The sequence below is a fragment of the Lissotriton helveticus genome, chromosome 7 (genome assembly GCF_964261635.1).
Source record: "Lissotriton helveticus chromosome 7, aLisHel1.1, whole genome shotgun sequence".
Taxonomy (NCBI): Eukaryota; Metazoa; Chordata; class Amphibia; order Caudata; family Salamandridae; genus Lissotriton; species Lissotriton helveticus.
The window spans coordinates 1,761,230,697-1,761,374,875 of record NC_136068.1 but is presented as its reverse complement, the minus strand read 5'-3'; the positions used below and the strand labels follow the sequence as shown (position 1 = coordinate 1,761,374,875).

General features: G+C 45.8%; 1 protein-coding gene across 1 annotated transcript; it reads left to right on the top strand.

Moving 5' to 3' along the window:
* The first annotated feature begins 92,694 nt into the window (after positions 1-92,694).
* On the top strand, positions 92,695-128,991 carry LOC144767676 (putative G-protein coupled receptor 33). Its single transcript, XM_078651070.1, has 2 exons — positions 92,695-92,805; positions 125,514-128,991. The coding sequence occupies exon 2, from the start codon at positions 125,567-125,569 to the stop codon at positions 126,644-126,646; it is 1,080 nt and encodes a 359-aa protein (XP_078507196.1). The 5' UTR covers positions 92,695-92,805; positions 125,514-125,566; the 3' UTR covers positions 126,647-128,991.
* The last annotated feature ends 15,188 nt before the right edge of the window (positions 128,992-144,179 follow it).

Below are 144,179 nucleotides of genomic sequence, written 5' to 3'. Positions count from 1 at the left end.
AAGTTTACAATGTCTCTCTTTTCGAGATTACGTCAGCTAAAAACTAGAAAGGGTTTGTTAGAAGAAGCAGTTCCTGTCCCGCCGAGGGACAGTCCAGGTCACTTTATGTATCAGAAGCATGGCATAAGCGCCATATTGTATCTAGACTTATGGGTAGAGTATACCAAACAGTTAGAAGAAAAGTATAGATGGCCCGTATCGGGTACATGGGATGCCGAGTGCATCATGCGAGTAGAAGAAGCATTATGGAAAAAGAAAGCCAGACGGTCACAGAAAGATGCCATCGAGTTATGGCGTAAAGAATCTCATAAAAGAACCGAAAAGGAAATCAGAAAGTCAGAATTAAGTAGAGAATCCTTAGAACGAGCACAAGAAAAAGAACTAATCGAGATTGGTGAACAAGTCAAAGCCGAACAGTCAGACAGACAGAGGCATGCCCTTAATAGGGGTATGTATCCTCTCCTTGCCGAGGGCTTGCCAAAAGCGACCCCAGAGGCATCCAGTAATTTCCCGCCACCATTAGTTCCGACCAAGCTACGTCACAAACAGACCGCAGCTGATATTTTTATTTCGTCCTATTTGGACGACACAGTCCCAGAATATGCAAATCCTGTTCGCGCTCCGCCAGTCCCTGTAAATCAGGCACTTCCCGCTCCTCCAGACACCGGAGTACCCGTTACGGCACCCCCGGTCCAGCCCGCCATACAAGTCCAGCCTACATTTCCATTTCCCACTCTGCCAGGACGAAGAGCCTCAGTAGACCTAGACTCTAGTTTAGGGGCCGCAGGGGGAGGTACTCCTCAAACCCCGCCGCCACACAAGCGTTTAACGTTAGCCGAATTACATGCACAAGCGTCACAGCGTACGCCCAGACATCAGACTGTAGCAGAAATAAGAAAATCCCTTGCCGAATGCGGCTATGATCCAGTCCCAGGCGAGGATAATATGGTTTTATATTCATTCTGCGTAAAAAAGGTGGCCGAGTATCTAGTCACCTTACCGAATATGAAAGAAGATCTAGACAGAATATATCGTTTCATCCGTACAGGAGATGATCCAGAAAGTATTAGCGAGGCCATGTCTCAAAGGAAAGCCGAGATCCAGCTCATGATATTAAAGTTTCTGATCAATTGTCTAATAAGAGAACAAGATTATCCGTCTAAAGATCAAGCCGAAATGAGAACCCTGACAAGGTGGAGTGATAATATAGCCGAGGGTAAGCACAAGACCGTCGGTGCTATGGAGAGTATGTACAAGAAAATCCGTAGAGAAATAATAAAGATACACGAACAACGTAAAGCAGCACAAGTAAGCGAGAAAGAAAGTAACTCTGATACTGAAGAGGTAGAGGACGAGAATCCCGCCAGAGTAGCGTATGTAGGAAAATCTAGATTTCCAGATCGCCATTTACGCCTAGAACACAAGTCTATTTTTCATTCTCCAGCACCAGAACAAGGTTCTCTAGAACAAGTATTCCAAGCTACCGATCACATTCTGAAATCATGAATCGGTTACAGTGAGTTAAGTACCATGCATAAACAAGAACTAGCCCGATCAGCAGTCCGATGGATTACTGATTCTACCACTTTTCCAGACGAAATAGTGGCACAAACGTTTCTGAAAATGCCCCCAGCCGAACAACGACTGGCGGGTATGTATATGATTCAGTACCTCATTACATTGTATGAGGGTCAACACTCTGATCCAGGTCCGTTACATGATATCCTGAACGAGTTACTCCAGTATAGATGGAAAGGTCTAGGTACCGACTTAATTAGTGTCATTCTAGAACAGCGCCACAAATATAGAATGTTTTTGAACCCGCATTTTGTTCATGTCTCACCCCCAGAAAGTAAACCCTTTTACATGGAGAGACAGAATCCGTTACGGGAAGTCCCCCCAGTTAAAGGAACGGGTGGCGAAATGCAGCGAGTGTTTGTTTACACTCCAATTACAAAGATGGAACTCCTCGAGATGAAGAAATTAATTCCCTGTCATGACAAAGATCCAGCAGGGTTCCATAGAGAATTAAAAGACATGCTCCGTATGGGAGAATACACGTACCCAGATATAATTAAAATGTTAAAGGTTCTGCTGCCCGCAGGGGTGTATGAAAAGCTCAAGGAAAAAGAATGGGAGGTGGGAGAGAAAAAGATCGATTGGGCAGTTCTAGAAGCTGAAGACAAGGCACGAGTACCAGGTACCGGTCTTGGAGATAAATGTAAAGAATTACCAGAATTATTAATACAAGTTTTACCTAGATTATTGACAACTAGAAAAGAAGACTGGGATGCAATCTCAGCCTGTAAACAGAAGCAAGATGAGGATATTAGTGATTTTTATTCTAGATTTGAAAAGTGTTTTAGTATCAACAGTGGCCTCAAGACAAGTAGTGAGTCATACCCTCACCTTTTTGTTACTAAATTAGTCGAGAATTCAAGTCCACAAATTAAAAATCGAGTTCTGAAAGTCGAAAGTACCTGGCAAGCTAATACCCCGTCCCAGATGTTGCAAATGCTTCAATACCACCAGAATAGAATCAGAGAAGAGCAAGAACACGAAAGAAAACGTATGAAAGACACGAAGATGAAAGTACTAGTTGCACAATCTGTTCCTCAAGACAGTCAGAAGAGGGGTCCAAATCAAGCCAGTCATCCTGCAGCTCCCGTTAAAGGGAACTGCAATTATTGTAAACAGCCAGGTCATTTTATAAATGAGTGTGCAGTTCTGAAACACAACATAGCAACTGGTAAGACTAAAGAAAGACCACGTCCGCCTAGACAAGAACAAGTTTCACAGATTCCTCAGCCACAGAATGCACCACAGACAGTTACAGCACCGCAGCCTATCGCTGCAACACAGCATGTTACATCGCAGATGTACCAGTATGCACAGTCTGAGTATCCAGAGTACCAGCAGTATTCATGAAACAGCCTAGAGAGGGAGGTAGGCTTGCCTCTCATCGAGATACCTGTAGATCAAGAAGGTCCCTATGTTCACAGTCAAGTATTAGGGAAAGACAGAAAGTTTTTGATTGATACAGGGGCAAGTAGGACCACAATTAGTCACGCCGAAGTTCCAGGGGCTCCGCTCTCAGGCTCAAGAAATGTTTCCCTTGGATTTTCAGGAAAACCTATCGTAAATGAGATTTCAAAGCCAGTTACTCTAGAAGTAGGTCCATTGTCCCGCACTACTGATCTGTTACTTACTAAGTCATGTCCAGAAAACCTATTAGGCATTAAGACACTGAAAGAGTTAGGTGCAGTTATATGCTGTTCCCCAGAGGGAATACGATTGTTCCTACGAGACTTCAAGGGTCACTATGTATTACGAGATTTTGATTCAAGACTGTCTAATGTTCCGCAGCACTTATGGGCGCAAGGTCCAACTGATGTAGGTTATATGCAAATCACACCCTTTCGTGTGACTCTCAAGCCAGGTGTAGTGTTACCACGAATCAGACAGTACAGATTGCCACCTGAGGCTGTAGCAGCCTTATCCAAAATTATTGACGAGCTCATGGCTCAAGGAGTGGTTGTAGAAACTGACTCCAATGTATGTAATTCTCCGATCATTCCAGTCATGAAACGTACTGATCCAAATGCACCCCCAGTATATCGATTAGTGATTGACCTACGAGAGCTTAATAAATGTATTATTCCGCAGTACCCAGTTGTCCCAGACATCTCTTCCCTATTAACAGCCATTGATTCCGAAGCCACGTTCTTCACTGTCATAGACCTCAAGAACGCATTTTTCAGTGTTCCTATTCATCCAGACAGCCAGTTCCTTTTCGGATTTTGTTTAAATGGAAGGAGCTATATGTTTACACGAGCTCCTCAAGGTTTCACAGAAAGTCCTAGTATTTACAGTCAAGCACTCAAGAGACAACTAGACAACATTCACATGCCAACTGACACTGCCCTGCTCCAGTATGTCGATGATCTACTGATCACAGCCCGTTCTGAACGTGCCTGCGAGCGAGCATCCCTTACAGTCTTGTATTTCCTAGCCGAGATGGGGCACAAGGTGTCCCCTTCTAAGCTTCAATTCTGTGTCCAGCAAGTGGTCTACTTAGGTCACTTACTGTCCAAGAGGGGTAGGCAGTTGACACCAGAACGTATCCAGTTAATAGCGAGTCTTCCTCAGCCCAAGACCCAGAAGGAGGTACGTGCTTTTATCGGCCTTACTTCTTACTGCAGACAATGGATTCCTCAGTATGCATTTCTAGCCAAGCCACTGATACAGTTAACGACACAGGAGGCAGCCGCATCGACTGTCCTCCCTTGGACATCTGAGTATACACTTAGTTTCAATGAGTTAAAGAAAGCCCTATGCCAAGCTCCAGTTCTAGCAACACCGAACTACAGTAAGCCTTTTACACTTTTCGTTACTGAACGTGAAGGTACAGCATTATCTGTTCTCACACAAGATCAAGCAGGACAATACAAGCCCTGTGCTTATTTTTCGAGCACATTAGATCCTGTAGCCCAGGCTCTGCCTGCGTGCCTCAAGTCAGTTGCAGCCACAGCACTAGCTATCAGACAAAGTGATTCCATAGTCTTAGGACATACCTTGACAGTACAAGTTCCACATTCTGTGGAAGTTCTTTTAAACCGAACACAAACTCAGCACTTGACAATTGCACGTTTAACAGGTTATGAATTGACATTGTTCCAGCCACACATAGAAATCAGACGCTGCAACATTTTAAATCCTGCTACACTGTTACCATCAGTTAATTCAAATCCTGACCCACATGACTGTGTGGAAGTAGTTAACATTACGACAAAGCCAAGACAAGATCTGACAGATACTCCGTTACCAGACCCCGACCTGACACTTTATGTGGATGGTTCATGTATGAGAACTAGTACAGGAGAACTAGTCGCCGCGTATGCAGTGACTACTGACACTGAAGTTATTGAAACACACTGTATTGACACTCTGTCCGCTCAAGCAGCAGAGCTAGTTGCTCTGACACAAGCCTGTATACACGCCAAGAACTTGAAAGTTAATGTTTACACAGATTCACGTTACGCATTTGGAGTTGTACACGACTTCGGAGTGCTCTGGCAGGAGAGAGGTTTCATGACTTCTCATGGAACCAAGATTCAGCATGGTCTCCTTATTCAAGCTCTGTTAGATGCCATACATTTGCCGACATCTATTGCTATCATGAAGTGCAAAGCACATACGAAAGTTACTGACATTATTTCCCAAGGTAATGATCTAGCAGATCGCACAGCCAAGCTTACAGCACAGACTCCAGACATTCAAGTTAATCCGACACAGACACATACTCCAGATCCGACTACATGTATGACAGTTAAGGACCCTACACAAGATGTCATAGATATACAGTTACATGCTACTCCTGAAGAAATCAAGAAATGGTCCGAACAAGGAGGGGTCCAGACAGATCAAGGATGGTTAACAAAGGGTAGAGCCACATGGTTTCTCCCCGACTCTATGGTTCAAGTCATTATTAATACCGCACATAGTCCAGCACATTTAGGAGAAAAAGCTATGTTAGACAGTATCCAGAACATTTGGTTCAACAAGCACTTACGAGCTGCAGCCAAGCAGAAAGTCCGTACCTGTATGATATGTTACCAGTTTAATCCAGGTAAAAGTGTCCCGGTGGAACAAGGTGGATTCCAGCCTCCTGACCACCCTTTTGAAGTCCTCCAGATGGATTATATTCAGATGGAGCGATGTCGAGGTTTCAAGTATGTCCTTGTAGTTGTATGCGCTTTGTCCAGGTGGACGGAGGCATATCCAGTCCCAGATTACACAGCCGCGACCACTGCCAAGCAGTTGGTTCGTGAGTTTTTCCCTCGTTATGGACTCCCTAGAGTCGTATATTCTGACAACGGCCAGCCATTCTCATCTGAACTCATGAAGCATGTTTCCCTTTTGCTAGGGTACCAGTGGAAGTTCCATTGTGTACGCCATCCTGAAGCAGCCGGTCTCGTAGAGAGACATAATCAGACTCTAAAAATCCGTATTGCAAAAGTGTGTAAAGAAAAAGGTGTGGACTGGCTAGTAGCTCTGCCAGTCGCTTTATTTTATATGCGCATGGTCGCACATTCCAGATCAGGTCTGTCCCCGTACGAGGTCGTATTCGGCCGCCCCCCTAACATGTGGGGTACTCCTAGACCCCGAAGTATTATCGATGTTTCAAGTAATATGCTGACAGATTACCTAGCTTCCTTGATGTCTGCCCTCAACTCATGTCGTTCACAGGTTGCTGCCGCATTTCCAGACAATACCGAGGTGGCACCGCACGAAATCGTTCCAGGATCCATGGTGATGGTCCGCAACTTTGACAGATCAAGTCCGCTGGAGCCTCGTTGGAAAGAGCCCCAACAGGTCCTCCTCACCACCCGTACAGCCGTGAAGTTGGAAGGACGCAAAGGCTGGGTGCACCTTTCTCATATTAAACTTTTTAATGGACTGAAACCCGTCTTAAAGAACATTTCCCAGGATTTGAAGGATTGCCAAAATATTGTTCTCAAGGACTGTCCCGCAAATGACATTGCTACAACCCCTCCCCTGTTAGAGAAAACTCCGCAACAGGAGTACAAGCTAAAACTTCGGTCTAGTAAAATAAGTCAGTCAGTTTGATTGTCTAAGTCCTCCCCTAGGTGAAACGGTTAGACTGTTTCTGACATGTATAAAATAGACCCCCATAGAGAGAGAGTTAGTCAAAACTCAATCCGATGTATCATTTTTCTATGTTTCATATTGTTTCTCAGCCTTATGATTTCCTGCACCAGTTATGCATTTTACCTGTATTTCCCAGTCCTTCATGTAAATAAGTCTGCTAATGCTACAATAGAGCACACGTTTAGTGATCTGCCTCCTCATGAACTCTCTTACCGCCTCGCTATGCGAAATAACTCATTTATCCGCATGTTACATTACTCACACCAGACCAGCAATGCCACTAATTGTTGGGTGTGTGGTCGACTCCCCCCTTTCCAGACACCGAAGGGAGTTCTGCCACTTTTTCCTTATCCATTTTCACATAATGGTTCGTGTGGAGCATGGTCCACGTTAACGTCATCCTCAACAGATATGTCTTTTCTTAACAGTACATGTTTCCCAGACAAGCAAGGTCTCCCCCACAGAATCGGGTTAGATCTAGAAAATGAAGTGTATAATTTAGGTAATTATTCTTCGAATTTTATGGTCCTGAATGTTCAGTCTGATACTACTCCAGACTTACCTGCTATTTCAGTACTACCAGTCAAAGGCGAATTATGTGTCCGAAATAATGGTTCCGTACATGTAGGACACAGTGAATGTACTACTATTGTCAAGTATAGTGACAGTGGGAAATCTATCTTTAAAGCTTCACGTCACTCTTATTTTATTTGTGGTCAAACTGCATATGTTCGTCTGCCCCTCGATTGGGAGGGAACCTGTTACATTGCCTTCCTACTGCCACCAGTTTTTCTAGCCCCACCTGATTATCATAGAAATACACATCTAGTACACATTAGACACAGAAGGGAGTCCCCAATTGTCGATTATACTGAAACTGCTCTAGAACAGTATACAGATTTCAACAGAGGTTTCTTTTTCTTTATAGGACCTATCCAGAATAGTAAGCTAATCCGTAGGTTAACCAGAACCCTCGAAGCTGTAGTAAATGAGACTGCCTCTGCTCTAGGTAACTTAACCGAAGAGCAATCTGCTATGAGATTTGTCGTTTTACAGAATCGTCTCGTCCTTGACGTCATACTGGCCGATAGGGGCGGGGCCTGTAGAGTCATCGGATCTAGTTGCTGCATTTTCATTCCAAATAACGCGCCGTCTGTTTATTCAGCTATAACCAGACTCCATAAAATTGCCCATCTGATACACCAAGATCCAGGCACCTGGACATGGTCCGGTTGGTTCTGGAATATAATTTCCGCATGGGGATGGAAAATATTGTCCTTCCTAGGTATTGCAGTAGCGATCATATTCAGCTGCTGCCTCTGTATACAATGTGGCCCTGCGATTTGCGGCATTTGTGCTACCTCTTGTATTCCTAGTCCCAAGCCCCGTTCTAAATCCCGTTCCAGGATAATTCGAGACGAGCAAATGATGCTGTATGAAATGATAGATGGTATCATGAAAATTGATGTTTCCTGATGGAAACGTAGTGACAAGGAGGGAATGTGGAAAAGTGAATTTTGCCATGTTCTGTGTCCCTACGTGTCATCCATCATATGTTATGTGTGCATGATTAAATATGCATATGTATTCCCCATGTCCGATTAATGACGCAATTACAGTTGTGTCCACCTCTAGTATGCCAGTTTCCAGTTCTCGTGAATACTACGAATATCAGGCCTATGTAAAGCTACGTTGCCACGTTTCTCAGTGTGCACGTTATTCTATTATAAAGTCCCCGTTTCTAGGCCTCAAAAGGGCCTGGACACCAGATTCAGCTCCTGTCTCCTAAAGCCTCGCTGAGGAGCGATACAGCCCCCACCTGTATCCTCGACCCTTCACTTACTTCCTGCCTCGCAGTGCCCGGTCCAGCCTGGCTCTGCCTCTGAGTCTGCCAAAAGTATGTTATGATTCCAGTTATCAGTTCAGCCCTCCATCTCTGCATTCCTAAGCTACTGAATCGCATCAATAGTTTCCGTCATTGTCTAGCCTTCAGGGCTCCATGTTAGAGAAATACTGCATTTAATGGTCATTTAATATTCTTCATCACGCACTACATGTAGAATAATGCATGGTCCAGTCTTAGAATCAAGTTAGCCTTTCCCCTCCTAACTTCTAGTTTATATCAACATGTTCTCTAAACATCAGATACTAGATACTGTTTAGGTACATGTCGCCCTGACTCTCCAGACTTCAGTCTCTGCTCCTAGCACAGAGTTCATAGCCCCCAGCTTCTCCTAGTGATACGTCATTGCTAGTTTGCGCGCACCATCAGGTTAGAGGTCCCGGCTCCTTAGGTAGCCCCCTCCATGGTTTCCGCCCCATTCATGACATATTCTGTTACGTTTGCATCACATGTCTATGTATACGCCCTGTTACACCTCTTTTTACCCTTATCTTTCGCGACTGCTACGTGTCACGCCTTCTGCTCCACCCACTGCTACGCCTACTGCAATGTAATGCTATGTGTTTGCGTTATGTATATATGCTCATGTATTGTTATTAAAAGTCAGCGCGCTCATCCTAGATCCAGCCCCAGCAGCTGCTGGGCCCTGCCATCCTATTCCTATGCAGGTTGTCCTGTTCCTGTCCTTATGCTGTATTAAACCTGCAAAACTCCTACTACCTCGAATCTTGACTCTTATTTATTGAGCTATCTGTTATGATATATGTCTAGTCAAAAAGAGAGGTATTATTTATTTATTTACCACAGAACCACAGACCCTCCTTTTGCCATTACGTAGGCAATAACCTAAACTCATGTCAATCTGAATCTAGGTCTATATCTATTCTCATCAGGTCATCAAGGTGTTGCTGTAACATCTTCTTATTAACCTTCACTTCTCTTGGGACTGGTCTTCTCACACAGATCGTAGCACAAAGACTACAAATGGCGGGACCACACTGGATGCATAAACAACACGAGAAAATGATAGCTAACGCCATACCAAGAAACGTCGGAATCTTCCATCCCCATTTGGACAACGACTCCCATAACCATCTCATCAACGACCAGTCTCCTTCGTCCACATGAATAGACTCAGAGATCTTATGTAGTCTAGAGATGGCTTGGTACACTGTCGGGGCATTATCTGGTATGAAAACGCAGCAACTAGATCTAATCAATTTGCATACCCCACCTCTATATGCAAGTATAATATCTAAAACAAAACGGTTCTGTAATGTCATAAGGCGATCCGCTGGAAGCTCAGCTGTAATATTGCTAAGGGCACCTGCAGTCTCAATTATAGTGGCCTCAACCACTCTCGTAAGCTGACGAATATTCCTACTATTAGCCATAGGACCCCAAAAGGGTAGGAAACCCTTAAAGAAGTCTCCAGCTTCTTGTGCGACAGTATCTTTCGCATCGATTACACCTCTACCATATCTTGTCTTATGGTAATCGAAAACAGCAGTGTATGTAGGGGGAAGCAAAAATGCCACATTACATGTGCCAGAAAAATCAGATGGCAACTATGTGTATGCTCTATCGTGACAAACAAAATACGTGCCTTTAGCTGGCACGAACGGAGGAGATTTCTGGGACGTATAAACGTATGTGTGAACACACACACTCTTACCAAGCTGAGCTCTCGGATTCTGACCATTACCTTGCAAACAAAGATGACCTCGGTGGGGTACAATCCAAATAGGAGGAGATCTTCGCTGCCTTTCTTTCTCCGTCAAGCTAGCACTATATGTCGTCTTATTCCAACCGACATATGCTCGTACCTCATCTCTAGGGAAAGCGTTATACGCATCTATATCTCTAATCATATCAACTATTCCCCGTATCAAGGCATTATTACTGGCATTGTCTTTGATGGAACGTACAGGAGAGGCTTCATTCGCATAGATAAACATTGATTGGAGTGCCCAAACTGACCCATTAGGCGAAAAAGGCAAAACCAAATATGGCATTCCCTTATCTGTAGTATGTGGCATAAGACCACACACCCAACAATTCGTGGTATTTATGACTAGCTGATGCTGATGCAACATCTGTATAAACAAATTGTTCACAAATTCTGATCTTCGTGTCTGTTCTTGTTCAGGTAACGTATGAAACTCATGTGGAGAAACAGTAGAAAAAGAAAGAGTAGGTTGAGAAGTTGGTGCTGACGTCAATTGTGTAGAAGAAACAAACCAGAATATAATAGCTAATAGAATACATAAAAGTATTAAAATAGATAAATCTATACCACACTTAGAGAACAACATTCTATAGTATCGGTTTTTCATCTCTTGCTTTTTATCGTCATTCCTCAATACAATCTCCATTTTCTAATGTCGCTCACGCAATCTTGACAGAGTACTTCAGCTGTGATTATTAGCAGGTCATAGGGACACTGCAAGTCCTGCAGACCTACTGCCACTACTCAGGTCACAAACGGAACCGTTGGTACTCCTACGTGACCCTGCAACTGGCAAATGGTAACCAATCAAAAATTTAACAGAAAACCATAATACAATTTCAGAAAAAGCAAGAGAAAAAGAAAAACAAAAGTCAAATGCAAAATACTTGAAGAAATTGTCTCTTTTTGGTCTCAGTGTGGGAAAAAAAAAATAATGTTCAAAGTCCCTTTATTTATTCCGAGATCGGAGGTTGTAACGTGATTTAGTCGGCACAGTTTGGTCCGTAAACAAAAGTTCAGGTTTGGTAGTGTCCAATCTCAAACGTGGAGGAACAGCTTCTTGCAGCACATTGTCATCCTCGCGTTCTGACCGTGTCCATGTCAAATGAGCATCACTAAAAAGCACGAATGTGGGGACTCGCTCGCAATCTGTATCAGCTATACCATCCCTCACCCACTGATCATACGGTAAAGGCAAAGGGACTTTTTTCGTATGGGTGGCATGCACCCAGTTTTTCTTGCCAGCTACTCTAACAGCAGTTCTAGTGACCAGAAGAACTACGTAGGGACCAGTCCATCTCGGTTCCCAATTCTTGGTATGCTGGAAGTTCTTGATGAGGACGTATTGACCAGGTTGAATCGTATGCCCTGGATCTGTAGTAGCTGTCGGCAAACTGTCATAGACCTGTTGGTGGAGAACACGTAATTTAGCAGTCAAGTCATGTAAGTAATCCACCAACATAGGGTACTCAATACTGCTGTATTCTTTAGGACGAGGCACACCCCAAACATTCGCAGGACGACCAAACACGATTTCATACGGACTAAGTCCCACTCGAGAATGCACAGTCATCCTTGTTGACAAAAGAGCCGGCGGCAAGGCATCCGGCCATGTAAGACCAGTGCTCGCTTGTACCTTAGCTAATTTCAGCTTCAAGGTACCATTGTAACATTCAACAAGTCCAGCAGACTGGGGGTGATTCGCTGCATGGAACTTCTGATTTATTCCCAATCCAGCACACACTTTCTTCATGATTTGACCCACAAATTCACTCCCATTGTCCGAACATACAATTCTCGGCAAACCATACCTAGGGAAGTACTCTCTCAGCAAAACCTTGCTGTAGACAAGGCAGTATTATCCTTTAGGGGGTAGGCCTCTATCCACCTGGAAAAGGCACAAACAACCACAAGGACATACTTCAAATTGTTGCATCTCTCCATATGTATATAATCTAGCTGTATCACCTCAAACGGATACGTCGGAGGAGCAAAATGACCAGCTGGAGTTGGAGTTCCCTTACCAGGATTATACTTCAGACAAATCATACAATGTTTCACCACATTCTCTGCACATTTCGGAATTCCAGCATTCTGCCAAACTGGAGCCAACAACTTGCATATTCCCTTCGAACTAATGTGAGCCATTCCATGAGCCATTGTAACCACTGGGAGCACATACGCATCTGGCAACAGCCATCGCTGGTGTTCTGACAACTCAACCCAACAACCTGTCGAATCCAACATACCCGTAGTTTCTCTCCAAACACTCACTTCTTTCTCAGTCGCTTCAGCCTGAATCATTTTCACACTTTCTATTGTGTCTTCACACATTCCACCAGCCATAACCCAATTAGCTGGGCCTGCAACATACATACGGCTCATCATGTCTTTCGCCGTTTCCTTCGCAACTTCATCCGCATTCCCTCGACCAACATCGTCCACAACTTTCTTATGCGCACTACACTTCACAATTGCAATCTGCTTCGGGAGAGTGAGAGATTCCAAAAGTTCATTCACCAACTGCCCATGCTGTATTTTGGTTCCGTACGAAGTAAGGAACCCACGCTCTTTCCACAAACGCCCAAAACTATGGGCAACTCCAAACGCGTACTGGCTGTCTGTGTAAACATTCACTCGCTTTCCTTCTGACAAAACGCACGCTCTAGTCAATGCAATCAATTCTGCTGCTTGCGCAGAATTCTGTGGTATGCGTGCTGTCTCAACAACTGTATGTAAAGTTGTAATGGCATACGCTGCAGTCGTTTCACCATTCGGAAGCTTAAAACACGAACCATCTACCCATAGGGTACCATCAACATTCGTAAGGGGAGTATCCCTTAGGTCAACTCTAGCTTTCGTTTCTTCCTCTGTACGAAGAAAACAATCATGCTGTTCTTGAGGATCCGTCTCTGTAGAGATCGGTAACAACGTAGCTGGATTCAGCACATTACATCTTTTAATGTGCACATGACTAGCCAACAATGTCAACTCGTAACCTAACAGACGTGCACTAGTAAGGTGCTGTGTCTTAGTCCTGTTTAATAAGGTATCCACTGCATGTGGGACCATTACAATCAACGTATTGTCCAATACCAAACCAGCAGACTGTCGGATAGAAACAGCCGCTGCAGCTGTAGCTCTCAGACAACTCGACAACACCTTAGCAACTGGGTCTAACGTAGAGGAGAAATACGCGCATGGACGTTGCTTGTCCCCAAACGTCTGTGTCAACACTGACAACGCACAACCTTCTCTCTCGTGCAAGTACAACGTGAAAGGCTTACTATAGTCTGGAGTACCCAACACAGGAGCCGAACACAATGCATCACGTAGTTCAGAAAAACTTTCCTGACATTCGTCAGACCAAGGAAGAGGATGCGGAGTATCTTTCAGAGTCAATGCTAACAGAGGGTTCGCCAACAGTGAAAAATTGGGGATCCACTGTCTACAATACGATGTAATACCTAAAAAGGCACGCACTTCTCTCTGTGTGGATGGTACATTCATTTGCACAATTGCTTGAATTCGTTCTGGGGTCAATCTCCTTCCCTCCTTCGACAAGAGATGACCTAAGTAGGTCACTTCTTGGCGACAATATTGCAACTTGGAAGGTGACACTTTATGATGAAGGTCAGACAAATACCGCAACAAAGAAAGAGTAGCCTCTTTACAAATCTTTTCATCATCAGCAGTAATCAACAAATCATCGGCGTACTGAATAAGAGCAGCACCAACAGGTAACACAAAACCGTCAAACTGAGTTTTCAACGCCTGACTATAGATGGAGGGACTTTCACAATAACCTTGGGGAGCTCTCTTAAACCGGAAGCTTCGGCCTCCTAATGAGAAGCCAAAAATATCCCTACTCTTCTCAGCAATAGGAATACTGAAGAAAGCATTCTTCAAATCGATGACGGAAAACCAAGCTGCCGAAGCAGGAATCAAAGTCAACAAAGCAGTGATATCAGGTACCACAGGAAACTGTGGCACGACTATCTTGTTTACCTCTCGAAGGTCAATCACAAACCGGTACACAGGTGGCTGAGAAGCATCAGTACGTTTAAGGATAGGCAAAACAGGACTGTTACAAACATTACCTCTCGTTTCCTCAACTACACCCTTCTCAACCAGATCATAAACAATCGCTAAAAGAGCTCTCTCACCATCACTCGAGATCTTGTATTGGGGAATACGAGGTAGCCTAGGATTCGATTTAAGTGTGACAACATAAGGTGGAATCTGCAAAAGACCAACATCATTTGGACCTGTAGCCCAAAGTGTATCAGGAAGCGAACGTAATTCCAGTGGCAAACAATCCTTAGACAAATACATTGGAGAAATCACTTTCTTACCAAGGGTAAGTTGTACTCCTGAAGGATAACAATGTAATGTTGCATACAATCTTTTCAGCAAGTCCAAACCCAACAGATTCTCACCACAACCAGTCGTTAAAATAAGTGGAGCTTCCAATTCACAAGGGCCAATCGAAAGGGACAAAGGACTAGAAACCGGATTACGAACTGGGGCGCCTGAAAATCCTACTCTCACCTTCGACATAGTAATCCTCAACATAATACTGGGCAGACTGACCACTCTGAACATTCTGTCTGTCAAAATAATTCGCAGAATACTGTAGGGAAGAGGAACGCTCATTCTGGGGAAACACACCACGTCCCCTACCCCTAGGAGCTTGCTGAAAACTACCACGACCTCTCTGACCTGATACACAATTTGCACGCTGTAACAAAGCCGGGCAACTATTCTTGTAATGACCTTCCTCTCTGCAATAAGCACACTGATTAGGGCCAGGAAAGAATCGCTGAACATAAGGCTCGGGCTTCTGTAACAATCTCTGAAATTGTGGAGGTTGCTGAAACTGAGGCTGATTCTGACGAGGCGGATAAGCTTGCGGCAAAAGAACTTTCGTCTTTAACTTTTTAGTTTTCTTCTCCACTTTATCCTTCTCATCTTTATCCCTATTCTCGTAATATTGTGCAGTAGCCAATATCTGGGCCGATGAAGAGACAGCTAATGGTAGCTCTATTCCAGCAGGGAACGGCGTCCTCATAAAGCACTATGAGGACGCCGTTCCCTGCTGGAATAGCGCTACCATTAGTTGTTCTCTTGACTCCCATGACCCAGAAGGGAGATCTCATTCAGCACCAACATACATTTAATACAAGATTTGAACTTCCACTATACAAATACGAGTGCGAGGATTCTGTCACCACAGTGTCCGATGAAGAGACAGCCCATGAACTCTCAGAGTCTTTTAACTTATTAGAAAGTTCAGGAAGCAAATTAAAGACAAATGTATCCACAAACAACCTTTGACCACCCTCCGTACTCATATCCTGACCACTATGATCAATAAACGTCTCTTCAAACCTAGTGAAGAAATCAGATACACTCTCGTCTTTCTTCTGCTTACATGCTGCTAACTTATCCCAATTCACTCGTAAAGCGGGCATCATCGTTTTCATCAGATTAATAATTCTACCTGGTAATTCTGAAACTAGAGGTTCAGGTTTAGCACCTCCCTCCTGTCTATCATCTGCAGCAACAATATTCGCCCAGGTATCACCTAATTCAGCAGCATGATTCTCATGACGAATCTTCACCCACAAGGGTTGAGGAACTACATTACCCATCAACATATCGATGTCAGCTAAATTCATAATACACGCTTCAACTGTCTGGGACAACTCCTTGTAATAACCAGCAGGATTCTTACGAGGGTCAGGTAAGGTCTGCTTAAGAGCCAAGACCTCTGCTCTCTTCCAAGGGACATGTACCCATACTCGCTGAAAATGAGCCGGAGCGGCCTGAATACCCAAATTTACATTAGCCTGAACTGCTTCTTTCCATACCGGAGGAACTTCTCTCATAGGGTACTGTTTCACTTTTCTCCTAACAGAGGAATCAGGTTCATACAATGTCTGAGGTGAAAGCCTAGATCTGAAAGCAAGTATTGTCTCTACGGCATCTGTAACATCCGATTCCACTATCATCCCTTCGGCAAAATCTGACTGAACATCGAGCACATCCTGCGGAATCGGACCCAACTCATTATCTTCCATTCCTGACGCAAAAAAGTACACATTACATCAAAAACATACCTTTGCTTAGGCGGCTCCCACTGAAAGAAAACATCCATAACTGCTGGCAAATTATACCTCGGAGCATTTAAAATCCACCTACGAGCCAACAAATCCAACACTGTCCGTTCTTCAGAACTAGGAAGCTGACTATGACTCTGCTTACGTCCGAAACAGGGGTCATATTAAGTGACCCAAACAATGGTGACAATAAATTAGAAACAGTTTCTGTCATTCGTTTTCGAACAGAAGGAGAAGAAGCAGACATAAGAACAGGAGAATAAGTATTCTGAGGCAAGGAAGGTGTAGGAACAAGAACAGTAGAAATCGAAGATGCAGAAGGCAAAGGAGCTTGTGGCAAATCTGATAGCAAGGCTGGCGACCCTAGAATGGGTTGCGCAGGAGGAGGCAAAACCATCTGTGGAGCACCGGGTGGCTGAACAACAGCAGGAGGTTGAACAACAAAGGGTGGAACAACCGGGGGTAATAGAGGCGCAGTAGCACCCTGCACATAAGGAGGAGGCAATCTCAGTAAATGAGAAATCAAAGGATCTTTTTCAGAGTCTTCCATCACTTTCGGAGGAGAAGACGGCAAGGCCGGATAACATTTATCTATGGCCATGCAATGCTGTCTATCTAAGACTTCACTCGCACGCTCTTCTCCATCTTCCTTAAACTGTCTAGCAGCTTGTAGTACTGACATATTTTTATCTTTCCTATCGCTCTTTGCTTGCTTAATTTCTCTCTGTTTGGCTTCCTTACGCCAAAGGCGGAAAGAGTCAAACATTGCCGTCCGGGCTTTCTTCTTAAATAGCTTAATTTCTAGATTGTCTAAAATCTCTGTTTCAAAACTACCATGTGGGGGCCATTGCAAAACACCATCTTTTTTAGTGTAACGGACCCATACTTCATTATAAGTAATAGGGCCCACTCCGTGTTTTGAGTACAGTTCATAAGTCGGAGTTCCAACCGGAGGTATCGGACATGAATCCTCCAATCGGGAATCCCTGTTACTACCACAAACAAACCAATTACCAAATTTACCAAGACCAGGCATCTTGCTCACTAGTCTGGTTTCAAACTTCAAAGGGAATCAAAAAATGATACACTCGTAAATATACAAGCCCTTCGGCTTTGGGTACTGCAGCAACCAAATCAAAACCAAGGAACCAAACAAAGTCGTGGGAGCGACCCACCTATACTTAACTAAATATCTGTCACGCCACCAGAAGACCGTCTATCGTCTCGCTTTACAAACATCAATCGGAGGGTCCAAGACAAGGCGACAGTCAGGGCAGCAGTCCTTCGCAGCCGTTGGAAAGCGGGAAGCCTCGCAGAAAAGTCCTTTGGTCCACGTCGACATGCAGGGGTCGATGAAGTGGGGGCCCTCCTCCAGAATTTCCTCACGTGGCTCCTCGCAATCTTTGGGCTTGGACCGGTACCACTGAAGTCGGCCCGCGTTGGCTGCGCCAACTGAAGAACCGGGTTTTCAAATACCCAGCGGCATCAGGGACACGCCCAAAGTCCTCTAGGTGCCCTTGCCTTGGTATACAGAGACACAGAATACTTCTAGGTGGCGTCAGAGATCAAATGTATTAGCTGCAGCTAGTAGGAGAAATCCCAGCAATACAACACGGTGTACAACTCAAGAAACTGCTCAATTTTACTAAGGCGAGACATCCCTATTTATACACAAAAAAGTACATTTAAAATGCACGCCCCTGCACCAAAATTCAACCAATAGAAAATACATGACATCACACAGCATCATACAGTAAAGCTCATTTTACAGTGTCCCAACCCACAAGTTAATATTTAGGCATATCTAAATAATAATCTGGAAGGCCCGCACAAACCCTTAATTGAAAGGGTAACCCATGAAATGAAGAAATAGTCAAGAAAAGTAGTTTCAGATAATGTGCCAGATTAACAGAGACGTAAAGAAACTTAAAAGTTAACAAATGTCTTGAATAGTGATTGGAAAAGCAAATAACGATCTTGCAGGGAAATTGGCTTGGCAGGGTCAATTCCTAGGTGAAAGGCCAGCTTCTGAAATTAACTCCAGTGCACGAAGAAATCCTTGGTTAATGTATATATATATGATTCACAATAGGTCAGACTGCTTTGCTCACAGGCTAACTTCTGAGGCCTACATAAAAAGTAACACCAGAGGGCAGTCACGACACATGGCAAAAACCCATGTTTCAGGAAAGAAAGTCTTAAGGGAAGAAACCATTTAGATATTTGTTTAAGATAAGATATGCGCAAGGAAAACTAAAGGTTAACAAGGTCCTGAACAGTGATTGAAAAACTCAGACAACGATCAGCTAGTGAAACAGGTTTTGCAAAAGGTCAGTTTCAGGTGAAAAGGGTTACTCTCTCTGCAGTTCATTCAGAGTCAGAGAAACCCAAATTAATATATGCACGAACTCAGAAGGCAAGGTCACTTGTTTTGGGCCTACTTCACTGGCCTACGTGAGGGCAAAAACTAAAATGTAGTCAGGTTTGAGAATTACAGAACCACAGTGGGAACCTCCTAGGATCAATGCTGTCTCCTCCCAGCGTAAGGCGCACCTCATCTGTACCGGCAGGCTTCACACAGCGCCCCAGCCATGCACCCCAGAGTTAGCGCTGCTCCCATGGTGAGAGAAGGTGTAGATTCCTCAACTACTCCGCTCTCCTGAAACAGACGAGCCCGGCGGTGCCCACTCCGTCGCAAGCACTGATATCTATGAAAAGCTTGATCGGACACGGATCAAATCTTATTCCAGGAATCAGCCCATCATCCGGTGGCGGGATCGCTGCCCTAGGAAGAGAAAGACTGCCTCGGAGCACTGTTCAGGAGGTCGGGAAGAAGGCTTACCACGGAGCAACAGCTCAGAGCAGCCATGATGGGGCTGAGTAGAACGATACACGTTATGTGTTATGTAATGCTGTGTTTTACCTTCCGCAGTGCGGGATTAGCTTAGTTTTACATGTCCAGGAAAGACAGGTTAAACATATGAGGTCGAGTATATGGATAAGTTAAATGTAAAGGGCCCAAGCCTGTGTATGACAAGCGTAGGGCAGACCTTTTAAAAACAGGGTGGAGCATCACAAGTTTGTCACAGGGTCTGTACAGTGCACAAGGGTAGGTGGCTCAGACATCCTCTTTAGCAAATGTCTGATTTGATGAATTTCCTGCACTTGTCTGCTTTGAATGTTGCTTTACTCACTCACTAAATCAGCATTGGCATAGCCAATAGGTGTCACCATTGGGACCTAATTAGTGTTTAGCCATGCAGCATATTATACTCTGTGCTGTGCTGCTAGGGATTGAATAGCTATACTATACCCAAACACTAGGTCATGCAGTCTGATTCTGAAATACATGCTTGCCTGTGCTGCATGCTTCTACTTCCTTGGTGGCATTTGGGAATTTAAAGCAACAAAGGGGGGGGGGGCGGGGAATTGAAATCAAGTAAGGGAGGTTGGGAGAGAACTGAAAGCAACATTGGGGGGATGCAGGAAATTGAAAGTAGCAATGGGCAGATGGGAAGGGGATTATATATCAATGATGGGAGGATGGGAAGGGTTGGAAACATGGTTCCCAACACAAATGTTTCCCGCCTAAAGATGAACACACATGCATCAGGGCAATCTTGTGATTCACAGATAGTGCGTTAACAATTAGTGTGGGGTATATATTATTAACAAAGACAGATGCAATGCGAAATATGCACTTTTAACATTTTGCAGACTACTTATTGAAATCCTCAAACGACCTACCAAGTGTTGATATTTATCTACAGGTCATGGAATCATATTTAGTGGCGCTCTCAAATACATTAACACCACACCCATAAGTGGTTAACTAAAAGCACACACAAATGCAGTTAACTGTACAGCACATATGCAATGTTAGATATTATCAAACAGCCAAATTATGACATTTATCTGTAGAGCATAAAAACTCTGACTTTGAGTGTACGTGTGCATTACAATAAAGCTATGTGCTTAATATGAAAGGATCATTACAAAATTAATATAAAACAAGCAAATGTGTCACAAACCATAAAGTCAATGGTAAGCAATGGGCAGAAGGCATTCCTAGGGTAGCTTTCTGAATTTCCCTAAGATATTTTTGCAAATGAGACAGCGGCGCTGCTTGGTAGGCTTCGACCTAAAAAGAGTGTGGAAGACAGAAGTAGAAAATAAGGCTAGGAGGCTGAATGAAATAGCAATGCAGATGAGAGATAAGTAAATCAGAGGAACTGAAGAGAATGATATACTGAGAAGCAAAAAACCTAAAAACAGAAAACTAAAAGCTTAAAGCCACAGCGTAACAAAGGCTCTAAAATATAAAAGGACTTGTGTTAGACCTGGCATCCTTGGCGTGGTTTCCCCTGTCTTTTTTTCCCTCTGCCTCCTGTATTTTTGCTGTGTGATATATTTTGTTGTTGCTGGTCTAGGTGCTTTAGTAGAAGTAAAGTTAGAATTTTGATCTAAGTTAGACGTTTGGTCTAAACTTAGACAAGAAGTCTAACTTTTGTAGTAGTAAAGTTAGACTTTTGGTCTAAGTTAGACTTTTGGTCTAAACTTAGACCAAAAGAGTCTAACTTTACTACTCATAAATGCCCTTTGTGAATACCAAATGTCGTAAAGTTAGACTCAGATTATTTCTGCTAATTGGGTCCTAATTTTTTACCAAATATCTGCATACCTGCATAACTGAGACAGCTTTCATACATTCATGTTCAAATTAGAGCCTATTAGATGGTTATTTCAGTTCCATTACCATTTATTTGACATCCCTTACACTAAGCAAGACAAAGCATGCCTGCCTTTATGATTCCTTTCAGAAGATTTAATATATTACATACAGGTAACACAGTGTGTTTTCAACTACAGTGAACTCATCCCCTACCGGTCGCCCATGTGCAACGTATTCTCTACCTCTCAGGAGTGCACGCCAGTGGCCAAGCCTAAGAAAGTAAACAAAAAACTAAAAGAATCCTGTACTGAGGAATACCCAAGCCTGCTTTCCTCCCCTGTCCGTAAACCCTCCCTCACCATCCCAGTCCTTATTTAATGAGCATTGCCACTGAAATTATGTGACTGGGAAGGGCCAAATTATGCGGCTGGGTTGAATAAATTATACGGCAAGACATGCAAATTATGCGGTGTATGCAGACCATTTTGTGAGAGTATCTCTTCAATATTTTTTCATTTTTACACCTGCTAATGCTGTGCTTGCACAATTTCATAATTTCAGTGGCCCTAAGTTTGAGGAGGTGTGCCTCTTCCTATCAAGTGTTTTTTCTATACCCATGCATAGCACCTCCCTCTCATTCGTTAAAGACCCCTCATGCCAACAAAATAAAATGTTGTGTGTCTCTCACGTTACTATGCTAAAGGAAGGACATTCCTGAAAAGCATAGCTGCCAAGGTTTCAGAAAGCTTATTTGTGGACCTGGGCTAGGTTCGAAAAGTCACACAATGCAGAATTCTGCAAAGTGGAAAAAGACTGCTATGCACTGTTCTGCAAGAGGGCGGAGCTGTCTCGCTGTGCCACTTCACATGATGTTTTTGTCATTAGTTACATAACGTGTGTTCTCACACCAGAAATCTCCCATGAATGGCACCGCGTGGTTTGTATGGGCACGGCCATCTTGTTTTTGCACTGTTTATGGTGCTGGGCCTACTTTTCAATCCTTCCTTAATCTCTTTAATCCTCCCCTATCTAACGTATCTACTCCTCATTTTACTTTCTCATGTTATTTCCTTCCTTTTCCTCTTTTTTATTCTCATCTTCTCTTCCTCCCACCCAGCGCCATGGCAGATAAGGGGAGCAGCAGTGCCAGGCACCCCAGAGCAATCCATAGTACCAGTCGCATACCTTGCATTTAGTGGCACAGAGAAGGGGGCTACGCTAGTTATTTATTTGCAGTGCCGCCTCCCCTTCACCCTGGCAGAATGCGGTAGGCCTGGCAGTGGGTGTTGCCTCCAGGAGCATAGGCAGTGCTGGGAGAGGGGACCAAGGTTGTGCACCACAGCTCTGGGTCCCAGCCCACCCAACAACAGCTTATGCACCAGTGGGCTGACATCCTGGATAGGAAGCAAGAACTGCTGGACCTGGAGTTTGCGGGGTTCGTGCTTAATTATTATTTATTTGCTATGTTATATGCTAATATTTTTTCTCCAAATAGGCAGCTTTCTGCTCACACTCAGGTAAGTTAATTTTGTGCTACAAATATTATGTGATCATTATCTAGATAGGTGTTCCATGCTTCCTATTCCTACTTGTTGGCGCTTGCTTGGGATGATTATTTTAGAAGTCAAGAAGAGACACCTCTGTCCTGTCACCAAGATAGTGATAGTTATCAGTATTCTCTGTATATCAGTATTAGTTCTCTCACTGCTCTGTTGCTCGTACCGTCCCAAGAAATTTTCCAGTGAAGTGTAGTATGCATGCATCTATGCACTGAAAAACATGCAGACTGCGTTGGCCCGTCAAAGGGGGTTAGTAGATTGAGAATGAGATGAGAAACAAAGATCACTCATTGCAATTTATTAGTAGTTCCAAAATGTAGCTTAGGAAATTTGGAATAGAGTTAGGTCTAGTAAATTAGGAATAGGTCCACAATATTAGCACAATATGCAATCTGATTTTGAAAAGTTCAATGGTACTGCGTTTGCCTTTCCCTATCAAAATATTTTTTGGGAAAATATTTACTGTACCACTAATCTTTATTTCTTTTCTGGTCTTTATTTCTTACATCAGAATCCAGTGACAAGAAGAGGGCAAGGCCTGGAACCACTGAGGTGGGTGGGAGAGACAGAGGAGCCTCCATACGTACAGCAGCAGATGGCTCTACTGGACCCAGTAAGTCCTCCTGTTGTTAATATTATTATTATTTCCCTAACTGTTACCGCTCCAAACTTACAATGATTCTTTTCCTTTTTCTGTGCCCGTTTCCTAATTTTTTGCAACTCTTCTTTGATCAGTTTCTAAAAATTCTTCTTACCCCTGCATTATCCTGTTTACTTTTTTTCTATATTTTAAGTTTCTGTACTAAATTTCAAACTGTCTGTCTTGGTCTGGTCTATCTGCAGCTTCCTTTCTTCTGCTTTGTCACTAAGCTTTCCCTCTCCCCTTATATATGCTGTGGAATGGCGGTACTGAAAAAAACTCAGAGAACCCGTTTTAGCTCAGGTACCGTGAAGAGTGCATGCCCAAGTAAGGTATTCTAAGCATGCTTGCTGAGAAGGGTTTCTTTTTCTTGCTCTTGGGCAATATCTCAGATTCATCATAGCTCTGCCCCTCCATTACAAGATGTTTTTGGTTGGCTTGACTACCTGGCTTTTCAAACATTGCCAACCAACAAAAAAAAACAAAGTGATATTTTGATAGAAGGGCCTCCTTTAAAGACCGCCTAGACAACAACGCGCACAACAGCAAAGAGCTCTTCAACATCGTGAAGGCACTCTTCAACCCCAGCTCCAACACCAATGACGTCCCACCTTCGCAAGACCTGTGCGACTCACTGGCCACCTTCTTCCACCGCAAGATCGCAGACATCCACGACTGCTTCAACACTATGACCGCCCCGACAACCACTGAGACTTCGGCCCCCCACGACCACCATCCACACCAACCGCCTGCTCTCCAGGACCAACATCAATGACACCATCAAGATCATTAACACCATCCACTCCGGATCTCCGTCAGACCCATGCCCATACCCCATCTTCAACAAAGCCAGCACAGCCTTCGTACCCCATCTCCGGAAAGTCATCAACGCCTCCTTCTAGACAGCAACCTTCCCAGAGAGCTGGAAGCACGTTGAGATCAACGCCTTACTCAAGAAACCCAAGGCGGACCCCAAGGACCTCAAGAACCTCCGGCCCATCTCCCTGCTCCCGTTCCCGGCAAAGGTAATTGAGAAGCCCGTAAACGAACAACTGACCTGCTACCTCGAGGAGAGCAACATCCTGGACTCTTCCCAGTCCCGGTTCCGCAGCAACCACAGCACCGAGAGTGCCCTCATTGCCGCCACCGATGACATCAAGTCCCTGCTGGACAACAGAGAAATGGCGGCCCTCATCCTCCTGGACATGTCAGCCACCTTCAACAAAGTCTGCCACCACACACTACAAACACGCCTCCACAACGCTGGGATCCAAGAAAAAGGCCTTGGACCACCTCCTTCCTCTCGGGCAGAACACAGAGCGTCCGCCTTACCCCCCTTATTTATTTATTTATTTATGTTTATAGAGCGCACAGCTACCCGGAGGTTTCCCGGCGCTAAGAACAGGATGAGGGCAGAGCACCGGCAAGATTTTGACTATGAATGGGGAGGCCTATTGGTTAAACAACCAAGTTTTCACATCCCTGCGAAACTTGAGGTAGCTGGGTTCAGTACGAAGGGGGGGGGGGGAAGAGAGTTCCTCAGCGATGGAGCCAGATAAGCAAATAAGCGACCGCCCATTCTGGCTTTTTTAATCCTGGGGATCTGAAACTTGTGCTAGTTGGATGAGCGAAGGGTGCGGGAAGGGCAATATTGGTGGACTAATGTTCTGAGGTAAGGGGGGCTCTGCCTGCGTTGATTTTGTGCATAAAGCAGAGGGCCTTGAATTTTGTGCAATTTTCAATGCGGAGCCAATGAAGGCTTCGTAGAGAGGTGGATGTAGAGGACTTGTTGGGAAGTCCGCAAAGGAGCCGGACAGCCATGTTCTGTACCGTCTGCAGTTTACGCGTCACTTCCTTGCAGGCCCCCAGAAAGAGAACATTACCATAGTCCAGTCTGGATGTAATTAAGTCCTGGATTACAGTTTTTTTTGTGTCCTGAGGAACCATCCAGATGTTCTTTCTGAGCCACTTGAGAATGGTTGTACAAGTGGAAGAGACTCTGACCACATGTTGCTTCATAGACAACTGGTCATCAAAAATGATGCCAAGGTTGCGAGCAGTTTTGGAGGGGACAGGGAGAGTCCCATTTGTGGTGGCCAGTGGTGGGGGCCCCATAAGGTGGTATTGTGACCAAACAGGAGAATTTCAGTTTTCCCCCCGTTTAGTTTTAATTTATTTTCGTACATCCAGGTGGCAATGTTGTTAAGTCCTGAGCAAAGGGAAGAAGTAGTAGAATGATGGCCCGTGGAGAGAGAGTAGATGATCTGGGTGTCATCCGCGTAGGAATAGATGGTGATCCCAGCTTGCTCCGCAATGGTGGCCAAAGGTCTAACATATAAGTCTGGTATGTGTGGACTCGTGTGATTGAATGCTGAAAAATGGTGTATGCGGCATGTATGTGTCTAGTGGGGAAGTGCCACTTCTAGACATGGCTGTGTGTGTGCAGTGAGGGTGCTGGAGCGTGATTGGCTGGAGCTGGCTGGCATGCCAGGCTGCAGGAAGGCTGGATGGGTCTGCCCGGTGGTGAGTGGGAGATTAGCATGCTGATGGCTGGGGAGGAGTGTACCTGTGTCCTGAATGAGGCTGGGTTTTCCCCAGACAATGCTGGCTCCGCCCCCCTGTGGTGCGTCTAACGACCCTAGCCCTGCCAGTGAATAGAGTGTGCTGATGAGCACATCAAGGGTGCTCCAAAACCAGCTGCGACTGGTTTCCCCCCACCCTGTACCTACAGACAAAGGGATTTACAGTATAAAAATGGGGCTGTGTCCCCACACAAACTGTTCTCTTCCAGGATCCTGCCTGAGGGGGCTGCTGCTGTTGCTGGGCCAGAGGACCACCACTTGGATTGTCTCCCTGCCTGGAGACCCAGTGAGCTGGCTCTGGGCCCAGCCTTGCCCCCCTACCTTGCTGAAGGACTCTGCCAGGACTTTGGGGGCCTGAACCTTCCCCTAGCGCTTGGGAGCGCTTGATTTCGGCCCCCAGTGCTTAATAGCGCTTTATTTGCTACTTTTGCGCAGGAGGCGCTTCAAAAATTCATCTAGCGATTGGGAGCGCTTTTTGGTCCTCAGCCGGTGCCCACCCGGCATTTGCGCCGTTCATTGCCGATATTTTGAAGCCCCTTGGCAGGTGCCCACCCTGCCAGGGACATTGCCTCCACAGCGAGTGCCACCTCGCTTTATAGGTAATTAACACGGGAGCTTACCCCGTGTTGAAATCACCGCCGCCGGCCCGTGGATCTACTGTGAGGCGCTGTCCAGCCTCCATCCCCCCAGGGCCGCGCTGCCATTGGCGGCCCCGGAGAAGGGATTGCAGCTTGGTGATTGGTCCCCGGCCGCAGGGACTCCCTTCACGTCATCTTGGGGCCGCGCAGGGATTGGCCCGACCTCGAGGGCTTCCCCACGCGCACCCGGAAGTACAGGGAGCTCGACAGGGAGCGGACGGGAGGCTACCCCGCGCTCCTGCCCGGCCAAGGAAGCTGCGTCTGTCCACGAGGCTCCCCCAGCGACAGGAGATCCCCGACGCGGTAGGAGAACGTCTGGGAGTGCAGGCGGGGCTCCGGTATTGAAGAGGAGCCCCGCGCTGCCCGACGGAAGGAATCAGCAGTGTTGCCCGCACCCGCAGCACCAGTGAGGTCCCGGTGAGTGCGGGGGCAGTTGTGCCTTTCTCCCCGGTTGCTACGGGGCCACCCCAAGGAGTGGGGCAATGCGTGTTTTGGAGCCCGAGGCTCCTGGGGGGCATATTTGTTGAGCCCTGCGAGGCTCCCCGCCCAAAGTTGTTGATGAGCCCAGAGAGGCTCCAGAGCGCCCCCATTGTTTTCTGAGCCCACGAGAGGCTCGAGGCGCCCTATTTGTGGTGCTAGGCCCACGGGGACCCCGGGGGTACCTTTGTTGTTGAGCCCGGAGAGGCTTCAGAGACGGCCGCATTTTGTGTTTGAGCCTGAAAAGCTCAAGGGGGCATTTTGATTACTGAGAACCCATGAGGGGCTCAGGCGCCACCAGTATCTGTGAGAGCCCAGAGAGGCTCAGGGGACATTTGTTTATTCAGAGCCCAGCGAGGCTCCAAAAAGGGGACAATCATTTCTGCAGAGCCTGTGAGGCTCCCCCATCGTGTTGGCCCCATCATTGTTCTTTCAGCTGCCCAGCACTTCGTGGGCAGCTGCCACGTTTAGGCCCCCTGCCATTGGACACAGGGACAGTCACGGGTGGTAACTAATGTGAGTTTGGCGCAATTGTTCATTTTCTGCACCCCTGAATGTGTTTTTATGCGTCATGTGCCTTGTTCTTACACCTCTGAATGTATTGTTGATGCATCATGTGTTTCCTTCCTTACACCGCTGAATGTATTGTTATGCATCATGTGTTATGTGCTTACACCCCTACAGGTATTGTGATACTTAGGTGGCTGTGTTTCTCCTAGTACAGGTGGTGCTAGTGAGGTCCTGATTACAAGTGATTACTGGTTGTGTACTTTATGTTCTAATTTGTGCTACAGTGATTTATATTCCATGTTCTAAGTGCTATTTCTAAAAGTGTTACTTCTAAAAGTGCTGATTCCTGACAGTGGTCCAGGTGGCCCTGTCTTGTACATATCCCCTGTAAATTCTGCCCGTGCCTCTGGCACATTGTAAAGTGTGTGTTTTTCATCTAATGTGTTTTGGTGTAATACAAAGGCTATTTTTATATAACCTTGTGTGGAGTTTCCTTTGTGGTGGGCCTTTGGGTGTTGTTGCTGGGGTCCGTGCGCAAATACTTAACTCACATCGACTCCAAGTTTAGCCTTGCTGCTCGCGCCACGTTACCTAGAGGGTGAGCAGGGGTTATCTTGGCGTGTAACTCCCTTGCCGTGACTTAGGAGTGGTGGTCTCTGACTGACTTTGGCGAAAGCCCTGGCCAGCCAGGGATCCCATTTCTAACAAATGGGTTTAGTCTCGTACCCTCAAACCGGTAGGTCTGCTACCTGGGCTCCTTCCTGTGTTATGAAGGGAGGCGGCGGTGTTGCGACTAGACCGCTCTCCCCTTCCGCCGGAAGTGTGCAAAGTGATTGGAAAGGAACTCCCTCCACAACCACGAGCTTGGCTCGGGGTGGAACGGGGAATGGGAGGCAGATACAGTGAGCACAGGTAAGTGAAGTTTAAAAATAAAGTGAGGATTAAAACAAAAAGCGCAGTGCAAGCACCTGAAGTCTCACCCCCTTCTGCTCCAAAGCCACTTAGATCATCTGCGGCGTACCCCAGGGCTCATCCCTCAGCCCAATTCTGTTTAACATCTACGTGGCACCGCTCGCCCATGTCGCCCGTCGGCACGACCTTAAAATCATCTCCTACGCCGATGACACCCAGCTGATCCTCTCCCTCACCAACACCAAAACCAACCTTCACGAAGGAATGAAGGCCATTGCTGAATGGATGAGGAACAGCCGACTGAAGCTGAACTTGAACAAGACGGAGGTCCTCATCCTTGGATCCACCCCTTCGGCCTGGGATGACTACTGGTGGCCGACCGCACTGGGAACCGCCCCAACACCCACCGACCACGCACGCAACCTAGGGGTCATCCTCTACTCTACCCTCTCCATGACTAAACAGGTCAACGCCGTCTCCTCCTTCTGCTTCAACACCCTCCGCATGCCTTGCAGGATCTATAAGTGGATCCCCACTGAAACGAGAAGAACAGTCACCCAGGCCCTCGTCAGCAGCAGGTTGGACTACAGAAATGCCCTCTACAGAGGAGCCTCAGCCAAACTCCTAAGACGGTTCCAACGCATCCTGAACAACTCTGCACGCCTGATCCTCGACACCCCTTGCCACAGCCACATCACACCCACCTAAGAGACCAGCACTGGCTCCCAGTCAACAAGAGGATAACCTTCACGCTCCTCACCCACGCACGCAAGGCACTCCACAACACCGGACCAACAAACCTCAACAGACAACTCAGCTTCTACACCCCCACCACCAGCTCTGCTCCACTGACCTAACCCTCGCCACAGTCCCCCGCTTCCGAAGAGATCGTTCTCCCACCTCGCCGCCAAGACCTGGAACACCCTCCCCATCCACCTAAGGCAGACCCAAGAACTGCTGACCTTCAATACACTCCTCAAGACCTGGCTTTTCGAGCAGTAGCAGCATTCCCCACCCCAGCGTCTTGAGACCTTCACGGGTGAGTACTGCGCTTCTCAAATGATATGATTGATTAACTGAACTGTAGTGATGTATTGTGATTGTATTTTGCTAAATTCAATAATAGGGCGAGTCGCCTCTCATATCTAAACTGTGTAATATTATTTCTAGCCCCACAGACCTCCACTGCCTGGGCCAGGCAGCGAGATCACCAGCAGAGCAGATGCAGTGGTTGAAGGGCGTTCGGGGTCCCAGCAGCGACAGGTATGGGCGGTGGCAATTCACGTTGCTTGCTTTTTGACAGTTAGTGATATACTCACTGCAAGAATGTTGACTTCTGAATACCCCACTTTAGCAGATACCGTGGAAGTTAAGTAGTTAATGGTCTCTTCTATCTGCAACACAGCAAAAAAAGGTTCATAATGAACTTTAACAATGATGGGCTGATGGATAAGGGTAAAAAGGATGGGTGAAATGTAATATAAGTGAAAGGATGCATATAGGTGGGTGATAGGATACACGAGTCAGTGAGGATAGATGAAAGGGTATACAGGTGAAAGGATGCCTGCCTGGGTGAGTGGAAGGGTATGGGTGAAAGGATGCCTGCCTGGATGTGTGAAATTAATGCTCAAGTGGGTCAAAGCAGGATGGGTGAACGGGTGAAAGGATGCATGGGTGGTAAATGGATGTTGGTGAAAAGTTCATTGAGAGCCATGTTTGGATGGATGGATATAAATGGATGGAGGATTTTCATGGTGAAAGACTGGATAAGAGAATGTAAAGCTTAACTTGTGTTTATCATAGCCAAGGGTGAAGATTAAGAATACTAGAAGAACAATGCAAGGATGAATGGATAATGGATGAAGAAACAATTGTGCTTTTCTGAATAGGGGTGTGCTCACTGCTCATCTACTTCACTTGCATGCAATGGTTTTTATCAAAGCTTTAATTCAAAGGGTTGGAGTGGTATTTCTGTCTACTCTCTTGACTTATCTCACCCATCATCTATTATCACCTCTCTCCCCAGTACCTACCCATGGGAGGCTGACTCAGTATATGATGGACACTTATGTAAGTGGCCACTTTGCACTGATCTGGGCAACCCTTATAGTGATTTTAGTGTTCTTAGACAACCTTGGAAAGTTCTCTAAGTGGTAGCTGTGGAAAGCAGCTTTCAGGCTTAGTCCAGAAGGAGTGTAAATCAGCTTGTTTCACTAGAATATAATCTCTTAAGTATAGATCAAATGAAAAAGAACCACATAGTGTATTTATAAAAATATGTATTTATTATAAGACACTCACTAACACATGTAGATATCTCCGTGCCAGAGATATACACAATACCCACAATACTTTGCAATAGAAACAGGTAAGTTGCACAGAATACACAATGGTCACCGGGGGGGGGACAAATCATAAACTAAAATAGTGGTATGCGTACCACGCCTCGAGTCAAGACAATACTCAGAGGACGTAAAAGTGCCGGGGACCCAGGGAGCCACCCAAGATGAGTATCTAAGACTCCCATTGAGGTTGTGTGCAGTATAGGAACACAACCACATTCTCCGTACAGATCAACATGGAGGTCGAGGTTGCAATTTTAAAGAAGAAGGACCCTTCCAAGTGAACCCTGAAGATACCCTGTGGAAGACAGAAGGTTGTAGAGCCACCCTACCTTTGGATAACTTAGGAACCAGGATACCTGACCCATGGGAGCCTGGTGCAATGGTGTGAAATGGCATCGGAAACCACAGTTGAACCCAATGGAGGAGGTCGTGAAGTACCTGAAAGCAGAGGGAACAGAGTCTACGCCACATGAAAGTGACCAGGAGGCACGGAAGACAACTGGCCACCGATGTTGGGTGCTGTTGAAGAGTTGACATTGACCTTGGAACTACAGCTGTGTATACCAGGCGATGTTGTCAAAGACCAGGAGCCGTACACAAGCTGTCCCACATTGGATGTCAAGTGTTGAGGGGTCGGTGTCTGTCAGGTGCACCAACAAGCGTCGGCAACTGCAAACAATGTGGAAGTAGAAACAGGTGCAATGTCAGGACCAGCAAGGTCTAGGAGACTCACCACAAGCAGGGGAGTTAGGGCAGACCCTGAGTAATCATTGGAGCCAAAAATAATTCAAAAGTGACCCACAAGAGGACCCACAGGCTGGAGGCACTGGAGTCACAGAGGACCTCAAGCAGCTCACCAAACATGCAGGCTGGTGTGCAAGTGTTGTGGTGAGGACAAAGATCTTGGTCACTGGAGATGCTTGAGGTTGGGGCTACTAGGAGCCAGAAGATCTTGGGGGAACAAAACTAATAAGCCTTTGCAACAGCAAGTCGACATAGTGCACATGGGTTCAGTTCCTGCAGCTCCAACAAGGGATATTGGCCTCAAACTTGGTGAGAGAACAGGGCAGGCCTTGAGGGATGTGGAGAACTACCGCCTGGGTTGCTGAGCCTTTCATAATCCATAGGATCCCTAGATAAGCAGACTGGTCAGCTTAGTTGTGGTGCTTGCAGATGAAAGGAAGTGACTCCTTCACTTCAAGGGAGATTCCTTCAGGTGCCTTGGATGTCCACAGGCCCTGGATGGGTTCTTGTATAAAGCACAGGCACGGACGTGGCAGCAGACAAGCAGGGCAAAGAGATCAGGAGCAGCAGGAGCCTCCAGGTTAAAGCACTGATGACAAAAGGGAAGTCCAGAGTGCCCAGACAGTCGAAGTTGAAGTGGTGTCTGAATTATATCATGTCCCATGATGAATCTAGGGACCCACCCACAGATAAGCCCATAAGTACCCTTAGGAATGGGATGGGACGATACAGGGGCCCCGCTAAGAATGAGCTAGACCAGGGGGAAGATACTCTCATGTCGTTGGTCCAGTTTTGTGCTGGATTTGGGAGGCAATGGCTCCCTGAACTGGTTTGAACCGGACTATGCATGGAGGGCACCAAATGTGCCCTGCACCCAGACTATGTGACTAACCCTTGGTAGATTTTGTGTAGCTGGGCTATGGAGTTGCTGGTTCTGCCCATTGCGATGCATTTTTGAAGTTCGGGAATGTGTATTGCTTCTTGCGTGCTCGGGGAGAAATATCACACAAACTTACCCATGCGGTCACCAATGGGCGTGGCCATATTGTTTTTCACTTTTTGCTATGATTCTGGGCCAGTTTTTCTATCTTCCCTATATCCTTTCAATCCTTTGTTTCTAGAAACTTTTTTCTGATCTTTTTTATGTAATATCTATCCTTCTCTATTCTGATTGTATATTTTGCATTTTTTTCTACTTTGTGCGTTTTTTTGTGCGTTTTTCACTCTTTTTCTATTACTTGCTTTTTTCATTTTTTTTACTTACTTTCTCACTTCCTACATTTTCTTTTTCGTCCCCGTCTACCCAGAATCATGGCAAAGAGTCTTAAAAAGACTAATGGCCAGGGGAAGAGGAGCGAGAGCCGCGCCTAGAAGGGTGCAAGCCCGGGCCTTATTCTCCATGGTGGAGGTGTCCGCACTGTTTTTTTTTGTGCAGCATCACCTCCCCTTAACCCTGGCGGCAGGCCTGGGTCTGGGTATGGGCCCCAGGAGCATCACCGGCAGTGGGAAAGGGTGCACCAGGCAGTGCTTTGCTGCTCTGGGGTCCAGTGCACCCATAACCAATTGACGCACCTGTGGTCCGACATTCTGCACCGGGCACAGGACCTGCTGGACCTGCTAGATGTTGAGGTCCCAGGGCTTGGTGAGTAGCTAATTATATTATATTGTGTTCTTCTGTACTGTTTTATTGCAAATATTTATTTTTTGCAGATAGCTAACATGCTGCTGCTGCATGCAGGTAACTAATGTTTAAAAATCTTATATTATGTGATTGTTGCTTCCAGACAGGTGTTCAGCCCTACTAACTAGCCATACTTGTTTGCAACTTTGCGTTCTCTTGGGGTGATTATGTAAGAGAGGTTAGAGAATTTACGTTAGGTAATGTAGATAGGAAAGACTCCAGTCCTTTCGTTTGTCCTGTCGGCTGTCCTGTCCTGTCTCTAAGATAGTGTAGTAGTTAGTTAGTTAGTGTTATGTAATTTAGCGGCCTGCGTGAGGTGTCCTGTCATATGACTTCAGTCCTATTAGAAACTTTTGTAGTTCGTATAGTGAGTGAATAGCAACCAACTAATTTTGTGTATGCAAAAATGCAATATGCATGCGTCCATCTATGCATTAGGAAGAATAAATGCAGACTTAGTAATTGGCCCATCATAGGGGGTTGGAGTTGAGACTAAGAGATGATTAGGAAGGAGATTGGAACTTAAGCAAATATAATTTCTTTACAATTCATTCCACAGTCTGGAATAGGCGGGCTAGGTATTTTTTAGGATTCAGGAATCAGAATTGAACTGTGGAATAATAAAGATAGGATGGTGCACGACTGCGATACTAGTCTACTGCTAGTCGATCAGATTTAAGATAGGTCAATGGTATTGCAATTGCTGTTTCCTGTCTAAAAATATTTTTAGAGCAAATATATTTATTTATTTAACACAAATCATTTTTTGTTATGTTATGTTATGTTATGTTAATGAATATTTGTAAAAGCGCACTGTCACCATGAGTTTCCTGGCGCTGGTAGGAACACTGAAACTGAACAGAGGGAATTTAATGGGGGTGTGAAAACAACAGAGTTTTTAGGGGCTTCCTAAATGATATAAGAGAATGTGAGGATTTGAGTGAGAACGGGAGGGAATTCCATAATTTGGGGGCCAGATGGGAAAAACTGCGGCCACCCAATTTAGTGAGTTTGAACCGGGGAGTGACTAAGAGCTGGAGATGAGTAGACCTCAGAGTTCGGGAAGGGCAGTAGGGAGTAACCAGGGACTTCAAGAAAGGGGGAGAGGGACCAGTCAGAGCTTTGAAAACCAGACAGCCTACCTTAAAGGCAATTCGTTCATTGACTGGAAGCCAGTGTAATTGTCAAAGTCAAAGTCAAAAAGCTTTATTTCGATAAAATTTCGTTATCATAAAAGCAAGTTAATAAAATTGGTAACACATATCCAGTTAATAGCAAAAAGTAAAACATCACTAGAATGAATATTCTTTAAAAAAGGGATTAAACAGAATATTTAAGCTTTCTGGCTCGAATAGCCCAAGCCCAGAATAAAAATTTAGCTAGGGCACAAACATAGGGTACATAACTGTCCGAAACAAGTATCCTAATTGCCACATCATGGCTCCTGGTTCCCAACTGATGGCATAAATTCTTCAGCCACACCCTTCTTGGGTTAGCATATTCCTTACAAACAAATAAGAAATGGGCTAATGTCTCTGGGTGGGCAGAACATGATGGACACAAGTCAGTTTTGCCTGTACAGGATTTCCATGTTTTAGTAAAAGTATTCAGTGGCAAAGTACCCGTTCTAAATCTAAAATACAAAGACCGGGCAAATGGTTTCCCGATTATGTCTAAGTAGGGTTCTCGCCTGGGACAGTCTTTGAACATCAAGAAATCCTCTGTAAGCCTGCCAATGGATGTGCTGGAATGTCTTTGGGAGCAAATCCAATCCCGATAAAGCTTTTTGAGTATTTGTTTTGGAGGTGAAGTTCTGCTTGACCAGGAATCAAATAGGCCCAAGTTCGACAATGAGGTTTTCATGTCTTTTAGCCATTTGATTCTGGCCCAATCTGGTGATGCCATTATTTCTTCCAGACCTCTGGCGTAGCCACTAAGTTCCTCTACCCGCCAAATACGGGCCCATAATAAGAGAGGACGAAATTTCGCGATTTCGCCGATCTGGGTACAGCCAAGGTCCATAAATAAGGGTAAAAGTGGGGTGCTTTGAGGGAGGGACATTATTTGTCTACAGAAATTGTTCTCAGATTTTTGTAGAGCTTCGGTAGATGCAGAGCCCCAAAGTTCAGCTCCATAAAGGGCAGAGCTGACACCTTTTGCAGCATAGATCTCAAGGACTGTTCCTATTGGTTTGAACGAACTGGAACGTTGCTCCCTCAATAGGGCACCTGTGATCCTTTTATGGTTCAACAGCATCTTGTCTAGATGGGGGGTCCAGTCCATTTTGTCTGAGAGGCGTATCCCTAAGTAATCAAATACTTTTACCCTTTCCAGGGGCTCGGTGTTTAAAATAGGGGGACGCACTTGCTGTTTAGGGGGATTAAGGACGAGGTATTTTGTTTTATTGGTGTTTATTACCAGGCCCCGATCAGTACAAAATGATTGGAAATTGTCCAGGAGTTTCTGTAGTCCCATTGGGGTTTTAGAAATTAGGAGCGTGTCGTCCGCGAAGAGGAGGGTCGGTATGCGTACCCCAGCCAGGGATGGTTCGTCAGATGGAAATTTAAGTAAGTACTCAACAACCCCATTGATGTACAGAGAGAAAAGGGTTGGAGCCAGAACACATCCCTGGCGGACCCCTCTCTCGACCGGAATACAGTCCGTTTTCTCCCCTCCAGAACCCCACCTAATTTGGGCAAAGCTGTCCTGATGGAGCCTAACTAATAAGGATAATAGATACTGTGGCAGCCCCATGTTGGCCAGAACCTTCCATAACAAGTCCCTAGGGACAAGGTCAAAGGCAGTCTTTAAATCGATAAATGCGAGATAAAGACTGCCCTTGCCTATCACTACCACCTTCCAATAAATCATCATAAGCCTGAAGGCCTGCTCTATCGTTCCAGTACCTACTCTAAAACCAGCCTGAAAATCGGTAAGTATTTTGTTTTTATCTACCCAGTTGAGTATCCTGAGTAAAATAACTTTACCGACAACTTTCTGGCTGACATCTAACAAGCTAATCGGCCTATAATTGGACGGATCATCCCTTGGGCCTTTCTTGTGGATGGGAACCACCTCCGCCCCCTTCCATGACACGGGAATGGGGGCTCCCCTACAGATGGCAAGAAGGAGGGAGTGGATAAGTTTGCCCCATTTAACACTATCGGATTTTAGCAGGTCCCCGGGGATGCCATCTGGTCCAGCAGCTTTTTGTGGAATGATGGAGTTTATAGCATATTCTACCTCCTTCAACGTAAAGTCAGGATCGCTAGGGAGAAACATGTAGTTAGTGTAAGGAGAGGATTGAGCAGACCCTCTGTCATTCGGGCCGTTGTGGCAGGAGTAAAGTTTGGAAAAGTGAACCTCCCATACCTGTCCCGAAATGTTGCAGGTTACAAGGTCACTATCCGGTCTGTTTCGTGTCCTTATGGTGTCCCAGAAGGATTTGGAGTCTTTTTTTTACTTGCTTCCTTGAGGGTTAACCAGTAGGCATCCTCCCATTCCCTTTTAGCTACCTGCAGGGCCTTTTTATGATCTCTTCTGGCAATTTGAATTAATGGAGGGGACTTCCCTTTGACTGCCTCTATTAGGCGAGATTTGGCCTTCCTACATGTTGCCGAGTACCAGTCATGTTTGCCTTTAGGTTTAGATAGAGATTTCTGTTTCCCTGAGGACGATTGTACCCAAAAGAGGTCCCCTATGGTTTTTACGGCAGCTTCAAAAATAGCGGTGGCCTTGGCTGCTGCTTTAGTTAGGTCAATAGAGCCAATTTCGGCTTGCGTGCCCTTAACCACTTCGTCTATGGTGGATAGTTTGTCGGTGTTACACATAAACTTGCTCCACTTTAGACGCCTGCCACAAGAGGAAACAGTAATCCCCTGTGGGCGGCTTAGTGGGACTGGCAATACTTCAATGGGCCGGGGATTTTTTAAAGATAAGGAGAGTGGGTTATGGTCGCTCTCTATGGTAGTAGTAACAACCATATCATTAACATGACTCCAGAGGCCCCTATCCAGCAGAATATAGTCAATCCGTGTACAGTGACCAACTCTGTTGAATGTGGGAGCACCCAGCAGGTCAGATCGAGTGCGGCCATTGGCAGCTCGTAATCCAAACTCCAATGAAAGTGCATTTAGATGGATTGCACTGCGTGTCCAGCGCTTGATGGGTGGGATAGAGAGGGTAGGGATACCCCATCTGCTATCCTCTTCTCCTAGGTCAGGTATTCCTTCTAGGGGGAGTGGCTCGTATGTACAGTTAAAATCCCCTGCTACTAAGATATGTCCAAGTCCACTCTGCTCTCCTAGCTGGGCCTCAAGCTCCATCATTGTAGGTGAGATGCGCCCATTTTTTGTTCCCCTGATATAGACATTATAGAGGTCAACAGTTATTCTTCCCTGTAGGCCCAGTAGGGAAATACCAAGAATATCTGGTGTTCCTGCCTTCTTAGTAATCAACCTGCAATTGAGCAGGATACTTATCCAAATGATAAGCCCCCCCGATGGCCGCCCCTTCCCTGCCTTCGGTTTTACTGCTGGTGTAAAAAAAGTGACAAACCCAACCCGATGCAGTGGTTCAGTAGCCCATGTCTCTTGAAATATACAAATTTTATGGGCATCAACCAAGGCATTCCACTCCGGGAGGCCTAGTTTCCTTAAGATCCCAGCAAGGTTCCAACTGAGGATTTTTATCTCGCCATGTGCTGGATTTCCGTCTGGGATCACAGTACATTGGGGGTTAGATGGATCTACACTGCCCCTAATTAGTGTAGGTGGTGACACCTCTAAGTTTGTGGGGAGAGATGTACCCAGTTCTGCATCCTTCGTAGTGATATTAACATAGGGGAGGTTAGTATCTAAACCTCCCTTAAGAGGAAGTCAATCAACCTCATCTAGTACACAGTACCTATTTGAATGGGCAAACTGTGAATAGGTGGGGTTAAAGGACAAAGACGAAGACGGATCCTGCCATGGCTGTTGCCATTGATGATTAGCAGAAAGTGATGGCTGAGGGAGTTGTTGCCACTGCTGGGCAGGTTGGAAAAAAGGTGGTAAGGGGTGGAGAGGTTGTTGCCACTGAGGGCCAGCATGATGCGGGACAAAAGATGGAAAATTAGGCGGCTGCTGCCAGTGGTTAGGGGCATATTGTGGGGGACGTGCAGGCCCTTGATTACTTGGAATAATTGGCCGGTGGAAGTTGGATCTTGACAAGTTGGGGAGGAAGTAAGACAAGGGGAGTGGTTTGATTTGGGTGGCAGGACCACTGTTAGGTGCATTACAGATGAAACTCGCAGCTCCCACATCCCTAAAATTGACAGTAATTACATCCCCTGATATTGTTTTCTTGCTCCTACCCACCCAATCCCCTCTACGCACAGTAAGGATTTCCCCACTCATACTACTGGGTAGGGGTCTGTGTAGTTGGAGCCACTGGGCACATTTATTTCTTAACTCTACATAGGTCTCTTTGACTCCTTCCTTCAGTGGGGGGACAGCAGTTAACACAACCACAAAAGGAGAGACTTCTGGTGGCAAACTAATAGATTTGAAATGAGCCTGCCTTGGCTTAGGAGCTTCAGAGTTATTAGTAGAGTGAGGGGCTGGGATATTCGTAGGTTTCCCTTTGGAATCCTTGGCTTGGGAGATGGTAGAATTGGTACCAGCGGCTAATTGCTGCACGGATGAAGGATCGCTCGCCGCTTTTGAAGTGGAAATAAGTGGCGGTTGAACAAAATTGTTCCCTGAATGGGGAGAGTGTGATGCAAGTTGGTCCTTGGTAGATGGGGGTATTTTCGCCTTATCGGTTATAGTCTTAGTGACCTTAGCTAGGGGTTGGGGATTGAGTGGTAATTCTCTGTGCCCCTGTTGCTGAACAGGCCCAGGCTCATTAATCTTATTAGACCATTTTGTATTAATGAGCGATGTTAGTCTATCGAGTTTCGAAATCAATGGTTTGATTTGGACTGCTATTGTAGCCTCAAGATCATGCTTGAGGTCCGTAACCATGTTTTCGACCCAACAAGGAATGCCAGACGCTGAGTATGGAGTAGGTGTTACCAAATTATGGTTACTAGCTTTGGCTTTGGTCTTCTCCTTGGGTTTAGGCTTAGGCACTACTTTTATAGGTATAGAAGTAAACTTACCCCCAGAGTCACTGGGCACGAAAGGGGTCGACTTGGCGGTTAACCCAGACAGGCCTGGTTCCGTCTCTCTTGGTGTCCGGCAAGCTTCTAGGTCTGGAGTCGCCTCCAGATCCACAAAGGACGGGTCCGAATCCGAACAGGTAACCGACAAGTCGACGGCACTCGGTACTGTAACAGTGCCTATGGTGGCCAAGGGCAAGGGCAAGGAGCAATTGTTCAGAGCTTGCTGGGAAGGTGAGTTTACATTGGCAAGGGAGCCCAGGGAGGAGCGTTTGGCATTCATGAGGTCCAAAGAGACTCTTTTCTCTAGGAGTACAATACTCTTATCAATTGTCTCATTTACCCGTGAGATGAAAAGGTCAATGGGACCAGTCACTTGTGCTACCTCCATGGCTTTTTTGGTACAGCTTCTTGTTTTGTGTCGCATAATTGACTTTAATAAGGCTGTACCAGATGTTGGCTGGCTGTGGCCTCACAGAAAAGTAAGCGACAATCGGCCTGCCTGGATGGTGGTTTCAGGGCGATGAGACAGGGATTCAGGGCCTGGGCCGTCCTCTGCCGTCCTTGAACGGCCTTAAACGGCCCGCTCTTTGCCCGGTCTTCGCCCCGGCCGTTGCCCCGCGCGCGTCCCGCGTGCGCGTTGGTCTGCACGATGTTATAGGAGGAGCAGATGGAGGTGAAGGGGGCGGGAAGAGGACCAGCTGCGGCCGATCAGCGCCGCGCTGCACGCTGGTCCTCGCAGTCCCGCCTCGAACAGAAGGGTTGGTGATGACTCCCTGGAATCGCGTTGGTGCTCCTGTGCACTACCAGGTATCCTTGGGCGAGTCAGGCAACAAGTGTCTTGCCTTCGAGCGGCACCCGCGGAGCGGGGGCCGCGAGGCGTGGCGCTGGAAACAGGCGCTGGAAACAGGGAAGAAAAGGCTAAGAGGCAAACAGGCAGCACTCTTAGCGTCCCAAAGGCAGATATAGTAAAGGTTTGGCCGACTGCCATCTGGGGATTTTAAACGCCAGTCTGGCAGCCTGGTTTTGAATAATCTGTAGCCTCGACAGCAGGGATTTAGAGAGACCGAGGTACAACGAATTAGAAAAATCCAGACGGGACAGCACCAATGCTATTAGAACTTGTAATAGAGCTACAGGGGTCAGTAGGTGAGCGGCTTTCCGAATCCTGTGCAGTTGGAACATACAGGAAGATGTTACGGCGCTCACCTGAGCCTTGAGAGTGAGCTCAGAGTCAATTATGACACCGAGACTCTTTACACAGCTGGCAGGGGAAGGGGATGAACCAAGCTCAGATGGCCAAAATTGCGGGCCCCAATGGGAAGCGCTTCTCCCAGGAAGGAGAAGCTCAGTTTTCCCAGGGTTGAGCTTTAGCTGATTTTGGTTCATCCACTGCTGGATGTGTAACATGACCGCCTTAAAATTGGTGATGGCGTCAGGAGAAGAAAGGGGAAAAATAATTTGTAAATCATCCGCATAATTAAATACGGTGACATCCCAGCTAGCAAGGGAGTGGATAAGAGGCTGAAGGTACAAATTAAAAAGGAGAGGGGAGAGGGAAGAACCCTGAGGAACCCCGCAAGGAGAGGGTGCACTGGTGGCGCTAAAGGGGCCCAGACTGACTGCTTGAGATCTGCCCTCCAGTAAAGATTTGACCCAAGACAGAGCAGGCCCACGGACTCCGGCGGATTCGACACGGTGGAGTAAGATGTTATGGTCCACCGTGTCGAATGCCGCCGACAAATCCAGTAGGACCAGTGCCTGGGGGTGGCCACTGTCAGCATTACATCTGAGGTTGTCCAGCACGGCAAGAAGCACAGCCTCGGTGGAATGGGCTGGTCTAAAGCCGGCTTGGTTCGGTTCTAAGAAGTTAGACTCCTCGATGAATTGCGAGAGGCAGGTGGTCACGTGTGCCTCCAAGATTTTAGACAGGTAGGGCAGGAGAGAGATGGGCCGATAGTTAGCGAGGACAGCTGGGTCTGCGCCAGTTTTTTTTAGCAAAGGCACCAGTACAGCCTCCTTAAAGGATTTAGGAACTGTGCCGGAGATGAGGGAAGTGTTAAGTAAAGGTAAGATGCAATGCGGGAGAGTGTGACAGATGTCGCGAAACACAGAGGGGGGGCAGCAGTCCTTGGGGGAACCCGATTTCACCCGAATGGCTAGCTTAGCTAAGGAAGCAGGCTCAAGAATAGGAAAACAGGCCAAAGTGGAGGTGTGGATGGACGGGGCTGCGGCTACTACTGAAGGAAAGGAGTGAGGAATAGAGTTTTTAATTGCCAGGATCTTATCAATGAAGAAAAGGTGTTTAAGGCGATACAAGACTCAGCAGAGGGGGGCAGGGTCGAAAGTGTCCTGGTGTCTGATGTTAGTTCACTGAGGACCTTCAATATCTCTTTGGATTGGTTGGAAGCTGTAGATATTCTGTCTGAAAAATAGGCAGCCTTGGTTGTAATAATGGCTTTTTTGTATGCCCTCCGTGCGAGCACATACACTTCCCTGTCAGAGCTGAGATAATTACGCCTCCATCTACGCTCCAATTGGCGCAGCTCAAGGGGTTGTGACTTTAGCGTTGGGTTGAACCATTTATGAGATCTACTGTGGCGTGAGCGGGGGAAGCAAGATAGGGGAGCGAACTTGTCACTAGCGGTGGTAAGCCAATAGGCAAGTTTGGCGTCCAAGGCATTAACGCCTGAATTATTGCTAGGAGGGGGCTGAGTCTCTGCAAGAAAGGAGAGAAAAGCAGAGGAATCAAGTGCATTCCACTTCCGAGCCATCCCACCCTCTCGCACTGGTGGCTTGACCAGACCCTCTACAGAGATGGACGAGTCGATCAAGAAGTGGTCGGACCAGACGCAACGGGAGATATTCAGCCCAGTGAGCGATACCCCCTGCGTCCAGATGTGGTCAAGGATGTGGCCACCAGTGTGGGTGGGAGTGTCGACATGCTGGGTCAAGTTTAGACTAGAAAGTGCCTCGAACAGTTCAGTAGCGTGGGGACCTGCGTCAACATGGTTAAACCAATAATTAAAATCGCCGAACGTGGCGAGACGAGCAGAGGAGGTCATCAGGGCGGCGAGCTGTTCACTGAGGGCAGCAGGGAACAGGGGCATGGAGATAGGAGGACGATATAGGACAATAAGAGTCAGAGCGCCCGCTTCCGTAGCCAAACTGATGACTAAATTGTCAACCTCAGAGAGACATAGAGAAGAAGACGCGATGAATTTGTCTCTTTAATTATGTCTTACATGATCAGCATCCAGGGGCAAGAAGAAGAAGAATGGGTCTGCTGGTAGTGCTGAAGGAACCGGAGTGGCCTCACAGGTGGAGGTGGCCTCAGACACAGATGGCTTGGCTGTGGTCCCCAATAAGTCCTCCTGGTGTTGTTATATGAATATTTCCCTAACTTTTACCGCTCTTATTTCCGTTTCCTAATTTTAATATTTCAAAAATTCTCTTCAATCTATCTGTATCTAAATTCTTGTTTTTACTCCATTACCTACTACTACTAGTAATAACATTGTTTCTAGTGTCTGTTTTTTTTTTACATCAAATCAAACTGTCTCTGACTCTGACCTTTGATTTGTCTGTAGCTTGCTTTCTTCTGGGTTTTCACTCAGCTTTCCCTCTCACCTTATATGTGGATTGCCTAGTAGTGGTACTGTAAGACTCACAGAACCCCGTTTGTCTTAGGCTACTACAAGTACAAGTAGTAATAAGGAATCCTTACTACTACTGGTACTAGTAGCACTAATCTGCTGTGCAGATTGCATGCCCAAGTAAGGTTTTCTATGCAGGTTTGTGAGATGAGAAGGCTTTCTTTTACTGTCTCACGCTCAATCAGTAAATGGTGGTCACTCACGTTGGACACCATAAAGTGGTGTATTTTAGTTTTTGTAATCAAGGCCTAGTACTTTTTTTATTACCAGCTGTTGATGGTGAACACTAAACAACTGATTACCGTGAACCATGACAGGAAGTAAGTATGGAGAGGAGGAAGGCACCATTATGAATATATGTCATTACTAAGCAAGCAATTACTTCACATGTTTTTAGTGCGATGTTTTTACATCGCAAATACCTTTACTGCGTATGTTGTTAGTGAGAATGCTTTTACTTCGCAAATGCTAAATAACAGTAGCTGCAAAGTAAAAGCATATGATATAACAGTTAATGCGTAGTAAAATATGCGTAAAAATGTTAACTTGTACAAGTGGGTGCGTAGTAATGGTAGATTACCCACCAATATTTTCCAACTAAGAGAGACCTAATGTCCTCCAAGTTGGCCACTCTTTCTTCTTTTCAAAAAATGTGATGCACCAATAGCACTAGCCACTGAGTCCAGTCCTTTGGTTTGTCCTCTTATTGAGAGGCTATTCAAAAATTGCCACCAACAAAATGCCCAACCGGATATGATTTTGTTCTTTTTTATAGAAAATACTGTCTACTCTAGTATCTGAATTGTAGATAGTGATGTGTGTGGTGTATGTATTATTAATTATGTATTTTCAAACTTGCTAATGAAAAAAAGAAATAGGGGAGGTGTATGGCATCTAAAAAATTTGAAATGTTTTTTCCAGGCATACCAACCACCAGTGCTTGAGCCTGTGGGGAGGGCCATGCCACTCCAGAGGGAGCGGATGCGGCAGCTGCAGGGGGTGAGACAGCAGCAGTGGTGGGTGGTTCTAAGTCATATTCCTTACTTATTGAGAATGATGAATGCCCTCGCTGCAAGAGTGTACACACTCAGTAGTACATTGTACCTCTGCTGAGACTAAGTTGTTGTGAACACTGAACAGTACAAGAAGACACCCATTACTTAACATTAGCATTATTGGCGGGGTTGAGTAACTAATGTCCTATTCCATTCTATCTCCAACTCAGCAGAGAAAGTTTTATGATGAAGACAAAGAGTCAGACGACATGTAATATATGACTGGCAGAGAAAGACGCATGGGTGAAGGAAGCGGCCCAGGGATTCATATAGGTGGCTAAAGATAGGATAGATGGGTAGTTAAAGGATGGGTGAAAGGTGAAAGAAAAGAAAAGAAAGCAGAAAGGATGCCTGCCTGGCTGGGTGAAACTGTATGGGTGAAAGGAATTCTCTATGGGGGTTGAGGGGTCAAACTCAAATGCAGGCAAGAACACATGGGTGGTTAGTTATATCTATGTAAAATGTATGTTGTCAGTGAAAGGTTTATGATAGCCATGTTTGGATGGATGGATGCCTGGATGGTATCATATTAGGTGAGAAGAAGAGTCAGATGGGATGAAGAGATTGTAAAAGAAAATTAAACAGTGCCAGAGTACCAAAGTCAAGGGTGAAGAATAAAAAAATTCTAGAAGAGCAATGCAATGATAAATGAAAAAAAGCCATGGGTAGAACATGGACTGTTTTTTGCAAGGTTTTTTAATCTGATTAAAATGTTTGAGGTTGTATTTTAGAATGGAATACTCCCTTGACTCACAGTACTTTGCAAAACACAAAATATATATTGTTGTGCATGACTATAATTACGTAACCTACCCACTCATCATCAATCGCCTCCCTCTAACTCCGAGGCCTACTTCTGCTCCAGTCCCTACCCATGTCATTTTGACTGTGTCGCCATGGGTGGCCTATCGACTGCATGGTACTTACAAATCAGTATGTCACCATCATCATCATCTTCAAGTGAGTTACGTGATGTCATTCCGTATATCCTCATCATTCCTAAGCAGGTCATGTTTTGCCTTATTGCGGTAGTCAGGGTGAAATTAAAATTGAACATTTGCCATTTATTTAACAGAGTATGGCCGTAATGGAAAAATAGATAATTGTGTAGTACAGCTGCCTCACCTGCAGTCTGTAGTAAAGTAATGACACAAGTATGTCTGTCTAGGACACAAGCTGACTGAGCTGGCATGCCTACAAGATTAATTATCTACTCCAAAGTATCTAGGGCCTGAAAGTCTAATCATCACATCCAAATCTTAGGGGCAGAGGAAGTGAGGCGGATACCACAACTGCTAGTGCTACTGTGCCACTACTTTATGTATGTTGTTCTGTGTTACTGTTTTGCTAAGAGTGTTGGTCACAATTGTCTTTTATTCTTTCTTGATGAACCCAACAGGCAGGATTAGCAGCCAAGGCCAGGCAACGGAAGTTGGAGGCCATCCGGACAGAATATCGTCGGCTGGTTGTCCTGGTGGAGGAGGCGGAGGAGGCATAGGAGGTGGCAGCTGCAGCTTCCTCTAATGCCCCGGGCCCCAGCCAAGCCCCCCACATGCTTCTGGTGGTACGGTACCATGCTCTGGCAGTCGCCCACTGCCCATCACATTCATCGTCATCCACTGCTGCCCACCCAGTTCTTCCTGCAGGATCATTTGGCAGCGCATGCTCCTCCAGATGGCGTTCCTAGAGGCCAGGCTGGAGGAGGTCCTGGAACACACTAGCTGGCATCCCGCCGCTAGACCTCAGTCTTTGACCCTTGTCCTTTTTAGAATCTGTTTTTGGTGGGTGGGATGTTTAGGAGTTGGGGAAAGTTGGGGTTTTCTTGAACTGCTTGGCTTGGACAATCATGGACAAATTTACTGGACATTGGTTGGGGTTAGGGAGAGGGGTGGGTCAGGTGTTGTCGTTTTCTTCTCCTAGTATGCCTCCCCCACTTCGTCTCTTACCTTTGATTGATGTTTAGGCAAAGCGATGGCTGCATGGTGATGATTTGGGTTCCTAAGGTGCCAGGGTGGGAGGTGGAAGCAGTAGTAGACAGTTTCATTTGCAAAAAAAGTAAATGAGACAGTCAGTCACCTGGGGGAGACTAGGGAATTAGTAGTAGAAGTACAGTACACAAGAAGAAGACTGCCAAACAAGAAACCATGATGATGAATGAGAAGGAATGTTAAAGTAAAAATAAACATAATGGTGGCATGGATAGCCTAGTACAAGTTACAAACTGAAGTTGACTCGACCTATAAAGTGAACAGGCATATCCTTTGAGGGTGGAGGGATGATAATCGATGCCGGCAATTAATAATTATGATGGGCTAATTATGTTCCTCTGGAAAGAAAATTGAATAGCGAATACTGAGCATGATTGGCCAATCTAATCTATATTTTGCCAGTTTGTCCGATATATATATATATATATATATATATATGAAAAACGAAGAGTTGCCTCAGATGATGGAGCCACAACATAGCGAGTTGATGCCTTTATTTCTGGAATGCAGGACATAAGGAAAGCTGCTCCCCAAAGCACAATTTGCAGCCAGACGCGTTTCGAGCGTAGAGTCGCCCTTGTTCACTGGCAGTAGAAGGGAAAAAGCAGTAAGTGCACCACCTGCGCATATTTCAATGTTCCGCCCCAGTGGGCGTATGCACCTTAGAATGCTGGTTAATGTAGTGCACTCAATCAAACCTCCGTGGGTTGCCGCCAAATCCCCAAATGTTCACTGTATGTCCCAAGTGGGTTGCTAGGGAGCTTGCGTTCCTGCCGTCCTGCCAATACACCATCCAGAAAGCGGCCCCGCCATCCCAGCAGCGCTCGTGGTCTCTCCCGCTGCGGGGCCCGCTGTGATAGCAGTGGGGCTCCATCGCGGTCAGGCTGGCCGCAATATATGAAAAACGAAGAGTTGCCTCAGATGATGGAGCCACAACATAGCGAGTTGATGCCTTTATTTCTGGAATGCAGGACATAAGGAAAGCTGCTCCCCAAAGCACAATTTGCAGCCAGACGCGTTTCGAGCGTAGAGTCGCCCTTGTTCACTGGCAGTAGAAGAGAAAAAGCAGTAAGTGCACCACCTGCGCATATTTCAATGTTCCGCCCCAGTGGGCGTATGCACCTTAGAATGCTGGTTAATGTAGTGCACTCAATCAAACCTCCGTGGGTTGCCGCCAAATCCCCAAATGTTCACTGTATGTCCCAAGTGGGTTGCTAGGGAGCTTGCGTTCCTGCCGTCCTGCCAATACACCATCCAGAAAGCGGCCCCGCCATCCCAGCAGCGCTCGTGGTCTCTCCCGCTGCGGGGCCCGCTGTGATAGCAGTGGGGCTCCATCGCGGTCAGGCTGGCCGCAATATATGAAAAACGAAGAGTTGCCTCAGATGATGGAGCCACAACATAGCGAGTTGATGCCTTTATTTCTGGAATGCAGGACATAAGGAAAGCTGCTCCCCAAAGCACAATTTGCAGCCAGACGCGTTTCGAGCGTAGAGTCGCCCTTGTTCACTGGCAGTAGAAGAGAAAAAGCAGTAAGTGCACCACCTGCGCATATTTCAATGTTCCGCCCCAGTGGGCGTATGCACCTTAGAATGCTGGTTAATGTAGTGCACTCAATCAAACCTCCGTGGGTTGCCGCCAAATCCCCAAATGTTCACTGTATGTCCCAAGTGGGTTGCTAGGGAGCTTGCGTTCCTGCCGTCCTGCCAATACACCATCCAGAAAGCGGCCCCGCCATCCCAGCAGCGCTCGTGGTCTCTCCCGCTGCGGGGCCCGCTGTGATAGCAGTGGGGCTCCATCGCGGTCAGGCTGGCCGCAATATATGAAAAACGAAGAGTTGCCTCAGATGATGGAGCCACAACATAGCGAGTTGATGCCTTTATTTCTGGAATGCAGGACATAAGGAAAGCTGCTCCCCAAAGCACAATTTGCAGCCAGACGCGTTTCGAGCGTAGAGTCGCCCTTGTTCACTGGCAGTAGAAGAGAAAAAGCAGTAAGTGCACCACCTGCGCATATTTCAATGTTCCGCCCCAGTGGGCGTATGCACCTTAGAATGCTGGTTAATGTAGTGCACTCAATCAAACCTCCGTGGGTTGCCGCCAAATCCCCAAATGTTCACTGTATGTCCCAAGTGGGTTGCTAGGGAGCTTGCGTTCCTGCCGTCCTGCCAATACACCATCCAGAAAGCGGCCCCGCCATCCCAGCAGCGCTCGTGGTCTCTCCCGCTGCGGGGCCCGCTGTGATAGCAGTGGGGCTCCATCGCGGTCAGGCTGGCCGCAATATATGAAAAACGAAGAGTTGCCTCAGATGATGGAGCCACAACATAGCGAGTTGATGCCTTTATTTCTGGAATGCAGGACATAAGGAAAGCTGCTCCCCAAAGCACAATTTGCAGCCAGACGCGTTTCGAGCGTAGAGTCGCCCTTGTTCACTGGCAGTAGAAGAGAAAAAGCAGTAAGTGCACCACCTGCGCATATTTCAATGTTCCGCCCCAGTGGGCGTATGCACCTTAGAATGCTGGTTAATGTAGTGCACTCAATCAAACCTCCGTGGGTTGCCGCCAAATCCCCAAATGTTCACTGTATGTCCCAAGTGGGTTGCTAGGGAGCTTGCGTTCCTGCCGTCCTGCCAATACACCATCCAGAAAGCGGCCCCGCCATCCCAGCAGCGCTCGTGGTCTCTCCCGCTGCGGGGCCCGCTGTGATAGCAGTGGGGCTCCATCGCGGTCAGGCTGGCCGCAATATATGAAAAACGAAGAGTTGCCTCAGATGATGGAGCCACAACATAGCGAGTTGATGCCTTTATTTCTGGAATGCAGGACATTTTTTTTTTTTTTTTTTTCTCTTCTACTGCCAGTGAACAAGGGCGACTCTACGCTCGAAACGCGTCTGGCTGCAAATTGTGCTTTGGGGAGCAGCTTTCCTTATGTCCTGCATTCCAGAAATAAAGGCATCAACTCGCTATGTTGTGGCTCCATCATCTGAGGCAACTCTTCGTTTTTCATATATTGCGGCCAGCCTGACCGCGATGGAGCCCCACTGCTATCACAGCGGGCCCCGCAGCGGGAGAGACCACGAGCGCTGCTGGGATGGCGGGGCCGCTTTCTGGATGGTGTATTGGCAGGACGGCAGGAACGCAAGCTCCCTAGCAACCCACTTGGGACATACAGTGAACATTTGGGGATTTGGCGGCAACCCACGGAGGTTTGATTGAGTGCACTACATTAACCAGCATTCTAAGGTGCATACGCCCACTGGGGCGGAACATTGAAATATGCGCAGGTGGTGCACTTACTGCTTTTTCTCTTCTACTGCCAGTGAACAAGGGCGACTCTACGCTCGAAACGCGTCTGGCTGCAAATTGTGCTTTGGGGAGCAGCTTTCCTTATGTCCTGCATTCCAGAAATAAAGGCATCAACTCGCTATGTTGTGGCTCCATCATCTGAGGCAACTCTTCGTTTTTCATATATTGCGGCCAGCCTGACCGCGATGGAGCCCCACTGCTATCACAGCGGGCCCCGCAGCGGGAGAGACCACGAGCGCTGCTGGGATGGCGGGGCCGCTTTCTGGATGGTGTATTGGCAGGACGGCAGGAACGCAAGCTCCCTAGCAACCCACTTGGGACATACAGTGAACATTTGGGGATTTGGCGGCAACCCACGGAGGTTTGATTGAGTGCACTACATTAACCAGCATTCTAAGGTGCATACGCCCACTGGGGCGGAACATTGAAATATGCGCAGGTGGTGCACTTACTGCTTTTTCTCTTCTACTGCCAGTGAACAAGGGCGACTCTACGCTCGAAACGCGTCTGGCTGCAAATTGTGCTTTGGGGAGCAGCTTTCCTTATGTCCTGCATTCCAGAAATAAAGGCATCAACTCGCTATGTTGTGGCTCCATCATCTGAGGCAACTCTTCGTTTTTCATATATTGCGGCCAGCCTGACCGCGATGGAGCCCCACTGCTATCACAGCGGGCCCCGCAGCGGGAGAGACCACGAGCGCTGCTGGGATGGCGGGGCCGCTTTCTGGATGGTGTATTGGCAGGACGGCAGGAACGCAAGCTCCCTAGCAACCCACTTGGGACATACAGTGAACATTTGGGGATTTGGCGGCAACCCACGGAGGTTTGATTGAGTGCACTACATTAACCAGCATTCTAAGGTGCATACGCCCACTGGGGCGGAACATTGAAATATGCGCAGGTGGTGCACTTACTGCTTTTTCTCTTCTACTGCCAGTGAACAAGGGCGACTCTACGCTCGAAACGCGTCTGGCTGCAAATTGTGCTTTGGGGAGCAGCTTTCCTTATGTCCTGCATTCCAGAAATAAAGGCATCAACTCGCTATGTTGTGGCTCCATCATCTGAGGCAACTCTTCGTTTTTCATATATTGCGGCCAGCCTGACCGCGATGGAGCCCCACTGCTATCACAGCGGGCCCCGCAGCGGGAGAGACCACGAGCGCTGCTGGGATGGCGGGGCCGCTTTCTGGATGGTGTATTGGCAGGACGGCAGGAACGCAAGCTCCCTAGCAACCCACTTGGGACATACAGTGAACATTTGGGGATTTGGCGGCAACCCACGGAGGTTTGATTGAGTGCACTACATTAACCAGCATTCTAAGGTGCATACGCCCACTGGGGCGGAACATTGAAATATGCGCAGGTGGTGCACTTACTGCTTTTTCTCTTCTACTGCCAGTGAACAAGGGCGACTCTACGCTCGAAACGCGTCTGGCTGCAAATTGTGCTTTGGGGAGCAGCTTTCCTTATGTCCTGCATTCCAGAAATAAAGGCATCAACTCGCTATGTTGTGGCTCCATCATCTGAGGCAACTCTTCGTTTTTCATATATTGCGGCCAGCCTGACCGCGATGGAGCCCCACTGCTATCACAGCGGGCCCCGCAGCGGGAGAGACCACGAGCGCTGCTGGGATGGCGGGGCCGCTTTCTGGATGGTGTATTGGCAGGACGGCAGGAACGCAAGCTCCCTAGCAACCCACTTGGGACATACAGTGAACATTTGGGGATTTGGCGGCAACCCACGGAGGTTTGATTGAGTGCACTACATTAACCAGCATTCTAAGGTGCATACGCCCACTGGGGCGGAACATTGAAATATGCGCAGGTGGTGCACTTACTGCTTTTTCTCTTCTACTGCCAGTGAACAAGGGCGACTCTACGCTCGAAACGCGTCTGGCTGCAAATTGTGCTTTGGGGAGCAGCTTTCCTTATGTCCTGCATTCCAGAAATAAAGGCATCAACTCGCTATGTTGTGGCTCCATCATCTGAGGCAACTCTTCGTTTTTCATATATTGCGGCCAGCCTGACCGCGATGGAGCCCCACTGCTATCACAGCGGGCCCCGCAGCGGGAGAGACCACGAGCGCTGCTGGGATGGCGGGGCCGCTTTCTGGATGGTGTATTGGCAGGACGGCAGGAACGCAAGCTCCCTAGCAACCCACTTGGGACATACAGTGAACATTTGGGGATTTGGCGGCAACCCACGGAGGTTTGATTGAGTGCACTACATTAACCAGCATTCTAAGGTGCATACGCCCACTGGGGCGGAACATTGAAATATGCGCAGGTGGTGCACTTACTGCTTTTTCTCTTCTACTGCCAGTGAACAAGGGCGACTCTACGCTCGAAACGCGTCTGGCTGCAAATTGTGCTTTGGGGAGCAGCTTTCCTTATGTCCTGCATTCCAGAAATAAAGGCATCAACTCGCTATGTTGTGGCTCCATCATCTGAGGCAACTCTTCGTTTTTCATATATTGCGGCCAGCCTGACCGCGATGGAGCCCCACTGCTATCACAGCGGGCCCCGCAGCGGGAGAGACCACGAGCGCTGCTGGGATGGCGGGGCCGCTTTCTGGATGGTGTATTGGCAGGACGGCAGGAACGCAAGCTCCCTAGCAACCCACTTGGGACATACAGTGAACATTTGGGGATTTGGCGGCAACCCACGGAGGTTTGATTGAGTGCACTACATTAACCAGCATTCTAAGGTGCATACGCCCACTGGGGCGGAACATTGAAATATGCGCAGGTGGTGCACTTACTGCTTTTTCTCTTCTACTGCCAGTGAACAAGGGCGACTCTACGCTCGAAACGCGTCTGGCTGCAAATTGTGCTTTGGGGAGCAGCTTTCCTTATGTCCTGCATTCCAGAAATAAAGGCATCAACTCGCTATGTTGTGGCTCCATCATCTGAGGCAACTCTTCGTTTTTCATATATTGCGGCCAGCCTGACCGCGATGGAGCCCCACTGCTATCACAGCGGGCCCCGCAGCGGGAGAGACCACGAGCGCTGCTGGGATGGCGGGGCCGCTTTCTGGATGGTGTATTGGCAGGACGGCAGGAACGCAAGCTCCCTAGCAACCCACTTGGGACATACAGTGAACATTTGGGGATTTGGCGGCAACCCACGGAGGTTTGATTGAGTGCACTACATTAACCAGCATTCTAAGGTGCATACGCCCACTGGGGCGGAACATTGAAATATGCGCAGGTGGTGCACTTACTGCTTTTTCTCTTCTACTGCCAGTGAACAAGGGCGACTCTACGCTCGAAACGCGTCTGGCTGCAAATTGTGCTTTGGGGAGCAGCTTTCCTTATGTCCTGCATTCCAGAAATAAAGGCATCAACTCGCTATGTTGTGGCTCCATCATCTGAGGCAACTCTTCGTTTTTCATATATTGCGGCCAGCCTGACCGCGATGGAGCCCCACTGCTATCACAGCGGGCCCCGCAGCGGGAGAGACCACGAGCGCTGCTGGGATGGCGGGGCCGCTTTCTGGATGGTGTATTGGCAGGACGGCAGGAACGCAAGCTCCCTAGCAACCCACTTGGGACATACAGTGAACATTTGGGGATTTGGCGGCAACCCACGGAGGTTTGATTGAGTGCACTACATTAACCAGCATTCTAAGGTGCATACGCCCACTGGGGCGGAACATTGAAATATGCGCAGGTGGTGCACTTACTGCTTTTTCTCTTCTACTGCCAGTGAACAAGGGCGACTCTACGCTCGAAACGCGTCTGGCTGCAAATTGTGCTTTGGGGAGCAGCTTTCCTTATGTCCTGCATTCCAGAAATAAAGGCATCAACTCGCTATGTTGTGGCTCCATCATCTGAGGCAACTCTTCGTTTTTCATATATATATATATATATATATATATATATATATATATATATATATATATATATATGTAAATATATATATATATATATATATATATATATATATATATATATATATATATATATATATATAGGGTTTGATGAATGGTTAGGTAAGGATATTTGAGGGAAAGATTTGACAAATACAAACACTACAACATGGACAACGCGCAATCATGGCAGACGACCATCATAAATCTGATAAGGGAGAAAAAGGAAATGCATGCTGGATGATGACTTGATGATGAGCTGTACTAAACTAGTAGTACAGGGTAGAAGTATATTATTATTTATTATTATTATGCAATTGCCTTGCCTGTCTGCCCCCAGAGAGAGTCCAGAGATCCAAATTACATACATTTTATGTGCTGTTGTACCGGGCTTCCTTTTACATCTAGCAAAGAAAATTAGAAAAAATAGCTGTAGGGGTCAAATATATAAGCAAGCATAATAAACAACAACCCACAGTTGTAATGATTGAAGAGAAAAAATTAATCAAATGAAAACAGACTATATATTAAGGTTCGAATTCAGAGTTGCATCTCGGAATTCCTCTTGGTCCTTCCTTCCATGGACGCTCCGTCCGTCAATCTTGGGTGCCAATGCTTGCCTGGCGGATGAGGATTGATAAAGGTAAGTGTGAGTTGTCTTTCCCATAGGATAAAGGCTAGCCTGAGAGTGTATATGGAAAAGCAAAAGGGATATTGAAAAATTAAGGTATAAAGTAAAAATGCATAAATTAAGGAGGAGTGCAACAAGAATACAGAGGTGGCATGGCTAAATCATGTCTACTCTGTTTTCAGAACTAAACTAAAACAACAACAACAGGACAGATCAGGCCTGTGGTGCCCACCCAACCTCCAGTGAACTTAGATTTTGGGCCAGATAGCACTGAACACACATACACAGCAACAGAGCATTTTCTAAATTACGTAACTAAATCAATGCACCGCTGTCAGTCATACCACTACACGCGCCTCCACCACTAAACAGACAAGTAAGTCTGGTGTGCGTATTGTTGACTTCTTTACCTTTTAGGCACCTTCATGAAACACCCTGAATTATTCCATCAATCATCTCAGATCCTACTGACTGACTACGAATATGGTATGGTCATCATGGTGTCCAACTCCGTAGTGTACCGCGTGAGTCCAGAATCAAAAATGCAATAGACTGACCTGCAGTAGTACAATTTTGTTATTGAACAACAAGAAGGGACACATTGACTTGAGTCACTTTTTTGTGTGTAGATTAAATACTAGTAAACATCATGCACAACAACAACACAAACACCAATCACTCAGAGTCAGCGTCCAATGCATGCCATCATTTGCCTCTTCTTACAGGTCAGTCGGTCTCAGATCGGAAAGGAAATTAGCTATAGTCAGGTTCTTTGGAGGGACTTGAAGCGGCAGGCACATATGACATTTCTTGTACTAGTATTCTTCATCCAATGTCTGGCTTGAGGGAAATGGATTTAGGGCGAATCAGGACTCAGGAGTGGACTGCGGCAGGACTCGGAGGAGTGGACTTACTTCTTCACTGACTCAACGCCGTTGCAACTTCAAGCTGTCCCCAACCTATACCCTTAAGGGGATTCTTCTTTATCGTCCTACGGGGCCCAGGAATGATTTCATCTCTGACTTCAGGTCAACATTGGAAGAATCAGCACTTGATAACTCTCTCAAAATATTAGGAGATTTTTATTTTCATTTTGACCTACCAGACAACCCTGATACTGCTACTCTTTTAGCAGATATGTCCACCTTTGGTCTTCATTCCCTGGTTCATTCCCCCACGCATGAAGGTGGCCACACCTTGGATGGCATCTTCACAAACGTAGCAGGCCTACAAGTCACTCAAATACTTCCCCTCACTTGGACTGATCACCATCTTATCATGGCATCTTTATTAGCGCACGATCTATCAACTAGTAAACAGTGCCCCAATCCCCGTCAACCTTATTTGGCCTGGGATGATATTGATACTTCAAGGCTGGAAACTCTTCTGGCTGACACCATCCCAGTGCTCTCACCCGACCCCAATATTTCTACTTCCCAATTATATGATTGGTTGAGCTCCGCAGCCACCGAACTGGTCCAAGTCAAGCAACGGTCTCGAAATAGATCTAGTCCTTCAGCCCCATGGTACTCAGAGGCACTACGCACTCAAAAGCAACAGTATAGGAATAGAGAGAGGCACTGGCGAAAAGAGTATACAGAGGAAGCCAAATTCAAGTACAAAGAGTCAGTGACCAAATACAAAATTTTAATTTCTGAAGCCAAGAGAAAATATTATTGTGAAAGAATAGATCTAGCAAAAAACTCCAATAAATTACTCTATGAGACCACCAAACAGTTAGCTGGTTTAACTGTAGATCTGACACCTCCCCCCTCCCAAGCCCTCTGCGATGATTTGTCTAACTTTTTCTTCAGCAAAGTTGATGACATTTATCGGGTGTTTGCCAATAACATCAATGTCCTCCCGAAACCCCCGATTCCCTGTCAGGGCCCTACCTTCCTCCAGTTCAAAGAGGTCACTTCTGAGCAGATACAAAAAATGTCATCTTCTATAAAATCAGGCTCAGCCCTAGACCCATGTCCGCTGAAGGTCCTGCGCCCAATCATGGAAACGGTTCTTCCAGCCATGACCACTATCTGTAACTCGATCTTTGACACAGGTATCTACCCAGAGATTTTAAAAAAGACCCTCATAAAACGTCTCCTCAAAAAACCTAACTTGGACAGGGAAGAACCTAAGAGCTATCGCCCTATTGCCAATCTTCCTCTCCTGGCAAAAATAGTTGAGAAAATTATGAATTCTCAATTATCATCCTTTCTCGAGGAACACAAACTCCTGGACGAATCTCAGTTCGGCTTCCGCCAATTCCACGGAACAGAGACTGCCCTGGTTAAAGCGGCGGATGATATCAGAGCTATCGGGATGGGGGAGGAACAGCAGTTCTGATTCTGTTGGACATTTCAGCAGCCTTCGACACGGTCGACCATATCACTTTGATCGACCGTGTCGAGGGCTTGGGCGTTCGATGTAATGCCAAGAGACTGCTCACCTCTTTTCTTGCAAATAGGTCCCAGGTCGTGACTGTCGGATCCTTCAAATCATCCCCACTGTCATTACCATGTGGTGTCCCTCAAGGGTCATCCCTGAGTCCGACACTATTTAACATTTATGTGTCGGACCTTGCCCAAGTCATCCGGGCACATGGGATGAGCCTCACATCTTACGCAGATGACACCCAGTTGGTACTCGCCGTTAAGAATGATGGGCCAAAAATCGCTAGCAGTTTTAATCAAGGCATGTCGGCAATTGGGAGTTGGATGGCTTCAAATTGCTTGAAATTGAATTCCGACAAATCGGAAGTTGTCATTTTTGGCAACTTATCCCCGGCGTGGTCATCCAGCTGGTGGCCGTCATCTATGGGCCACCCCCCGGCCCCAGTATGTAAGGTAAGGAACCTGGGAGTCATGTTTGACGATCACCTGACCTTTCTGCCACATGCAAATCAGATCTCTTCCTCAGCCTTCCATAAACTACGGCTTATTAAATTTTTTTTACCTTTTTTACCCGAGACAGCTGGCAAAACATTGGTGTGCTCCCTGGTTTTGTCTACTTTAGACTGTTGCAATGCTCTGTTTTTATGTGCCCAAGAGAGAGTGTTGCAGAAAATGCAGGTTATCCAAAATGCCGCTGCCAGGCTATTAGGACGCATTCCTAAATACCAATCGGTGTCTCCCATTATAAAACAGCTTCACTGGTTACCGGTACGAACGAGAATAAAATTCAAGTCTCTGTGCCTGGTATACAAGGCTTTACATAATGTCGGACCTGCATTTCTCACTAAAAACCTCATCCCCTACCATCCTTCCAGAATGCTACGATCAGCTAGCTCACATGATCTGGTGGTACCACGTACCAAATTGGTTTCATGGGGAGATAGAAGATTCCTTGTAGCTGCACCAAAACTTTGGAATACCCTGCCACATTCTATTAAAACAAGCACCTCCCTTTTGTCTTTCCGTAGGCAGCTTAAGACCTGGCTTTTTAATCAATGAACCTCCAGCTCCCCCATTGGTTGAACACTGCAGTAACTCAGCGCCAAGATGCCCTAGGGCCTTCGTTCGCGCTTTATAAGTGTCAAAAATAAATAAATAAATAAATAAATAAATAAATAATAAGGCAATAAAAGAGTAAGACGATGGTGATGGATTTGTTGTGATTCAAATCAGAAAGATAGAGACACACACAATTAATAAAAGTAAATAGGCAAGAAAGGAAGTAATACGTTGAAAGCCTAGTTTTTGTCAGGATAGTAGAGTTTGTTCTAAAACTCTGGTGGTTTACCCAGAAGTAGTTAATCTAACACACTACTTCCATGACCTAAGTCGCCGTCAACATCTTCCTGCTGCGCTACTTCAGGTATGGTGTAATTCAGTGCTATAAAGTGCTGATTCATTTTGATCATGGTTAACTTCTCCACGTTTTGGGGGTGAGAGACTAGTCCTTTTCACTATTAGAATGGCACCAGCAGCACTGAAAACACGCCCAGAAGAGACCCTTGCGACAGGGCAAGCCAGATAGTTTATCGCCAGCCTGCTGTGCACTGGCCATGGGTGCTTTTCCCATACCAATACAACAATGGGTTTAGATTGATGAAGACCTCTATTGGGTCGTCCAGACAGGCCTGGACCATCCACACAATGCTCAGGGGTGCTCCCCTTTGCTCAGCCTCTTTTGCCTTTGCTTTAACACTGGACCTAACAATCCCTTAATGTAGAAACCATTCCTGTGCCGATTTTGGTGAGGCTGATGCTCCTGTTCTTGTTAATGTTGTTCTTGGTGGTTTTGACTGCTGTGAGCCAACCGCACTGCCCTAAGGCTCTGAAATTATACTTAGCGCCGACTGCACCGCAGTACTTGTAGTGGCCTGGAGTAGCAGGCTTCTAATTCCCAGCTGTTCTTGTTCTAAGCTACTGGCTTCCACAGCTATCTAAGTTTTGTACTTGGCAACATCACCTTCTAAAAAAGGAATCAATGTGTTCAGTACTTGTTTGTACCGTGGATCCAGAATTGTGGCACAAATGGAATGATTGGATGACACAAAACCTGTTTGCACCCCTGTATTTTCAAATAGGCGAAGGGTTAAGCTCTCCACCAACTCATATGCTTCTTTTTTTCCTCCGCACCTGCGTACATTGCAGACACACCCTTTAACTGGTCCTGTAGCATGTGCAACAATGGGGTAGCTTGGCCCATAGTACAGTCCTCCTTTCTGACTTCATGTCTTAAGAGCTAGAAAGGAAATAGCATCTCTGTCAGGCATTTAACTAGGCCCCATTGGTCCATCTCAATGCTCATGCCTTTCACAGTAGCACCCCCTCTTTGAATGACATATTCATTGATTGGTCTGCACTGCTCAAACAGACGTTCATGCATGTAATAAGTTGAGTTCCAACGTGTTGGCACCTCCTGGATGAGTGCTTTAACTTGAATTCTATGCTCACGTTGAATGATCCTCTGCTGCTTCAGGACTTTAAAAGACCGGTTGCAGATTCTTCTGCAGGTGGTCAGTAAGTTGCTGACTCAGTCTTTTTTCAGAAAGTCTTGAACAATTATGTTAATGCGGTGTACCAAACACAAGACCCTGAAATAGCCACCATCGAACATTGCCTTAACTATATTACTGCCATTGTCCGTAGCAAAAAAACAATGTTATGCCATCTTGGGCGCAGCCATTCAAAGACCTTGCTGTCAAAGTCTTGCAAAATGTTTGCAGCAGTATGAGATTTCTCTATGGTGAACATGGCTACAGTTGCATATTTCCTAGTGGCATGAAACATCTAAGCAGTCTCAACAACACCTACTGCAGATATCTTTTCTCTAACAACGGCAAAAGAGATCCAGTGTGCAGTGATGCACATGTAATCAGTGGCTTGGCAATTGATCCACATGACTGTTGTCAGGTGGATAGTGTGAACAGCACTCTGCTGCAAAGCTTGTCAACGCAATTCCAGCATGTCTTGATGTAGTGCTGGAACTGCAACTCTGATGAAGTAGGACTGTCTGGGAAACTTCCATTTTGGGAAGATGTCTGTCATAAATTCAAGAAAACACACCTCTTCCACAAAAGAAAAAGGGAGGAGGTCCAGCGCTAACATTTTAGCCTTCTTTTACAAACGTGCCATTGGGTGGTTGTTTTCGTACTGCCCCTCTGACCTATACATGCTGAGAATGGTAGGCTGGATTGTTTTCTTTTCTGGTGCCACTGATACAGGTGACTTCTTGATGCCAGATATTGTTAGGCTCAATGCATGTTTTTTCATTATGGTACTCTCTGGCCTGGGACCCCTTGGTGTCTCAACTTGACTCACTCTTGTGCCACGTCAATGTTGCTGAACTAGGCCCCTACTGAAACTACAGGCCACCCACCACAATACATTTAAAAAAACCAATCAAAAGTACAAACAAGGGGGGCGTGGCTAGCAGCCGAAGATGGCGGCAGCTTAGAGGGCGAGCTCCGAGTTTGAAGCGGCCCCTTTACAAATCCGATCACTGATCCGATCACCGGAGCTATCCTGCGGGAAGGTACCGAAGCCCGGGACCGGGCGGCACACCCGGCAGCAACAAAAACTAAAATCCGTTTAAGGGAAGCGGAGTTAGAAGCGCGGATCGCCTGGGCCACTGAGGGAACTGAGGCCGGGAAGTGGAGTGAATCCGGGACCCGACAGGAAGTGCAGCGGGCCGGGAACACCCGCGCCGGAAGTGACTGCTGGTGGAGTGGCTCCGGGGACGGGGAGTGCACACAAACCGACACGGAGGTCGGCATCCGAGCACTGGTGGTCCGAAGGACATCTACCGCCCACAGAGACTGGCTGAGACAAGGGACGCACCCGACGCCCTCCACAGAGTAGACCGGACCGGCTACATCCGAGTGCGGACCCGCCATCTTGGTCCCGGCTGAAGACAGACAGTGGCGAATGTGCAGCCGTCCGCTGTGAGGTGCAGTGTACCACCGTGGACAACGGTAAGGAGTCCCTGCCAGAACCCTGAGATCTGCTGAGGCGCCACTCCGACCCTTGCGCCACAACCAGTGAGAGGGACTCCGCAGAGGGCTCCTCCGCCCAGGGCCCGTCGCAGCCCGCCCTGCCTGCGGCGCTGTGCAGCGCCAACACCCTTCCATAAAGCCCAATTGGGGGGCGGACAAAAAGACCCGAAAGGGGCCACGTTGATGACGGATGTGAGAGGGGTACGGTGCAGAAGACGTCCGTGAGCGAGTGTGACCCAGGCCGCCTGCTTGAGCGCGATCTGCGCTGGCTCATCTCCCTGGCGTGCCGCACGACGCGCCTGCACGCCCGGGTGACCCACCTACACAGAGGCCCACGAGTGTCCGTAACCCATTGGGACGTTTGGAGCCACCACCGGGTGCTTCATCCGTGAATTGCTCCTGCCTTCTGCTCCTTTGAGTTTCATCACTGCGGCAACACCCGAAATGGCGGGTAAGGGGACAAAGGGTGGAAATTCTCAGGCAAGACTTGAAAAATACGCCTTTGAAAAAACGTTATCCTCTCCAACGGACGCGAAACTACCGGCGGGGAAGGCGGCTGTGATGCGGGCGCTGACACAGGTCCAAGCAACAGTGGGATCGATCTCCGCTGAAATAACATTGATAAGAGCGGACTTCCACAATATGTCCGAAAAAGTGAAATCGATGGAGGTGGTAACTAAGTCGCTAGTGGAAGATGTCTCAGAACTACAACTCAGTGTGGAACGGATCTCAAAGGAAAATAGAGAACTGCGTGATAAGCTGGACGACCAGGAAGGGCGCTCACGGCGGAACAACGTCCGCATCATAGGGGTTCCGGAATCGGAAGACACTAGAGCTATGGACCTATATGTGGAAAACTTAATCCAACAGGAACTTAAACCCAAAGGTCTCTCCGCATTTTTTTCAGTGGAAAGAGCACACCGGGTCCCTGGGGGTCGACCGAAAACAGGAGCCTCCCCAAGACCAATCATTGCCCGGCTCTTTAATTTCAGAGACAGGGATGCGATTCTACAAGCAGCACGAAACTCGCCCCCAATTAAAATCCAAAACTCCACACTGGCGTTCTTTCCAGACTATACGGCCGAGGTCGCGCGCAGGAGGAGGACCTTCGTTGAGGTTAAAAAAGAACTACGAGCGAGAGAAATCCCATATGCAATGCTGTTCCCAGCCAAACTACGAATCGTGGCGGACAACAGAACCTGGTTCTTTAACACCCCAGACGCGGCTCACGACTGGCTAGAGGGCTGGAGAACGACAGGCCTGCCTCGCCGCTCCAATAGACCGAACAAACATCGGAATCAAGATACACGGCCAAGCTCCCAGGTATCCGGTGAAGATCCTAGCCGGCAATCGCCGATGACCGAGGTTTCGGAACATGAAGATACTGAGGAACAATGACTTCCAATGACTATAATGCTGAACCAATTGTGAGTCTGCCGGGGTGGGCCGCCAAGGATACAGGGCGGAGGTCCTCCGTGGACTGGATGAGGGGCCGCCGACTCCGGAGAGTCCTTCACCCCAGCGAGCAAGTACTATGTTTTGGGTTCGGGATAGGCACTCTGCTAGGTTGGGGGGGGCGGGCAGTTCTAAGTCCGTTTAGCAGGGAAGCAGGGAGGGGGGGAGTTGTGGGGTTGAGGGGGGGAAACAGTTTTGGGGCTTATGTTCGGGACCAGCTGGTCCTACAGGTTCAAAGTTTGACTCAGACTCACGCTAGGTACTGTGACAACACTCATACACATTTCCACGAGACTCGCACAAAGGCCCACAATAGCGGGCACGCTGACGCTCAACATGCTTCACTCCTTCCAAAGCATAAAGCCAGTTGCACGCACTGCTGGGCCGACCCCCGCATGAACACCTTCCGTGGGAGGCGGGAGGGAATTACTCCAGTAGCACTACACGGACCATTTGACGAGACACCGCCATGGCCAGGATAGATAGCCTCGCCCCGATAACCCCACTGCACATCGCATCCTGGAATGTAAGGGGTCTGGGAGATAAGATCAAAAGAGGCCTGGTTATGCAAGGAATTAAGAGGTTGAGCCCCGCCCTGGTCCTGGTGCAGGAGACACACTTAGTGGGTACGGCCACACGAGCGATGGATAGACGCGGCTATCGCATGATTGCTCACGCAGAATTCACCTCGGGATCCCGCGGGACTGGAATAATGCTACGAACGTCCTCCCAATTCATTGTGACATCTACCACGACCGATGACCAGGGCCGCTTCGCGGCGGTCCATGGCCAATGGGAGGGCAGGCCGTTGAATGTGGTTTCGGTCTACATTCCGCCGGCGCTGCACGCAGTAGCGCTGCCGGCCCTCGGCAAGTTCCTCCTGAATCTCCCTGCCGGAGACCTGATCATTGGGGGAGACTTCAACATGGTAATGCATAACACTCATGACAGATTCCCAACTCGACCACACACGGGGAGTCCCACTAAATTACATAGTTTTCTGGAAGCGCAGGGGTTGACAGATATTTGGTGCCTGCTACACCCGGACCAACGACAATACACCTATTATTCAGCCACACACAATAGCCTCTCACGGATAGATTACTTCCTCACACTAGGGAGCGGTCTCCTTATGATTGACAAAGCGCAGATACAACCGAGGGGTATATCGGACCATTCACCGATTACTTTAACTGTGTCCATCTCTGGGACACTACGTAGGAGGGTTTATCCAATTTTTCCAGGGTACCTTAAGGCACCGCCTATTAGGGCGGAATTAAAGAAAGCTACCCGATATTACTTTGAAGAAAATCGGTCTTCAGTGCAATCGCCTTCAAAATTATGGGAGGCGTATAAAACAGTTTTTAGGGGGCAGGCGATAGCAGCAATCACACACCATAAGAGAGAGCGAGGAAAAGAGGCCTCAGAACTGGAACTGAACCTAGAGAGGGCCAACACAGCCCATATGGCAGATCCATCAGATGACACACTACACTCACTACAATTACATCAGCGTCGTCTCGACGATCACCTGAGGCGCCTAACATCGGCAGACATTGCAGCCACTAAACATAAGGTGTACGAAATCGGAGATAAGGCTAGCAGACTCCTGGCATGGCTCGATAAAAAACAGGGGGGGAACAGGAACATTTTGCAACTTAAGGACTCGCATGGGACGGTACACTCCAGGCCGAACGACATTGTAAATGTATTGGCCGATTACTTTACTGAGGTATATACCCCCATGACACCCGTGACTGAGGACGAGGCTCGAGAGGCCCTGAACCATATCCCCGTGCCCACTCTAACGGAGGAGGCGGCAAACGACCTGGAGGCCGCTCTCACAGTTGGTGAAGTCCAGATGGCCATAACTGCACTCCACTCGGGAAAGGCCTTAGGCCCAAATGGGATACCCATTGAGTGGTTTAAAATGATGTCGGAGTCCCTAAGTACACCCCTTCTACAGATGTTCGAGGAGAGTAGGAGGGAGGGAGTGTTGCCCCCAGACCAGCGGATGGCGACTATAGTGACCATTCAAAAACCGGGTAAACCGCCGGAGGAATGTACGTCGTATAGGCCTATTTCACTCCTTAATCCCGAAGCAAAAATCCTAGCGAAACTGTTAGCAAACAGGCTCATGCCGTGCTTAACCCAGTTGATTCATCCGGATCAGTCTGGATTTATGCCTCACCGGAGCACGGCATTAAATCTTCGCAGGGTACAGGGAATATTGGCCAGAACCCCACTGTTGCAGGAACCGGCGGCTATACTATCCTTGGACGCCAAGATGGCATTCGATATGGTGGAGTGGAACTACATGTTCGCAGTACTCACCCGTATGGGATTTGGGCCCACCTTTATCGGATGGATCAAATTGTTGTATAAGGATCCAGTGGCACGAGTGGTGGCTAATGGACACATATCGCGAGAGATCACGTTGGCGCGAGGGACGAGGCAGGGCTGCCCGCTCTCGCCCCTCCTTTTCGCGTTGGTCCTGGAACCTCTGGCGGTTGCTATTCGAGCGACGCCCCTGTTGAAGGGAATTGCATGGGATGATAGTTGGGAAGATAGGGTGTCCCTGTACGCGGACGACATGTTGATTTACCTCACCGACTTGGAAAATAGCATCCCGAACCTTCTCATGTTGTGTAACTCGCATGGGCGGCTATCCGGATACACTATCAATTGGTCGAAATCGACCCTCTACGAACTCCGGGGACCGATCCCGGCCCTCCCGGAGGCTTGTCCTTTAGTACTGGCGGGTGCCTCATTTAAATATTTAGGAATACATGTCACCCGAGAATCCACAGACTTTTTCGCTCTTAATATACAACCCCCTCTCGTGCGGCTACGCAATGACGTGCAACACTGGAAGGAGCTACCACTTACTTTGCTCGGCAGAGCAGCATTATTTAAAATGATGGCGCTGCCTCGTTTTCTGTACGTACTCGAGAATACACCCATGCTCGTGCCCTCCAGCTTCTTTCAGAAGGTGAAGGCGCTGATGTCAACTCTCTTGTGGGGGAACCACCCAGCACGCATAGCTCATGTAAAGCTCAACAGGAGTTGGTTTGATGGAGGGATAGCACTGCCTAACGTACAATTGTATTACTGGGCCGCCCAACTAAAGGTTATTAATCAATGGATGCACGCCCCACAAAACGACCCGGCGTTTATGGCGGACAGGATACAATTGGGCACCCACACCCTGCTGACACCACTGTATCACAAGGGGGTAGCAACGAAACTGATGGGACCCACTAAGCATACCGTTCAGTTATGGTACAAGGCACACACGAAACTACATTGGGGAGGGGTCATTACGAAACTTACCCCACTGTGGGACTCCAAAACACTGGGGCACCTGAGACACACTAAGGGCTTTACTCACTGGGATAATATCGGGATTTCTACGGTGGGAGACATGTGGTCTAGAGAGGGGATACTTTCCTTTGCATCCCTTCAGGACCAATACGATTTGGGAGATACTGAACTCTTTCGATACATTCAAATTAGGCATGCCCTTCTAGCAGCGATCCCCCAGGATACTACACCACCAGAATCTACACCACTTGAAGACCGTTTGCTTACAGACTATATGCAGGAGAAAGCAACCTCACTGACTTACCGAAAATTGCTTAATAATATGTCTGACCCCTTGAAGAAACTAAAAGAGAAATGGATGGAGGACGTCGGCGATTTCGACGACTCTGAATGGAACGCTGCTATTGCCTCCCCACGGGAGGCTTGAATATCAGCTAGGTTCCGCCTGGTTCAGTTGAAAATCCTTCACAGGATATACTACACGAGAACCGTTCTGCATAAGCTGCTGAGGGCGGACCACCCATATTGTTTAAGGGGATGTGGGGAGGAGGGTACCTTTATTCATACACTTTGGAGCTGCACCAGTATCGTTAGTTATTTGCAGCGAGTACTCCGCACCATCGCACAGACAATTAACACCACATTACCATTAGACCCGCGGGTATGCCTGCTTAATGTATGGGGGCCCACTGATTTGACTCTCTACCGGAAACTATGGGTCACGATAGGCCTCATGACTGCCAAGCGGGATATCGCACAGAAATGGGGGACGGCTGAACTCCCCACCCTGGCACAGTGGAATAGAAATATGGACATGCTTATGCTGACAGAGAGGGCAGTTTACCAATCGAGAGCCAGCCCGCGTAAATGGAACGGTATCTGGCAACCCTGGAACACCTACAGGGGGGACATCTGTGACCCTTTGCCAGAGGACGATATCGATAGCTCAGAAGGGGAGGAAGACCTTGAGTAACGATCGGAGGGTGTAAATGAGGCTATACACGTAGGGCAAAGGCTTTGTCCGATACAACGAGAGCAACAGGGGTAAGAGGCTGGGAGGAGGTTTTGGCGTTTGTTGACTAATGAGAGGGGCCCACTCTGGAATAACGCCTTGAACATACAGACGGATGTGAGTTTTATGAGATATAGTTGAGTCACGTTTTAAGGGTTTCATAAGTTGTACGTAGAATAAAAAATGCAAGAATTTAGGACACACTTGATTGCTGTCTTCGTATGGTTCACACGCAATGCCTATGTATTACTTTGCTGCATACCTGGGTGGGGCGGATTATGTAATGTATGATTGTAAGTACGAAGCTTTCGTTATGCCGGCCTCAGGGTTGTAGGCGCAAAGACAGACATTTTGTGGATGCTATATATCTGTGTTCTTGCGACAATAAAAAAGAATAAAAAAAAAAATGGGATCAATGCTACAGCATAAATGCTCTTTGCATGTAAAACAATTTGATGGTTTAATAAAAAAGAGTTAAAAAAAAAAAGTACAAACAAATGTAGGTGCAATGCCCCAATCCAATAAACAACACCAATTTTCCAACTCACTTGTGAAATGTCAATTCCAAAAGTCCTCAAATCCAATGATACATGATGCAGCAGACAAAAAAGGGATTCTTGAAGCTCAAAATCCAAATGAAAAGTGAACAGGCGATGGATTCAGCACTGGGAGGAGCCTGCTGGACAGGAACAAGAAGTTGGAGACACTGGGGTCCTTTCTTCCTCTTAAAAAAAAAAAGTAAAACAGACTACTTGCACAAAATAGTACAGCCAAATGTAAAACTAAGGAGTTTTTTTTATGCAAATCATCATTTCAAGAAGATTTGAATGCTGCTCGAGAGATATTCTACTCCTGTGCATGCAAAAACACATTCTGAGCCCGCAAACACAAAAAGAACTCTGCTCCGGTGCGGAGCATGGAGTTTTCGGTAACTCAGATTCTACGCGGAGTTGCCAAAAATCTGAAAACTCCACGAGCAGAGCGGAGTTTTACGCATAGGCTTACCAAACACACTAAACCCTGTCTGGGAGGTGATCACACCTCCCTGTGACAGGATGCCTATTGTTCTGCCTTCCCCTGCTCGAGGTTGGCTCAGCAGCAGGAGGGCAGAATCATGTCTGGTTGGCAGCAGCCATGTGCTGTCCGGGTTTAGAAGACGGATTCCTGGAGTACTAAGGACCTAAAGGAGGGCTTTACAGTGCTTGGAATCAGGTATGATTCCAACATGCTTGATACCATACACAACAGAGTTAATTTCAGCCAGTTTCGAGTTGGTAATCGCATACTGATGATGCGGTGCTCCTCTATATATGTTACTAGCAGCCCGTCCCGACATTGTCCGGGTATGAATTGCTGCCGGCCAGTAGTATATTGTTTTGTAGGATTTCGTTTTGATAGCATTTCTTATCTGTGACAGGCCTGTGAAATGCTCCGATTCACAGTGCACTGCTGATGCACTTAAGAGTGCGCGTTCAGTAGTGTGTGAACTCGAGTTTCCCTACTTTATTTTTCCTTGCAATATTATATAGCGCGAACACGACATGAGCACAATTTACATTCATTTGTGGTAGGCATGGGGAGACAAAGCGATTTGCCTGGAATCACAGCTGATGCCGAGATTCGAACGTAGCTCCCCAGCTCTAAAGTTCGCAATTCTAGAACTTGTGGCGGGAGGTGTGTCTAAAAGTGTATGTCGGTGCTGGCCATCAATGCGAGAGACCTGTGCATTTTTCAAATCGGTTGTGAAAAAATATGAGTATGTTGTTGGAGATGTGGGCCACCCTGCCACCAATGTACTTACCGGGGGAGGGTAAACACCCATTATTCCTCAACTTTCTTTCCGCATACCATCACTCCGCATACTTTCATTACGAAAGTACCATGACTCCGCAATGCCATTATAACGCATGGCATTACATTTTATATGCTTTTACCACGCATACATTTACAACGAAATTCGTTGTAAATGCATGAATGGTAAAAGAATGGTTTTTTTTTAAATGTTTGGATAAGGTAAGTATGGGTATAGGGGTATATGTTTTGGGGTACGGAGGTATATGTTTTGTGGTATTTGGGTATTTTAAGGGTTCAGATATAGTTTTGGGTTATGGGGTACAGGGTAGTTTTAGGGTTTAGGGATAGGTATGGGTTTTGGGGTATAGGGGTATTTTTAGGGTTCAGGCTAGGTTTGTGTTTTGGGGTATAGGGGTATTTTTAGGGTTCAGGGGTAGGTTTGGGTTTTGGGGTATGGGGTATTTTAAGGGTTCAGGGCTAGGTTTGGGTTTTGGGGTACAGGGGTATTTTTAGGGTTCAGGGCTAGGTTTGGGTTTTGGGGTACAGGGGTATTTTAGGGTTCAGGGGTAGGTTTGGGTTTTGGGGGACATGCTTATTTTTAGGGTTCAAGGCTAGGTTTGGGTTTTGGGGTACAGGGGTATTTTTAGGGTTCAGGGGTAGGTTTGGGTTTTGGGGTACAGGGGTATTTTAAGGGTTCAGGGCTAGGTTTGGGTTTTGGGGTACAGGGGTATTTTAGGGTTCAGGGGTAGGTTTGGGTTTTGGGGTACAGGGGATTTTTAGGGTTCAGGGCTAGGTTTGGGTTTTGGGGTACAGGGGTATTTTTAGGGTTCAGGGGTAGGTTTGGGTTTTGAGGTACAGGGGTATGTATACGGTTCAGGGCTAGGTTTGGGTTTTGGGGTACAGGGGTATTTTTAGGGTTTAGGGATAGGTTTGGGTTTTGGGGTCCAGGGTATATTTATAGGGTTAAGATGGGTTAGTGTGTAAGGGTGTTGGGGTATTTTAAGGAGTGAGGGTGGTTTATGATTATGGGGTGCAGGGGTATTTAAAGGGAGCAGGGTGGACACCCGGAGCTGGAATGTACAGAACCTGGGAAGAAAAAACAATGAAATATTGGGCACAGCGCTCGCTTTCCATAATCCCGCGCCCCGCACACGCCTACGCCCCCAGCACACGCCCACAGCACACGATATGAGACGTGACATGAAGGGTGGAATGTACCACACGCCCCCAGCGTTTGTCACGCCCCAGCACACGCCCCCAGCACAACGCAGACACGCCCACAAGGGACTACTATGCTGGCACGGTTCTTTTACCTTTTAAATGTATATGGTGGGCGTCTGCATAGCCTATGTCCTTCTGCTGTAACTGCCCTTTCCAACACTGTATTGGGTGTTGTGATTGGTGCTGTGGTTCCTGAGATTACCCGCCTCAAAGGTTTGGGCTCTCTCTTTATTATATTAGTATAGAAATAGATAGGGCAGTCTCACTTACACCCCGGGATAATGGACTCTGTAGGCTGTAGGTATGTCCTGCACATGCAGGGGCACCCTCATACTTGGAATCAAGCACCCTGCCTTCAGGGTTGAAAAGGCCTACTATAGGGGTGACTTATAGGTTTTAAGTGCAGTGACCTCAGTTATAGGGAGAAATATATCTTTTGTAAGTGGTGCTAGATCCAGCTTACACAGGCTGCAATGGCAGGCCTGTAGAGATAGTTTGAATAGTCTCTTATAGGTTGCATAATACATGCTTCCCCTTCGGGGTATCCTCAGGGGTACCTATGCCCTGGGTACCTTTGTACAATATAATAGGGACTAATAGGAATACCCCAATATCCAATCTGGGATGTACCTAAGTACTTAACATAACAATTTAGGGGAGAAAGCAGAGAGACTGGGGTCCTGATTAGCAGGTTTCCAGTCAGACTAGTCATAAACAGCATTACATCAAGCAAAAAGTGGGGGTAACCATCGAAGCAGACCCTACTTTCATACACAACCCATGACATTTCTCCAGTGCCACCCAGGATCACCTAACTTCTGTATGATTCAATTCAGTGCTGCAGTGTTGGCTGTGCAATGTGCGTCTGCTTGAGTTGATGCGGCGTTTATAAAGTTTTCAATTCACGGCAATGCAAAAACAAGGTGTGTTTTCCTTCCTTGCCAGTGACTACTAAGTCACTTCCTTGTACTTCACTCCTTTATTCTTTCATACGTTCTGTCAAAACCTTCCCCAAATTTAAAAAAATCCATTCTTTACATGCATCAAATTTTTCTGGCCAAGTGATATCTTTTTCATTATGGCTTCCATAAAGGATTTAAGCTTGTTCAAATGTTTCCCTTTCAACATTTGTCAATGACAATGACTCACTAGCCAAAGCTAAGGCACATGATGATGATCAGTAAAACTTCTACTTACCTGGTCTAATCCCTCTAATTTACCCTGCAGTAGTTTCCTTTCCTTACTGCCAAGCAAATGTATTTGTTGGAAAAATTTAACTTAAAAGTGTGGTGAAGGATGGTGAGGCCAGGGAGTACAGTGGGACTAAGTAAGTGCCTTGACTTTTGGGGCTGGGTTAGTCTGTGATGAAAATGCAAAATACAATTTACATCCTGTTCCTTAATCCTTTCACTGTATTGCAGTGCACCACATTTCCCACCGTCTACTTATGACAGTTAGGATGTCCTCATGTTTGATTTTATAGGTGAGATGCATCATTCATATTATTTATCTGCCTTGTAGTCAGGGTAACATTGAAAGGCATTTTGGAGAAGAGCAGTTTCTTGGAATAAGTACATTGTCTAAGACAGCTGCCCCAGCTGCAGACTGCAGAGAGTTATAAAGTGTGACTAACAAGTATGACTAGTGCGCCAGCTGAGCAACCATGCCTCCATTAATTTAGCACAACAAGAGAGAGAATATTTGCATTCCATAGTGCATGATGCTGTACTCATTAGTCATACCTACTTCTTTAGTTTTTATTAGGAAATCCTTCAAAAGAAAAATAAAACAACAGTTTGTTTTTAAACTGGCATGCTGTGTTCTGCCTTAATTCCTTTCAGACAGTTAGTGCATTTGCCATTTAACTTCAGTTTTAGGTGCGCCATGTGTGGGAAATGGCTGTGACTAATTTCACACCAAAAATGAAATACACTAGGAGACCAGCAATGTACTGCTACTGTGCCACTACATAATTTTAAACATGTGTTTTGCACAGAGCATTGTTTGCAATTTGTCTTTTTTCTTTGTTGATATAGCTACTCCCGCTGGCCAATCTCAGCAGGATATAGCAGCCGGGCAGCAGCAGCAAAATCTAGAGGTCATAAGGGCAGAGACCAGGGGCTGGTGGCCCATGGGAGGAGGAGCAAGAGAAGGAGGAGGCGGCTGCCAAGGGCTCCAGCCAGCCTCTCAGCAACACCAGCACCGCAGTCTGCTGGCAGTCGCCTGCCATCATTCCATCACTGCTGCCGCCCCTCATTTTCTGACCGCAACTTCCAACACCATGACCTGCTGAGGCTGGCTCACATAGAAGCCATGGTACAAACAAAGTGGTCCCAGAATAAAGTCAGGGATAATATAAACATTCATTCAAATAAATTACATCAAATTGTAAAGAACAAGGCTACATTGTTATTTATTCACAATGCGCACATATATTCAATTGCATAGTGTCAACCAGACAATGATTCAATTTTAAACACAGTCAGTGCCCCAAAAGGTAAGGGAGAGGAAAGTGAAGGTGTGAGGAGAAGTGTCAGGAGATAGAAATTGTGACTTTAGCAATGGTTAGTAAATGAACTTGATTAACCAAAACAGTCAATTACATTGGAAAACAGTGCTAAATTGATAATTCAAAATATTGAACATAAAAGTGTCATGCTTCCAAATATGTTATCAATTAATGATATATGCGGGAGGAAGCTGACAGGGAGAAAGCTGTCGACGTTTCGACCCAGTGCTGAGTGCAGGCAGATACTGGCACTTTGCTATAGGGTCTTCATCAGGACGGGTAGGGGCTGGTATACCATGTGGTTTGGAGTGGTCAGTACATGGTATTGCAGTCTCATATAGGCAAAATACATCCACTAGATGGTGCCTATGGATCAGGAGAGTTCAAGAAAAAAGGGGGAGGATTGGACGTCTCCCGGTCAATAGAGTTCAATATGTGAAATAGGCGTCTTGTAGCGCAAACATAGATCCCGCCGACAAATCGGGAATCTGAAGTGGTGTCAGCATCCACTGGATCTCAGAGTTCGCCGAGCATCCGATCGGAAAACTGGTAAGGAAAGTAATTCCTCAGCGTCATGGTCCATAGAAGCCAGGCACACACAGATAGAGGGGCACCACAGAAAGGTCCTGGCCAGCCGTGTTTAGCGCCCTCCTTCCCCATTTATTTTGGTGAGTGGGACTTGTGGGTGGAGAGGTTAGGAATTGGGACTGGGACAGTTTGGATTTAGTTGTTGGAAAACCAACATTTTGGACATTGGATGTGGACAGGGAGATTTGTTTGGGGAGAGGGGTGGTCCAGTTGTAGGTGAAAGGGGTGGATGTTATTATATTGTTAGTATAATACATAGTTATTTTACGTTATTTATGCCTAAAATCGTTTTTGGAGTGTTTAACTGTGCACTGCTGCCTTTTTGTGCAGCTTGTTTTTAAAATCTGCTGATAGTGTTTAACAATTAGTTATGTGGTACCCATGTCCTGCTACTCTTGTAGTCTCTACAGTCTGCTACTATATTGACTACTAAGGGGGTGGGACGTTGCCATTGCCTATGTTGCCTACAAGTACAGCAGCGCTCCATAATTCTCTCACATTAAAAGATGAAGCAAAGGCTGCATGGTTTCCCATAGTTTCCCATGGCAGTTCCCATGGTGGTGGTAGTAGTAGCAGTCTAGAGCACTAACAGTGAAACAATTTTAAGTGAGGTCCCACTCCCACCTAGGTTAACTTCAAATGTAGGATTAGACAGAAGGACAACAAATTAAAATAAAAACTGAGTCACAGGGTAATACATTATTACAAAAAACAAACGTTATGGGGGGTCAAGGGGAATATATTTATTGACCTGTCTGCTCGCACCCCTATTATCAAACACAAAACACATAATAGAGCAGAACAGGTCTGGAAATGGTGTGTAACTATACTAGTGACTATGAAACAACAGGATGCATGAGCGAACCAATGCTGTTGGGAATGTTGGAAACCACATGGCTGGTATAAGACCCATCAGACCACCTTTGCGGTGGAGTTTACGTCACGTGGGAATTGCTGATTGAACCAAACCACATCAAGCCAGTCAGTGCTGGTGTGGAAATGGATATCAGGCATCCAGCCATGATGTTTGCCATGGAGTGGACTTAATAAAGTGCAGTGCTTAAGTGGTGGTGGTGACTAAAATTGACTACACAGATACTGACGGAATGTGTATACAGAAATCTTTGTGTCAAGATTTAAAAACACGCCTGGTAGTAGGACTACCTCATGGCGCTGTGCAGGTTGGTCGACATGTTTCAGCTCTCGGGGAATTACCCCAGCTTTCTTCAGGACCCTATATTTAAACTAGCTACTGCAACTCTGACTATTAGGTGATGATAACAATAATAAGTTTAACTAATAGATAGGTTCATTGATACATATCTACCAGAAACCTCAATGCTTGAACGTCCACTGGCGGGAAAGAAGTAAGTCTTCTTCCCAGCCTTGTGTGGGTGAAGACCTCACCTCACCCGGCAACCGCTCGGGAGTATGAGGCCCCGCTCTGTCCGTCGGTGCCCCTGATCGTATGACCGAGCGGAAGTGAAGGTAGTTGTTGGAAAACCAACATTTTGGACATTGGATGTGGACAGGGAGATTTGTTTGGGGAGAGGGGTGGTCCAGTTGTAGGTGAAAGGGGTGGATGTTATTATATTGTTAGGATAATACATAGTTATTTTACGTTATTTATGCCTAAAATCGTTTTTGGAGTGTTTAACTGTGCACTGCTGCCTTTTTGTGCAGCTTGTTTTTAAAATCTGCTGATAGTGTTTAACAATTAGTTATGTGGTACCCATGTCCTGCTACTCTTGTAGTCTCTACAGTCTGCTACTATATTGACTACTAAAGGGGTGGGACGTTGCCATTGCCTATGTTGCCTACAAGTACAGCAGCGCTCCATAATTCTCTCACATTAAAAGATGAAGCAAAGGCTGCATGGTTTCCCATAGTTTCCCATGGCAGTTCCCATGGTGGTGGTAGTAGTAGCAGTCTAGAGCACTAACAGTGAAACAATTTTAAGTGAGGTCCCACTCCCACCTAGGTTAACTTCAAATGTAGGATTAGTCAGAAGGACAACAAATTAAAATAAAAACTGAGTCACAGGGTAATACATTATTACACCATAGCTTTACAAACAATTGAGATCAGACTACTACACAACAAAGAATACCTGATAGTGAAAATATAGCAAGCAATACTAAATTATTCAAAGTACTGTTGAGCTAGTATTTTTATTAAAACTAAACCTACGAAATACTAACAAAACCCGGATGGACAGTGGAACCTTCTTAATGTCAGCACCTAACCTACAATTACTCCAATAGTAAAAACCCCTTCCGTCTCTATAGGGGTAAGTGTGCACACTGAATAGCACCCACCGTCACAGTACTTATTCCTACAGGAACTCAACACTTCAAACAAAAGCACAGGTGCACCACACCACAAAACACAATTCAAAATGGAACGAAAACAAGACCAGATCCAAAAGATAACAAAAGCAAGGCTCCTCAATGTTGATCTCTTTTTATTCCATTACGTGGTAGAGAAAACAGTACAGCCGACACGTTTCGTCCCAGTGTGGGACTTCTTCAGGGCAATATTTAAATCATTCCTGTGTCTCCATAAATAACGGAGGCTATACAAAACGTGCAACGTGGAAAGGTATGAGTTAACCCATAAAGATATGTCAACGATGATTAGGTGTCCTCTAATATGGAATCACAAATAATGGCACTAGGTCCTGTTTTCAGACTTCATAGAAATTATCACCACCTAACTCCATGTAGGAGCTGCATAAATATTGGTCCCAATAATTTAGAGCGAAAAAATAAAGGCGTCCAACTTGGAATACCGGATGGTTCCACACAGAATGTAACCAGAACCCCAAGAATGTGCTTCAAGAATGAAGGCTGCGTAAAGTGAATGATTCAAGATTCAATCTAAGTAGTATTACACATCTATCAAAATATCTCTAGAAGAAAGGGCCCCATCAGGCAAGGTCAACAGAATCACAATATAGTAGTCATGATCGAAAACGCAGTCTCCAGGGAAGTCACTGCCAAGGGAATTCATGCAGCCTTCATTCTTGAAAAGTGGCTGTTTTCTTCTCTAACCTTTCTGTGTGCCTCTAGCTGTTTGTGAATTGACTGTCTGGTTTGTGAGTGACAGGAGCTGGGGTGGCTCCAGGAGGCTGGATGAGTCAGCACTGGGCTGAATAGCTCCATCTGCATCTTGAGTGGTAGGAGGGGATAGCACTTGTGCCTGAATAGAGCTGTGCCTGCCTTTCACGATGTTGGCTTCACCTCCTGCTGGGAGGCTGACAACCCTGCCCCTCTCTCTCAAAGCGAAGAAGGAGTTATGTAAACAGAATGCTCCAGGACTGACCAGAACTAGTTTGGACTAGGCAAAGGCCTCTCTGCCTTCCGAGAACAAAGAAAACATTGGTATAAAGAAAGGGATACCCAGACCCCAGAATTTTAGATCATCCTGGAATCAAGAAGGAACCTCTGCCAAGGAGAAAAGCTGTAAGACTGAAGAGGAAGGACTGCCCTGCTGTGTGTTTGTAGGCTGACCTGCAGTTGCTATTCTGCCAAGAAGAGGGGAAGTACTTTGCTGTTGCAGTGTCCCCTGCTTGAAGAGATCTCCAAGGGCCTGAGGAGAGCTGGCCTCCTCTTAAGAAGTCCCAAGAACAAAAGGACTTCACCCCCAGCTTTCCCCCTGATATCTGCTGTGTGAGTTCTGAACTGCCTAGAGTGCTTGAGCCAGTTGACCCACCCAAAGAGCCCCCACTCACCGGGACTCGCTCAGGGGCAGGACTCCTCCATCTGCGCTTCGACGGGGCCACAGGCAGGGCTCTCTCTCACTCGGGAGAGCCTCGCTGTTGCGGCGGCACTATTCCTTCTCCTCTCTGCAGTGGCGGAGCTCCTACACTTACGAGAGCCTCGCTGGGGGAGCCGGCATCATCTCCTTCACGGTGCGGGGCTTCCCCTTTCTCCTGGGAGCCCCGCGCTGCCGCCGCACATGCTTCACCCGGGCTACCCTCCTGGGGGCCGCAGGGCTTTCCACCGGCACATGAGGAGGCGGGGTAGGCTCCCGTCCTCCTCGCATGCACACCACTCGGCTTCATTTCGCCATCCGGCCGTACTTCCGTTTCCATCCGCCGGCCCCGCCCACAACCAGGCGGGCCGCGGGCAGCTGCAGCACTCTCCATCCTTTTGGCCACAATACGAGGTAGGCTCCTGTTGTTTTTTAACATATAACGCAGGCTCCTGCATATGATAATCAAATAAGCGGCCATAATCGGGGTGGGCACCCGAATTATAAATAATTAAAGAAGCGGGGTGGCACCCGCAATAAGCCCACAAGGAGGAGGGGTCTTCCCTCCATAAGGGCTGCAGCGTCACGCTGCTCAGCCCCCCCGCCTCTTCCTTCTCTAGGGAAATTAAATAAAAAGCGTGTTCTTCCAAAAATAGGGTGCAGGGAGGCTGCTGAAGGTCCTGGCAAAATTAACAGCAAACAAAAAAAAGGTCCCAGCAGTCCTGGAGGAATAAAGATGGAGCAAAACAGCTCCCAACAAAGAAAACTCCTCCACCATCCAGAGTATCCAGGGGCTGGGCAGGGCCCAGGGAGGCACGCCTTCCCCTTGCATTTGTCACCCCGAGTGGGACGGGTATGCCCAGACGTGGGTGCTGTGCTCTCCATGCCACTGGAGTCAAGATATCCCGGCTGATGAGGGCTGAAAGCCTTAAATCGGTCCTAGGATTCTTGTCTGCAGTCCAGTGAGAACCCGGCCTAGCAGTTCAGCATGGACTGTTCCCATTGGGCACAGAGTCAAGACTGATTTGCATATGGCTGGGTCCAAACTGGAATGGCATGGTGAGCAAAAAAACAATGGATTTAAGCCCAGATCTATGTACTGGGGTGAATGTATGACATTGCTCTGCATTTTGTCCATCAATTGTTCTTTTTGCATCTGTCAACCCAAGTGGGACAGGTATGCCCAGACGTGGGTTCTGTGCTCTCCATGGCACTGGAGTCAAGATAACCTGGCTGATGAGGGTTCAAAGCCTTAAACCGGTCCTAGGATTCTTGTTTGCAGTCCAGGGAGAACCCGGCCTAGCAGTTCCAGATGGACTATTCCCATTGGGTGCAGGATCAAGACTGATTTGCATATGGCTGGGTCCAAACTGGAATGGCAAGGTGAGCTAAAAAAATGATGGATTTAGGTCCAGATCTCTGTACCGGGTGAATGTATGACATTGCTCTGCATTCTGTCCATCAATTTTTTTTTTGCATTTGTCACGAGTGGGACGGGTATGCCCAAACGTGTGTCCCATGCTCTCCATGCCACTTGAGTCAAGCTATCCTGGCTGATGAGGGCTGAAAGACAGAAACTGGTCCTAGGATGCTTAATTCCAGTCCAGGATGGACCTGGCCTGGCAGTTCGGACTGGACTGTTTACATTAGGTGCAGGGTCAAGACTGATTTGCATATGGCTGGGTCCAAACTGGAATGACATGGTGAGCAAAAAAACTGATGGATTTAGGCCCGGATCTCTGTTACGCGGGCGAATGTATGACATTGCTCTGCATTCTGTCCATCAATTGTTCTTTTTGCCTTAACCATATTACCACCATTGTCTGTGGCAACAAACCCAGTGTTAAGCCCTCTGCAACTCACCCATTCAAAGACCTTGATGTTAAAATTATCCAAGATGTTTGCAGCTGTATATGAATTCTCCCTGTCGAACATTGCTACTGTTTAATGCTTCTGAGCACCATTAAAACATTCAGCAGTGTCAGCACCTGCAGAAATAATTTCTCTAACCCCCACAAAAGAGATTCAGTGTGCAGTGATGCCAGTGGCTAGTCTGTCATTAGGTGGATAGTGTGAACAGCCCTTTGTTGCAAAGCTTGTCTAACCAATTCCAGCACATCGTGATCTAGCACTGGAAAACCAAATCTAGCAAAATAGGTACGACAGGTAACTTTCCATTTTGGGCAGATAGCCACCAAAAGATTTCGAAAAACCACTCCTTCCACAAAAGAAAAATGGGGGAGGTTACGCTCTAATATTTTAGCCAGCTTCCCGTTGTGCAAACGTGCCATTGGGTGGTAGTGGTTGTACTCCCCCTCCTGCCTAAACATACCAGGAAGAGTAGGCTGGATTTTTCCTTTTCTGATGCAGTCGACTTCTTGAGAGCAGAAGGTGGTAGGCTCAATCTGTGTCTCAGCAGGGCAGTTATTGTATGCTCTTGCCTTAGTGTCTCAGCCTTAGTCTGAGTGTTGTGCCATCGCAATTTTACTGATGTGGGCAATACTACTGCACTGCTCGGAACAGGGTGGATTTGCGTTACAAAAATGTCCCCCTCTTCTTCACTTTCACCTTCATCTTCCACCGTGATCAGCCCAGATCCCCTGCTCTCACCACCTTCACCAACATAATTTGCAGTTTTTTTACCACTAAGGTGTGCCTCCCGTCTGATTGCATGATGTTTTTTCAAATGAGTTGTTTGGCCTCTGGTACCATAGTTTTTACAAAGCTTACCCTGACTAACACTTGCTTTGCAAATGGAGCTCACAGCAATATTCAGCTCTTTGTCACTAACCAAACTGGGGAAGTCAACTTTCTAATACTGGTGTCGCTGCCAATGTCAGAAGAAGTGGTGATAGGTGGGTGTTTTGACCTTTGCTTCTCTGCAGTGCCTACTTCTGCTGAGGTAGTTGTGGATGTATCTTCATTGTGGGATGCTTGTGGTACAGGAAGTGATGGTGTCTGTCAATATTTACGTATAGTATGTTAGTTGGATATATTAGTGCGGTGCAAAAGGTAGGGGCAAACACCATACAAGCCCCAGGTTAATGAAGGATCATAAATTCTGCATATGACTATGAAAAAAGATCCTATGCACACGCATTGAGGGTCTGTAAGAGTTTATCATGTGATTAGGGCATTGGTTTTGCCAAAGTCTAGTGAAGCCTTTTCTTTGTCGTTTTATTATTTATAACAGAAAACATCCAGCCAACACGTCTTTTGTCATTTGGGGATTACCCCTCGACTTCTTTAGGGCTGTTTCATGTATTGTTTTGAGAAATCCCTCCACCAGTTGTAATTCCGACTTGGTCCAAATTTAAACTCCAATGGTTGTGAATATAAGCTTCAAAATTCAGAAGTCGGTAGTTAATCTGTGCTGATATTTTCGAACTTTGACGTATTAAGTCAATCAAAGGAAAATTTCCAATCTAATGCCAGTACGCTGGGTTCTAGGCTCGGTGACGGGTCTGTGTTCTTTGCCAGATGTGGCCCTCTTCTTCACCTGCACCTTCATTTTCCACTGTGATCAGGTCAGATCCCCTGTTCTCACCACCTTCACCAACACAATTTGCAGATTTTTGGGCGCGTTAGGTGGGCCTCCCATCTGATTGCATGGTGTTTTCTCAAATGAGTTGTTTGGCCTCTGGTACCATCGTTTTTACCAAGCTTACCCGGACTAACACCTGCTTTGCAAATGGAGCCCACAGCAATATTCAGCTCTTTATCGCTAACCGTAAAAAAGTCTCAAACTGGGGAGGTCAACTTTCTGATGCTGGTGTCAAGGCCAATGTCAGAAGAAGTGGTGGTAGGTGGGTGTTTTGATCTTTGCCTCTCTGTAGTGCCTACTTCTGATGAGGTAGTTGTGGATGTAGGTCACAGCTGGGACTCTGTAAATATGGATCTGGCAGTGGTGGTATTTGTGCTACATCCCTTGGAGCAGGTTGAGATGGGGTAACGTCGGTCCCCACTGGGGATGGGATAACATCCATGAGGACTGGCTCGATGTGATCCTCCTCTTCTTCATCCATAACTCAAAGGCTTTCAGGAACCTTCCTTTTCACTAGCGTCTCTTGGCATGTCTCAGACTGAGGTGGAATACAAGTGGAGTCTTGACCATCAGAAGGGGTGCTTGGAGAAGAAGATGGTGGAGTACCCATTTGTTTCTTGCTGGAGATCTGGAAGACAATGGATCTTCTGAAAGAGGGGCTACTTCTACTTCCTCAGCATGGAGCTCAATATCCCGAAGTGCTCCTACTTCTGATGGAAACTACTGTAGCTGGCTGTTGCTTTTTTTTTGTCCATTTAGCTGGGTTTCCGGCAAAGATTGAATATGACTTTACAAAAGCGATAACTCCAATTCAACATCACTGCTTGTAGGTGTTGCTGAGAGTAGAATGGCTGCCTCTGTGCCAGACATGGGCTACAGCCCAGATTGGGGGTGGGGCTGCTGATGCTGGACTGCTGCTCCAAGCTTGCTCACTAGAGGCCGGTGTTGCAAGCACATGTTTGCACCCGAAAGAGGTTCGGTCGTAAGCTCCATCTTATTACTGGGCCCTTCCTTGGTAACACCTTTCTTTGGGGTCATCTTGAAGCTGTCAGTTGGCATTAGCACTTAACTTCACAAGCTGAAGAGATGTCTGTGTTGTCTGGTCACGTGTCACGCTGTGCACATGCCTTCTGTCTGGCAGGATTGTGGGTGATGTCTCTTCTCTTGAGCCCCTAAAAGCAAACAAGCAAGACAAACATCAGTGAAATGAGCACCTAAAAGGAATGTATGATGTTTCTATGAATACACTCACCATACATGGCTTCACAACGTGGTGGTTAAAATGACCACGTTGTTACCACGCATGCCATTACATCGCAAGTCGTATCAACGGCTTGCTGTAGGGGGCGCGCTGGAGTTAGAAATAATATTAATTCCTATTCCTACTCTAGTTTGAGCAACAGCAGGGAAGGTGTTGGATTTAAAATCCAACACATTCCCTAGTGTTGCACGCCCTCTACAGCAAGTCGTTGCTATGACTTGCAATGAAATGGCATGCTTGGTAAAAATGTGGTTGTAAAGACCGCAGTGTAAGGCCATGCATTGTGGAAACAGCGTTTTAAACGCTGTTTCCCACCTAAAAGCAATCAAGCAAGACGAACATCAGTGAAATGTAGCATTGGTGCAGTTGAGTTAGTAGTACAAACAATATAATTTAGTTGTGGCTTCCATTTGTAAAATCACACCAACATAAATTGTCATGTACACTCAAGGATAATAAAGAGCAACAACATATAGTTGTAACTGTTTGCTTCATGTGCATCAAATTGGGATGTGGCTCTCAGGGAGCTGCAGGTGACAAAGGAATAATTCTTAGAAAATGCTGTTGTGCAGCTCTGCACCTATGGCAGGCATGGGATTGATAGATGATAGGAAAACAGGGAAAAAATTGAAAAACAATTTAAAATAAAATATAAAAAACAATTGTGAAAATAATATAAAAAATTTAACAAATATAATTGCTGATATACTAGGGAAAGGGGACTATCATGAGAAACCCACCAAGATTTAGGAGGCAAGGACTGGTGCGGGTGAAAAATGCAAAAAAAGTATAGGCATGCCCATAACAAAGAACACATGAAGGCCTATGGTCAAATCACACAGGCTGAATAAGCAAAATGTCCGCACAATGTCACACAATAACAACAAGCATGATGCATGGCTACAACAAAGAACACATGTGGCCCTTAGTTAAAGTAAGGGTGGGTGGTAAATTCCATTCCATTTGCGGACTTAGCGGAATTTCTGCAATTCTGCGCAGAACCGGAATTGCCAAAAATTCTGTGATTCGCGACGTACCGGAATTCATGGGCATGGTGAGGTATTGGACAAAACGGTGGCATCTTCTTGGATAAATATGATTGGCAGGATTCATTCTGGCACGTCGCTCCTGTCACAAAAATGAAACCTCAAGAGGAAGCACATACAGATATAAATAAAGCAGGTGCCCGAGTTGAAGCTCAATTTCAACAACGCATACATCAGCCCATAAAATTTGTGAGCACGGTCGAGGCTGGGCAGTTGCGCTTTCTTCCCATATCTATTGTCAAAAATTAGCTGTGATCCGTGATGGAGGTCTTTGCAATCCATGACTTTCTTGAGCGCAATCCCTGTGTAGTTCCTGTGACCAGGAGGTTCTATTTCCTTATCTGCTGCTCTGATCGGTCTCTGACCCTTTATACACAAGATGCATGTGAACTCACATAGAAGCCCCGCCCCATACACACTAGCGGTATGCAACGTCTTCCCACCCTATACCCACTATGATGGACAGCTCACTCAAGGGACTCCGGCGTCTTCGGCACAGTGGCAAAGTTACCAACACACATGGTCAGTGCTGGAGACAACAATTCTTCTGGTGGCACAAGCAATTCTGCGAGCTTGGGGAATTCTGCTTCCTCGCGGAGATTTTTTGCCATTTTGCTGCATTTTGCATAGCGCCACTACCCAAATTCCACCCACCCCTAGGAAAAAGCACACTGGCTGACTGCACAAAGTGGCTGCCAGCCACATGGTCAAACAACAAGTAGGAGGCATAGCTACAGCAAGGAACACATGCAGTCAATTGGGAAAAGCACACTGGCTGCCTACACAAAATGTTAGCCAGACACATGTTCAAACAACAACAAGAACACGCAGAAGGCATGGCCACAACTTAGAGCACATGTAGGATTATGGCAAAAGCACACTGGCTGGCTATATAAAATGGATACCAGCCACATGATCAAACAACAAGCAGGCAGCATGGCCACAACAAAGAAGACATGCAGGCCTATGGAACAAGTACACTGCCTGCCTACACAAAATATCCACCAAAGACATGATCAAACAACATCAAGCAGGAGGCCTGGCTTAATTGCTGATGTACTAGGGGAAGGACACTATCATGAGAAACCCACCAGGATTTGGGAGGCAAGGAGTAGTGCAGGTAAAAAATGCAAACAAATGATATAATAATATAAAACATGGGTCGTATAGTATGAGCCTTCAGCTACTAGGCCTCAAGCATAACACACAAAATGTTCACCAACCACATGGTCAAACAACAAGCAAGAGGCATTGCCACAACAAAGAACTCATGTCGGCCTGTGGCAAAAATACATTGGCTGGCTATACAATATATTCATCAGCCACATGATCAAACAACAAGCAGGGTGCATGGCCACAGTAAAGAACAAATTCAGGCCTATGGCAAAAGCACACTGGCTCGCTCCACAAAATGGCTCCAGACACATGGTCAAACAACAAGCAGGGGGCATGCCCACAAAAAAGAAAACATGAAGCCCTATGGCAAAGTCACACAGCCTGCAACAACAAAATGTCCACCAGCCTCATGGTCATACAATAACAACAAGCATGAGGCATGGCCACAAATAAACACAAGCGGGCCTATGGCAAAAGCACACTGGCTGGCCACACAAAATGGCCGCCAGCCACACAGTCATAGAAAAACCAGGATGCATGGCCACAACAACAAACATATGCAGGCCTATGGTGAAAGGGCACTGTCTGACTATACACAATGGCCACCAGCTACACATTCAAACAAGTCGGGGCATAGCTACAGCAAAGAACACACAGGCCATTGGCAAAAGCACACTGGCTGCCTACACAAAATATCCACCAAACACATGATCAAACAACAAAAGCAAGCAGGTAGCATGGCCACAACAAAGAACACATGCAGGTCTATGGCAAAAGTACAATGGCTGGCAATGCAAAATGGCCACCAGCCACATGGTCAAACAATAAGCAGGAGGCATGGCCACAACAAAGAACAGATGCATGCCTATGGCAAAAGCACATTGGCTGCCTACATAAAATGTTCTTCAGTCACATGTTCAAACAACAAGTAGAAGCATGGCCACAACAAAGAACACATGAAGGACTATGGCAAAACCTCACTAGCTGCCTACACAAAATATCTGCCAGCCACATGATCAAACAACAACAAGCATGATGTATTGCCACAATAAAGAACACATGCAGGCCTATGGCACGAGTACACTGGCTGGCCACACAAAAAAAGCCACCAGACACATGGTCAAACAATACACAGAAGGCATGGCTACATCAAAGAACACATACAGGCCTACGGCAAAAGCACACTGACTGCCTTCAAAAAATGTCTGCCAGCCACATGGATAAACAACAACAGCAGCAAGCAGGAGTAATGGCAGCAACAAAGAACACATGCAGGCCTATGGCAAAAGCACACTGGCTGACTATACCAAATGGTCACCAGCTACATGGTCAAACAAAAATAGGAGGTCTAGCCACAACAAAGAACACATGCAGGGCTATGTCATTAGCACACTGGCTGCCTACAGAAAATGTTCACCACCAACATAGTCAAACAACAACAAGCAGGATGCATGATCACAATAAAGAACACTTGCAGGCCTATGGCAAATGCATACTGGCTGTCTACGCAAAACAGGTACCAGCCACAAGAGCAAACAATAAGCAAGAGGCATTGCCACAACAAAGAACTCATGTCGGCCTGTGGCAAAAATACATTGGCTGGCTATACAATATATTCATCAGCCACATGATCAAACAACAAGCAGGATGCATGGCCACAGCAAAGAACAAATTCAGGCCTATGGCAAAAGCACACTGGCTCGCTCCACAAAATGGCTCCAGACACATGGTCAAACAACAAGCAGGGGGCATGCCCACAAAAAAGAAAACATGAAGCCCTATGGCAAAGTCACACAGGCTGCAAAAACAAAATGTCCACCAGCCTCATGGTCATACAATAACAACAAGCATGAGGCATGGCCACAAATAAACACAAGCGGGCCTATGGCAAAAGCACACTGGCTGGCCACACAAAATGGCCGCCAGCCACACAGTCATAGAAAAACCAGGATGCATGGCCACAACAACAAACATATGCAGGCCTATGGTGAAAGGGCACTGTCTGACTATACACAATGGCCACCAGCTACACATTCAAACAAGTCGGGGGCATAGCTACAGCAAAGAACACACAGGCCATTGGCAAAAGCACACTGGCTGCCTACACAAAATATCCACCAAACACATGATCAAACAACAAAAGCAAGCAGGTAGCATGGCCACAACAAAGAACACATGCAGGTCTATGGCAAAAGTACAATGGCTGGCAATGCAAAATGGCCACCAGCCACATGGTCAAACAATAAGCAGGAGGCATGGCCACAACAAAGAACAGATGCATGCCTATGGCAAAAGCACATTGGCTGCCTACATAAAATGTTCTTCAGTCACATGTTCAAACAACAAGTAGAAGCATGGCCACAACAAAGAACACATGAAGGACTATGGCAAAACCTCACTAGCTGCCTACACAAAATATCTGCCAGCCACATGATCAAACAACAACAAGCATGATGTATTGCCACAATAACGAACACATGCAGGCCTATGGCAAGAGTACACTGGCTGGCCACACAAAAAAAGCCACCAGCCACATGGTCAAACAATACACAGAAGGCATGGCTACATCAAAGAACACATACAGGCCTACGGCAAAAGGACACTGACTGCCTTCAAAAAATGTCTGCCAGCCACATGGATAAACAACAACAGCAGCAAGCAGGAGTAATGGCAGCAACAAAGAACACATGCAGGCCTATGGCAAAAGCACACTGGCTGACTATACCAAATGGTCACCAGCTACATGGTCAAACAAAAATAGGAGGTCTAGCCACAACAAAGAACACATGCAGGGCTATGTCATTAGCACACTGGCTGCCTACAGAAAATGTTCACCACCAACATAGTCAAACAACAACAAGCAGGATGCATGATCACAATAAAGAACACTTGCAGGCCTATGGCAAATGCATACTGGCTGTCTACGCAAAACAGGTACCAGCCACAAGAGCAAACAATAAGCAGGAGGCATGGCCACAACAAAGAACGCATGCAGGCCTGTGGCAAAAGCACACTGACTGCCTACATAAAATTTCTGCCAACCATCCTCGGGAGATGTTGGCGTACAGTCCTGCTAGCTCACAGTGTAGCACAGTGTAGCATTTGCACCCTTACCTTTACAGGGTAACAAATGTGTGTTGAACCTCAGAAAATCCCTGGCTCTCCAAGGAAATTATGGTAACCGATCTAGAACCTTTTCGTATGGAATCTCATGCATACCCAAAGAAATATGCAAGAAATAGACAGCCTGCAATTTCAATATTTACTGAAGCAGTGAGATTCTTGAATGTAATATGTGCGGGGAAATTACTAACAGAATTAAACAAATTAAAATTGTTAGCAATATAAGAATAGGAGTAGGATGAATAATTCCACTGTTGTGTTAAAACAATGAAAAGTTGCTGGTGTAATATAGTGTACTCATACGTAGCACTCCCTAACCTAGTTTGTGCCTCTTGGTGTAGAGCGGGACTTCCTTTGTGGAGATGACAGGAATCTGCTGAGTTGGGATTCCGACGTGCCGCAATCCGAAGTGACAGCAGAGTGCTCCTCTTGCTTAAATGAGGAAGCAGATTAGTATATATAATAAATGATGCTCCTGATGACATGTCGAGGGCTATGTCAAGCAGCAATTGTATAAATTAGCTAGATAGTGTCATCGCCTACGTGGCAATAACAACCCATAATATTTTGCACAGTTAACTCTGTATAGTGTACTGAATGTTCAAGGTGTCATGAAGTGTGCCTTCAATGTTGAAATGTAAGTGCAGTTTTGGGGAACGCTATCCTACACTGACATATATGCAAATGTATGTCTAAAGTCACTGTGTTGCAGAAAGAAGACAACTTAAGAAATGTGAGAATTAAATATTTAGTCATTTCTGACCGGGCCACCTGACAATCTTTTGGGAGAGGTAGGCTTCACTTTAGCGAAAAACGAATTTGTGAGATTTTAACTACCAGGACATGTAAAACTCAAAAGTGTATATCCAACTTTTTAAATACACTACACCCTGCCCTATAGAGTGTTTAGGGCTTACCTTAAGGGTGACATATGTATTAAAGAGAGAATTTTAGGCATGGCTAAAGAGTTATTTTGGCAAGTTGAATTGGCCTTTTAAAACTGCTGGCAGGCTGCAATGGCAAGCCTGAGACAAGTGGTATATGGGTACCTAAGTAGGTGGCACAAAAGGTGTTGCAGGCCCACTAGATGGTTAAATATTATGAAGTTGCCCTGTGTCCCTGAGAACCTGCATATAGAGTTATAAACTACAATGAGTTCTGTCTGGTGACACAATTCTTCACCAGGAATTGTAAAAAAAAAATTACCACTCAACATTGATGCCAAAGGGTCACAACATGATGCCTTCAAAGAAGAAGAATGAAATACTTTTGAAAGATGCATCCAGCGAAAAGAAAACCACAAACATGACAAAAAACAGTTTCTAATTAAATACATTCATTGTGATATATCTAATGCTTTGTTTACATAGATGAATGTTTTATTATTTGACTAACAAAAAAATCATAGAATAGTGGGCATATGAATGGTAAATTATGTAACAATTGATGGTTAACATATTTTCAGCCAATAAAAAAGAGAAAGAAAAATTCATTCGTTTCTAAATCCATACTGCATATTTTCTTCGCATTCAATGTGTGTCCTGAATACGGCCCTTAGTCAATTAAAAAACCTACATTTAAATATTAAGTAATCAGGAATTAAGATATTCAACAAAAAGCAATTGTGTAAAACCTAATCGGCACCCGTTAAAATGTTATAGTTGTTCTGATTACATGCTAATTGAACTAAGATGGCATTTCAAAAAAAGGCACACCGGGCCCGATTCACAGAATGAACTTAAGACTAAATCCTAAACTTACTACTATTTGGTATTCACAGAATGCACTTACTACTTTCGGGATTCACAGAGTGAACTTACTACTTTCGGGATTCACAGAATAAACTTACTACTTTCGGGATTCACAGAATAGATTTAAGACTACTAACTCTAAGTCCGAAATCGGGGAGTAAATTCCGGCCCGGAGGCGGAGCTTACGGCTCGGAGGCGGAGCTTACGGCCCGGAGGCGGAGCTTCCGGCTCGGAGGTGGGGATTTTTGCCATGCTGAAATCGCCAACTCTGGGCCGCAAGCTCCGACTCCGGGCCGGAAGCTCCGCCTCCGGGCCGGAAGCTCCGCCTCCGGGCCGGAAGCTCCGCCTCCGAGCCGTAAGCTCCGCCTCCGGGCCGGAATTTACTCCCCGATTTCGGACTTAGAGTTAGTAGTCTTAAATCTATTCTGTGAATACCGAAAGTAGTAAGTTTATTCTGTGAATCCCGAAAGTAGTAAGTTCACTCTGTGAATCCCGAAAGTAGTAAGTGCATTCTGTGAATACCAAATAGTAGTAAGTTTAGGATTTAGTCTTAAGTTCATTCTGTGAATCGGGCCCACAGTTCATTCTAGACTAAGGCCTCTTCAATTGGATCACAGGTTGGATAAAAAAGAAAATAGTGATTTTTTGGGTTTTAACATCATACAAAAAAAAGGAGAAACTCTGATCATAAAAACCTACTACTAGTTCCACTAATTTTGCGTCTCCATTTCTAGACAAAAGGAATCCCTACAAAAGGTGGCAAAAACTCTAAAAAACGCAAGACCTTATGAAGGGCAGCCAGTGAACCAGGTAGGGCTGCAATCAGTTAGCGCAATAAAATGTGCCAATTGAGTCTTTTTTATTTCAACCAGCCCTATGCAAGATTATAGTTATTAACTTGCTGGCTCTCCCAATTGGCTAAATCTTTTTGCTGCTCTTGTGACAAACTTAGTGAACCGAGGATGGCTTGTTGACAGGAGCGAACACCAAGTTTTCTTTACATGATAAATGTTATTTGTTTTTTTGATATTCATCTGCTCATACCACTTAAAATACATACAATGAATCACAAAAACATATAGATAGTCAGAATGAAATAATCCCAGTGTACATACCAAACTTGAGACAATGAAAAAATTTAGTGTCTAATGTTCAAATTTTAAAGTTCAAGATATCCTTATTTCTTCATTTTATATCGGACTAGCAGCCCGTCCCGACGTTGTCCGGGTATGAATTGCTGCCGGCCAGTAGTATATTGTTTTGTAGGATTTCGTTTTGATAGCATTTCTTATCTGTGACAGGCCTGTGAAACGCTCCGATTCACAGTGCACTGCTGATGCACTTAAGAGTGTGCGTTCAGTAGTGTGTGAACTCGAGTTTCCCTACTTTATTTTTCCTTGCAATATTATATAGCGCGAACACGACAACATGGCATGAGCACAATTTACATTACAGAAGAACACATTCATTTGTGGTAGGCACGGGGAGACAAAGCGATTTGCCTGGAATCACAGGATGTTGAGCTGATGCCGAGATTCGAACGTAGCTCCCCAGCTCTAAAGTTCGCAATTCTAGAACTTGTGGCGGGAGGTGTGTCTAAAAGTGTATGTCGGTGCTGGCCATCAATGCGAGAGACCTGTGCATTTTTCAAATCGGTTGTGAAAAAATATGAGTATGTTGCTGGAGATGTGGGCCGCCCTGCCACCAATGTACTTACCGGGGGAGGGTAAACACCCGTTATTCCTCAACTTTCTTTCCGCATACCATCACTCCGCAAACTTTCATTACGAAAGTACCATGACTCCTCAATGCCATTATAACGCATGGCATTACATGCGTAATTTCGTTGTAAATGTATGCGTGGTAAAAGCATATTTTTTTAAAATGTTTGGATAAGGTAAGTATGGGTATAGGGGTATATGTTTTGGGGTACTGAGGTATATGTTTTGGGGTGTTTGGGTATTTTAAGGGTTCAGATATAGTTTTGGGTTATGGGGTACAGGGGTAGTTTTAGGGTTTAGGGATAGGTATGGGTTTTGGGGTACAGGGGTATTTTTAGGGTTCAGGGCTAGGTTTGGGTTTTGGGGTATAGGGGTATTTTTAGGGTTCAGGGGTAGATTTGGGTTTTGGGGTACAGTGGTATTTTAAGGGTTTAGGGCTAGGTTTGGGTTTTGGGGTACAGGGTTATTTTTAGGGTTCAGGGCTAGGTTTGGGTTTTGGGGTACAGGGGTATTTTTAGGGTTCAGGGGTAGTTTTAGGTTTTGGGGTACAGGGGTATTTTAAGGGTTCAGGGCTAGGTTTGGGTTTTGGGGTACAGGGGTATTTTATGGTTCAGGGGTATGTTTGGGTTTTGGGGTACAGGGGTATTTTTAGGGTTCAGGGCTAAGTTTGGGTTTTGGGGTACAGGGGAATTTTTAGGGTTCAGGGGTAGGTTTGGGTTTTGAGGTACTGGGGTATTTATATGGTTCAGGGCTAGGTTTGGGTTTTGGGGTACAGAGGTTTTTTTAGGGTTTAGGGATAGGTTTGGGTTTTGGGGTCCAGGGTATATTTATAGGGTTAAGATGGGTTAGTGTTTAAGGGTGTTGGGGTATTTTAAGGAGTAAGGGTGGTTTATGACTATGGGGTGCAGGGGCATTTAAAGGGAGCAGGGTGTACACCCGGAGCTGGAATGTACAGAACCTGGGAAGAAAAAACAATGAAATATTGGGCACAGCTCTCGCTTTCCGTAATCCCGCGCCCGCACACGCCCACGCCCCCAGCACACGCCCACAGCACAAGATATGAGACATGGCATGAAGGGCGGTGCGTACCACACGCCCCCAGCGTTTGTCACGCCCCAGCACACGCCCACAGCACAACGCAGACACGCCCACAAGGGACTACTTTGCTGGCACGGTTCTTTTACCATTTATATGTATATGGTGGGCGTCTGCATAGCCTATGCCCTTCTGCTGCAACTGCCCTTTCCAACACTGTATTGGGTGTTGTGATTGGTGCTATGGTTCCTGAGATTACCCGCCTCAAAGGTTTGGGCTCTTTCTTTATTATATCAGTATAGATATAGGATAGCTGACATAGAACATAAAACAATGCCATTGACGTGTCGACCCTATGATCATGTGTTAGTAACTAAGAATCATACCGGGTCTTCCTCAGGACTAAAATGGTAACAACCCAGAGGACAGTCTGTAAGGAAATGATGCCTTACATTAGTGTTGTTTTATTATGTACATTGGTTTTAAAAGGAATGAGGGCACCCATAGGTGGTCACTCACCTTCAATAACTTGTAATTGTCTGTACAACTGTTATACTTAAGTGAGTACGGTAAATGAGTCTCATGTAACCTCTGGCAGCAAATGGTAGCTACTAGACTACTCAAAAAGAAAAGAGGGGTGAAGCAACAGGAGGGGCAGGGAATCAGAGGTGTAGCTATAAGTGGAGTGAAGAATAACAAGCAACAACAAAAAACCTTGGCAGGTTGAGGAAGAAATGGCCAGGCTTGATGATGTTAGCATAATGACACATAAAGGATGAGGGAACAGGAATGTGTAGGGGAAGCAGAACGAGGTAGAGAGACAGACAGCTTATGCACTCTCATAGGGTGCTGAAAGATAAAGTAGGTCCCAAATGTGAACAGTGGGTGGATAGTAGGCTTCCATTCCATATGAAAGGATGGAAAAGATGCAATGCATCAGGGGAGAGCACACTATGGAAGAGGTAAGAAAGCCATGATGGCAGGCAAAGAAAATAGAATCACATTGGTGAGAAAGGCAACCAAAGGTAGGCAATATGCTGGCCCAAAGCCCACTGTATGTTTTGATATTGTCCACATTAGGTCTTTTTGACATCTAAAATCTCGCTGTAGTTGCTACCTGAAAACGCTGAGGAAAAGGAAGTTATTCTACAAAATCTATTTGTCTGAAAATATTCATTCGAACAGTAAGTTATTTTATTTTTTATCTCTGTCATAACCTTGTTTTGGTACATTTTTCACCTGCTTTTTAACCTTCACTCAATATATAAAGTTTGCAATCTCTTAAGAAAACAAGTAGGTTTGCCAAAGCAAAGTCCCTCCCCTTTCTTCAGAAACAAGTGTTTTTAAGTTCGTCTTTGGCTCTTAAGCTTAAAGTTTCATGGGACAGCTAAAGCAATGAGCGCTAGTAAAACTTTGCCATTCTCAGAAGTGCAAACAAGTGCTGATAAAAATGTGGTCAGGCGGAAGTTACTCGAGGAAATGCTTTAGAGAAGTAGTTTTAACACGAAGAAGGTGTAGCAGTAGCACTCAGTGCTTCGACTGAAACCTGGCAGCTGACCAGCAAGACGTAAGTCAGGCAAAATTATATATATGCAAGAACTCTCTGTGCATGATTCATTGTCAATAATGCCCGCTTCTATAATGTATTTAAAGCAGTTTGTTTGTCACTGTATATGTCCAATGGCCTATATATCTCCCATGGGAGGCTTACGATATAAATATTATTAACTGCATGCAAGCACCACAAACTTGTCAAAATTTGTCTTTCACAAAACAAGGTTTTTCTGCAAAAACATTTTACCATGACATTTCTCGTTTAAAAATTTTGGGTATGTCTTCCACCTTATTTATAGTCCCTTTCCTTTTGCTATCATAACTTTCACTCCTGGAGTCGGTGTAAAAGATGAAGAATGAGTATCAAATAGAAACTCGAAAAGTGATGGAAATGTAAGCAATGGGGGAATGTAAGAGAAAAAGGCTTAGGTGGAGAAAAAGGTGAGACGGGGCAGTATCGGATTGTATTAGAGAATAGAGGTAACGTGGTTGCACAAAAAGAGGTGGAAGCAAGCTTTGGCAAAGCCAATAGAACTTGTTAATTTTAAAGACTCTGCGGTATTAACACCTAAAATCGACGTCAGACTAGTTGGTGATAATTGTATTCTTCTGGTTGCAGATTCTGCCTTGAAAAGAAGGAGGGAATGAATGTGGGACTCGGTGCTGAACCCAGAGCAGGGGCTTTTATCTGCGGTTAAGTGAATGCGATCAGAAAGCACATTGTTTACAGGTAAGTAATTGCCGGTTGTCAGAAACAACATCACCAGCTATTTAGAAGATAACTCCATCACTAGACAGAAGGAACGAGGCCCCAGATTTGCAAAGATTTTGCGTCTGGTTTGCATCACTTTTTTACTCGACAGAAAATACATGTTGGTATTTAGGCTGCCACCTTGCCGAAACTAAAGCTCGAAGCCGTACACAGAGCTCCCTTCGAGGCGGGGATTGCCAACATCCTCTTGAGGGTTGCCCTCAGGGGACTTTTCGAAAAATAAAAAATAAAGAGTTTGTGCCGCAGTCTATGCTCTTTAATTATTCCCACGGGGTGGAAGTATGATCAAGGGTCTCAAGATCACTGGGAACTGGTGGAATCTGTGTGTTGTGGGGGAGACACAACCTGCCTGATCTGACCAAGGTGATGGGGTCCGTTTATACCCCCTGAACGCCGGCCCATCTCACAGCCTGCGCCCTCTGACGGAGTATCTAACTCTGATGGTCGCATAGCACTAACTGTCCAAGGACCTGGTTGTCAAAACTCATCATCAAGTTATGTTGCAACTTATCTGGATGATTAAATAGACCAGCTGAGTGAATTATCTCATCCAGGACCAGCAGGGCAACCTGGACTCCCTCCCCCCAAAGTTCTGTCCCCGGGCCATCTGGCCAGTCTCTCCGTCCAAGCCTTTATGAATGGATTCAGAAGTGCAACATTCCCTGCTGCAGAATCCACCCGAGGAGGCATGAATTTCGGGAGGTGATGGCCCTGCGCAAAAAAACATAAAAAAGATTCAGCTTGGTTTTTGCTTGTACTTTTGGGATCTGTTGGAATTTGAAGTATCACAAAAGAATTACAATGTTACACATTTTGTGTAAAACATATGATACAGCCGGCGAAAAAAAATGTGTGGTGATTGTTGTACTGCCGATTATACCTGCAACCGTGGTTACCCAGACCTCAAAATGAGGAATTCTATTTCAGCAGCTTAACAAGGATACTTCACCTTGGAAAAATGAAGTAAGGACGGTATTCATTAACGATGGCCTCCTGACAGGTGAACAAAGGACATGAGCCCAGCTCAGGCCCCTGTGGGTTGTGGTGCCCTGACCAGGCAGAGGATGCGGCAGGCACCGGGGAACAATGGTGCTGGCAGCCGCGGTCTGTGAGGGTAACAGTGGTGGGGCGGTGAGGCCGCGTTGGTTAATTTCCCTCTGCATCGTCCCTCGAAATCCCTCCAACATGGCCGAACCACCCCACCACTGTTACCTGCATCGACCACGGCTGGGTGCTGGGAGAACAAAAGACATGAGCCCAGCACAGACCTCTGTGGGTTGTGCTGCCCTGACCAGGCAGAGTCTGTCTGCGGCAGACACCGGGGAACAATGGTGCTTGCAGAAATAAATATATGAAACAAGCTCAGGCCCCTGTGAGTTCTGGTGCCCTGACCAGGCAAGGGATGTGGCAGGCACCGGGAACAATGGCGCTGGGAGAACAAGGGATATGAGCGAAGCTCAGGCCTCTGTGGCGTGTGGTACCCTGACCAGACAGAGGATGCGGCAGACAATGAGGAACAATGGTGCTGGGAGATTAATGGTAACTGTGAGGACTATTTAGGGGCTCTTTGTACACAGACTGGACAGACCTGGTGATTCTCATTTTCCACCCCAAGAGTCCACCAGTCTGTGGCAAAGCTTTATTTCACAGTAGTCACATTTTCTGACTGTTATTTATTTATTTATGGACACGGGTTGCAACCCCATGTAACTGTATGTTGTGCAGGGTCATTCAATATTATCCTCTTTTTTTCTGATGTGCTAAATCACTCTATGCTGTATTTTGTTATTTTCTTATATTCCACTGCGATGGCCCTTACAAGACCATGATACACTAAGCTGTCCTTTGTTAAAAGTTGCAGTGCTATGTTATGCATCCTATTCAAAGCCATGTATCGCCATGCCATCTTATGCACCTCTGCTATTGCCTGCAATGGTATGTTATTCCATCCTAATGCAAGCTTTATTGTTATGCTAAAATAGGTCGTGCAGGGATTTGTTATATTGTGTGACTCCAAATGGTCTTGATATGCTTTGGTATAATATTTTATGCACTGTTACCCTGTGTTATGGAATGTTATGTTATGCTACGTTAAATTACTCACATTACACATCTATGATACCGCTATGCTACACCATGTTGTTATCATGCTGTGCTTGTTTTAATATGATAAGCTACAAGGGAGTAACTAGAAAAATAAAATACCCCCCACCTAGAGCCAAATGACACGAAATATCCTACCAAAGTGGGAGCTCTCTACAGTTTGAATAAGGGGCCTGTGGGAATTGTTACCCGAAGGAAAATACATCAAAATTACCATTTTCTAGCATGTGTATAATAGAACTTGGCCAAAGAGTGCACATTTATCAGTGTTGTCTTCTTTCTTTCATTCTTTCCCATTCGCTTCATCTTTCGTTCCTAATTTCAATTTCAATTTCTTTTCTCTCTTTCCATTCGCATCTCATTCCTTATTCCCGGGCGGGCGGGCGCTCCTTTCGCTACCTCGCAGCCAAACTGTGGAACTCATTGCCGGTCCAGATACGGGGACTAAAGGATTTGCTAATTTTTAGGAAGGCTGTCAAAACCCACCTCTTTCCTTTAAAGTAGGCTTCTAGTTGCTGTTATGTTGAGCTTTCCCGCCGCAGCAGTCAGTTCTTCTTTTGCTGTTGAAAGCGCTGGGACGACCCTTTGCTGGGGCAGCTGAGCGCTATATTAAACCCTATAACATAACATAACATTTCATCTATATGTCCATCTGCCCATTCTTCTTTCATTTCATGTGTCCTTTCTAGCTTTCTGTTCTTTTTTGATATATTCCCGTTTATATTTTTGCTGCTTTCCTTCTTCTATTCTTAGGAATCCTCTATGATTTTCTTGTTCTTTCATTCATTCTTGTCATCCTGCTGTACTTCTTTCACAAATTTTTTCCATCATTCACTTTTTTTGTATTCTATCCATATATATATGTGCTGCTTCCCTTTTTTCTTTTTCTCATTTTATTTTCATTTCAATTTTCCTTCTTCTTCTTCTTAATCTTCTTCCCAAGCTTCATTTTTTTCATTCCTCTGTTCCATTTTCCATCCCCTCCTTCTTTGTGTTTTCCTTTTGTACCTATGTTCCGTATTGCTTCATTTTTATTTTCCTTCTTTCTTCACTTATTTGCATCTTTATTTTCTTCTATCTCATTTAATGTGCCTCTAGCTTATGTTTTTCTTTGCAATTTAAAAAAAAATCTCTTCCTTTCTATCATCATTTTAAGCTTCTTTGCCAGCATCGAGAGTTCTATCCCCTTATTTTATTCTTCCACACACCAGTCTATCCACATATTTTATTCTTCCTGTATTTATATGTTTCTCCTTCTGCCTTGCAAGGGCTTTTGAGCCAGAAATGAAAGCTAATATGGCCAGGGACCACCTCTACCCCCTCCTCCCTTATCAAACCTTATTTAATGACATAAGAAGGATTCTCTGGAAGCGGGGTTCGTACAACCCCCGGCCATATTTATTAAACATAAAATTAAACAAAAAATTGTTAAGATAAACAAATATTTACATGATTACGCAGAAATCTGTTGCATTACAATGATTACAATTGATAAGTACAGATGTCAGATGGCTAACCTTAACATAATTCTAAAACAAATGTATTTCCCATCCGAATCTAACACATCATCCATAATCATACAGCATTTACTGTGTATCCTATTTGGGCCAACAGCAAGGTCACTAACTGGTGTCAGATCCATATCACTAACAACGCCCTCCAGCTGGAGTGCGCATGTGCAGAGGGCCCGCTTACCGTGAGGGTACTCCCCCCCCCGGTTACCCCCGTATGCTCCATTAACTCCACTAAAGGGGGCCCTTGCAGTTCTGCGCCATTTACTAGCGCCATTGTGAGCATGCGGGGTGGCCAACCAGCCTAGAGAAAGCGTGACTCCGCCCCCCCCCGCACCCATGTAGCCGACCGGCTGTAACTGCCCCTGGAGTTCTAGGAGGAACAACTTGTCCCTCCCCTTGGGCGACACCATTCAAGAATGGCGCCGCCCTCTAAGGACCTTACATTTACTGCTCACCAATCATTACCTTACCGCCACTGGCCAGCGTATTTGACCGACTATCTGGCCCCCCCAAATTGTTCAATGAAAGGTCATGCCCTGTCTCTGAAACCCCCTAATCAAGCCAATATATTTTCTAGCAGGATTTCATTCCCTACTCTAGCCAAGTGGACCCCGTCTTTTAAGAAGCACGGCTCCCCCCTGATACACCCGTGGGAGATCGTCTGTAAATGAAGAGACCTAAAAACCTCTGTAATTTATTGTTGATCCTCCTTACTTAGTGATTCAAAGAATCTCCCCCTCTCCATTTAAATATAGGTTCCATCTGGGATCAGACTACAGTGCACCCTTGGTGTGTCTTAGCTAGCCAACCCACCTTTGTGATTATGACTTCCAGTAGCCCCCTTCTACCCAGATTGACCAGATCTTTCCCACCCAAATGTTAGACAATGATACTGGGTGGAGCCCAACCCTTACCCAAAAGATCCATGATGAAACCCCTGAACTGACTAAGGCAGAGACCCCCTTTCCGATGCAAAGGCACCCTAAAACCGGCTTGTTCAACTCTTTGTTTGTAATTTCCTGAAAAGAAAACTGCATTCAAACGTCTTACACATGAATGACCAATAATCCAAACAACATGTGGTCCTGGTTCCTGTGGCTGTGCCAGTCCTTGTATTCCGTGTAGCTGCTGATGCGCCGCCACCAGTTCCCCCCCTGCGTGACAGGCTTGAGAAACTGTAAATGCAAGCAGAGATGGAACAAGCATCAGTACCTGTGCGAAATGCCCCACTTACAGCATGTGTAGTCATACATAGAGCTTATAACAATGGGAGGACCACCTCCCAATCCTCTTTACATTGCTGCTGTGAAAACCCCTAGCGGTTGCTTTAGTGGCAGCCCCTATTCTGAAGGAGTGAGTTCCAAAACACCTTGGATCTAGACCTGCCTTTTTTATTGCCATCTCTATGACTCTCTTAAACTGAAACCTGGTGAGCGGGGTGCCATCTGCATGCAATAACAATGCCCCCCCCCCCTTGTATTATCTCTCTGTTGTAGGAATGCTTCTAGCTGAGTTACAGGGCAGCAAGGATTTCCATGTGCCTGGTGCGGTACTATCCCACGTACACTCGCCACTGGCTTTCTGATCTGTATTAGATTTCTTAATAGATATTAGTAAGGTATCGCCTTGCACTTTTGCATGTTCAAACTGCAGTCCCCCTTACACATCTGGCCTATTCTGTGCCACCAACTCCCCTATCCCAAAAGCCCCATAAAAGGCTAGTGAAAAAGGGGCTCTGAATAGCAAAGCTTCCCCTGTAGTGCTGCATATGACGTCCAGAGCCGCCAGGATCGATGTTAGCAGCTCTACCACAATTGGACTTCTCGTGTCTGGGGCTGACCCCTGAAGGCGTCGCCACCCTTTCAAGGCCTTCCTAGCAATAAAACTGTTGGTAGGGTCACCCCTGCCCCCAGTTTGCGCGAAGACGGAGATTTCTGCCACATGTCGATTGGCTGCCGCCGCTGAGCGCCCCTCCCTATTCAAAGCTTCTAAGTAAAGGAAGAGTGCCCTTGTGTCATGCCATCTTTCAGCCCAATCTTTCCCCAGAAACGCACAGTATGCCCAAACTGCCCCTCAATACGCTTTCCTGGTCTTGGGAGCTAGGCTAGCTGCCACGAGGTTCTGTAGTTGGGGGCACCTAGCAGGGCCCCGGGGCACAAACACCTTACCATATCTACCGCCTGGTCAAAGGAAGCATATTTCTCCCTTCAGATTTCCTCACTGATGGTGTTGTTGAATTAATTGCCTCTAGGGGCTGACAGATTATGAATCAACCTGAACTCCCCTTCCTCCTTCTTGGGGACCACTCCCAAGGGGGAGCAGACAAAATTGTGTACAGGGATGTAATCAAAAGGTCCAGCTATTCTGCCCAAGCGTAATTCTTTTGTAATTTTTGTTGCTGACACCCCTGCATTAGTCCTAACAGAGAGCTGATTTTTGCAATCTGGTGTCCCTATGTAATCAAGTGCAGGGATCCTAAAAACATACAGAAAACGTTCTTGCATTGTCCTAGCCGTGGAATGATCTGGGTACTTATTTAACCAGGGAGTCATAGCCGTTACATCAATGGGTGAGCGTGCTACATGTTGTGCTACATGTTATGTCTCCACCTCACTCCTGTTTCTTCTTTCCTCTATATACTGATTTTGGAAACATTTGGACTCTGGGTGAGATGGGTTGGTGCAGAAGGAGCATGCATGCCTGAACTTACACGTGCCTGGGGTTCTGGTGCAAGCCCCCCTATTAAAATTCCCAACATGTCCCCTTTTGTCCTCCCCGCTACCTGGACTAGGGGCAGGGGGTCGTGGTTTGGGGTGGCCGAAAGGGCTGAGCTGATTGAAATGTCGGACCCCTGTTGAAGGTTTGTGCTGTGCTAGCAGGCTGTCCGGGCCCAAACTGATCCAACCATGAGATTGAATCGACACAGTTCCAGGACAGGGATAGGTCAGATGTCCTAGCCTTCCTGAAGTTTCTATCGTATTCCTTCAACCCTATGCCCCCATATTTGTCATGAGCCATAGTAATCCTACTCTGGTAACAGAGTAGGATTACTGCGTGCCGCAGGGCTCGTCCTTGAGCCCGACCCTCTTCAATTTGTACGTCGCGCCTGTTGCATCGATCGTGGAGAGTCATGGCCTCCAACTAGTCTCCTATGCCGACGACACGCAGCTGGTGATCTCCCTGTCGCAGGCGCCCTGTCTTGCTGCCGATGGCTTCCGTTCGTGTATGAAAGATCTTGCCGAATGGATGGCCAACAATTGCTTGAAGCTGAACGGCAGCAAGACAGAGGTGCTGGTGGTAGGGAGAGCCCAGTCTGCCTGGTCGCCGGCATGGTGGCCCTCCTGCCTTGGCCCCACCCCTACCCCGTGCCTAGAGGCGCGCAATTTGGGGGTGTGGTTTGACGTAGGACTCACTTTTGGCCCCCAGATTAATCGGGTGGTGGGAGTCTGCTTCGGGATTCTGAAGCGGCTGAGAAAGGTCCTGGACTTACTCCCGCTGGAAGCACGTCAAACCCTGGTTCATGCCCTGGTAACAGCTAGGGCGGACTACGGGAACCTGTTGTACCTGGGGGCGCCAGAAAAAAGCATGGCCCGGCTGCAAGTGCTCCAGAATGCGGCAGCACGTCTGATACTCAGACTGCCTAAAAGGGCGCCTTCTAAGGCGGCCCTTCAGCAGCTACACTGGCTTCCCGTAAGGAGAAGAGTGGAGTATAAAGCCCTCTGTACCTGTCATCGTATTTTGAATGGCAGGGCACCCGCCCCCCTGACGAATTTGATCAAAGCGTACATACCAACACGGGCGCTTAGATCAACAGGGGGTGGCCTATTGAGGACCCCAAGAATTAAGAAGGCCCGCATGGGAGGCAGGTCTTTCAGACATTTGGCGGCAACAATCTGGAACAAACTGCCAATGGACCTGCGTCTGGAACTAGATGAGGCCAGATTCCGGAAAAAATTAAAAACTTATCTTTATAGCAAATAATGGCTCGTGCTGCTTTGTGTTCCCTGTCATCTGCCTACTCCCACTTTTAGCGCGTGGACACGCCGGTGTGCGTAAGCGCAGCGCTCAATAAATGTCCCAATAATAATAATAATAACAAGCCATCCCTGCTTGTATGTTAGGGCAACGCTCAGCTGTTGCCCCCATGAATACTGAGAAACCTCTAATCCAGTTATTCAAGTTCTCCTCTACCCTGAATTTCAACATTTCACTACGCCATTCACTAGGAAGCATCCAATCTTTCTGTTTCCTTGATTCCTCCCTTTCCCTTTCATCCAGGGGCAAAGAGAGCATGTTAACATAGCTACCTGACCATATCATTTCCTTTACCTCTTGTGTTACATGCCTATCCAGGTTCTCCCTCCCGGTGCGTGATTTACCCACGCCCAACAATAGCAATGTCACTTTCTTACCAACTGAGGCCACTCCAGCTGGCTCCGTCAGCTTCTCCTTCCCCAGGCTGCTCACTGGCACTTCTTTGTTGATTCCTAGTGGGGGAACTCCACCAGTTGGTTGGAAAGAGATGGAGTACCCGCCCTTGGCCTAGTGCACCCCCAATGTTGCAACAAACTGTGCCACCATCTTTTTTGCTTCAGCCAAAGTGTCTTCTCCTACCTCTTTTGCCCCAACTGATGTTGGCAACATCCCCGCCCTCCCCAATCAAGGGAGAACTGCCGCTAATTGTGTCCCTAATTCCTGTGGGTCCTGATTGGCACCTGTAGGGGCACCTGATGGGACCCCACCCTGTGGGCCCACCCCTACGGTGACCAGTGTGACAGGTGTAGCGACCAGTGGGACAAGTGTAGGGATGACTGGGACAGGTGTAGGGTCCACTGGGATAGGTGAAACCCCCCCTGCGGGACCCCCCACAGGGACCACTAGGACTGGGACCCCCAGAGGGACACTCCCCCAAAGGAACCGCGCCCAATGGACCAGGCATTTCCCCGTCCCCACCTAGATGGGGGACTGGTACGGAAGCTTTTAGCAGACTCTTCCCTTTCTTGGGCCTAACCCACCTGGGGAGTGGATCTAATTCCCTCCTGGGCCTGGTGGGCACTATAGTGTGCTTAGGTCTCTCAACCACCCCACCCTGACCCTCAACTCTCTGAGATCTGCCAGGCTCAGCCCTATTTCATAAACCTTTTTCCATCTTCTATCCATAGTCACCATCTTGCACATCATCGTCTCTATCATGTGCTCCATGTTGGAGCGCTTCTCGCCACGTGCTGCCTTACTGGCCATAGCTCCTGATCCCACTTGTAGGGTCACTTATAAAATGCTAAACAGAGAGAGACCCCACAATATTTTCCAGGCCTGATATCTTGATCAGACCGTTACTTTAGTACTGTTGGAGGAACACAAACTGGCCGTGAGCACTCAAGCAACTGGAGTTGCGCCACACCAGGTAACCTGGGTGTTAGGCGAGTAATCTCAAGCCTGTGCGGACCACAGAAGCGGTGAAAATGCAGGCCTGTCTGTGTCCTCTTTAGTGATGCCCTCGTCTCGCTTCAGATGCACCACCGCAGTGAGTTCCTTTTGTCTTTGGACTCTGTAATTGGGAAAAGCAAAGAATTAGTGCACTTGCAAATACATCAAACTGTATTCCTGTAATTGTTGTGCGCTCCTATAAAGGTCACCTTGGGCACGCCAGCAAGGTCACACACCACTAAAAGAATGCACTTTTTTTTATTTTTATTTTTTGTGCATGAACGGAAAAATTACAAAAACATGCAAAATGTTGCAATTACATACAATATCTGTACAAATTTACAAATTTACTACACATTCATTCCAAACTTTTGGCCAAGACATCCATCCCACACTCAATCCAAAAACACACATACCACATAAACAAATGAAGCCTTTCGTCAACGCTATTTAGTTATGCTAATCAATAAATCCAAATTTTCTTATTTGTAAATGTTATTTAACAGGGACTATAGATTAGGTACCAATCTTTAACTCCTAACACAGTCCTTCTAGTTATTTTTCATTGACAGTAGGCCAGGTCAGGTCGACGCGTTTCGAACCCCCAAATGCGGGGTTCTCATCAGGAAAAAAGATTTCTAAAAAACAAAACAAACACACTAATTTACAACTGCTCAAAAATCAAATGGGTAATTCTGTCAGTTAAGCCATCTCACGGCTTCCACCTACGTACCTTCTCAAATGCAGAAATGAATTCCCTTATTATGAGTTGGATATTGTAGACACAAATCACGAAACAAAAAGACAAAGAAACACCCAGACATAGTGTTATTAGACCCTGGTTTGGCCTGCCTCAGTTAAAAAACCTGTCTGTTAAAACCGAGCACTCACCTCTCAGGACGTATGGAGAAGTGTGAGTACCTGGGAAATGAAAGTTGGGGTAATATTACTATCGGGATGGAATAACAATACGCTTCTACAGAATGTGGCGATCAGAACAATCCACTTAACATGGCTCTGTGTAGCGCGGCTCAGAAATGAGTAAATCAGTCAATTCTGCAGAGACCTTATCCTTGAGCACTGTGTGGACAAATGGGGGCAAACGTTAGCTGTTGTATGCAAAATCCAGCTCCGTGTATGAGAAACCAAGAGGCATCCTGCTCACCTTCGTCTTAGCCGGAGTGTTGGCGTCTATCGTAAACCTGGAATAGCGTCCAGTCCTGCTTCTATTTTGGCACTTCCTATGTTTTGGGACTGTCATGTGATTGTCGCTTTTTAGGACAACAAATGTATATGAGTTGCAACACCTACGAGCAGGTACAATCCCCACTGGCTTGCAAATTCGGAATACCCCAATGGTATTTGTCGATGACCCCGAATATAAGAAAGGGTTCAGTTGTATAGAGACTAAGTACAGTAGGGACCTTATGGTCCTAACTGTTGAGACAGCTCATAGGATTTCGTGTAGACATCTCACTGAAATTTCGGTTCTGGAAACGGAAATCCAAAATAATCAACTCATTTCAGATTCAAAAGGCCTCTTGGAAAAAAGTAGAGAAAGAAATCTTAGAATTTAAGGATTACACGGTAACCCAGAAAAAGAATACATTTGAGCTTGACAAAAAGAATTTCTCACTGGAAACAGTATATCCGTATTTACAACAGGATTTTTACACATGACCAGCTCAACCACGATTCTTTCAGGATAATCAAGGGCGCTCAAGGAACAAATTTCTGACTTTTTCCGACACCTCTTCATCATCAGGAGGAGAGACGGACTCGAGTGAGATACGGAGTAATTTGAGCAATAGAGGGAATCAGCATAATCAACAACAAAACCCTCAGCCTTTTTTAGCCAGAGGCCAACAAAGGACAAGACGCCGGTCACGTTTCAATTCCCAACCATGGGAAATGAGAACCAGGCGCCAGTTTTACAAGAGTTAAAACAGTCATCGCTGTTTAATCTGTCAAATCGGGTTCTATCTAATTCAGAAATAGCCGTCCTGGAGAAAGGGCTTTCTTTTGTTCCTGTAAGACCAACGGATTTTGTAAAAATGAAGTTAGAAACAATGGAATTCTGCCGGAAAATTCGTCTGAAGACATTCTTTAAAGACACACCAGAGTCAACTAGTACAGAGGTCACAGGCCTCCGAAAAAAGTCACTCTTCTGTCCACCAGGTTTTAAGACCCCTAAGGAGGTAATCACGTTTGAAAGAACAATCCTTTCAGGGATAACCGCTTTGGAGAACAAAAAACAGTATGTCAATTACAATCTTTCCAAAGAGGAGAAGGATGCGATTTTTACACTGAAAAATGACAAATCGCTAGTAATCAAACAGGCGGACAAGGGAGGGGCGGTAGTCCTCTGGGATATAAACAGATATAAAAAGGAAGTCAGACGTCAACTCGACGAACCAAGTTGCTACAAAAGGATCAATCAAAACCCCACAAAAGAATTGCAGATTGAGCTTTTTAACATCCTTCGGGAAGGGCATGAATCGCGAGTCCTAGGAGCTATAGAATTGATTTTTCTTCAGAATAAGAACCCAAGGATACCGATGTTCAATGTCCTCCCGAAAATGTATAAGAACGCAACTGACCATCCAGGTCGCCCGATAGTTTCGGGGTGTGAATCATTGACCGAACCGGTGTCGAAGTATATTGACTTTTTTCTCAAGCCATTTATTGAGGAAATTCCGGCACATCTAAAATATACTACAGCTTTCCTGAATCAGATAACATCGGTACAGTTTGATGAGACTAGGCAGTTAATGGTGACCATGGACGTAGTCTCACTTTACACACAGATACCCCAAGAACAGGCACTGGAAACCTTGACATTCTTTTTGGAACAAAGGGAACGACCAACTAGAGTACCTACCAGCTTTATAGTACGCTTGGCCAAATTTTCCTTACAAAAAACTACTTTCAGTTTGACACAGAATTCTTTTTTCAGACAAAGGGGGTGGGCATGGGCTGCCCCTTTGCACTGGAATTAGCAGTACTGTTCATGGGTCTATATGAAAATAAATTCATATATAACAACAACCCATATGCCGAATATATCACGAAGTACATGAGATATATAGATGACGTCTTTTTTATTTGGTCAGGGACACAAAAAAAACTAAATGAATTTGTGACATGGCTTAATTTAAGGACGGAAGATACCAAGTTTAGTTCTAATGCAACTAATAAATGCATTACCTTCCTGGATGTCAAAGTATATGTAGTGGATGGTGTTCTGGGGACCACATTGTTTCGCAAAAGTACAGACAGAAACAAAGCACTCCATTATACTAGTCATCACCCAAGAAGCCTGAAGCAAAATTTGCCATTCGGCCAATTTCTCAGGATACAGAGAAAGTGCTCCAGCAAAGAGGAATATTTCACCCATGCGAATGAATTGGTTGAGCGACTATTAGAAAGAGGTTATCCTAAAAAGCTCCTAAAAAATTCTTTAAAAAGAGCGTGGTGGGTCCCAAGGGAAACATTTTTGCAAAAGAAAGTCCGAACGGACCAAAAAATAATTGTCTGTGTCACAGCTTTTTGCCCAAATGCACATCAGCTACGAAAGATGGTAATGAAAAATTGGCATCTGATAAAAGATCTACATAGCGACTTCATGGAACCACCTCTTTTCACGTTTAAGAAAGAAAAAAGTGTGGCAAACCACATTGTCCGGGAAGCATTGCCTCTGGAGCCAAAACTGACATTAAGAGGCATGATGGGACTGCCTCCTGTGGCAGGACACCACAGGTGTGGAAATTGTACATGCTGTGACCAAACGAATGAAGGTTCTGTGTTCACATTTATTGGGATTCATTGGAAACATGAGACATTTACAAACTGTCAAACAAGGAATGTGATATATGGGATTACATGTCCATGCCCAAAACTATATATTGGGAAGACTACTCAGGAGGCACGACAGCGGATCACACAGCATAAATCTAGAATAAGGAGAGAAGTACTAAATGCACCACTAGTACAACATTGGTTATCAAATAAACACAAAGAAGAGGACCTACGCTGGACTATCATCTCCAAAATCGAGAAAGATCCATGGGGAGGTGACATGGAAGCGAAACTTGGTCAATGAGAGGCACTGTTAATAATGAAATATAACACTGCTGTCAATGGACTAAACGAGATTTCTGAAATCTTCAAAAGCAGTGCCTGAATTATAGGTTGTATGAGTCTATCAGTGATGGCCCTTATGTGACACTGAATACGGCATATAAAAACAGATACCCTCCCTCCAAAGCCTATGGGCAGGTCGTCAAAATCACCTTATGAATCTTACTTTACAGTGTTGTTCATACAGGAAGCAGCAGCTAATCAACCATATTGTCCGAACTTGAAAGTCGCTTTAAATGACTGATCAGATAGTGTTTTACAATGTCCACACTGGATAAATAAGCCGCAGTTTGACTCGGTTTGTTCTTGTAAATAAGGTCAGAATAGGTATGAACACCACCCACATTAATAGCCAATTTATAAAGTGTCTGCCGTTTTGATAGAACCACAGTAACCAGAATGCACTTTAACGGCATTTTGTGAAATAAGGGTTTTGAAACACTGATGCACTGCTCGGGTTGCACGGGAAAGTCACTTTTTAAGTCCACGAGTTGCTGCACGAATAGGTGCTCTATTTGCAACTCATATACATTTGTTGTCCTAAAAAGCGACGATCACATGACAGTCCCAAAACATAGGAAGTACCAAAATAGAAGGAGGACTGGACGCTATTCCGGGTTTACGATAGACGCCAACACTCCGGCTAAGACAAAGGTGAGCAGGATGCCTCTTGGTTTCTCATACACGGAGCTGGATTTTGCATACAACAGCTAACGTTTGCCCCCGTTTGTCCACACAGTGCTCATGGATAAGGTCTCTGCCGAATTAACTGATTTACTCGTTTCTGAGCCGCGCTACACAGAGCCCTGGTAAATGGATTGTTCTGATCACCACATTCTGTAGTAGCGTATTGTTATTCCATCCCGATAGTAATATTACCCCAACTTTCATTTCCCAGGTGCTCATGCTTCTCCATACGTCCTGAGAGGTGAGTGCCCGGTTTTAACAAACAGGTTTTTTAACTGAGGCAGGCCAAACCAGGGTCTAATAACACTATGTCTGGGTGTTTCTTTGTCTTTTTGTTTAGTGATTTGTGTCTACAATATCCAATCCATAATAATGGAATTCATTTCTGCATTTGAGAAGGTACGTAGGTGGAAGCCATGAGATGGCTGTACTGACAGAATTACCCATTTGATTTTTGAGCAATTGTAAATTAGTGTGTTTGTTTTGTTTTTTAGAAATCTTTTGTCCTGATGAGAACCCCGCATTTGGGGGTTCGAAACGCGTCGACATTTTCGTGTAATACGTTAGTTACCTAAAGGGGTTTTCATGGCTTTAACTGTAATGAAAACTGTTTTTGAACTTCCGAACTGAACTTGACAGAGACATAACCTGCGCATGCAATCTGCTAATGCTGAAGGGCCCTCTCCTTAGATGCTGCTTTTCGGGCGCCTTGTCTCCTGAAGACTTTTGACTTTTCAGGGGGGCTCTCACACTCTGTTTGGGGCTAACTACCATCACTTGCCTGAACTGCTTCCAGGTCCGCTGACCAGGGGCTGCTAACAGCGCGATTCTCCTCCACCGCCGCCGCTGATTTCTCGCGGCTGCCGAGCGTGGAGACAGGGGAGACTACAACTCTCAGCGCGCCCTGCTTTCGGGGGACGGCTGACGACGCCCACTTCCACGCCCGGAGGCGCCTAAAGGAGAGCTGCTCCTGCTGATGAGCGGGGGCTCTCACACGCTGTTTGGGGCTAACTACCATCACTTGCCTGAACTGCTTCCAGGTCCGCTGACCAGGGGCTGCTGACATCGCGATTCTCCTCCACCGCCGCCGCTGATTTCTCGCAGCCGCCGAGTGTGGAGACAGGGGAGACTACAACTCCCAGCGTGCCCTGCTTTCGGGGGACAGCTGATGACGCCCACTTCCGAGCCTGGAGGCGCCTAAAGGACAGCTGCTCCTGCTGGGGAGCGGGGGCTCTCACATGCTGTTTGGGGCTAACTACCATCACTTGCCTGAACTGCTTGCAGGTCCGCTGACCAGGGGCTGCTGACAGCACAATTCTCCTCCACCGCCGCCGCTGATTTCTCGCGGCCGCCGAGCGTGGAGACAGGGGAGACTACAACTCCCAGCGTGCCCTGCTTTCGGGGGACGGCTGACGACGCCCACTCCCGCACCCGGAGGCGCCTAAAGGAGAGCTGATCCTGCTGGGGAGCGGGGGCTCTCACACGCTGTTTGGGGCTAACTACCATCACTTGCCTGATCTGCTTCCAGGTCCGCTGACCAGGGGCTGCTGACAGCGCGATTCTCCTCCACCGCCGCCGCTGATTTCTCGCGGCTGCCGAGCGTGGAGACAGGGGAGACTACAACTCCCAGCGTGCCCTGCTTTTGGGGGACGGCTGACGACGCCCACTTCCACGCCCAGAGGCTCCTAAAGGAGAGCTGCTCCTGCTGAGGAGCGGGGGCTCTCACACGCTGTTTGGGGCTAACTACCATCACTTGCCTGAACTGCTTCCAGGTCCGCTGACCAGGGGCTGCTGACAGCGCGATTCTCCTCCACCGCTGATTTCTCGCAGCCGCTGAGCGTGCAGACAGGGGAGACTACAACTCCTAGCATGCCCTGCTCTCGGGGAACAGCTGATGACGCCCACTTCCGCGCCCGGAGGCGCCTAAAGGAGAGCTGCTCCTGCTGGGGAGCGGGGGCTCTCACACGCTGTTTGGGGCTAACTACCATCACTTGCCTGAATGCTTGCAGGTCCGCTGACCAGGGGCTGCTGACATTGCGATTCTCCTCCACCGCTGCCGCTGATTTCTCGCAGCTGCCGAGCGTGGAGACAGGGGAGACTACAACTCCCAGCGTGCCCTGCTTTCGGGGGACAGCTGATGACGCCCACTTCCGCGCCCGGAGGCGCCTAAAGGAGAGCTGCTCCTCCCGCGTCGCGGGACGCGCGCGGGCGACGCCGGGAGAAGCCCGGGACAAGGGCGGGACAGTCTGTGGCAGTCTGGGGCAGGACGAGGCTGGGCTGGGCCACAGACCCTAGCCGTTGCTACATTGATCTACTATTTGAGCCAAGTGAGTTCTCATTATCTTTTAAACCTTGTTTACATTTTACTCTTTTATTAAAAACAACTGATTAGCACAACCGACGAATCACCAGAGGTGACACAAACTTTGTATTCAGTGCTCTGTGCTTGTAGCCCTCTGTTACACTGAGTTTTTCTGGTAGAGCCATTATGGCCAAGCAAAAGGCCGCACTGGATAACTATTTGGTGAAAGTAGTCAACAAAATCAACGATGAGCGGAGAAAATCGCTAGGTAGGGGGAGTCCTCCTGCTCTATCCTTTACACCCACCTCATCAACGCCTGTATTATTAGTGGATGATAGATGTGATCTTGTTGATATTTCAATAGAAGTGCCAGCTATATCAGCACCTGTTCAGTACATACCTGACACATCTAATGACATTCCAACACAGTGCTCTCCAGCCCCTAGAGCACTGAGGACTTGCAGGAAAGTGAAACCCAAACAAGGGGGGAATCATAATAAGAGAAAAACTGAAAAAGCCCCCAAAAGTACCACCCCTATGTGCTTTTAATTGGTAAAAATGATACAGTTATTTTGAATGTAGAGCAATTTGATCTTTTATCCAGCATTATAGAAGATAAGCTTAACAAGATTATTAACCCCCTATTAGCCAAACTTGACCACATGGCAGCAGAGGTGTTAAGACTGGGTGGACTCCTGGATGCCCATAAAGGTATGGGCGAAAGTTATAGGGGTGATGATAAGATCACGGAAGGAACTATAGATACACAAAAGACACCCAATGGGAGGTTAAACTTAATTAAAGAAACTATGTCTGATCCCCTGCCAATAATACGTCAGAAAGAACAAGTATTAACCATACCTGCACGTAAAACGTGGGCTAGTACGGTAAAGAAAAGCCGTTTCATTAATCTCCCACCTGATTGTGCACCTTATGTAGTTGTCTTAACTAATGTACCCCCCTCCGATCCAAACCTGAGCCAACCTCAATCAGAAACGCATGAATCCCTTAAACAGTTTCTTGGCTGCACAAGCAATGTGAGTTTCCAATTGCCTACTCTGATCAATTACTCACGACCAGAAGGGCTAATTGGATTGGTAATTCTAGTAAGACTTGCAGGGGCGACTATGTTATTGTTAATTTTAAACATCCCCAACACGTCGCTAGTGTCTTGTTAAGAGCGGCCTCTCTGACATATGATGAGGCATATGTGTTCGCCCACTTGGCTACTTCTACAGCCATCTCATTAAAGCTCCACATGTTAACAGTATAGGTAGACCTCTTACCCCTAATTTCATACCCCTTCAGCCTCCACTTTTCGAGGTCCCGGTTCATAATAGGTATCAAGCCCTAAGTTCTTTGGACATGAACGATTGACATATACAAGATTGTGAGCCCCCCTTGTATGTGACTTCCAATAACCAGGCTAACGAATTAGGTGATAAATGTAGAGAGTCGGAGCGAGTTATGATGGGTGACTTAAGCATGATCGATAAAGGGGATCAAACTGTATTTACTACTGAGAGGTCTGCAACTGATCAAGGCCCCACAGGTGTGGATATTATGAATGCTGGTATAGATTAGGTAGAGTACAGAGGTGTTGGTATTAACTGTATTAATGCCCAAGATCAGTCCAACTTTTGTAACAAGAGGGGGATATCGATCATTAGCTGGAATATAGCCGGCTGGGCTGCCAAGGAAACAATGCTGGGGTGGACTGATTTGATTAAGTCATATGATATTCTCTGTTTTCAAGAAAACTGGTGCTCTACAAAACCGAGCCCTGATGGGTTTGTAAGTTATCATCTAGAAGCAACCAAGTCACGACAAGGTAGAGCCAAAGGTCTTTGAATTTAACGTTGACTGTTGTTAAACATTTAACTGTCGGGGCACATTCGCAAATCCTATGGTTACGAGAGAAGAAAGGTAAAGAGGTGCTTATAATTAACTTTTATAATAATTGTTTTGATAACACACGGCACACAGCAATAGAAGAACTAGAAGGTGCCTTATTGAAGATTGTATCACAGGCAAAAACCACTTTCGATTTTATTTGGTTAGGTGATTTTAACTTTCCAATTTGCCCAATGTCGTCTTCCAGGGTGTGCGGGATACAAAATAACAGGGGAGATAATACACCGCATTTCCCGCACAATAAGTACGGGAAGGCAATAAACAATCTGCTGTCAATTTATGATTTAGAGCTCTTACTGCCTGCAAAAGATGCTAAGGGCCAAATAATTCCGACCTTTACAGGTAGGAATAGTAACTCTCATATTGACCATGTTATGGTTTCACCGAATATTGTGCCATATTGTCCGACCCCGGTTATCGATGAATCCCCATTAAGCGACCGCAACCGTATCATATTGCGTACTGAGATCTGGAAACTTAGCACTCAACAGATCTCTAGAACTGTGGACAATATTGAACCGCATAGATTAAACGGGACAAGGTTAAGGTGGAACGGGGAAAAATCTGAGAAGGTAATGAGCCTAATTGTATCAAAATCAATGGCAGATATTAATGGTATCCTGACACCAGGGAGTGCCCCTTTTTTATAGTAGATAATTTTATTAATATTAATAAGACTGTAGACACCATATTTACTAGGACCAGTAAAGAGAACACTACCGAAAAAAATGGATGGTTTGACCATGCTTGTACTGCTCTCCATTCTCAACTGAAACAGGCCTTAGCCCTTAGGCCCAGGGATAAGGATAGGGTAATATTCCTGAGATACGAGTACAAAATGGTTCTCTCCAAAAGGAAGAGGGAACTGCAGTTAGAAGCCTGGGACAACCTAGCGCGGGCAGCGGATACGTCCGACTGCTGCCTATTTTGGGCTACAGTCAACTCCCCCTTTCTTAGGGATGATAAAGCCCCCCACCTTGCGTCCAATGTCAGTAGTGAGGCCTGGGTTACTCACTTCTCAAATATTTTCCAGGCAGCTGACGAAAATAGTGAAAATGTAAGATCTTGGCATATAGTCCCTCTTGATATCACCTCAGCTGAGGTGGAAAACAGTAGTAGGGCTAGCAAGGGAGGCAAGGCCCAGGGACCGGACGGGGTCCCTATTGATGTTTATAGGACCCTTCCGGTGCTATGGGGTCCTATACTTACCTTGGTTCTTAATGCCGCCGTAACTACCATGATCCTGCCAACATGGGGCGGCTCCATTATTGTCCCTATCTATAAGGCAAGTCTGCAGCATGCAACTACCGCCCAATCAGCTTACTCGACTCTTCTGTAAAAATTATGAGCAGAGTGCTGCTGTCTAGGTTGGAAGAGTGGGCTAACGAAGAGGGGATATTAGCGACCTCCCAGTATGGATTTAGAAAGGGCCGTGGTACAAGTTGACAAGATTTTAAAAACTGTTAAAGCTGATACACCTCAGGTAAATGGCTCTGGAGTGCCAGTTCTGCTTTATGCAGATGATGCTGTGCTTTTATCACGGACCCCGATAGGACTCCAGCGCCTGATGGACCGATTTTCTGCTTTTATTGTTGAAAGGAAACTATTAATCAATAAGAGCAAAACCCATACAATGATTTGTGGTGCTAGGTCCAGTAAAAAACAAACATTCTATATAGAAGGGGAAAAAGTGCAGCAAGTTCAAAGTTTTGTTACCTGGGTCTGACCTTCTCTAGTGATGGTAGTTGGTCCAAAGAGCTTGCTAGCGTAAGGTCCAAAATGTCAAAAAGTGCCTATGGAATATTTAAATTCGCCTCTAAAATTGGTGACAGATGAACTAATGATATGATGCAGATTTATAAGGTAAGAAGTGTCTCGACTGCATTATACGGGGCAGGGGTATGGGGTTATTCCAACATTGGCAGTCTACAAACGGAAGAAAATCTCTTCCTTAAAAAACTTCTCTGCTTACCCGTCTCAGCCGCAACTGTTCTGACCCACATGGCATTGGGGTTTGACCATTTGTGTGATCTTGTTTCATTAAGGCCCTTAATGATTTGGCGTGCCATTTGGCACAAGGAAGAGACACTTTTTAACCAGCATGTTATCAGGGATTGTTTTAATTTAGTTAATTATAACAAGATCCCTTGGTTAAAATATACCGTAGATATATACCAGGCTATCTATGGTCTGGACATAATAGCAAATCCGTGTGCTGCAGGAGATATCCCCAAAAAGGCACTAAAAAATAAATTTATGTCATACCAAGTGGAGAGGCGCCTAGCTATTAATGGCCACCTGACTTCTGTCAATCTTTACAACAAATATATTGACTGCGAAGGCTCACACTCGTATTTAAGTCAGGTTTCCAGACCGGCCCACAGGTTTGTTCTTACAAGACTTAGATTTGGACTGGCTCACGTTTTGGTGGCCTTTCCTCATCTCAAGAAACATCCTGTTGGCCCCTGCCCATGTGACGGGCATTCAAAACAAAGCACATTGCACTTTATGTTAATTTGTACCTTATTCTTAAATCTCAGACTGGTCTATCTTAAACCTATGTTTATAAAATATGGAATTTACAGCATTGATGAGGCCATGAAATTGATTTATAATGTGAACTCGCCGGATATATGCTTTTTCACTGCCACTTTTATATGCAAATCTATTTATCACCGGAAAATTATGATGTTTTAATCCCATTCCCTTTTATCTGTATATTATCATGTAATTGTTCTTTTTTGCCTGTATGCTTTTATGGTAATTTGTATAATATGAACCGAATAAAGCTTCATGAAATGAAAAATGAGAACCCCTCATTTGGGGGTTCGAAACGCGTCGACTTGACCTGGCCTACTGTCAATAAAAAATAACTAGAAGGACTGTGTTAGGAGTTAAAGATTGGTTCCTAATCTATAGTCCCTGTTAAATAACATTTACAAATAAGAAAATTTGGATTTATTGATTAGCATAACTAAATAGCGTTGACAAAAGGCTTCATTTGTTTATGTGGTATGTGTGTTTTTGGATTGAGTGTGGGATGGATGTCTTGGCCAAAAGTTTGGAATGAATGTGTTGTAAATTTGTAAATTTGTACAGATATTGTATGTAATTGCAAAATTTTGCATGTCTTTGTAATTTTTCCATTCATGCACAAAAAAAAATCTTTAATTGAAAAAAGAAAAAAAGTCTGACTAGTGAAATAAAAGAATAAATAAACTAGAGACGTAATTTATAAAACGGACCGGGATGTTTTTGTTCATTTAGGTCATATTAGAAAGGATTAAGTTATGTTCAGTATTGGCAATTATGTTGTTTATTCACACTTAAAAACAGCCCTTGTCTCTTGTTAAAAAAGGGGGCTCCCCAGAAAACAGGCTATTATCCCCCTGCAGTCTTATTAAATTCACCTGTGTAAAGTTGCCAGTCTGGGGGTAATTTAACAACCTTGGCCGGATTCGAAACCCTGTCCTGTCGGCCGTCGTTACCAAAATTCAACACTGCCTTCTGTGTGTTTACCCTGATCGCAGCGAGGCCTTAGTTTGATTAATCTGGGCTTGACTCCTATGTTTGCCCAGTCTGGGAATCACCACCCTCACTCCTGGGTGATATAGAGCCCCCAGCGGTACCTTTCAGAAGCGCCGTACGCACTTCTCTTACAGCTGCTCACCAAAGCGGGAAGCGAGCGCGGTTGGGTCCGTCGAGTGCCTACCAGTCAGTCTTAAAAGGGGCTCCCAACCGCTCTCGCTGCCCGCACCAGAATGCAGCCGCTCCTGGACCGCAGCGGCAGACCGGCGATGAACGCGGTGGTATCCCTCCTCACTGCAGCGATGAACTCAGGGATCAGCTGCCACCACGTATCAATGCCGCACCTGCAAAGGGGCACAAAAGGGGAGAAAAACACCCCCGGTTCTCCCGCGAATATTTAGTCCGCTGTCCCAGATGTGAGTATCCTCTTCACTCCTTCGGATGCGATCTTTACTCCGTGCAGCAAATCACCTGAACGAAATAATAGTAAAAAGAATTACAGCCTCTCTAGTGAGGCTGGTGTGGCAGGCTGAGAAGTATGGGGGTCAAGAGACATACTCCCGCGCTCCCCAGCCTTTTAAACCTATCATGCCAGGCTGGTTCTAACCGGCTTGACCTTTGCCCCTAGCATGACCCGGAAGTGATTCTATCACTTCCGGGTCACTCGAGGTACCGGGGGCCAACCAGCAACGAGGCGTGCCCGTCGCATCATTGCTGTGAGACAGGCTTGCCTCAGTGATTGAGAGCCGGGGGCCAGTGTGCCCGCCATACTTGTGGCATGGCCGATGCCGGCCCCATCTTTCTCTAAGGGCTGTTAAACAATGTAACCAGTCTCAAGCAACCCGGCTTAAACTTGGTGCATCACTGCGCCCTTATATGCTATGATGGCAATGCCCTGCTATACTTTGCTGTGTTTTATGTGCATTGTTCTCATATGCTACGTCTTATGGATGACCCGGTCTGTGTCCACTCTGAGAAGCAGGCTTTACTATCTCCTTGGGTTCAGACATGATCTCACCTCAATTAAACTAAAGTCTTGGATGGGTGTAAGTCAGAATATTGTGGTTAGAATAAAGTGTGACATCAATATGGTGTTCTAAAGATTGTTTTCAAACATATAGTCTGAGTAAAACCAATGGGGCGATATTTTTTTGTAAATGATATTTAGGGTATGATATGTATACCATACAATATTCTTCCCTCGATAATCTGGTACCAAGCCTCCGCAAAGGACCATCACGTTTGCAACAATGCAGATGTTCATCGATATTCATGTATGTGAACCTTACTGAAATACATCGTCAGAGTCAGAGTCAGAGTCAGAGTCAGAGTCAGTGTCAAAGGCAAATATGCAGGTACACGGAGGGCAGGCGTGGACGTTTACTGCACCGTCATGTAGTGTTCTTTAAAGAGGTGCGCCTTCAGCTCTTTCCTAAATTGAGGCAGGGTTGAGGTCCTACGGGATGTGGTTCCAGATCCTTGCGGTAGTGATGGAGAAGACCAGTTGCCTTGTGTTTTCATATTTGCACTTCTTTATCTTATGCTTGATTGTGCTGGAGGTGTTTATCCTTTCAGTAAGTTAGGAGAAGGTACCAGTCCTGATCGCTTTGCTGATGATCCGCTGCCTTGAATATAGTGTGGTCCAGCATTGAGAGCCAGTAGAGTACATCAGGGTTGTTGTGATGTGTTAATATTTTTTCAGGACCTCGATAAGACATGCAGTGGCATGGAGTATGATCTTGAAAAAAAGACAGCATGTAGTCAGTGAGGCTGTAGAACAGGCCATTGCCACTATTGAGAAACAGGATCAAACAGTAGTTCTGAAGTGGCTTTCTAGGATGATTGGTTTCACTTCCTTTAGTTGAGGGAATTGTACCAGGCCAACAATATGCTCTTTGAGGATGTGCTTCTTGAGGGCGAGGTCGGTGAATACAAGTGTCTGTGTTAAGCGAAAGTTGTGGTGCTGTCAGAGCTGTCCAGGTCTATGTCAGTGTGCCAGTTTAGTCTATTTGTTGTTTGCTGTTCTTAGCAAACAGTAGGATGTGTGTCTTGTACAGGCTGAACTTCAGGTAGATGCTGGACATCCAGGTCTAGATGAGATGCAAACAGTATTTGAGGAGCTAGATTTTTAAGCAGAGTAGACTTTAATATCATAAATGTTACCCTTTTCAAAGTTAGTTATCTTCATCAGCTACTTGTGATACCTGAGGGAAAACAGATGCAGTGCAGCCTATTCTCTTGCATACATTGCGGTGGTAAAATACACCAACAGCTAACTCATGAATCTCTCAGCAAAACCTGTACTGCATGTAAGGCTCTGGTAGGGGCCACACTGCCACATGATAATGACTACACACTGCCAAACCCCAATCTGAAGGGGGTTAAATTCAGAGGGGTGTAAAATGAGAACAAATAAAAGCGCCTTTCAGCCCTTTAAATATGCTCTGAATGCAAACCAAAATGACCGCAACCATTAAAAAAATCTGAACTATGTGTTTAGTTTTACCTTGGCTTTGACTAAAGAATCTGCCATTAATCTTTCACAATTTGGAATCTATGGGTCTAATTCTCAAAGTATTTTCAATGAGGCGTATTTACTTCAGACCAAGATGAGTGCATAGTAATATCCATACCTTGGATCCAAAACCTTTTCAATGAGCCGTGCTTTACTCCAGGTTTGGGTGTGAGTTAAACAGTAGCCACACATTGGTCATGAAACCTTTTCAATGAGCCGTGCTTTACTCCAGGCTAGGGTGTGAGTTAAACAGTATCCACACCTTGGTCATGCAGCCTTTTCAATGAGCCGTGCTTTACTCCAGGCTAGGGTGTGAGTTAAACAGTATCCACACCTTGATCATGAAGCCTTTTCATTGAGCCGTGCTTTACTCCAGGCTTGGGTGTGAGTTAAACAGTAGCCACACATTGGTCATGAAACCTTTTCAATGAGCCGTGCTTTACTCCAGGCTAGGGTGTGAGTTAAACAGTATCCACACCTTGGTCATGAAGCCTTTTCAATGAGCCGTGCTTTACTCCAGGTTTGGGTGTGAGTTAAACAGTAGCCACACATTGGTCATGAAGCCTTTTCAATTAGCCGTGCTTTACTCCAGGCTAGGGTGTGAGTTAAACAGTATCCACACCTTGGTCATGAAGCCTTTACATTGAGCCGTGCTTTACTCCAGGCTAGGGTGTGAGTTAAACAGTATCCACACCTTGATCATGAAGCCTTTTCATTGAGCCGTGCTTTACTCCAGGCTTGGGTGTGAGTTAAACAGTATCCACACCTTGGTCATGAAGCCTTTTCAATGAGCCGTGCTTTACTCCAGGCTAGGGTGTGAGTTAAACAGTATCCACACCTTGGTCATGAAGCCTTTTCAATGAGCCGTGCTTTACTCCAGGTTTGGGTGTGAGTTAAACAGTAGCCACACCTTGGTCATGCAGCCTTTTCAATGAGCCGTGCTTTACTCCAGGCTAGGGTGTGAGTTAAACAGTATCCACACCTTGGTCATGAAGCCTTTTCATTGAGCCGTGCTTTACTCCAGGCTAGGGTGTGAGTTAAACAGTATCCACACCTTGGTCATGAAGCCTTTTCAATGAGCCGTGCTTTACTCCAGGTTTGGGTGTGAGTTAAACAGTATCCACACCTTGGTCATGAAGCCTTTTCATTGAGCCGTGCTTTACTCCAGGCTAGGGTGTGAGTTAAACAGTATCCACACCTTGGTCATGCAGCCTTTTCAATGAGCCGTGCTTTACTCCAGGCTAGGGTGTGAGTTAAACAGTATCCACACCTTGATCATGAAGCCTTTTCTTTGAGCCGTGCTTTACTCCAGGCTTGGGTGTGAGTTACACAGTATCCACACCTTGGTCATGAAGCCTTTTCAATGAGCCGTGCTTTACTCCAGGCTTGGGTGTGAGTTAAACAGTATCCACACCTTGATCATGAAGCCTTTTCATTGAGCCGTGCTTTACTCCAGGCTTGGGTGTGACTGTGAGTTAAACAGTATCCACACCTTGATCATGAAGCCTTTTCAGTGAGCCGTGCTTTACTCCAGGCTTGGGTTTGAGGTAAAAATTATCCATCCTTTGTTCACAAAACATGTGTAATGAATATGACAAGTTTAATTGTGACTTTTGTGACCAAGCCTGTCTTACCCCTGAAAACTACTTAGGGGGCATGCTTTGTGTATCACTCTTTTTTTATCTAAACTCAGTCCTTGCAGGCATGACCCTAATAATTTGTATTCCTACGTTGAAATGTAGGCTCTGCATGGTCTCTGACAACTTTGAAACAGACATTATGTTTCAGATTTAGAAAGATTTTGCAACCGGTTTGCGACACAAACTCCAAGTTGGTCTTTACAAACCAACACAAATGATGGTTTGCATGTGGAACTAAGCACAATGCAACGCAGCGCAATGCGATGACTGCAATACTTTGCATCAAAGAGGCATTCTATTGTTGCAGCATGGACGTTCCCATGCACCCACCCATTGGTTGTGATGCAAATCCATATCTACAAACAATTGTAGAGAGCATTTTCCATCTAAGTCCTGCACCCCCCGCACCCGCTGAGGCTGGTGTAACGAGGATAAATATTATTATCTCTCCGCGTTTTGTCTCTTTGCATGTGTGCTGCAGAATCACCTTTCTATCCAGCTATCGCTATCCATGCAGGTGTCTCTGTCTCTCTATATATCTATGTACCTAATTCTGTCTCTATTGGTCTGTATCTACCTCTATTTATCTTTGTCTCTATATGTATCAGTCTGTATAAATATATATATATGTACATGTCTACGCACCTCCGTGTTTCTGTTAGTATATCTCCATCACTTATCCATCTTCATAAGTCTCTCCCTTTCTCTCTCTGTTCCAGTCTGAATATCTTTATGCATCTTTGTCCGTGTACATCTCCCTTTCTTGCTGTGTATGCCTCTCCTGTCTCCTTGCTCTATCTTTTTAAATCTAAATCAGTTTAAATCATAATCTCTTCCACCTGCAGGGCACATACTGCTTCCTGGCCACAATCTTACCATGCATCTGCTTGGATACTAGTGTATTCAATGCACATTCTCACTACATCATGATAGGTTTTCATATTTATATTCTCATGATAAATTACAAATGCTGTTGAATTCCAATGAACTGAAACACATACAAAGAGGAAATTGCCTTAAAGTACATTTCTGTCCAGGAAGAAACACCTTCCAGCACAAAAATATGCTAACCACAATGCTGACACCCTTCCAATATGATGCAATGGCTACTGAGTTGGTGCATGGCTTCTGGAAGGGCGCCAGTGCAGGGAGAGAGCAAACCTCTTTGATATATGGCACTGCTTAATTATAGATATGGCACAGTTGTACTGTCTTAGGTTATTGTAACGCAGTGCTGCAACCATGCATAGTGTGCTGCATTATGTAATCTTTTTGCAAAAATCGAGCCCTACATTTCAACTAAATGGAAAGCAATCTTCACAGCTTGATTACAAACAGCATTGGTTGGTAGCTGCTCTTTTTTTGGGATGATGCCAGTGGTACATCGTTCAGTAGTAAATGCTATCAGGTTATTCTTGGATGCCGGCAAACTCCGCCATGGTCGTCTTCCTGGACCTCTTGGCTGCTTTTGATACCATGCTGAATCCACACAAATCATTCAACGGATGCTTATCTCTAAATAACATCTCCTTATGGAGAGTCAGTTTCTTTGAATATTTGTGCATCAAATGTCCCAAGGCTTGTCCTCGAAACAACATCTAAACAAGTTCACACAGGTAGCCGGGGTCCTAAGGAAGAAACATTGTTGCTCCTATACTAAACTGATTACACCTGCCCTAGATAATTTATACATAAGCAATGCTGTAAGTAGCGCACCTTGTGGGCCTGACATTTGCGTTTTGAAAAAGCAAACGATCTAACAGCGATTGAGAATAAGTTCCTTAGGAACTTAGTGTCTCTTCCACCTAGTACACCATTCTGCCCTCTTCAATTAAATAAGGGCATTAAACCTGTTAAATATCTAGTAAATCTGCACCTGCTGCTATTTTGGAAGAGGTTAGCATCCTCCCCTGAATTATCCCCGTACGCACTTGCTTTTGAAGACGTTTGTTCATTGGACACATAGAAAAAATAGGCTGGATTAGAAATATCAGAAACCTCAACAACATTGGAGTAAAGGGGAGTAGCATAAATTGCCCAGAACTACCTACCAAGAAACAAATTAAAGCAAAGCACTAGGATTGGGTAGCTCACCATGAATTCAGCGATAGTAGGTGGGGTAGACTAACCGAGGAATTTATGGACTTCAAACTATCACGTATCCTGGAAGGATAACTTGATCTTATCCAGGTGCCGACTGATAGAAAGCTTTACACACAATTTAGGCACAGTTCTCTACCCCTGAATTCAATTCCAAACTCTTGGCTAGGTAATCCTCCCCCAACCAAAGGCTGCCCTTGTTGCTCTGCTCCGATGGAATCAATTGGCCCTATTCTTTTTGGCCCTCCTGCATATTCTAGACACAGGTAAGAATGGCTACTCCCTATCTGTAAACAGCTTGGAACGAATATATGACGTTACAATCCATGCAATTACCATGCATGCTTTTACAACACAGTCTTTGCATCGCTACTACCATTACATTGCATGATTTTACAACGCATGCTATTACAACGCATTTTTAAAAACTACCATTACAATGCATACCATTACAATGCATAATAACTTTTAGTGCAAAGAGTAGGGTAAGCGTTGGATAGTGTAGGGGTATAAATTTCTATTCCCACACCAGTGACTGAATCAGTAGGGTAAGTGTTGGATAGTTGTAGTAATCTTCTTCTTATGTAATGAATCTGCCTGGCTCTGATGCTCTTGCTATGTGATGTCATTTAGAATGTTATGGAGGTTTGTGCTTGAAGTGAGAGCAGTTAGAGAAGATGGGCTGAGCAGCCCGGAGACCGCTCCTGGTGGGGCTTATATTAGGAACTTATATTAAGCCTTACATTGGAACTTACTAAGCTGTAACTTAAGGAATAAACTACAACTACAAGAACGGTCTACTGGACTTCGTTATTTCTATGTTGGCGATGAGGATGGGATAGGGAGGTGGATTCCCCCTTCGGTTACTGTGTGTGGTGATTTATAGGGAGGTGGATTTCCCCTGGGGTTACTGTGTGTGGTGATTTATAGTGGATTCCCCCTTGAGTTACTGTGTGTGGTGGTTTATAGGGAGGTGGATTCCCCCTTGGGAGATTACTATGTGTGGTGGTTTATAGGGAGGTGGATTCCCCCTTCGGGTACTGTGTGTGGTGCTGTATAGGGAGGTTGATTCCCCCTTGGGTTATTGTGTGTGGTTTATTGGGAGGTGGATTCCCCGTTGGGTTATTATGTCAGTCAGCCAGACCTCTTTTGAGGCGTCTCCACTGGCTTTCTACTCAACACCGTGACACCTTTAAATCGGCCTTTATAATTTTTTAATCCCTACACACTCGCAGTCCCCAGTTTATACAGAAACTCTTGCTCAAATACACCCCCTCTCACAGCCTTCGGTCCACTTCCCAATGTCTCCTGACTGTCCCTCGCTATAAGCTTTCACGCAAGGGAGGCCGCCGGTTCGCTACCCTTGCTCCCAAGTTGTGGAACTCTCTCCCCTTGGAAATTCGCTCCTGCATGGCTCTCCTTCCCTTTAGGAAGCTCTTAAAGACATGGCTGTTAAGCCAGGCTACGGCCTAAGGTATGATGGTCTCTTGAGTAGAGTTAGTGTTCTGTTGGGTAGCGCCATGAAACCCTCGGGTGTGCGAGCGCTCTATAAAACGTTGATATGATATGATATGATTGTGTGTGGTACACAGGGAGGTGGATTCCCCCTTGGGTTATTGTGTGTGGTATATAGGGAGGTGGATACCCCCTTGGGTTATTGTGTGTGGTTTATTCAGAGATGGATTCCCCCTTCGGTTATTGTGTGTGGTATATAGGGAGGTGGATTCCCCCTTGGGTTACTGTGTTTCATATTACTACTTTATTACTTACAGTACTATTATTATATTTACTATGCTATTGTTGTCATTATTATTACATAGAGAAGCTGTTTTACTGTTTATTACTTACATTATTATTACTACTGCATTGTATTTATTATTAGTACATAGGCAAGGACATTTTATTACTTACATTTCTCATTATTGCATTTCTTTTACATTATTATTATTATTACATAAGAAGAGTTGGTTTATATTATTACGGTGTTCTTTTATGTGTACTTCTGGAATGTTTATCTTCTCTTCCTATGTGATACTATTTAGTTTTGATACATATTATAATGGGGAAGATGTGTAGTAATCTCCTTCTTATGTAATGAATCTCCCTGGCTCTGATGCTCTTGCTATGTGATGTCATTTAGAAAGTTATGGAAGTTTGTGCTTGAAGTGAGAGCAGTTAGAGAAGATGGGCTGAGCAGCAAGGAGGCCGCTCCTGGTGGGGCTTATATTAGGAACTTATTTTAAGGCTTACATTGGAACTTAGTAAACTGTAACTTAAGGAATAAACTACAACTACAAGAACTGTCTACTGGACTTCTTTATTTCTACAATAGTGTATCAGCAAAAATTACTAAGTGTTGGATAGTGTAGGGGTAAAAATTACTATTCCCATGTACCCCAAAACCCATGCCCACCCTAATACAAAAAAAATCTCCATTACTTACCTTATAATGCATTGTAATGATATGCGTTGTAATGGTATGTGTTGTAATGGCATGTGTTGTAGTGACATGTGTTGTAATGACATGCATTGTAATGGCATGCTAAGTAAAGGCAGTTGTGTTGTATAGGTAGGTTGTTGTAATGACTGCGTTGTAATTGATGTTTCCCGCTTGGAACCTATGACTATGGGGCAGCTTTGTGCATATCAAAATCAGACACAAGACCACTATTTGTGTGCACTGCAGCGAAGTTCCCGGACCATATCTGGGGAATTGGAAGAAAGGCCCAGAGAATTATTTTGTCGTCCCCTCTAATATGCACATAGCACGGTATATCCCTATTAGGTTCTGCCGGCGGGGGAATTTAGTTTAATCACTATGGAGTGCAGCTAAATGAGCAACTATTCACGCCTCGATTCTTATGTGCTCTTGTGCCAGTGGACGTATTATAGAAATAGTTTTATATACATTACTTTAGTGTCATAGCCTTAAACAACTTTGTTAATTTACGTATTGAGCAGCATGAATTGATTTGTAAGAAGTTGTTTAAGGCACTCATTGTACAGTTTTAGTTTCAAGAGAAGGATTGTGTTTTTAAAGTTATCTCTTCAGTTTTTTTATGTGTAATGAATGTTTTAACATAGTTAATTTTTCCGGGCTGCATATATGCACTTTTCACTTTTATGGTCTGATGTCTGAATAAAGTTTATTGAGTTGAATTGATTATCTTCATATGAGTTTCCTGTTTTGGTACACTGCGCCTCCTCAGAAAAATCTTCCGGTGGCTTCCTTTGAGCTCCCTGAAGATACTCACCCAGGCTCAAATCATCAGTCGCTTAGAATATGGCAATGCGCTTACCTTTGCCTCAAATGAATATCTCCTAACCAAAATGCAGGTTGTACAAAATGCCGCTGCGCGCATGATTAACAACTTGCCATCATAGACACCGCCAGCCCCCACACTAAGATCCCTACATTGGCTCCCAATTCAAAAGAGAGCAATGTTTAAGCTGCTCTGACTGACTGACACATGTTTGTCAGGCTCAGCTCCAAAATATTTACAGGATAGACTCAATATGTACCTCCAGAACAGGAATCTAAGATCTTGTATTATTGCTACTGCATTAAGTGATGAACATCCCAGATTGTTTGCCACTGTGATTCAGGGGTGTGTACTGTATAGTCAGTATGAGATGCTCAGTCTGGGTTATGTGTCACTAGGGCAGGTATTATCATTATAAATGCTTGTTGAGATAATGGGGTGGGTCGCCACTTGGATGGTGTCAGTGGACAGGGCCCTCACTCCAGGTTATGGTCAACCACCTGCATTAGGGGTCAAGATGATGTACATACATGGGAGTGGTAGTTCTAGACCCCACCCCCCTGTGGGAGGGATGGGAATGTTATGTAATGTTACAAAGTAATTCCAACAGCTTATGTACATTTGTAGATTGATGCATAGTATTCAGTAGTGTGTGTGTGAAATACATGTACTCTTCCTTTTATAAAGCAAAGTACAGGCTGGACAAGCAGTTATTGAGTGTTATTTCTGGGTACCTTTAAATGGCAATTACTAGCCCACACCACCTCCCTTGAGTAAGCCTTAGACTGATCTGCAACACTACCCTCTGAGAGTAAAGTGCTTAAGGGGGTGTTTGGTTCCCAGTGAAGGACAAATGCTATTTGTGCAGGTCTCACAGATATGGACTTGTATTCCAACAGTGCCCTATACAAGGGGCTTATAAGGGTACACCAGTGGCCAATCTGGGGTGTACCTAAGTCCTCATCATATCCAATTTAGGGGAGAAAGCACAAATACAGGGGACCTAATTTGCAGGAGCCCGGTCCGACTAGTTTGAAACAGTATAACATCAGGCAAAAAGTGGTCTAACGGCTAGGGCGCTCGACCTCGGACCTGGGGAGCTGGGTTCGAGTCTCGGTAACGACGCTAAACCTCCGGTGATTCTGGGCAAATCACTTAATCTCCCTATGCCTAACAAAAAGGAATGTAACGTAACAGGTGCTATGTAAAGCGCTCTGATACCTGATTCGGTTCGGGTCAAGCTCGCGCTATATTAAACTCGGCAAAAAATAAAAATAAAAAATAAATAAAAGCACATCCTACTTTACTGCGCCCAAGATAAGCTATATATAACTCTCAATTTAAATGAAAAAAGTAAAAAAAACTTGTAATCCAAAAAACAAAATTATAAAGACAAGAAGACATTGGCAAAACACAATTGAAAAAAGTTAAGCTAAAACCAAATGAAGAGAAGCATTTTAATATAAAACTGTCTCCACAAGACAGCATGAAATAAAACTACCTATAACTTGTTTTCCTTATTATCTTTTGTAGGCCTGCATCAGTAGATGTCTGGGATGAGCTGATTGTAAAAACACATTTCTGCCATGGAAGAGGTCAGACTACCACAAATACTGGCAGCCCTCTTTTTCATGTTCATCTTCATCATCGCATTAGTGGTAAATAGTCTGTACATCTGGACACTTGGGTTCAAGATGAAGAAGACGGTCAGCACTGTTTGGATTCTTCACCTCATCATAGCTTCTTGGATATTCACCATTCTTTTGCCATTTTTCTCTGTTTCAGTCCTGATGGGCATGCACTGGATTTTTGGCAAGGCCCTGTGTAAAATAATCAGCACTCTGGGCCTGCTATGCATGTATGCCTCAGTGATAACTTTGATGATTATCAGCCTGGACCGCTACGTTTTGGTCATACATCCTCTGTCGGTCAGGCATTGCAGGACCACAAAGAGATCTACGGCTATCTGTGGTGCAGTTTGGATACTGGCCTTCCTACTCAGCATACCTGAACTTGTTTTCATGGATACAAAGCCTGGTGAAAAAAACAGAACTCTCTGCCTTAGGAATTATGCTCCTTTAGAGAACTGGAACAGCCCTGAGGCCAATGTAATCAGGCAGAAGAACCATTGGGCAATGTTTATTTTTCAATTCATCTTTGGCTTTATTCTTCCCTTTACGGTCATCTGCTACTGCTACAGTGCTATTGCCATGAAGATGAGGATGAAGAAACTGAACAAGTCAAAGAAGCCCTTCCACGTCATTATGGCAGCCATTGGGTCTTTTTTTGTCTGCTGGATTCCCTATCACTTGTATCATGTCTTGACCATCTACAAAGGAGAGATTTCACAGATTGTGGTTGATTCAATGTATATGGTTTCTGCCATACTGTGCTGTGTCAATGTCTGCTGCACTCCGATTCTTTATCTCTTTGTTGGGGAAAATTTTAAGGAAGTTTTTAAAAAGTCCATTCTGACATTGATCGAGAAAGCTTTCCACGAAGATCTTGACTCAATTGGTGCCAGTAAAGAGAGAACAATGGAGCTGTCTGTATCTGCTGTCTATGAGAGAAGAGTGTCATTGGATGATATAGGAAAAATGACTCCAGCAACACTTGAAGGTGTTCCTAACATGCCTACTGTCCCTTGCTATGCTCTGTCAAGATAATACTACAATGGGATCTCGGATGTCATCGTGAACTAACCACTACTCCTAGACTTGGCTTTCTACATTTATGCAAACATTGTATGGTTTATGTTTGAAAGGGGATAGCATTCTTCAATCAGAAGAGAAGGTGAGGCCTATCAGCTAGAACTGGAGTTGAAAGGGCAGTGAGGGAAAGTTGCTGTCAATACTGTACGCAGAGTTTGACTATGAAGTGAGGTAGGGTCTTTTGGAGATGGATGTCTAAACTGGAGGTATGACTGGGCTTAGAAAGTAATGCAGCAACTCTCATTTTGGTAAGGAATTTGGAAATGTAAGTGAAGCATAAGTTCTCAGCTGGAGACAGAGTTTGACAATGAAGTAGTACAGCAGTGCCTCTTTAGATGGTAGAATATTAGGAGAAAGAATTGCAGGACCTCTCAACTGTTGTGATGAGAGTTAGAAAGGGAAGTGATTGGGTCATGTAAGCTGAATGCATAGTTGGAATATAAAGTGGCACAGTCTTTCCTTGGGACAAAGATATGGATTATAAAGTAAAGCAAGACCTCTTGGGGCATAGATATTGAATATGAAGTGACGTAGGCCCTCCTTGGTGCAGAGATGTTGAAAATGAAGTGAAGTAGGACCTCTTTAGAGCACAGATGATGCACATGAGCTGAAGCCGGACCTCTTTGAGGCCTAGATGTTGAATATGAAGTGTAGCAGGACTTCTGTAGGAAGTAGATTTTGACCAGGAAGTTATGCAGGACCTTTTTTGGGCATGGATGTTGAATATGAAGTGGAGCATAGATTTTGAATTTGAAGAGAGGCAGGTACTCCTCGGGGCATGGATGTTGAATATGAAGGCAAACAGGCTCTTTTTGGGGAATATATGTTGATTATGAAGTGAAGCAGGAACTATTTGGGCAAAAGGTGATGAATATGAAGTGAAGCAGCACCTCCTTGGGCAGTAGATGATGAATATAAAGTGAATCAACAACACTTTGGGTTATAGCTGTTGAATTTGAACAGAAGAAGGACCTTCTTAGAGAATAGATGGTGAACATGAAGTGAAGCAGCTCTTCTTTGAGATGTAAATGTTGAATGTGAAGTGAAGAAGGACAGCTTTGGGATGTTGATGTTGACCAAGGGTTTGTGTTCTCTCTTTATAATAGTAGTATAGATGGTCATAATCTGAATTTGTTGTTTCCAGGAAAACAGATTAATTATCTGCTTTAAAATTCATAAGTGTTACACGCATACCTTTGTCACTGTGTTCATTACCATTGTAAGAGATTCAAATTTGACCCCTAGATTCTTGAAAAACTCTACTGGACTAGCTTCTGATCCTAGAGTAGGCTAGAACTGATAATTCCATACTGATATATCATAGAATTGTGCTAAGATCTCCCTTTAATACCCTTCAAAGGATATTAGGTCAGCCATTGCCTTATCTTTGTCATGCAGTTACTCATGTTATCCTGCTATTATGTCTGGTTCCCTATCAATCACAAAAAATATTTTGGTATCGTCCACCTACATAAGCAGAGTATGACCAAAAGATTGCATTAGATATAGCAAAGAGACCATGTATAGGTTGAAGAGCAAATGTGAAAGGACGATCCCTGTGTTACTCCATAAATCAGTGGTTTTTCCCTCAGAGTCGTAGGAATAACCAGTAGGACAAAAAGCTCTTCACGCATGCATAGACTGTGTTTCTGATGTGAAAGCCATCAATACTGTCAAGCAGCAGCTGATGGTCAATGATATCAAATGTTGCTGATAAGTGAAGTATACCTAGTGCTACTGGAATGTTTTTGTCTAAGTATATACTCAAGTTGTCTAGCTGTGCTGTAACTACAACATCAATGTGGCACCCTGCAGGAAACCCAGGCACCCAATGATGCAACAGGTTTTGTGATGTCACAAAGAGGAATCTCTTGTTAAAACTTCCCTGATCCAGTAGTTTAGCCATAAATGTCAGTTGGAGTACTGGCCTATAAAGTTCCACACTGTCTGATTTAGAAAATACCTTTTTTAGTAAGAGATGAATCAGTGCTATTTTTAACTCTTACCTTACAGGAGACACAGGGCCTTATTACGATTTAGGTTGGAAGGCCATCCGACAGCTGGTTGGTTGCGATCCGCCCGACATCTGAGGCATCGGTCTGACTGCCCTATTATCATACAGTCTGTGTGGGGAATCCCCACTGCCTCTGACAGGTTTTATGAGCCCCCCAGGGGGGAGGATGGCGAATCATAATCCTCAAAATGGAGGTGGTCCCTACTCAGGGTCCGCTGTGCGGATGATGATGCATGTTTCCAACAGTCTTTTCATGTTGGTTCTTCCACCATTAAATGGCTTGCAGATAGGGTCTTTTGGGGCACCAAGCAGGGCCCCTGTCCCCCATGGCAATCAGCTATGGGCCCAGGGGGGCACCTTTGATGCTCCCTTAAACATCCATGCATTGTGTGGCAGGCACCACATGTGCCTGCCACACAGTGCATGGATGTTCATAAAGTGGATATTTACTATTGCTACTTGTGCTGTGGCCTGCAGCACAAGCCACAATAGGACATATACACTTTCTGACTGCTATGAAGGCAGTTGCATCGGAATTTGGGAAGCAGACCGCTGACTCCTTGTTCAACTGGCATCGCACCCTCTTTTTCACCACTACCACCCTTTGGTTCACCCATGCCACCTCTGGTTCATCACTGCCACCCTCTGGTTCATTACTGTAGATTATGGGGGGGAAAAGCACGCCTGCCCTGCCTCAACTCACATGAATTAATTTGGGGCTGATTAATGTGTTACTGAATTTGAGCTGGCACCTGCTTCCTTAGCTGTAAGTGCTTCCTGATTAATGATGAGCTTGAACTTTTGCACCTGCTAAGTGCTTTCAGTTTTGCAAAATTCGTTAGCACACCTGCCCTGCCTCAACTGACATCAATGAATTAGGGGCTGATTAATGTGTCACTGAATTTGAACTTCCAGTCTGGCACCTGCTTCCTTACTGTAATTGCTTTCCGTTGCAGTTTTTTAACAGGACCTTTGTGGCATACTTGTAGCTATTCTCTGAGCCTGCTGCGAGGGTCAGAGCACGGTCATTGAATAGTTGCAAGTAGGCAACTGAACTCTTGAGGGGCCCCTCAGGAAGCACTACAGGGAATGGTTACTAATGATGAGCTTGAACTTTTGCACCTGCTGAGTGCTTTCAGTTTTGCAAAAATCTTTTTTCTGCAATTTTGCGCGATTCGCGGGGCTCGAATTTGCGCGAGATCGAATTCGGAAGCCGCGATTTCGTGCAAATATGCGATTTGTTTTTTTGCGGCGTGTTAGTTCGCGCGTTTTTTTGCGTTTTCGCGAGCCGCTTGTAGCGAAACGACGCGAAGTTACCCTAGCGGTCGTACATGGGCGCAGCCATTTTGTTTGCGTGACGTATGTCCGTTTCCGGGCGCTATGTGTAATCTCGCAAAGTGTGCGGCTCGCTAGTACAAGTTCGCGTGTGATCGCGGGGGAAATCTCGCGCGAACTTACCCACGCGGTCGTGAACGGGCGCGGCCATCTTGTTTTTCATTCGTTGCTATGGTTCTGGGCATCCTTTCTGTATCCTCTCTCAATCTGTGCCATCCTTTGCTTGTTTGAAGTTTCTTTTAATCTATTTTACTTATTATCTATCCCTATATTTTTGTGTTTTCTGCTACTTTTGGTTAATTTTAAACTACTTTTTTAAACTCTTTTCTTTTCTTCTTCCCTATTCTATTTCTTATTTATTATTTACCTTCCATTCTGCCCAGACCATGGTAAAGGGAGCCGGGAAGCAGCCCGAGAAGGGGAAGGGTCCCGCACCCCGTGCCCGGCTCCCGTGTGGGCGTTTGAGGGGGGAGCTAGTGATGCCACGGGAGATATTTAGCACGGAGGAGGTGGCCGCACTAGTGTACTATGTACAGTGCCGCATCCCCACGACCATCGCGGCAGGCGGCAAGATCGCAAGCGGCTACGGGCTCCAGGAGCGCCGGAAGCGGTGGGAGAAGATGTGCCGGGCCATGTATGAATACTCTCGGGTCCGGCGCAGCTACAACCAGGCCACCCACCGTTGGACGGATCTCCTGGACCGGGAACAGGACCTGCTCGACCTGCTCGGCGTCGAGATCCCCGGGCTTGGTGAGTAGTAGTAGCTATTTCATCACTACTCTGTTTTCTCCTGCTCTGTGTGTTATTATATTGCAAATGTTTGTTTTTTATCAAGAGCAATAATGCTGCCGATTACATTGTAGGTAAATTATATTTCAAAATCTTCTCTACATTTCAGGTACACTGCTCTCCTTCTCAGTAGCGTTGCTACTATGCTTATTTGTTTTCAATTTTGTGTTCATTTCATTGGCCTGAGAAATTATGTATGAGTGTAGTTTACAGAACTGCGTAATGCTAGACACTAAGCGGCAGATTTGAATTACCGGCGCATCCCTGCAAAGTAGCAGGGATGCGCCAGTAAATGTGTGCCACGCCACCACCACCCATGGTGTGCCGTATTTACAATGCGGCGCACCATAGGCCCAAAACTTCACCGAAGCGTTACGCATCTGTGCCTTAAAGGCGGAGCATTGCTGGAGTTGCGTTGCAACGATGGCGCAGCTCCAGCAATGCTCTGGGGTGCCCTATCTCCCCAATTCTGCGTCAAGCCGTATGTCTGCTTCAAGCAGGCGCAGGGTTTGACGCATCATTGTCCTAAAAGTGACTGATTGAAATCTTGTAGATTTCCCTCAGCTACTTTTAGGATGCGTTCCTGCGCAGGAACGCCATCCCTTGCGCCGCAACGCCCCCTGATGGCGCAGGGCTTTACAACGTGATGCTTCTCCCATATGCGTCACGTTGTTAATATACGCTGCACCATGGCGCCTCTTTTGTTCTGCCGCAAGGGGCTTGTAAATCTGCCCCTACAGACTCAAGTCCAGTCCTTCCTTTGTGCACCTGGCAATAAGAAGAAATAGTGGTGGTGGGTTGATAGTTTGAGTATACTATTTTAATGACTGGTTAATGTAGTAGGAAACTTTTTAGTGTTGTCACTGATCTGCAATCACGATGGAGTTTGTCTGTCACTTCGCGTGCTGCGGACGGATCACTGAAATAATATCGAGGGACAGAATATCGACCATCAAAAATATCGTTGACAAAATATCGACAGTCAAAATATCGAGTTTCTATCTACAAACAGGTAAGTACAAAAATATCGAGTTAAAAATATCGTTTACAAAAATATAGTTGTAAAAAATATCGTATTTACTAAAAACAGTGTTAAATTAAATTAATATTAATAATTAATTACTAAAATATACTTAAAATTACTTAAATTAACTTATAATAATTAAATAGTTAATGAAAGTTAAGTAAATATTTTTTTATTTCATATTTATTAAAACATATATATATAGTAACAAAATATAATAAAATAATACCCAAAAACTGAAAACTGACCCTGAACCCTAAAAATACCCCTTTACCCAAAAACCCAAAACTGACCCTGAACCCTAAAAATATCCCTTTACCCAAAAACTGAAAACTGACCCTAAAGCCTAAAAATACCCCTTTACCCAAAAACTGAAAACTGACCCTGAACCCTAAAAATACCCCTTTACCCAAAAACTGAAAACTGACCCTGAACCCTAAAAATACCCCTTTACCCAAAAACCCAAAACTGACCCTGAACCCTAAAAATACCCCTTTACCCAAAAACCCAAAACTGACCCTGAACCCTAAAAATAAAAACGAATTTTTTTACTATCTATATTATATACTTACATATTTTCACTTTCTATATTATTTACAGTCGATATTACTTCACTTACCTTAAAAACGATATTTTGGCTGTCTATATTCTGTCCTGTCGATATTTTGTCCAAACGATATTTTTGACTCGATATTCTGTCCAAACGATATTTTGGAGTCGATATTATGTCTGTGCACCGCTGCGGACTGCTGCCTGCCAGTCCTAGGCAAACCTTTTTAGTAGTTTGTTTAGTGAGTTACATAACTTTCTAAGTCGACGGTCCGCAAATCAAGCAATACTAATATCGTAGTAGACCACATGAGATAGGTCAATATATCCCGTGGAATAGTTGTCTATTTGCTATTTCGCCAAAATATTTTGTTATTGTTCTTTTGAAATGTTTGATTTGGTTGACAACAATCATCCATGTTTTTGGGTCTTTCTTTCTTTCATGTTGTACATCAGCTCCCCCCAGGGGCAAGTGGACAGAGGAGGAGGTGGTATCGGCTGCTGCTGTAGAAGGCCAGGATTGGTCAGGCAAGGGCTCCTTTGCTGGCCCCGGTAAGTTTTCATTTTAATATAGAGTACTTATTTTTTCGTAGAATTCCTCATTCGATTTTTTCTAAATCGTCTTTGATCTTCTTGTAGACTGTATCTAAATTCTTATCCTGCCTCTACTATGACTCCCTGTGGTATTACTAGATTATTCTTATTAGTCTGTCTGTATAGCTAACTAAGATTGCACAGTTGGCAAAAGCTGTCAAACGAAACTCCCATTGTAGTCAGCAATAGCTCTATGCACTGAGTGCAGTCCTCTGGGATTGTCCGTAATGTCTTTTTAAGTCTTCTAAATGTTTATGCTTTGACAATTGCCAAAAATAAAATGTGAATGACCACCAAGAAAGTATAAGATACTACTTTACTTTTGGTTTGGATAGGAGGACAATCCATACTACTACTGTTGCAGGGACAAATCTGCACAAACAGAACTATGGACACTAAATAGTGCATTGTTTATCAATTATAATAGGCGGAGGTACACTTTCCACATACCTCAGTGATAACAGACTTTGAAGAACCCCCAATCTCCTTACTGACTAGATAGTGTGGCAGAGTCATTTAGCTCCCGAATTCATCGATGATTGATCCCCAATGATGATTATCCAACGCAGGACAAGAGTACGGAGTCAGAGCCCAGAAGTGTCAGAGGCACGGACTCATGCTTGCAAATTGCAAAACCTTTTGCTCAGTCACTCTTGACCAAAAACCACAGAGTCTATTTAAGTTTTAAAGCTTTGTTTAAAGTAAACACATTTATTAAAATCAAGTTTGTCATAAAACATAAACGGTTGATTACAAATGGAAAAGTGCTTAGTGATTTCTTTCACAAATTTATTGTGGGCGAGCCGAGCACTCACCTGGTTTGAACTTTAATTTTTCTTTTTGGTGCTGAATCATTGGTCACTCCGTCCTAGTGATGATGATCTGATATTGCTCTTGTTCTTAGAAGTGAAGCTTCTATCTGTTATGAGAAAAATGGTGGTGTTAAAAAGCAAGCATTCATCAGTTGTGCCAAAAAGTGCAGCAAGACAGCACCCTTCCCTGGAAAAAGGGACATTTTTACTTTAGAGTAGACAGTCACAAATTATTAGATTGGTTTCTATATTCACATTTCTTCATTCCTAGACAAAATACTAGTGAGTGGTGTATGTCTATGACATCTAACATTCTTAAATGTACTTTGTAGGTGGAACATCTAGTGCCGGGCCAGCGCGGAGGTGGAGGAGGACACTTCAGGGGAGGAGGCGGTGCAAGTGCCGGAGGAAATTGCTGTGAGGGTTGCCACGGTTGTGGTGGGCAGTGGTAAGCTCTTATATTCCTTACTTATTGAGATTGCAGACTGCAGAGTGTGCTTTAAGTTACTATACTGTTAAGAAGACTTTCAAATGTAGAACAAAGTTTTTATCAACCAGGTAGTAGCCTCCTCTGAATTTACTTCAAGTCAGCGGTGATTTTTTTTTCGACAATCCAAATCAGATCTGAGATGAACTTGATGGATGGTATGAACGAAAAGCGAAAGAAGGGTGTAAGTTATGTAATGTGTATACTTGTAAAGCGCACTATCACCTGACAGGCATCTTGGCGCTGTATACCGCTTTGGAACCCTTCCTGGCTTTCCCTGTGAGGCCAGGCATCCTAGCGCTTTCGGGGCTGTTGTAGAGTTTAAGCAAGCTATTGCCCAGAGTTGCAGAGTGGGACCCATGATTAGAGTAGGCACCTAGGCGAGAATTATCGAGTCCGTGGACATTGAGCCCAAGACCCTGCCACGTCGGAAATTGAACCCTGGTCCCGGGCCAGACCTCTGCCTCAGGGTCTGTCGCTCTAATCCGTGAGCCAAACTTCTCCTAAGTATGTATGGAAGGACGAGCAAGTTAAAAGTAATGATGACTGACAAAGAAGAATGATACGTGTTTGATTCGTGCCCGAGGTGGCTGAGAAGGAATATGATGCATGGCTGGGTGAAGGATCAATCAATCAATCAATCATGCCATTTGTATAGCGCACTACTCACCCGGGAGGGTCTCAAGGCGCTTGGGGGGAGGGGTATGCTACTGCTCGAACAGCCAGGTCTTGAGTTGTTTCCTGAAGGCGAGATGGTCCTGGGTCAGCCGAAGGTGGATGGGGAGGGAGTTCCAAGTATTGGCAGCCAGGTAAGAGAAGGATCTTCCTCCGGCGTACTTCCAGCTCTCCGGGAAGGTGGCGGTGTTGAAGGAGGCGTTGATGATGTTCCGGAGTTGGGGTGCGATGGTGGAGTCGGCCTTGTTGAAGACATGGTGTGGGCAGGGGTCGGTCGGTGATCCGGAGTGGATGGTGTTCATCGTGTGGGCTGTGTCTTCGGTGGTCACCGTGGTCCAGGTGCGAAGGGTGGCGGTGGGGGGCGTTGGTTCGACGGTTGGGTGCATGGGTGGAGGGCCGAAGCTGTTGTGGATGTCGGCGATCTTGCGGTGGAAGAACGAGGCGAGGGAGTCGCAGAGGTCTTGTGACGGAGTGATGTCGTTGGTGCTGGTGCTGGGGTTGGAGAACTCCTTGACGATAGTGAAGAGCTCTTTGCTGTCATGGGCGTTGTTGTCCAGTCGTTCCTTCAGGGATTTCTCCTTGGTGGTGCGGATGAGCTGGTGGTGCTTGCGGGTAGCGTGTTTGAGGGCGGTCATGTTGTCGGTGGTGCGGTCGAGGAGCCAGGCTTTCTCGAGGGTGCGGCAGGTCTTCTTGGAGTGCTTGAGGTCGTCGGTGAACCAGGATGTCTTCTTGCTTCTGGGTCTGCTGGGAGGGTTCTTTAGTGGCGCGAGGTCGTCGGCGTAGGCGGTCAGCCACTGTGTGAAGTTGCGGGCGGCTTCGTTGGGGTCCGTTGTGTTGGCGGGTGGGCTCTGGCTGAGGGAGGTGGTGAGCTGGTCTGCGATGATCTTGCTCCAATTCCTGTGAGGTACCTGTTGTGGGTGGTGGTGTGTCGTGTATCTTTTGAAGCTGAAGTGGACGCAGCTGTGGTCGGTCCAGTGGAGTCCGGTGGCGTGGCTGAAGGTGATGTACTTGCTGGAAGAGAAGACGGGATCAAGCGTGTGGCCGGCGTAGTGGGTGGGGGTGTTGACCAGTTGCTTGAGTCCGAGGTTTGCGAGGTTTTCCAGCAGGGCGGTGGTGTTGCGGTCCTTGTTGTTCTCCAGGTGGAAGTTGAGGTCCCCGAGGAGGATGTAGTCAGTGGAGGGGAGGGCGTGCAGGCTGATGAAGTCTGTGATGTCTTCGCTGAATTGTGTGCGTGGTCCCGGGGGTCTGTAGACGAGGGTGCCACAGAGGGTCGTCTTTGGGTCGGTGTGACTCTGGAAGTGGAGATGTTCGGCTGCGGCGAAGGAGTCGTTGGCGTCGGTCGTGATGCGGATGGTGTTCCTGTGGATGATGGCGCTGCCACATCCGGTCTGGTTGATGCGGTCCCTCCTGATGATCTTGTACCCGTCCGGGATGGCGATGGCGATGTCGGGTGCAGAGGAGGCGTTCATCCAGGTTTCCGTGAGGAAGTCGACGTCCGGTGATGTAGCGTCGAGGAGGTTCCAGAGTTCCACGGCGTGTCTCTGGACGGAGCGGGTGTTGATCAGGATGCACTTGAGGTGGTTGCTGCTGGTGTTTGTCTTGGCGGGTGCGGGGCAGGTTCGGAGGCAGGTGAACTTGCAGGTGCAGCAGGAGAAGGGTCCGTGGGTGCGTCTCGGGGTGGCTCGGCAGCAGGCGTGGGCCCGGCCGGCATTGAGTGCGTTGAGAGTGGCGGCGTCGTAGGTCAGTCGGGTCAGTCGGGTCATCTTGCCTCGGCGGGGAGGGCCAGGGGTCCTGGCGCTGGGCGCGGGCCCGGCGCGGACGGGCGCAGACAGGCTTACCTTTGGCGCACCTTTGGCTCTCAATCGGCGCTCCCGCTGCGCGCGTCCGCTGCGCGGTCGCTCTGGGGGCGTCATAAGTAAGGAGCCGGGAGGGAGGAGCAGCTGGGTGGCGGGAGCGGGGCGGCGAATGGAATCACAGGGGGGCGGGGCCGCAGGGAGGCAGCGGCGGGAAATTCCAAGAAGCAGCGGGCAGCGGGAAATTCCCAGGAGAAGCGGAAAATTCCCAGTAACAGCGGGAAATTCCCAGGAGCAGCGGGCAGCGAGCGAAGGAATCTGCAGGCAGGAGGCAGCAAAGGCAGGCAGGAGCAGCAGCAGTGAGCGGGGCGACCAAGCCCTGTGGAGGGCTGAACGGTCAAGGAAGCAAGGATGGGTGGAAGGAGAACAGCCTTGGTGGGTGAAACAGAAACTGTATGTGTGCGCAATATATCCTTTGGTTGAAATTCAAATGCAAGTCAAGCACGGATGTATGGCTTGCGGTTTCCCAAATAAAAGGAAAAGGTTGTTTTCCCGTGAGAAAACGTAAGGTTTGTCCAGATGAGAGACATGAAGAAGAATGATTGACATATACTTTGAATGGATTGATGCCAGGATCATGATACTATCTGACTCTTAGATGGCATATGTGTATCTAGAGAGAGTCACTGGATGAACTAAGTGTTACTTTGAAGAGCATGTAACACCGCACCCGCACGTCCGTTCCAGTGTAGGAAAGGCAAGGAAAAGAAGTTTTAATTTTGTCCGAATACTACCATGAATAGTAGCAGTAGTTTGTATTGCAAGCACAGCATATATTCGGCTATTACGATGGCCACTCACTACCTCTGTAAATAAGTTTAGTAGAACTCGCTCATTCATGTGTGGATGTATCACTGTTCACTCAATAAAAAGCAAAGCACCTAAAGTCATCCCATATGTAAGCAAATAAATACCATGTGCAGTGATAGATAATCAGATTATTTATCCTCTTCATTTTCCTTTTCTAGTATTCATTGGCACTGTAGGGTGAAAGTTAAATTAATTAAGCAGTAGCCCTTGTAACAGAGTATTCTCAGTGCCACTCGTAATAGAAAAGTAAGAGCATCACCACCTGCATGTACTGGACCGGTAAAGTAACGTAAGTCTGTCTCACTCATCATGGCGGGCGTCTGTTTTTCTCAGGTGCAAGTTGACTGCGCTGGCATTATGCCGGCTTGCAGAAGTTAACGTACCAATTTTGCTAAACAAGAGAGAAGAGAAGAATAAGACTGGTGTACTGTCATAGTCGACTCTAATGGAGTGAGTCCATAGTGCTCGTAGAATTGATTCCTTAAACTCCCACTAATGTTAGAGCAAGGATGAAGAAGTGGGAGGTTAGATAGATACTGGCCATAATAGTTATGTACTGCGCTTGCAAATTGCTAGTTCTACTGTGACACAACTTTCTGCTGAATCATTTTGTGTTAATCTTAAAGAGCATTGGTTACAGACTATGTCTTTCTTTCTTCATATAGATGCTCCTTCCAAACCAAAATGGAAGGAGCTGACTAAAAGGGCCCGGCAACGGAGGCTGGAGGCAACTGTTGCCGAATATCGGCTGCTGGTGGCCCAGGAGGAGGGGGACACGCAGTCGACTACAACATCGACCGGGACAGCTGCATCCTCCTCCGCGCTCCCTGGGTCAGCCAGTCAGCGCAGCAGGTCTCCAGCGGTACGGAGCCGGGGTACCGCAGCCACCCGTCGCCGCCGAGCAGCAAAAAAATCAGCTGCCCCCCACAGCAATACCAAAAAAAGGTTGCACCGCCTTTCACTCAGGGTGTCCTACCTCGAGCAGGAGCTGTTGAACACCAAAACCCTGCTCGAGACCCTCCGCAAGGAGCATGCCGACCTGGCCCGAAAAGTGACCAGCAGCCAGCAGTAGGAGGAGACTGTCCCTTGCCCCTTGCCCCTTTTTTAAAGACTTCTGGGGGGTGGGAATTGGGAGTTGGGTTTTTTGGACTTTTCACGGACATTCGTTGGGGTTCGGGAGGGGGGTGGGTTGGGTCTTGCGGGAGAATATTTATGTTAGGGATATAAATATACTTTAAACTTTATCTTAGCATACTTTTTTTTACTGCTTTTGAGGCTGGTGGGTGGGGGTTTAACAGTAAGTTTATTTTCCTGAAACTTAAGTGGCATCTTGATTCAAGTTGTGTAAGCAATTGCCCAAATGTTTTCAAAACTAAGTGCCTCTCACAGAGTAAGTGAATTCAATAGTCCTAGGACTTTACTAGTACTACCGTCAGTCTCTCGTCTCTCCTAATACTCCATTATACTACCTCCCCCCAAACGCTTATCTTACCTGTAATTATGTTTGGAAATAGGGCTAGGCACAGGGCTGGCTGCACGGGAAATGGCGATTAAGGTTGGAAATCCTGGGCGGATGAAATGTCATCATTGCGGTGGTACTAGTGGTGTTACACAGTGGCAGTTACAGCATCCGAAAAAAAAGAAAATGAAACCTTGTTTGCCCTTACCGTAGCATTAGAACGTCACGATAGAGAATATAGCAGGTGAAAGTACACTAGAACAGTGCCACAATGTAGCCTAACAAATGGTAAAGTATTGAAAGTATAACTACTACTTGCGTTGAATTTCTTTGACATTGGCTACTACTACAAGAAATAGTACTGAAGGTGAAGGACACAGCAGCGTAATCATTTGCCACGTCTAGGAGGAGGATGTTCTTGATGATCAATCAAGTTGATGGCGCACATGAAAATCTGCTTTCATTTGCCAATAGTCATGGGTCTGTGTCAAGCTGAGTAAGAATATATCCTCGGATACCTTCACCAGCCTGTTGCTATGACCTTATCCTCCCCAGCAAGTGTGTGGAATTAATGATGTCATTTAGTCACACATCAATCAAAACCACACAGCCCGGGGGAAGAGGGTTAGGGTTTGGAAAATGGATGGGAATGAGGTTTTTTGGGAAAGTTTTGTTGAGAGAAGAAAAAAAAAGCACAGCATGGACAAACAATAATTGAAGATAAACAAATCTTTGGGTACAAAGCTATCCATAAATCTTTTAAGTGACATAAAGGAAGTGCATGCACTACTGCATGCATGGTTACTGACAAGTAAGTAGTACTTTCGACAACCGTGAATGAAAGAATGCGACAGTACAGAGCTGCAGTAATTATGCATTTTCACTTGCCTATCTCTGCACTCAGAGAAAAACTTTGTACATTAAATGAGGTTTGAAAAATAGCAGAAGTAAAACCTATACAATGGCTGTAAGGATGAATTTAGAAGCAGAGATCAAAGAAATGCAGAGTCACACTCATAGAAGTTCACAGCAATAACATTACTTAAAAGATAATTAGAAATGAACGGATACTGTATCTGTGTGTTGTTGTAGTTGTCCTGTTGAATTTGGGAAGTTACATGCATCCAACCATTCCTCCTATTAGTGGGACTCCTCCATTCCATCTGACGCTCCATCCATCAATGTTGGTGACCAGAAGACACCCTGTCCACTGCCTGCCTGGCGGATGCTGAATTGCGGCTCGCTAATGTGAAGCCTGACTTCATCCTTTTTTTCCCATTGCACAGGCTGAAACCAGGCCTGTAATTATTGATGGAAAAACAGGAAGTGATATTAGAACACCACTGACAAATAAATATAAGGTATGTACGCTGTGTAGTGCAAAAAGTCACACTTTGAGTTTCCTAATAGACAGTACAATATTTTTGAAAGTGCGTACTCTGTCTGAGTCTCCTTTTGAAGGATAAATAAGTATGGGCGAATTAATTTAGCGGATCTTTCCCCTCAAGCTAGGTGTACTGTAAACTGTGTTTTAGAACAAAATTAGATCTTCCCAGCAGTGCTCCCAGACCCTTACTAAACCCAGTCGCAAAAATGTAGAAGACCCCCAATCAGATCTCAAAAACGTGCGATACTGCTACCTGTCAGAGGCCTAGTAGAAAAAGGTGACAAAACGTACTTTGTAAGTAGGCCCAAATCCCACCTTACGCACCATGGATTGTATTCAAACCACTTGCAAGCAAGCAAAAGTATCCATACCCAGCATTGCTCCAAGACTCGCAAACCCCCCCACAAACACCAGGAACCCCCACAAACAGCCCCCCGAAAACGGTAGAGTGAGCGAAATCTCAGAAAATGCAAAAACTTTTTCCCCAGGGATTGTCTCCAAAACACTTTCTTTTGGGTATTAGACCTTCCCAGCAATGGCCCCAGAACTGTCAACCTCGGTGAAAACAAGTTTAACACCCCCAACAAGCCAAAAGGCAAAATCCGGGAAAAGCCACACTTTGGGCCTACCTGGAATTCAGTCCAAATGCGCTCTGCAGCTAGGCCCCAACTCCCCTTTTCCACCATGGATTTCCTGTAAAACAAATGAAATCAACATTAGAATGTGCCAGCAGTGCTCACAGACCCCAAAACCCACCCCCAACAACCTAAAAGCCCCCAAACAGCACCCCAAAGACAGGCAAGTGATCAAAAGCGCAAAAACTTTTTCTGCTCTGATTTTCTCCAAACCACTTTTAGCCGGTATTACACCTTCCAAGCAAGGCCCCCAGACCTGTGAACCTGGGCAAAAACAAGTTTCACCCCCCAAAAAAGCCGAAAAGCAAAACCGGGAAAAGCCACACTTAGGAAACTTTGGGCCTACCTGGAATGCAGTCCAAATGAGCTCTGCAGCTAGGCCCTAACTCCCCTTTTCCACCACGGATTTTCTGAAAAACAAATACAATCAACATTAGACTGTGGCAGCAGTGCTCCCAGACCCCAAAACCCACCCCCAAAAACCTGGAAGCCCCCCAAACAGCACCCCAAAGACAGGCAAGTGAGCAAAAACGCAATATACTTTTTCACCTCCGATTTTCTCCAAACCACTTTTATCCGGTATTAGACCTTCACAGCAATGCCCCAGACCCGTCAACTCACCCGCAAAGAAGTAGAACACCCCACAAGTGCAGAGTCTTTCTTCATTGGGTGTAATCCAGTCATCTGCTTTGAGGGAAATAGGAGTCTGGAGGAGGAGGATAGAGGAGCATGTTCTTGTGAACTTGTGAACCTGAGGAATGCAGACTGCGGCACCTTCAAATCAATAAGCAAATAAGTGAAGACAGTTCTGCTGATGGGCTTGTTTTTGTGATTAGACGATTAAAGTTTTTTTATATAGATTTTGCAAAACAAAGAAAGACAGACACACAGGAATAAAAGTGAATAAGGTCGAAAAAGAAAGTTAGTGATTCATTGACTCATTTTCAGGGCGCGGTGTCAGGGAAGAAGAGCTCGTCCTCAAACTCTGCTAATTCAGACGGGAGTAGGTCAGTTAACAGAGAAGAACTTCCCTCATCTAAGTTGGTGTCCTCCTCGTCTTCTTCCTGCGTGCATTCTCGTATTTTTGTAATCTGGTGGTATAAAGTGCTGATTTATCTTGATCATTGTTAACCTCTCCACATTTTTGGGTGAGAGGCGGGTCCTTTTAGAAGTTACAATGCCACCGGCAGCACTGAAAACACGTTCAGAAGACACGCTGGCGAGTGGGCAAGACAAGTAATTTATAGCCAGGTTGGTGATCTCTGGCCACACATCTCTTTTCCCATGCCAATACGCCATTGGGTCATGATGAACATAGACCACTGTTGAGTCATTCAGATAATAATAATAAGGGAAATTTATAAAGCGCATGCTTACGCTAAGAAGCGTGTCCCCGCTGCACCATCGACTCAAGGTTCTCCAGGGTTCCTCCACTTTGCTTACTTTTTTCTGGGACCTTTTGGGAAGCAAACCCAAGCTGAGTTAGCCAATCCTCTTCTTCACACAATATTACTGTTGTGTCTGGTGCAGATGATACGGTTGCTGGTGTCGTTTACGGCTGAGAGGGAAAATCACTCACTTCTGCCACAGCCACAGATGCCGAAGTGGATTTTTTTGACTCCGGGTGGCCTGCTGATGCTGATGTACTGCCTTTTCCTTCAATTTCCTGCCATTCTCTTTCAAACCGAGTGGCTGACACAGCTAGCCAATGTTTGTAGTTTGTAACATCTGCGTCATCAAAAGCAAAGAATACTCTGCCTGCCACTGCCTTTTTGTACCATGGATCCAGAATAGTAGCAGAAATGTAATGCTGCTCTGTGTGGATATTTTCAAGACGTTCATCGCGAAGTAGGCGCTGTAATAACTTCTCCGCCAAATAAAATACTTCTTGCTTTCCATCTTTTTGAAACGTAGAAGACACCTCCTTCAGTTGGTATTCTAGCATGCGCAACAATGGGATAGCTTTTCCCAAATTATAGTCCTCCCTGCTGACTGCACGTGTGAAGACCTCAAAAGGACGAAGCATGTCTGTCAGGCTTTTTACTAGCTCCCATTGCTCCACCTGTATCCTCATGTCTATCATAGGTGTACCCAGTTTAAAGAAATACTGATCGACTACCGCATACTGCTCATACAGACGCTCAAGCATGTAGAAGGTTGAGTTCCAACGTGTTACCACCTCCTGGATGAGTGCTTCACTGGCACTTTACGTTCATGTTGCAGGCACCTCAGCTGCTTCCGGGCCTTAAAAGAATGGTTGAAATGTGTGCACATTCTTCGGCAGGTGGTCAGTAACTCGGAGACTGGACTTTCTTCACTCAAGAATTTTTTAACAACCAGGTTTATACAGTGCGCCAAACACGGCACTCTGAAATAGTTACCCTTATCCATGGCCTTAACTACATTGGCGCCATGATCCGTGGAAACATAACCAATCATGCGTTTTCTTGGGGACAGCCATTGAAAGACCTTTGTGTTAAACTCATGCAAAATGTTTTCTCCTGTATGATTTTTCTCCATGGCAAACATGGCTAGTGTTGCATGTTTCCTAGCAGCTTTATAAACTTTGTCCGTGTCAACACCTGCGTTTAGCTTTGCCTTTAACCCCTGAAAAAGAGACCCAGTGTGCAGTGATGCACATGTAATCAAGGGCTTGGCAACTGGTCCACATGTCTGTTGTTAGATGTATAGTGTGAACAGCACTCTTCTGCAAAGCTGCCCCAATCACCTCCAGCACATCTTCATGTATTGCTGGAACCGCAACTCTGGCAAAATAGAACCAGCAAGGAACCTTCCATTTAGGGCAGAGCGTTGCCACCATTTCAAGAAAACCCACCCATTCCACAAAAGAAAAAGGGAGAAGGTCCAGCGCTAGCATTTTAGCCAGCTTAGTGTTATACAGACGCGCCGCTGGGTGGTTGCGTTCAAATGCCGCATCTGAAAACAACATGCTTCTAATGGTGGGCTGGACCATTTTACGGGATGATGATGACTTCTTCGACCCAGTTACGCTCAGTGATGATGAACTTTTTCGCATTGGTGTCTCACTCTCTCCCACACTCTTA

Bases quoted from the DNA above. Each gene is read 5' to 3' on its own strand.
- LOC144767676 (XM_078651070.1), top strand. From the start codon at position 125,567: ATGGAAGAGGTCAGACTACCACAAATACTGGCAGCCCTCTTTTTCATG.